This window comes from Carcharodon carcharias, chromosome 1, assembly GCF_017639515.1.
Source record: "Carcharodon carcharias isolate sCarCar2 chromosome 1, sCarCar2.pri, whole genome shotgun sequence".
NCBI lineage: Eukaryota > Metazoa > Chordata > Chondrichthyes > Lamniformes > Lamnidae > Carcharodon > Carcharodon carcharias.
The window spans coordinates 127,061,594-127,205,772 of record NC_054467.1 but is presented as its reverse complement, the minus strand read 5'-3'; positions in this window follow the sequence as shown (position 1 = coordinate 127,205,772).

The following is a 144,179-nucleotide window of genomic DNA, read 5'->3' as shown; positions in this document are numbered from 1 at the left end:
AGCTAGACTTTCCCACTTTCTTCTCAGTTACCGTGCAACACCACATTTGATTACAGGTTCAATACCACCTGAATTATTTATGAAAGGCCATCTTTGTACAAGGTTAAACCTTATGTTTCCAAATTTGGAGGAGAAGGTAGAGAGGAATCAGAATAATCAAAAATTGAACCACGATATTCACAACAAAGCTCACACATTCAGTGTAGGTGACACGGTATTTGTGCAAAATTTTAGAAGTGAACCTTATTGGGTTTCTGGAACCATTGTCTCAGAGACCGATCCCTCATCTTTCCAAGTGCAAGAGGAAGATAGAATCGTTCTCAAGCACATATTCATGTTGGAGAGACATTCCAACAACCAACTATTCCCCCTGTGATTAACATCGAACTATCAATTCCTGAGGTGACAGATTGTCCATGAATAGACATGCCCAATGTCTCTGTAGAGTTGCCATACCCAGAGCTGCCAGTTTCTAATGATGTATCTCGTGCTGAAGTACTTGATCATGTCAATCCTGTTGAGGAGCCTCAAGTGGTAAAGTTATGCTGCTCTAGCCATGTAAGGAGAGCACCACAGAGACTTAATCTTTAATCACCTGAAGTTGCATATTTGTATATGTTGTTGGATATTCAAATGTTCCCAGTAAATAGAAACTGTAAAAAAACACTAAAGGGTAAGTATATATTGTAATTAAAGGTATAGCCTCTTCTGCTGTCTATCAGGAGGGTCTTGGAGGCTCTGACCAATGAACCCTAAGCATGGGCAATCCAGGGGCATGGGGTTTTCTGATGAGAGTCCTGATTGAGCATGAAGCACCTGAAAGGCTCTCTGTAGTACAGTTTATCTGTTTTTTGTTGAAACCGGTCCACTTCATCAACTCATTGCAATCTGTGAGTGTGTGAATTGAGGATGATGAGAAGAGCGACTTACCTTGGTGGAACGGAAGAGATCATTCATCCTCTTGCAGGGTAGCTGTCCTCTTCTGAAGGGCGTTGGCACTGACCACCGCTGCCAATGCCTCCCAAGCCGAATTGGTGTTGTTGCTGCTCAGCCTGCAGCCAAAGCAGAGGTAGGAGGCATCACGGCAGGCCACCATTGCTTCCAAAAGGTGCTTGAGTGACACATCATTAAACCTGGGGGCTGCAGTCTTTTTGCCTTTTGGGACCATGTCTTCCATGCAGCAGTCATGGGCTGGAAACGCTGAGAGATGTGCGCATGGCTACACTTTAAATGTAATACCCAGCATGATGCAACGGTGAGTTGACGGCATGGCCGGCGAATGATAGCTACCTGTCAATGAAACGATGTGTTTCCTCTGCCCATGCCAGCAGAGATTTGGCAATTAACTGAGGATGAGGATGAGGATGAGAATGAGGAAGAGGAGGAGAAGGAAGGGAGGCAGTGTCATGAAACTAATATCTTTTCATAATATTTTTTCTGGTTTATTGAGAAGTAGGTTTATGGGGGTAAGTATAGTTGGGTCCGTGTATTATTTAATTACATTTTGTAGCCAAGCAGACTGCAAACTTTAAAACATCAAAAGAAGCTATGTCTTTGAAATGCTAATGAGTAAACATGGATGCTGGCTTAACCTGTAAAATGTGAAGGGAACTTGCATTTTTAAATAAATGAAGGGATATTTGGATTTCAAAAGGGTCTTAATCTGTTTACAACCAGCCAGATAAGCAAGGCTAAGGAATGCATTTATTTTTCCCAAAGGTTACTGACAACATATAGAGGCAACATGAAAGTTTTATATCATGAGGTAGATACAGTTTCAAAGACACATGGAACAAAATAATTTACATATTAAAAAGAGGGAAACATATATAAATGAGGATGAAAGGTTATGTGTCAGAAGGCCATGCAATACCTAACAGGAGTGTGTGAATTAACCTTAATGAAGTCTCCAGCATTTGTACATAAGTCTGCTATCTAATGAAGCTGAAGCTGGAGAAAAGCCATTTGGAATTCCAATGCCCAGGGTATTGTGTTAACTAGCTGAGTTTGTTTTAAATCTAAAATCCATTGTGGAACATTGCCTTAAATGGAGTGTAACTGGGGGTCACATTAATTAGGAATTTTAGGAGTTATTATATTAGTAATTGCAGTCTCATGCATGTGCTTGCCATCTTTTATTTTTTTAATAAATATTTTAACTTAATTTTTAAAATCTTTGAAGCGCTTGGTGGACTTATTACTTCTGAAATCAGTACACACATCTCCTACTAAATACAAATTGTGAAACCATTGTGACAGTGCAACCAAGTTTCCCTCATGGATTTGGTCTGCCTGGCACACACCATTTGCTACATCATAACAGGCAGCACCCAACACATTCTTCTTCCAGCCAGGCTCTCAGTGATCAACACATTGCTATGGTAACTGCAATTCCCCATTTACCTTACCTCTCCTCTGTTACTGACCATCATGGGTGAAGATGTCAGTGGTAGGGCAAAGGTGAAAGGGTTGTGGTCCTCTTTCTCTTTTGTGGCATCCAGGTAATTTGTGATAATAGGTGATTCATCTGTAGCTTCTGAAGGAGCTTGATCATGTAATTTGCTGATCTGTTTGTGTTCCCAGAGCATTGCACAGGCAAACTGTCTTTAATCAAAACAAAACTGAAGCTGTCTCTCATCCTTGTATTTCTCTATCCTCCTTGGCTTCATGGTTGGCCTGGATTCCCCTCTCAAATGGGGGCAGAAATCTTCATGTTGGGTGGATCACCCCAATTGCATTCACAAATATTATGAGCCATTTTTACTGAGAGGATGAAAGTAAGAGAAAATGATTATAACAGTGAAGACTCGACAGTGGCTCTTAATATAACAATCCAACACATAAGATTGATAGACAACAGGACAGCTGTAGTCAGTTATGGAAACTCACTCTTACATAATAACATAAGTGAGAGAAGAGTGTGTAGATAACTGTTAATTAATTGTATATTAATTGTGTTTAATTGTATGCAGATAGTGGGACTTAAATTTACTTGTGCTCTTAAAAACAGGAACAAACTGAAATTAGAGCTGTTGGCTTAGGAGATGCTTGTCTGTAATATAAATAAGAACTTATACACGTGTGTGAAGATTGGCACCAGTCTACCCTTCATCACTGGGTTTTCTGGAATACAAGAACAGGTGAAAAGTGATGGGATTACGGATCAGTTGTTCAGAGTGCAGTTCTACACCACCATAAAGATCAAGAATGAATGAGTGCTACATATATAAAGAAACAACAAAGAAGGGTCAGAAAAGAGCAATGCTTACCTTGACTTATTTGGCAGACTCAATAAACTTTTTCCTGCATTGCAAAGCAGTAGTGGAGACCACAATGGGATTTACTGCTATAGCCACATCTCTACATAAAGCATGTTGAATGGATCTTATATCCCTGATTCCAAATGGCTTTATTTTTGCTCCATACATCTGTTAGGAGAGCTTCCCAGTCACAATCCCTGAAGTTTGAGGATCTGCTCCTTGCTCTCTGTGTTACAATTGAACTTCAGCTCTGTTCCATCCTCCAGGGACCTTACTGCCACTTTAAGAAGCACTAGGTTTTATACCTTGCTTGTTCACAAGATCTCCTCCCGCCCACACTCATTCTTCGGCCTCCTTTTTCTCATTTTCCAACCATTCAGAGTGCTTTGGGACTGTTTCTCCTGATTCTCCACATGTTTTCTATACTTTCCTCAGTGTTTTTGCAGGCTGGATTTGCACAGCCTGCATATCTCTCATTACTTAAGTATGACAGCTGGAAATCCTGTTCTGACTCACTGGCATCTCCAGCCCAATTAAATAATCTACTTCTGTACATCAACATTTAGCCAAATCATCAAGGAGGCTTGGATGTAATGAGTTTCTGGATACAGGCCCTGCTACCAACAAAACAGATGAATCAACTCTCATTGAAAGTGTGGTTTGATTTGGCCACTTTTATTGTTGACCTGACTTTTGCCACAGGGACAAGGGGATTTCTTTGTAAGTGCAGGTCTTCCCTGTCTAAAGTCATATAAAATATCTGATTTCATTGCATTTCTATATTTATCAGCAGCATAATGAAAAGCATTCATTAAAGATGTTCATACCTTAATTTTAATTATTGTCAGGTGCCTGCTCATCACTCTTTATTTAGTAAGCTGAGAGTTAACTGCAACAAACTTATAATTTCTATGACATTTGTTTCATTTGTCAATATTGTATTACTGAAACAGTCTTCTGCATTCATACATATCTGAAGTGCCTAGTTCACTGATAATCTATGATGAAGTAAACCCAGGAAAGATCACAATAATCTTACATTGAGTGGCAAAGTCTAAGACTTGAATAGGTACAATGTCCTTTAAGGGAGGTCTTGCTGTTTGCTAGCACGACTGAACTGTTCTTTCACACCAGTCATCCTTCCTCCATATTACTTAACTCTATTTCATTCTACTTTCCCCAGGCAACAATTGAGGATAATTTTATGCTTTCAAACCCTTTAAAATTAAAAGGGGAAAGATTATTGTTGAACTAAATATTTTACTATTTTCTTTGCAGATGTTGGAGGTAAAATTGTACATGAGGACATGTTAGTGTAGTCTTTATGGGTAAAATTTTCCCGTTGGCGTGCGGGGTGTGGGGTTGGGGGGGGGGGGGTGCGGGACCCGCACGCCAACGCGTAAAATGATGTGGGGTGGAACTCGCGACGTCACCCTGCGTCATTTACATTTTCAGGTCATCGCTGGCAAGGTCAGCATTTGTTGTCCATCCCTAATTGCCCTTGAACTGAGTGGCCTGGTAGGCCATTTTAGAGGGCAGTTAAGAGCCAACCCCATTGCTGTGGGTCTGGAGTCTCATGTAGGCCAGATGAGGTAAGGACAGCAGATTTCCTTTCCTAAAGGGCACTAATGAACCGGATGGATTTTTATGACAATCGACGATAGCTTCATGGTCATCATTACTGAGACTAGCTTTTGAATTCCAGATTTAAATATATGAATTTAAAATTCTACCAGCCACCATTGTGAGATTTGAACCCATGTTCCCAGAACATTAGCCTGGGTCTCTAGATCATTAGCCCTATGACATTACCACAACACTATCATCTTCCCCTCCTGCACAAAAGAAAACCTGCTATCCTTAACCAGGTCAATTCTATATGCAATTCCAATCCAACTTTATAAATACAAACATTACATAATGCAAACAATAATTAACTAATCACTCTTATGAATTCTATTAGTGTCTGTCTCTGTGCACCTTTGCTTCCCTTAGTGCTCCCAAGAGGTGATTCCTCAGTAGCTGCAACATGATAGTGGAAGGCTTCTGCCCTCCAATTGAAGTGACTGCAGATGGCTTGAGAGAGGACTTTGAATATCTCCAGACTGAGAAAGTCCAACTGCAGCACGCACCACTAAGATAAGATGACAAAAGTCTGGACTGACTGGCTGACAGGCAACAGGAAGGCCACTGGCAGAGTGGCAGGCATGGGAGCACAAATATTGTCATCCTGAGATGACAGCAGGCTCATAGTTCATGGGATCACTGCAACAACCCCAGGGTGATGTCTCAGCAACTCTCCTGGTATGCTGGAGAATAGGATTGCTGCAGCCCAATCATATTTTGGTATCCACTGCAAAGGTGGTTGCAGCCTGATCTTCCATTGCGACACTCAGGCACTTGATGGAAGCTGTCTGTGCTGTAATGGAAGCTGCAACATGACATAAGCTATCACAGATAGCTTATTATACTATTGTACGGATGGGTTAAGGAATTGAGAACTCATTCCTGGAAAGGCTAGGCTACAAGGTTTGTGCAAAACCCTCTACCAGGTTAGTGCTAGGTTCCACCAGGCTTTTCAATATTGAGTGCAGGTTTTCTGATAGGCACCCCAATGCCTATTTCAATGGGAATACTCATCAGCCTTTTACTGTAGCCTGATCCATCGAAGTCCTCATCTGAGTGGTCTGCCCTGCGATGTAATGGTACCTGCGCTATCCTTTTCCACACCCAAGCCTCTGTGCACTTGTGCCTAATATTTCACAATGTGCGGATTCCTCCTTTACTCTAGCCTTTAAAATGTGTGCAGTGTCAGTATCTGAGCTGGTGCCTGTATCTGTAAGACTGAGTAATGGCATCTCTTCATCTTCACTGTCTCCTTCCTCTTTCATCTCTGGCTATGAAAGTTCCAGTTCCAGGTCAAGTGTTGGTTTGAGGGGAGAGTGCATGCCTACACCAATTGCAGTTTCTAAATCAGAAGAGGTTGAGGGATTATGTGGAAGTGGGATAAGAGAAGAAGGATTAGGAATGCAGATACCCTCATCATCAAAAGCTTCAGACCTGCCATTGGCCACTGTCTCAGTGATGGCCCTGGTGGCTGGCACTGTGTCCTCAGAAAACATGCAGGCACACTTGTTGATCTTCAGTTCTTTGATGTTGCCTCCTGTTATCTGCCATATCCTCCTGCAAGAGAGAGGAAAGTATTTCAGCCTGTGCTTTACAATATGTTTGGATGTTTGAATAGTTGCCAGTGTATGTGAGTTGTGTGTGTGTGTGTGTGAGTGTGAAGTAAAGCTTAGTAATGATAGGGCTGAGTCCTGATTGATAGAGATTATTAGCAGGTGAGCAATAGGGGTTTAGTGAATTGAGCAGTGGATGAGGCTCGAGGCAGTTAGTAGGATATGCTATTTGAAGAAGTACTTACTGGCCTTGGCAACTCTCATGAGATAGTTAAACAATCGTAGATCGTGACATATGACCGACTTTAGAAGCCTCGAAAAATCCTTCCAAAAATGGTGGTTGATTTGTACGCCAAGCATAAAATGTGAACTGCCGGTGTTGGTGTGGGTGGTCAGCATTTTGAAATGTAAGAAGAAATTTAACATCAATAATTCAAATTAAATCAATGTGACACACTTTATTGAATGAATTAATTCTACAAGGATTCCTTTAAACACAATCAAAATGTTTTAAAAGCTGTCACATTCATTGGGCGGAATTTTCTGCGCCCGCTGGCGGCAGGCGTGCGCGGAAAATATGGTGGACCCACTTCACGGCTGAGTGAAGGCAGGTCGCGGTCTTCCACTCAGCTAGCCTACGGTGGGCCGCATTTCCTGCCATCGGTCGGTGGGGAGCTAATTGTAATATATCAGCATATAATTAAAAGGCCTTCCCGTCAGGCTCTTCGAACCACGCCATGTTGTCCTTCCATGTCGGCGGGAAAGCACACCGACATGTTTCACAACAACACGCAGGCATCGTGCAGTTATGGTGGCCTTCACTTTGGGGGAGTTGAGGTGAGTGAGCAGCGGCCTTCTCCACAGCCCGCCTGTTGTTTACAAGCCTCAGGGGTGCCAGGTGGGGGTGGGGGAAACTGATGCCTGGCCCTGCAGGCAGCTGCTGAGGGGTGGGGGGTATCTGGGGGCAAGAGCTGTCCAGCCTCAGAGGCAACTGCTGATGGGGGTGGTGGGGGGGGGGGTGGTTCAAGTGCTGCCCTGGCGCTGCATCCCACACACAGGCAATCAAGGTGGAAGGCAGGGTAAGCGAGGGAAGTGGCCAAGCATTAGGAACACCTGTATAAACTGTCCATGCCTCTGTGACTGAGACAGGTCAGGCGCAGCCAAAATGATATGATTGGGGTTGGGCTCCTAGTCTGCTCACCCATGCAAGCAACGCAGAGGCACCAAAAGGCCACTGAGCACTCAGTACCTTATCCAACACCACCCACGCCACCACCCCACCAACCCCCCCCACCCACCCACCCCAACCGCCACCCCAACCCCCTGGCACACACTTTGAGTCCGCCACCACTTTATTGGACCATGGAGCAGTTGGACTGCACACGTTGTACAATCTCTTCACCACCATGTAGCAGCCTCTGCTGGAGATGCTCACAGCCCCTTGCAATCTCAGCATCCTGGTTTGGACCAGTGTTCCTCATGTCACAGGTTGACAGGGCAGCCATGCAGCGCACCCATCTCTGGCCATCCGAGGGGTGGCCAGCATTCTCCAGAAAGCATTAAGGGGCGGTCACACAGGGCCAGGGAAAGTGCTAAATATAGCCATGATAACCACGTGTCTCTCTCTTTCATGCTGCAGGAGGACCCTGTTAGGATCATGGATACTGGTGATCTAGCTGTATGCCTGATGGCCCTACAGAGCCCATAGAAGATGGAGGAGAAAGCAACTGAAGCACTTGGCCACACAATGGGAGGAGCAGCAACCTCACGAAGAAGAGGCAGCAGGGGCTCCCGCACATGCTGCCCAGGAGCGACAGTGAGCTGTGGCTGGTCGGTGCCTAGCGACACCCAGGGTCTATAGACATTGCCTGTCATTCCTGCAGATGACTGAGAACCAGTGTCACCGACAACTGCACATGTTTAGGGACCTGGTGGCTCACACCTGCCACTTACTGCAGGACTTTGCGCCAAAGGGACATGGAGGGCATCCACTACCAGTGGCTGTGAAAGTGACTGTGACGCTCAATTTCTATGCCAGTGGCTCATTTCAGGGCTCCACAGGTGACCTCTGTGCGATTTCACAATTCACCATCTACAAATGCATCTATGAGGTCACGGATGCCATCTTCTCCACGGCACACAGCTTTGTGCATTTCGCCCAGGACCGGGACAGCCAGGATGCAAGGGCAATTGAATTCACCATGATCTAGGGATTCCCAAAGGTGCAGAGTGTGATCGACTGCACTCATGTGGCGCTCAGGTCTCCATCATTACACACAATGGAAACATAGAAACATAGAGAATAGGAGCAGGAGTAGGCCATTCAGCCCTTCGAGCCTGCTCCGCCATTCATTATGACCATGATTGATCATCCAACTCAATAGCCTGCTCCCGCTTTCTACCCATACCCTTTGATCCCTTTTGCCCCAAGAGCTATATCTAACTCCTTCTTGAAAACATACAATGTTTTGGCCTCAACTACTTTCTGTGTTAGCGAATTCCATGGACTCACCACTCTCTGGATGAAGAAATTTCTCCTCATCTAAATTCTAAATGTTCTAACCCATGTCCTCAGGCTGTGACCTCTGGTTCTGGACTCCCCCACCATTGGGAACATCCTTCCTGCATCTACCCTGTCTAGTCCTGTTTGAATTTTATAGCTTTCTATGAGATGCCCCTTCATTCTTCTGAACTCCAGTGAATATAATCCTAACTGACTCAATCAACTGGAAGGGTTTCCACTCACTGAATGTGTAGCTGGTGTGGGACCACCAGAAACGCATCCTGCAGGTGTGCACTCAATTTCCAGGGAGTGTGCACAACACCTACATCCTGAGTTGCTCACAGATCCCTGTAGCCTTCGAGGGTCCACAGAGGCTGCAGAGTTGGCTCCTTGGGGACAAGGGCTACACACAGAGGCCGTGACTGATGACTCCTGTGTGGCGGCCTCAGACTGCAGCCCAGCGACTCTATAATGAGACTCATGCTGCAGCTCACAACTTGGTGAAGCAAACCATCAGGATGCTAAAGATGTGGTTCCGGTGCCTGGACCAGTCTGGTGGAGCCCTGCAATACAGTCCGCAGAGGGTGTCATGCATTGTCGTTGTCTGCTGCACCCTTTACAATCTGGTGCTGCAACGGGCTGAGGAGTTGGCTGAGGAGGAGATGGAGGAGCTGTTTGTCTCCTCCGATGAGGAGGACACCAATGGGGATGAGGGTGATAGGGTCCGTGATGGTGATGATGACGGGGACGAGGCTCGCGTACTGGCTAGATGAGGCAGGTGTGCTCGGGAGGCCCTCATACCAGATTTGTAGAGGGTGATGGTGACATGCAGTGAGGTATCCCCATAGATTTTTACATCGCATTTGTGAATGTCTGACTCCAGTCTGGGTTATCATAGCACCAATACCCTCTGTGAGAATTCTCCTGTCATGGAGACAAAGTGGAGGCCCTAATACTCGCTCGATCGCAGGAGGATGATGACGATATGCAGTGAGGATACTCCATAGATCTTTACATAGCCTCTGAGAATGCCTGACTCCTGTCTGTCCGAGGCCACCTCACATGCGCTCCATGATCAGGGCCATCTCAGAGGCACAACCATGAAACGTTAGGCGCATCTGATGCTGTGCCCACCTGAGCCCATCAGGAGCTGGTGCACAGCATCACTGGTCAAAAAATGCTGGTGTGATGGGGGCCAGCCCCACCTTAAAGGTGCTGAGAGCACATAGAGAGTATGAGAGAACTCTGTGGCACCTGCCCACTACATTCTGGCAGCAATGACCAGAACTGGCAAGGTGCGAGCATGAGTAATGTTTCCAGGGAGTGTGAGTCTTGACCATCACTTTGGTCTGAAGGCTGCACAGACCACAGGGAAGAGTCCCTGGACTGAGACACCTGCCTTTATCTTGTGCAGAAAAGTTTCACATCTGAGTGACAAGAACACTGCTCATCAGAACAAGGAGCCACAGGCAGGGAGACATTCTTGGGAGTTTATTGACAATAGTGAAGATTATGTACAAGTGATTAACACCTGTGCCCAGGCTGTGCAACTAATTCTCCTTAACCGTCCTAACCCTGCCTCCACGCATTAGTCCTCCCTGGCCATCCCCAGCAGAGATGGAGGCAACCTGCTGTCTGTGATGCCCTGTCTGTAATGACTTTGGCAGGCATCCTCTGGAGGGCTGAGACTTGAAGGGTCCTGGCCTGCTTTCAGGGTTCTGCTGTGTGGCAGTGGCACCCTCCTCAGCCTGTAAAGCTGGATCTGCAGAGGTCACGAGATGAGGGGAGTCAGATGGGCCGGTCACTCCCAGAGTTACGTGGGTGGATGGCCCCAGGGTGTGCACCTGCTGATCCTCCTTCCTATGGGTGCCCGAGGGTTCCTGGCTGACTCCATGAGTGGAAGAGGAAGCTGGAGCGAGATCCAGCTGCCCAACACCACTATCGCATACCCACTGTTGGAGGCCAACTATGGCATCAGCGATGGAGTTAAGCTTGTGCAGCTATGAGGAGTGACATCCTGGACCAATAGCTCCATGGCAGCCGCTGTCCTGCCAGCATTGCCCTCAGTGCATTGCAAAGCTGACGTTATCACCTCAGCCTGAAGATGAATGGACTCCTTCATCGTGCCTTGCAATCTGAGAAGTGCAGCAGACATCCCTTCCTGTTGTTTCCTAGCTTGCCTTTGCAGCTCCAGCAACTGTGACATGAAAGAGTCCAGAGGCTCATCTTCTGACTCAGACTCAGCACTGTTCTGGCCTCCAGCAGTCCTCTGAGTGCCAGGGACCTGGGAAGTCTCTGCCTCCGCCTGCTGTGGAACAGAAAGTGCAATGTGCTCACCACATTTTGATCCTGGGGCTACTCTAAAGCTAGGTCCCACTGAGGTGTGTGTCCCTGCTCTGGTGGAGGGTGTGGGTGAGTGCTGTGATGGGACTGCAGGGAAGGTGCCTTTAGATTGCCCTCAGAGGTTTTCTCGGAGCTTGATTGGGGCTCTGAGTCGTGGGCATCGTTGGCTGCTTCCTAGTTGTGCCTGTGTAAGCAAGGGGAGATAAATTAGTGCATGGCAGTGGCCTATGAAAGAGGACATATCACTCATGGCATGGTTGTCGATGGATGTTGCACTGTTCTGGATCCTCACTTGGCAGAGCAGCACCAATCTCACCATCAGCAGAGGACTGCTCCGGGTCATCGTCGGCCAGCTGGATGGCTCTGTTTTCAAATTCTGAGAGACCTTTGAATTCCGACATGCCCCCCACCTGTCAGCGGCCTTTCCTTCCTGTTGTGAGCCAGTTTTTACTGCATGGATAGAGATGGGGGGAGTGTATCAGGACACCTGCCAGGCCAGATGAAAAATATGCCTGGTCTATGTGGGTGGTGAGTGGGTCCCATGGAGGGGATGAGGACAATGGCGGTGAGTGTGAGAGAGTGAATGGTGTCCCTTGCACTGGCAGTGAGTGAAGGCCCTGTGTCTGTGTGATGGGTTTGTGAGTGTGTGAGTTTGGAATGATGAAAGAGTGACTTACCCTCGCGGAATGGAGGAGATCATTCATCCTTTTGTGGCACTGGGTGACTGTCCTCTTCTGAAGGGCTATCGCCTCCCAAGCTGGGTTGGTGACATTGCTACCCTCCCTGCAGCCAAAGCTAGGGTAGGGCACATCCCAGCGGGCCTCCACGGCATCCAGCAGTTGCTCGAGGGACCCGCTGTTGAAGCGGGGGGCTGCAGTCTTTTTGCCTTTGCTGGCCATGTCTCCCAGGCAGTGGGTGAGCTGGTGGCAATGGCGGCTGCCTTTTAAAGATGGCAGCCGGCATGACACAACAGCGGAGCAATAGCGAGTGGGCGAATGAGAACCCGCCCACCAAGGAAATGGCATGTTTTGTGGGAGTGAATATGGAATGAGGCTGGCTCGGGAAGATACAGCGTGAAAACCCGTCAATTTCATCAGCAGGTAGGACTCCATTTTACCCGCTCGCTACCATGGTATGACTCTGAATGACATGCTCAGAGATCCTTTAGTGTGTAGTGTGAAAGTGGACACTATTCAGAAAAGATTATTGTCTGAACTGAATCTGGATTTCAAGAAGGTGCTAGAGATTGCGCTGGCCATGGAATGTGCAGTAAGAGACTCAAAAGCAATATAGGGTGCTCAAAATGGTGCTGTACTCCACATCAGGCGGGAAATCTCAGCCGAAAGAGACGCGAAAAAGCGAGATTCCTCTGATAAGTGGGAAAAAGCTGCCGTTAGCTGAAGAATAAGGAAAATAACTTAGCAGTAAAATCGAAGAATAATTTTAATAGAGGTGGAAATGGTCAGTCTTTTAGTGATTGTCAGTTTAAAAAAATTGAATGCTATTATTGTCATAGAAATGGACATGTGATGTGGCAATGCAAGAAAAGATTCCAGCAAGCTTGTAAACAAAAGAAGAAGCCCAATGAAATCTACAATGTAGAAGAGCCTTAAACAACAAGTTCAGACATTCACTCATGGCTTAATCTGAAAGTTGGAAAGACAGAACCAATAATTGTCACAGTGAAAGTAAATGGCAAATCTGTTAGAATGGAAGTGGACACGGGAGTTTCCATTAGAGTAATCGGGGAACATACCTTCAGACATTTGAATAATGGTGAACATTAGTTAAGTTTAGAAGAAGCAGATGCCAAGCTAGGAACATATACGGGTGAAGACATTCATGTAAAAGGCATAAGCAAAGTAACTGTCCCATGTAAAAGGCATAAGCAAAGTAACTGTCCATTATGGAAGCCAATCGGCAAAGCTACCCTTGATGGTGGTAGCAGGTGAAGGACCAAGCCTCCTGGGGTGAAATTGATTAAAGGGCTAGCTTGGGCTGCCTCCTGTCTGCAGGGTTCTACACTTAACTCAGCAGTTGGGTCCTCTGCCATAAAAGTCCAAAAGTCATATCCTTGTTGATGACATGAAAAATGTGCGAATTTTGAGAACCCTTCACCATGTGGAGGTGGAAGACCAGATCATCCGTAAACATGTGGGCCACTTACGGAAGAGAGATAGACAAATCACCAAGTTTTGGTTCCACCAGTGATCATGATCGGGTCTGCATTTCTTGTTAAGAATACTCAACTCAGAACTGACATGTCTGGTGTCCCTTTAAGAGTTGAGGATACAGAACTGCAAATGCCCACCGAAGCACCTGATGTTTAGGCAACTCCAGAAAAGGAGGTTCCTGACAAAGAATCTTAAGTTGCGGAGCTGCAACATCCCACATGCTTCAGAAAACCACCTAAAAGACTGAATTTGTAAATTCCTTACCCAGGGTAAATACTATGTTGTCTTGAAATATATGTACTTGTAAATATAATATGTGTTCCCAAGTTAAAGGGAGAGGAATGTAGTAATTATGGTTTTATTTAATGTGTAATGTACCTTCAAGAATAATGCTTGTTAGGCAAAATCACATGCTCTGCACTAACTAATAAGAGAGTAGCTGGGGCTACCTCAGCAGTCAGTGTAGTGATAGAGTTACAGTTGAAAGCACACGTGTAAATAAACTTAATGTTTCCACCTCTAGAAGTGTCTGCAGATCAATTCTATCATTAATAACACAACTCAGCTGTCCTATAACACCGGAGCACCCATTTCTGTTCATTGTTCACCATGCTCTCCGTGGGTGTATCCTAAAATCATGTGCATTTTCTTGGCAACACGGCCTGTACCACCTGCTTGTTCCCATGCATTGACATATAAGGTGAGTAAAATATGCATTTCTGAGATGAAAGATTGAGACTGAGTCCTAATATGAATATAACATTTCTTAGCTGAAAAGGGGGGTCAACTTATACGGTGAGTATATGCCTAAACTTGATTTTTGTGCCCAAGAAATGGATTGGCTCATAAACCATGTCGATTTATATGCTGTAATCTATGGTACTTCCTGCATGACATGCATTTCTTGGCACAATTCCTGACATTGAGCTTCCCGATATTTCTCCTATCTCCTGAGCATCTGTCTGGAGGACCTCCTGCCACCTCCTCCTATCTCTCCTCCTTTCCACCTCTTACTCCAAGACCTCCATTGCAGTATCTGAAAACCTTGGTGCTCGCAGTCTCGCATGTTCACCATTTTTCAAAGCACAAAATCAGTTTGCCACAATGCACCTCTCCTTTTAGGGTTGAAGGTTGCCTTTTAACAGCACTTGTCATTCACAACATAGGAACCCCAGGCAATGCACAGCATGAATAGTGCTGGCTGCATGGAACAACCCATGGAAAGTAGCAGGCAACCTGAATTTACCATATAGCATGCAAGGCAATGAATGGGTATGGGTTAATTGTGTACCATGATACCCACCTGTTTTCAGGTTTTATCTAACTTAATCCCAATATATCAAAATAACCTAGGAGAGCCGACAGGGGATCAAAATGTGACAATGTGGGGATTTCAATATCGCATGGTGAATTTGGATTGAAATCAAGGAACTGAAAGATTGTAAGGTAACAGTGTAAGTAATTTCATTGAGGCAATCAGTGACTGCTTCTTTCCATACCATAGGAATAAAAATATTTGTAAACATGGCATTACACTCGACAATGCTTTGTTGTAGAATTATTTATTATTCATTCTACAATTTTCAATTTCAAAACTGGTTACCACCACCACCCCCAGAACAATCAAGACAACTAGATGTTTGGCTAAATTAATACCTGTAAGATGTAGCATGGAAAGGTGCCTATCCTTTCATAGTTTGGGTCCTCAATTAAGCACTTAAATGGTGAAATCCATATGTACTTCAGTGTCTGTAATGTAGGAGTGGTGTATTTGTTTGTAATTTTAATATAATTTTAATTCAGTGTTCCTTCTGAATTTGTTTGTCCATTTTTGTTATTACATTATTGTTTCCATGTTTTTAACTTTATTACTTAGTTTATCTATGAATTTAATGAATTTTTGATGCGAGTTGCACTGTAATTCGGCCTTTGGGTTGCAAACGTGTTTCAAGAATAAAATGCTATTAGTATAATTAGGTACCATTATCATTGAGAAATTCACCAAACAGAAAAATTTAATAACCCCATAATTCCTCACATCAGAGAGGATGGCAAGGAAGATTTTTCCTGGCCAGTGACAGAAACTTGGGATAGAATGTGATGCCCTGTCCTGTGTTTCACCCAATTTGCACAACTCTTTTGAATTCCAGAGCAGGATGCATGACTGCCAACTCAAATTAAGTGACACACGAAGAAGGGTTCCGGGGCATCCTCAGGAGTTATGTATATTATTTTTTCCTCAGCATAATTTACCCTAGCTGAGTGTTCGCATGAACCCTGTTTAGAAACCTTTATTAAACTTGGGTAATTAAGTACAGAGTGCATCAACTAGCTTTGGTCGGGAGTTTAAGTGCAAGGCTGAAAGATTTTGTTACTTTCTTTAAAGCCCAGATGAGCCTCGTAGAACTTCACACTCTGCGTATAAGAATTAACCTAAACCCTTAAGAATTACATTAAGAAATCAGCAGAGGAGTTAGAAGAGGAAATACAGTAATAAAACTTAAGATCCTTTAAAGGACAAGTTGGGAACAAATGTTATTTGAGTGAAAACATGCGAAATGAAAATCATTTTAAATTAATTTTTCACATGACATCCACAAGGGAAAACTTAAGACAAATTCCACAACAAGCGATTTTGCCACTAGTTCAGGTTTGTGGTTGTCATTTTGCCTTTAAGTAAAACTTAAACAAATGGTTGATCACATGAAAACATTGGATTATAGTTGTATAATCAGTTTGGACAATCACTTGATTAATAAAAACTGCTACAGTTTAATATTGGGATATCGGGTATATGTCACATTGTCTGAACCCTGAACTCTCAGATTTTTCTAGTTTCTTTCTTATCTCCTCTCATGTCCACTCCGAGCTCATCTTGTCCATGTGACACACCTCCAGCTCCCTTTAACCTATTTCCACTGACTTGCTGACCACCCAAATTCCCTTCCTGGCTACTATGTTAGCTAATATAATTAGCTGTTCTGTCTCCTCAGACTGCTCCTCCTCATGGACTGCAGCGGTTCAAGAAGGCAGCTGACCACAACCTTCTCAAGGGCAATTAGGGATGGGCAATAAATGCTGGCCTAGCCAGTGATGCCTCCATCCCATGAATGGATTAATAAAAAGAGACTTTCTCACTCTCCTTCAAATCCATCATCACCCTGTTCTCAAAAAAAAAATATTTCGCCTCTCCATTCTTGCAAATTTCCATGGACCTGCAGTCACCTCCCACCATCCTCCTCCAATGCCCCTCCACTGTAGTCCAGTTCACTGAGTCTGGTTCCATTCTCTTCTATCCAGTTATAGTCACAGAATCATCCTCAATGGCGTCAGTTCCTACTCCCGCACAGTTATCATTGGTGATTCCTAAGGATTTATCTTTGGCCGCTCCTATTTCTCACCTATATGCTTCCCTTCAATGACAACATCTGAAAACAGAGGGTGAGTTTCTACACATACATTGACAATGCCAGATCTACCTCACCACACCATCTGTTGATCCTTTCACTGCCTCTAATCTGTCAGACTGCTTGGCAACACTGGATGAACAGAAATTTCTTCCAACTAAATTTTGGGAAGACCAAAGCCATTGTTGTTCCCCACCACAAACTCAGATCCTCAGATCCTCTATCCATCTCCCTGGCAACTGTCTGACACAATTTGTAGTCTTAGAGTCATATTTGACCACAAGATGAGCTTCTGGCCGCATATTGGTATCACTAAGGCTGCCTACTTCCACCTGAGTAACATCACCAGACCCCACCGCTGCCTCAGCTCATCTATTGTGGAAGTCCTCATCCATGTCATTGTTACCTCGAGGCTTCACTATCCAAAACACTTTCCCACACTCAACCATCTATAAAATTGATCTTATTCAAAACTGAACTTCCTATATCTTACCTCACACCAAATCTTGTTCATTCATCACCCCTGCACTTACTGATCTACATTGGCTCCCAGTTAAACAATGCCTTGATTTTAAAGTTCTCATCCTACTTTTCAAATCCTTCCTGGCCTCACCCTTCCCTAACTTTGTAAGCTCCTCCAGCCCTACAACTTTTCCAGGTATCTGTGGTCCTTCAGTTCTGCACTCTTTAGCACCCCAATTTTAATCACTTAGTCATTGACAGACGTGTTCTGGCATTCCCTCCCTCAACCCCTCCACTTCTCTACCTCCCTTTCCTCCTTCAAGGCAGTCCATAAATCTCTGCCAAGGTATCCGTTATTTGCACTAATATCTACTTAAATGACTCTATGTCCCCATCAGGATCTTATATGTTTCAATAAGATCACCTCTCATTCTCTTGAACTCCAGTGGACACAGGCCCAAACCTGTCCAACCTTTCCACATAAGATAACACCCCCAGCCAAGGTATCATTAGAATGAACCTTCTCTGAACTGCTTCTAATGCATATATATCCTTTCTTAAATAAGGACACCAAAACTGTACACAATACTCCAGATGTGGCCTCATCAATGCCCTGTACAACTGTAGCAAAGCATCCCTATTTTTATATTCCATTCTCCTTGCAGTAAACAACAACATTCCATTTGCCTTCCTCATTACTTGCTGTTATCTGCTTACTGATGTTTTGTGGTTCATGTACCAGGACACCCAGAACGCTCTGTGCCTCAGAGTTCTGAAATCTATCTCTATTTAAATAATAGACTGGTCTTCTATTCTTCCTGCCAAAGTGAACAAATACACATTTTCCCACATCATACTCCATCTGCCAAATTTTTGCCCACTCACTTAACCAATCTTTGTCCATTTGCAGACTCCTTCTGTCCCCTTCACAACTTACTTTCTGACCTATCTTTGTGTCAACAGCATATTAAGCAACCATATACTTAGTTCCTCCACTCAAGTTATTGATATAGATTGTAAATAGTTGAGGCCCCAACTCTGATCGCTGTAGCACTCCACTTGTCATACCTTGCCAACTTGAAATGACCCATTTATGCCTACTCTCTGTCTCCTATTAGCCATCCAATCCTCTATCCATGCTAATGTGTTATCCCACACCATGAGGTCTTATTTTTCATAGCAATGTTTGATGTGATACCTTCTGACAATCTAAGTACAACACTTCCACAGGTTTCCCCATATCTACATTGGATAAACATATTACTTTCTCAAATAACTCCAATAAATTAGTCAAGCATGATTTCCCTCTCATGAAACCATGTTGATTCTGCATGATTGCATTGAGATTTTCTGAATGCACCGTTATAACCTTCTTAATATTTTCCCAGATGTTAAGTTAACTGGTCTGTAGTTTCCTGCTTTCTGTCTCCCTCCTTTTTAAACAGATGTGTTAGATTTGCTATTTTCTAATATGATGAGAGCTTTCCAGAATCTTGGGAATTTTGGAAAATTAAAACCAATGCATCTACTATCTCAATAGCCACTTCATTTAAGGATGAAATCCATCAGGAGCTGGGAACTTGTCAGCTTTCAGCTCTAATAATTTTCTTAGCACCCATTCCCAGTGATTGTATTATTTAAATTCCTCCCTCCCTTCTACCTCTGGATTCAGATTTATTTCTGGGATATTATTTGTATCCTCTATGTTAAAGACAGATGCAAAATATCTGTTTGATTCACCTGCTATTTCTTTATTTTCCTTGATTAATTCCTTAGATTCAATCTCTAGAGAACCAACACTCACTTTGCTTATTCTTTTCCTTTTCAAATGCCTGTAGAGACTCTTGCTATCTGTTTTTTATATTTCTAGCTAGTTTTCTCTCATTTTCTAATTTCTCTCTCCTTCTTAATCCTTTATTAATTCTTTGCTGTTCTTTATATTCTGTTCAATCTTTTGACCTGCCACTCATCTTTCTGGAATTATACACTTCTTGTTTCAATTTGATACTATCTTTCATTTCCTTGGTTAGCCACAGATGGTGTGTCCTTCCCTTTGAGTCTTTCTTTCTCACTGTTTATGAAGTATTCTGAAATATCTCCTTAAATATCTGCCACTGCATCTCAACTGACATATCCTTTAATCTAATTTTCCAGTTCACTTTAGCCAGCTTTGTCTACATGCCCTCATAATTGCCCTTACTTAAGTTTAAATCACTAGGCTTAGATCCACTCTTCTCTCCCTCAGATTGAATGCGAAATTCAATCGTATTATGATCACTGCTACCTAGGGGAACCTTCACCATGAGGTCATTAATTAATCCTGTTTCATTGTACATTATCAGATCTAGTATGCCCTGCTCTCTGGTTGGTGTTAGAATGTGCTACTCTAAGAAACGGTCCCCAAAACACTCTATGAACTCATCATTTAGGCTAGTTTTCCAATGTGTTTCATCCAATCTATATGTCGATTAAAATCACCCATGATTACCACTGTACCTTTCTCATAAGCTCCCATTATTTCTTCCTGTACATCCAGGCCTAAAATGTGGTAACTGTTAGGGGACCTATAAACCACTCCCGCAAGTGACTTCTTATCTTTACTATTTTTCATCTCTACCCAAGCTGGTTCTGCACCTTGATCTCCAAAACTAAGGTCATTTCTCTCTATTGTACCAATGGATCTTAAATGAACAGAGCTACCCCACCACCTTTTCCTAGCTTCCTGTCCTTCCTAAATGTCACATATCCTTGAATATTCAGGTCCCAGTCTTTGTGATTTTGCTGCCATGAATCTGTAATGGCTATCAGATCATACATATTTATTCTCTTTGATTCTGTCCCAAGCTTAATTTGTAAATTCTGTAAATATTGCAAGCTACCAAATGAACCATTTATATCAAAAAGCACCAATTGTAAATATACAGAAATTTGCATTATTCTTCAAATAATTGATGGCTATCAATGCTGATAAGTTCATTAAACATTATGACATTATGCAGGTGAAGATTTTCCTCACAGATTAGCAAGTGATGTTTAGGTGCTAGTAATAGAAAAAGGCTGGAATTGCACCCTTACCAATAATGCACTGCCTGGGCTAAAAATTCAATGAGGTCTGTTAACAGTCATGGAGGTCACGATGTACCATTACACTGTACCTGGTTGAGTTGAAGCAGGCAGCACACAAATTGTGTGTTTCTTATTCATCTTAATGATGGTGGCATGCAGCCCAGAGTGAAACATGCTGTTGACTAGTTGGATGCTCAGCAGGGTTCTCAGGTGCTTGTGAGGATCACGTCGACAGGGTATTAAATTCCCAGAGTCTAACCCTGAGGATCTGGCTACATTATCAGAAGATCTCAGAAAAGATCAAGGATAGTGCACGCATGTTCAAAAGACACCTCGTCCTCACTGCACCATCAACATATCACACTGCTTATCACACCACAATCCCATCATTCACCATCATCAATCGAGACTCATGTCTCATATTCAGATGTTCCCAGTTCACGCTCACATGCTTACCAATGTTACCTACTTCACACTCCACCTCTTGCAGAGTCTATATACCTCCAGCTATTCAGCTATAATAGGCACAATACTCAAACATATGGCAACACATATACATTTTGCCTTCTCTCTTACACAACAAGTTCACACATAACAGGAGGGAGCAACGGAGAATTAGTGGGTGGGACAGGCATGCCTGCATCTCCTGAGCCCTTTGGGGGACACAGTGCTACACATTATAGCACTCCAATGACTGAAGCAGTTGCACCCATCATTGCTGACAACATCCAGGATGATGGTATATTCCTGCCTTATGCACCTTCTCAAATCCCACTTCACCCTCACCCACTATCGGGCATGAAGTACAAGCTGCAGATCATGTGATTATGCATCTGTTGCATTCCACTCACTCACCTTCACTTACCCCAAGCCTCTCCTTCTGCAATTTTTTACTGGAACTGCTGCCAGACCATGAAGCCTTAAAATGAAAGAAGCAAGCAACAGCGGACCTCTGATGAAGAAGAATTGTTACTGATCTGACAATTGCAGCCACCAGCTCAGACATTGGCACTGTGCAAATGTCAGAGCAGAGTATAGCGTCAGGGTTGCCAAGTAGTGAGTCACTGGGCATAATCAGGCTGGAGCCAGGGCAGGAAGAAAGATAATCCATGGGCCAGCTTGCTGGAGGGTGAATTCCCAGTCAATTTTGGCTGCAAATAACTGGGATGAGGACTTCAATGGCATAGCGTGCAGGAGAGGGTTGATGAGTATGTATGCACACAGAAATGTGAAGTGCATTGGCAGGCCTACCAAAGATCCTGATCTCACTGACAAGGAGCAAGAGGAGTCCAATTTTGCACAAGATTTCATGCAGAGCTTGCAGCCTATCCTTTCTAATGTGGAAGAGATGGCCAAATCCACAATATCATTTGTGGATCCAGCTGTGATGCAGCATCTGATGACTGTCATCTCAGCTTCCATTTCAGTAGAGACAGAAGCTACCCAATACCTCAGACCTGGGGCAGAATTTTCCCACTCCGTCCAAAGAGGATTTCAGGGTGGGCGAGAGGGGAGAATCCAGCGGCAGGCAAAAAGTTGGAAATCCACTGGTGTAAAAACAGCCTGCAATTCTCCCGATGGTGGTTTTATGGTGAGTCGGTTATCCCACCAACTAGTGGTGTGAATGCCATTTGCATTTTTTAACATGTCATAAATACTCATTAAAACAGCCACTCGCTGGAATCTTGTCAGGCTTTCCAAACTTACATCAACAGGAAATTATGTCGCCTCAAACCCATTTGAAAAGGGTGACGTGCACAAGTCAGACCTCAGTCCGCTGGTAACTTTGAGGTGAGTGGAACATACATTGCCAACCTGCCATAGCGCTGTGCAGGTCTTGTTGCGATGAACACCACACTGCTGGGGCTGTAGGGTTGGCCTGCCCCTGCTCTTTGCCTACATTGTCCCGAAGAATACCACTGTCCTGTGGCACTCATGCAGGCCTCTACTTTCAGAAACACTTCAACCGGGGGTCGGCTGTGAGGTGAGAGTGGAGCTGATGAACATGAGAAGGGCAATGAGGAGGGAAGGTTGTGGAATCACAGTAAAGGGAAGGGCAAACATGAGGAGGGGGTGGCTTTCTGGATTCACTCTCTAACCTCTTGTTGCTGCAAAAGTGAGCAGGAATCTGCTTAGAAAGAAAGGAGGAATACTTCCTTGCATTGAAAGCCACTGAAAGCCAACGGCTTCATCAACACTATTAAAAGGCTACTCAGAACTCAGTGGCTTCACATCACAGTTGTTGCATCTCAAGACATAACACATAGGAGTATAGAATTTGGGAATGCAATAGTGAAGGAGGCACAGCTGTATCATATATGGCATTCCATCAATAAAGGCCTGTCACATGTTCACCAGATTTGACATTGTTAATGGACCAAAGGGAATCCACAAATTGACCATGAGCAACTGATTGGTCATTAATATGCCTCATCAGAGGTGAAGCATAGAGCTAGAATGGGTCACTCATCTCACTGAAACTTTAGCTTACCATGCAGGGCTCAAGATGTTACATACCTGCGATGCCATCTTGGTCACCTTGATGTGTGTGCAAGTGTCTCAGGGACATGACAACATCAGCCACCATTGAAGTAGAGCAGGGCAAACTATGGACCTTACAGTTTCCATACGTTTCCTCTTCTGAGCTTCACTTTCTTGCCCCTTGAATCATTAAAGCCTTCAATGTTTCCTTTCACAGAGAAGGCAAAAGCACATATGGATCTTGGGCTCAATTCTGCTTTTGTCAGGGTCCTAATACAATGGAGGAGGCAAAGGAGGAAAGGGCGACTCAACGCACAGCTCCAGCTGGAGGAATGTAGTCAAGCGAAGCCAGAACATGAACAGGAAGGTCAGGAGGAGAGACCCAGACAATGAGGGTGATTCGCCAGACTTAGGGTTTATCATAGGAGAGCATCCTATTTTCAAATGAGCGAGAAGCAATGCCATGCACGTCTGCGCTTGTCCTGAGCTCTGGTGCATCATCAATGTCACATTCTTTGTGAAGGTCTGACACTATGTGGAGTTCACCTTTCCCATGGTGAACATCCAGTAGCACTCAATTTCTTGGCCTGTGGTTCTTTCCAAGGATCAACAGGAGACCTCTGCATCATCTCTCAGTCCGCAACATATTGATGCATAAAGAAGGTCACAGGTGCCCTTAACAGGAAGGCCTATCATCAGGCCAGGTTTGTCCTGGATGCAGATAGCCAGGGTGTGAAATTCACCAGCTTCACTGCTACTTCAGGCATCCCAACAGTGCAGGGTGAAATAGACTGCACTCATGTGGCTATACGGGCTCCATGGCAGCAGACCCTAATGTTTATAAACCACAAGGGCTATCATTTCATCAATGCACAACTGGTCTGTGATCAGTGGAAGCACATACATGTTTGTGCATGGTACCCTGGGAGTTGCCATGACTCCTTCATCCTGAGTCACTCCCAGGTGCCTGAGATTTTCAAGGGGCCATTACATCTGCAGGGATGTCTGCTTGGGGATAAGGGGTACTCACTGAAACGCTGGCTGATGACAGTAATGCACCACTCCCAGAGTCTGTTCAAGGAGAGTTACAACGCTGCCCACAGGTCCACACAGTCCCTTATAGAGCCGACCATAGGGCTTCTGAAGATGCGCTTCAGATGCTTGGACTACTCAGGTGGCTCACTCCAATACACTCCCGAAACAGTTTCCCGCATCATCGCAGTGTGTTGTGCGCTTCATGATCTGGCAATGCAAAAAGGTGCCCCCCAGGGCGAGGATAAACTGGAGGAGGATGAGAGCTCATTGGGGGATGAAGATATGGAGGCCAGGAAGGTCAGGAGGCCGCTGAGGGTCCATATGAGCGTGATCACGCCATGGAGAAAGGAAGACGTGGGAGACATGCCCGTGATTCATTAATTGCTGAAATGTTCCATCCTCACCATCGGGGAGGTGATGGTGTAGTGGTATTGTCCAGAGAACCAGGGTGATGCTCTGGGGACCTTTGTTCGAATCCTGCCAAAGCAGATGGTAGAATTTGAATTCAATAAAAATCTGGAATTAAAAGCCTGATGATGACCATGAAAACATTGTCGATTGTTGTGGGCTTGCCAATGCCCCTTAGGGAAGGAAATCTGTTGTCCTTACCTGGCCTGGCCACAGCAATGTGGTTAACTCTTAAATATACTCTGAAATGGCCTAGTTGTAACAAAGACACAAAAAAGGAATGAAACTGAAAGGACCCCACTTGGCATCATGCTATGCACCAGAAACGAAAATGGCCCTAGTCCTGTCAGCCCAACAAAGTCCTCCTTACTAAAATCTGGGGGCTAGTGCCAAAATTGGAAGATCTGTCTGACAGACTAGTCAAGCAACAGTCTGACATCATCATCCTCACGGAATCATACCTTACAGTTAATGTCCCAGGCTCCACCATCACCATCCCTGGGTATGTTCTGTCCCACGGGCAGGACAGCCTCAGCAGAGGTGGCGGCACAGTGGAATACAGTCAGGAGGGAGTTGCCCTGGGAGTCCTCAACATCGCCTCTGGAAGTCTCATGGCATCAGCCCAAACATGGGCAAGGAAACTTCCTGCTGATTACCACGTACCACCCTCCCTCAGCTGCTGATTCAGTGCTCCTCCATGTTGAACATCACTTGGAGGAAGCATTGAGGGGGGCAGAACATCCATCACCAAGAGTGGCTCGGTAGCATCGCTACTGGCTGAGTCCTAAATGACATAGCCACTAGACTGGGACTGCAGCAGATGGTGAGGGAAAAACATACTGACCCCCAGCATCATAACCTGCCTGCCGCAGGTGCATCTGTCCGTGACGGTGCTGATAGGAGTGGCCACAACACAGCCATTGTGGAGACAAAGTCCCTCCTTCACATTGAGGATACCATCCATCATGTTGTGTGGCACTACCACCATGCTAAATGGGATAGATTTCAAACAGATCTAGCAACTCAAGGCTGGGAATCCATGAGCCATCATGAACTGGGCCATCAACAGCAGCAGAATTATACTCGAACACAATCTGTAACCTCATGGCCAAGCATAACCCCCACTGTACCATTACCATCAAGCCAGGGGATCAACCCTGGTTCAATGAAGAGTGCAGGAGTAGCACCAGGCCTAGTTAAAAATGAGGTGTCAACCTGGTGAAGCTATAACACAGAACTACTTGCGTGCCAAACAGCATAAGTAGCAAGTGATAGACAGAGCTAAGCAATCCCACAAACAATGGATCAGATCTAAGCTCTGTAGTCCTGCCACATCCAATGGTGAATGGTGGTGGACAATTAAACAACTCACTGGAGGAGGAAGCTCAACAAATATCCCCATCCCCAATGATGGAGGAGCCCAGCACATCAGTGCAAAAGATTAGGCTGAAGAATTCACAACAATCTTCAGCCAGAAGTGCCGAGTGGATGATCCATCTCGTGCTCCTCCAGAGGTCGCCAGCATCACAGATGCCAGTCTTCAGACAATTTGATTCACTCCATGTGATATCAAGAAAAGGCTGTAGGCATTGGATACTGAAAAGGCTATGGGCCCTGACAACATTCCGACAATAGTACTGAAGACTTGTGCTCCAGACACTTGCCGCGCCCCTAGCCGAGCTGTTCCAGTGCAGCCACAACACTGACATCTACCCAGCTTTGTGGAAAATTGCCCAGGTATGCACTGTACACAAAAAGCAGGACATATCCAACCCGACCAATTACCGCCCCATCAGTCTACTGACCATCATCAGTAAAGTAATGGAAGGGGTCATCAACAGTGCTATCAAGCGGCACTTGCTTAGCAATAACCTGCTCACCGATGCCTGGTTTGTGTTCCACCAGGGCGACTCAGCTGCTGACCTAGCTGCTGACCTTGTTACTGCTGTGACCCAAACATGGACAAAAGAGCTGAACTCCCGAGGTGAGGTGAGAGTAACTGCCCTTGACATCAAGGCCTCTTTGACCGAGCATGGCATCGAGGGGCCCTAGCAAATCTGGAGTCAATGGGAATCGGGGGGAAAACTCTCTACTGGTTGGAGTCATACATAGCAAAAAGGAAGATGGTTGTGGTTGTTGGAGGTCAGTCACCTCAGTTCCAGGACATCACTGCAGGAGTTCCTCAGGGTAGTCTCCTAGGCCCAATTGTCTCCAGCTGCTTCAACAATGACCTTCCTTCCATCATAAGGTCAGAAGTGGGGATATCGCTGATGATTGCACAATGTTCCACACCATTCACAATTCCTCAGATACTGAAGCAGTCCATGTCCAAGACCTGGACAATATCCAGGCTTGAGCTGTCAAGCGACAAGTAACATTCACGCCACTCAAGTGTCACAAGTGTTAGGCAATGACCATCTCCAACAAGAGAGAATCCAACCATCGCCCCTTGATGTTCAATGGCATTACCATCACTGAATCCTCACTATCAAAATCCTGGAGGTTACCATTGACCAAAAACTGAACTGGACTAGCCATATAAATACTATGTCTACAAGAGCAGACCAGTGTCTAGGAATCCTGCAACGAGTAGCTCACCTCCTGACTCCCCAAAGCCTGTCCACCATCTGCAAGGCACAAGTAAGGATTGTGATGGAATACTCCCCATTTGCCTGGATGAATGCAGCTCCCACAACACTGAAGAGGCTGGACCCCTTTCAGGACAAAGCAGTCTGCTTGATTGGCGCCACATCCACAAACATTCACTCCCTCCACCACTGACACATGGTAGCAGCAATGTGTGCCGTCTACATGATGCACCATAGGAATTCACCAAGGCTCCTTAGATAGCACCTTCCAAACCCACGACCACTACCAAATAGAAGGCCAAGGACAGCAGATAGATGGGAACACCACCACCTGGAAGTTCCCCTCCAAGTCACTCACCATCCTGACTTGGAAATATATCGCCGTTCCTTCACTGTCGCTGGGTCAAAATCCTGGAACTCCCTCCCTAACAGCACTGTGGGTGTACCTATACCACATGGACTGCAGAGGTTCAAGAAGCCAGCTCACCACCACCTTCTCAAGGGCAACTAAGGATGGGCAATAAATGCTTGCCCAGCCAGCGAAGTCCACATTCTGTGAATGATTACCAAAAAAGAGTAAAGTTAAGTGAGGGAATATGGCCACAACTCTCCTAACCCTCAAAGCCATTCCCTTTCATCTCGGGGGATGTCCACTAACTTGCAGCAAGAATGAGTTTTGCATTTACACTTGTGCATTCTGACCTCATGAACTGCCAGGCCATGATCTTTGGTTTGGTCTGTGGGTCTCTGTGAGTGAGCTCACTCTGGGAACTGAGAGTCCACTGAAGAACAAGAGCGAGGCAAGAGAAGACAGGGAGCCTACGCTGCCATCTAATGATGTAACCGCTGCTGTGGCTGAGATGTGGATGTGTCTAGAGATCTCCTCCTCCCGTGCATGTCTTTTCTTCTGCCACTACCACTGAGGAGGCACAAATGCCACTAGAATATCAATGCTGATCAGCTGCACTCGCTCAATGGTGTTCATTGAGGAAGAAAGGTTGCAAACGCTTACATCACACACTTCAAATAAAGATTTAAACACATCTCCCTGACATCACAGAAGAATACAGAGACTAGTTCAACCAAGGTTGACATCACAGAAATGTGAATCTCACAGTGGGATACTAACACTGAGTGGGAGGAAGGTAAAACTTGAAATAAGAGAATTCTAAAGAACAAAATCATAACACCTTCAGTTGCCAAGAACATTCACATAACCATCAAGTGTTTTCACAAACGTGCAATTCCCTTGCATGTATAGCACACCTGTGACCCAAACGTGATATCGATTTTTCTTAACTTTCCGAACTCTCCCTCTATACCTGGATGCAGCCCAACAGCTGCAGCAGAGGTGGAGGCAGCCTGCTGACTACTACATCCTGATGTCTGTGATGACCTTGGCGTCCTCTGGTGGCCCGGGCCAGTAGGGCCCCGGCCTGATAAGGTCACCTGTTCAGAAGCAGAAGCACCCTCGGTGGCCTGAACAGCTGGAGTGGATGGGATCACAGTCAGGGGGGGCTGTGAGTGGCTGCAGACCCTTGGAATGTCCTGAGAGGAAAAACCTGGAATGAATGGCTGATGTTCATCCTCCTTGTGGGTGCCTGAGGGTGAGGCACTGACTCCTGCAGGAGATTGCACCTGGAGGGAGGTCAAGGTGCCTCGACCCCATGTCGCCTACATCTTGATGGTGCCCAACAGGATGTGTGGCCATGGAGTGCAGGGCTGAGCGCAAATCTGGCAAGGCCTGCTGGACCAATGTCCCCATGGTGGGTGCCATCTTTCCCGTGGTGAATTCCAGGTGCTCACACGTCAGAGGCACAACATCAGACAGAACACGAATGGGCTCCTACACTATTCACTCTAGTATGCTGAGTATTTGTCGAATCTCTGCCTGATGTTCCACTGCTCATTGTTGCTTCGCCAGCATTGAGTTGCTGGCCAGGGGCTCATCATCTGATTCGGACTGAGTCCTCCAAGTGCCTGAGACCTGGGCTGTCCCTGCCTCCGAATGCTGCATTTTCAATGAAGTGTACCCCAGAAAGTGAGCCAAACCTAACCAACAGCTGGGGGAGGTGGTGGCATAGTGTTTTTATTACTGGGCTGGTTAAATCAGAGACCCAGGGTAATTCCCTGAGGACCTGAGTTCGAATCCCTGCACAACAGATGGTAGAATTTGATTTCCATAAATATCTGGAATTAAAAGTCTAATGATGATCATGAAACCATTGTCGATTGTTGTAAGATCCCATCTGGTTCACTAATGTCATTTAGAGGAGGAAATCTGCTGTCTGCCAACTGAGGTTAACTCTTAAAAATGCCCTCTGAACAAGGGCAATTACGAATGGGCAAGTGACGCTCACGTCCTATGAACGAATACATAAAAAAAGCTGTGCCCCATCAACATGTGCGTCTCTGAGCTGGTGAAGGGTGTGTTTGAGTGCCATGATGGTTCTTCCAGACCTTCCTCCTTGTGCTGGTGCTGGACGGGCTTGGGGGCCTCGATCTGCTGGTGGGCCTAGAAAATAGACAATAGAGTTTCAGTTGATGAGCATGAGCTAGATAAGACTGCATGTGACTCACTGTGATTGTCAGGATTTGATGAAGTGATGGAGCTGTGACCCATACTGGGTTGCTGGGAGAGGCCGATCTCCATTTCCCTACAGGAAAGAAGCCTGTTGTTCCCAGCTAGCTCAGCTGCAGCCTCGTCAAACTCACTGAGGGCAATGATGTCGGCTGTCTCTCCTCTGGTCTGGGCTCTCTCATGCTTGTTTGATACCAGCTTGGCCTGTATGAAGAAGAAAGAAAGGCATGTGATGAGATGGAATGGAGCAGAGTCTGTGTGAGATGCATGCCCCCGGTGTGTGGTGAGCCCTCCCAGAAGGGCCATAGGATGGAGTGTGAGTAACTTGATAGATGGGATGGTGATGATGTGAAAGTCTCATTGAGAGAATGAGTGTTGATATGTGTCCCCCACTAATGTTTGTGTGAGATCCCTGAAGACAGTAGCTGTTTGAGTGCATGATACCATGATGAGAGTTTGATATTGGAGGGTGTTGAAGGATGACTTACCCTGACAGAGTGGATGAGATCATTCATCCTCCTCCTGCACTGGATGGATTTCAGGTGCTGTTGCCAGCAACACTGACCTGCTTTGCAATGGCCTCCTAGGCCGGAGAGGTGAGGCTGCTGTTCTTCCTGCAGCCGTCCCTGGGATAGAGCACTTGACTGTGTGCCTGCACTCCTCTGATCAAGGCCTGAGGGCCTGATAGGTAAAGTGGGGTAGTGCTTTCTTCTGGATGCTCTTGACCTTCCTCTTCTGGCTGCCAGAATCTCTGGTGGGCTGGAGAGAGTGAAATTATGTGTTGGACTGTCGCCCAGACATTCAGACTTGCCAGCTGATGGCAGGCGGACAAATCAGCTCCCAACCCGCCAAATGATTCAGACTGATACACACCTTTGCATAATTAATGACCCTCCAAGCACGGAATTGGGGGTGTGTTCCCGCCATTCTGGGCAGTGGGGTGGGCACTGCCAAAACCTCCTGCCACCATGCTTAGTCTCATTAATGAAAATCCCTGCCCCTGTAGTGGAAGATCAGACTGATGTCATGAAATCCATGCTTGTTACCATGTGCTCGGAAATCTCTTGAACTCAGTCATATGATCCCTCGTGATTCAGACCTGAGTGTGTTGTCCAAATGCAAGTTTATTACTCAGACACCAATTGTATAATATTATTACAGTTACACAGTAGACTCATAAAACATGGTTTCCATCAGACACAAGGTCAAACCTGTGTAGATGTGGGACTTTTGGCTGTCACGTGATCTCTGACTCGAAGTGGCTGTTCCTGATCTTTCTATACACTTTCTGTGAGTCATATCGTAGTACACCCAGAATGTATATCACAGTGAAGCTCCTTCTCGCCAAACCTCCAACCTTAACCTAATGACCATCTTGATGGCTTAACTGTTCAACAGTTCATGTTACAGAAGAAACAAGATGACCTAGAAAATGCCAGATAATTAAGCTGATACTGCTTGTGTGCTTCCACTGCCTGGATACTCATACCTGACTTGGCATGTGGCCAACATGTCTGCTAGTTCCTATTTCCATTGTTCGGACCAATCTCCAATGTTGATTCAAATCCTTATTTGAGATGTGATTAACTTTGATGGGAATCAAGCAAACTCTAACCCCATGCATACCCATCTTGGTGCAGAGGAGGATGCTGCCAGTATGACTACTGACCCCAGCATTCAAAGGGGCTTTCAGGCTTTCACAGCAGCCCCACAATCTGTTCTCAAACAGATTAGTAGGATAATTGAGCTCCCCAGCTCAGGGAAATGCCAATGGCTCCATTGAGGGCAAACCCTACTGTCCTTTCTCTTTCAAACTGACAGTATTTGTCCTTCCCACTCTGCTACTCTGCCACTGCCCTTGATATTATAGCATCATAGAATAGTTACCTTTCCACCAGTCAGTCCCTGACTGCTGTCACCTATGCCAAGGTGGAGAAGTCCGAGGCCAGGCCCTCAAGACCCAGAGCTCCTCGAGGTTATGCTCCAAGACCCAATGTGTAGTCTCTTCCAGGGAAAGTCAGCAGCCTTCCACCAAACATACAGCTGCAACATTAGGATTGCGCTATTTAAGAACATCAGGCTAGGCAAAAGCATTTGTAAAACAGGCACTAAAGGAATGCATAAGCATGTGTTTGTTAGATTTTATTGGAAATGTTGGCATGGAATGATTTTTTTGTGGTATCTTTTATTTCAGATTTTGGATCAAAAGTATGGTGTGTGGCCTGCAGCAGAGGCATAGAAAAGCGAGGAATTCTGAAGCAGAGGTGATATTGTGATGAGATCCAACTTACATGGTCATGGAGTGGGGGCCAGGAATTCCAAGTCCCAACAGGCCTCATGAATTTTGCACATGCTCAGGCAGGGAGCGGGCAATGCATTTGCACTCTGGCAGTTAAAGGGTTCAACCATCCTGACAGCGGTGCACCTATGTATAAAGAGAAAAAAAAGAAACGGAAAGAAAACCCCAGTCATATGACTGGGAGCAGAAAACCATACACAGAGAAGCATTCCAGGCAGGGGGCAAGGATAGGGACAAAGGGAGGCCCCAAATGAAGTCTCAGGCAGGAGACAGAGACAGGACAGGGAGAGGTTCCAGTTAAGAAGAAAGAGGAGCAGAGAAAGAGGCTCCAAACAGCAAAAGGGCTGCGGTTGGCAGACTTTAAGTGGTGAGGGCTCAGGAGGAGCCCGAAGAGATCAAAAAGGGCTCAGGAGAAGCCTTGGTAATTGAAGGAGGCAGTAGAAGATGGTGATTCTGTGCAGTGGGCCAGTGGGACAAAGGTGGCCCTTTGGAGCAGTAGCATTCTGCTCAACACTGCTGAAGAGCTTAAGTTGTGTTTGTGAGTTAGTGCCCGAGTTCATACTCAGGGTTCTAGGGGACTCTCAGGAGATGAGATTGAAACCCTGGGAGGTGGGTCATTATAAGGCCCTCCGAGTTGGGGTGACTTTTGGAAAGAATTCCAAGGCAAGATCTTCAAAAGCGAAGACTGGAAGAGAAAGAGAAAGAGATTGGCTGACTCACATTATTCACTGACCTAAAAGTGGGTTGTTGAGAAATCAGTGGACTCTGTCTTGGTCACAATAGTCCTTTATTACGCATAGTGGTGTGTTCAACCACAGTTTTCCTGTTAATTCACATGTAATTCATATTTACCCTGAAGGTTGGAGTACAAGATAGATATTGTAAATTGTTTTATCTTTCTGACCTTATATAGGAACGTTTATTTTTATTTGTTCAAAATCCATGGAATCTTGTGGCTTTATTCTCTTAGCAAAATTCTTGAATCTCAAATTTTGTCTACTTTAAACAGAAAGTTACTGGTCCCTAACTGGATCTCACAAAGAATTTTTGGGTTTGGTCCAGGATCATAGCAATATGGGATGAGATTTTAGGGGAACTGGAGCCTGTGTAGCTGGTCACAGACAGCCCCTCCAGAAAAAAGGGGCCCTGACGTGTCCTCCCTTATTCCTCATCTTTCTCATCCCGAGGTGCCTCCAAAAGCCTGGTTGCATGTGCTGTTCCCTCATTAGAGTGAGTCTTTGGAGGACAAAGCAAGCCACCTTGAATTTGGGGGGAATGCTCCAGCGAGCACTGTAATGCTCCCTTGCCAGTGCTCCAGGCAGTAGAACTACTGTTTCAAAATGCCGATGGTTTACTTCACTTGCAGTGCAGTCCTCACCCTGCTGTGTCCCTTTAGGACCAGCTGCATGAGATGGCACAGTTCAACCTTTACCTCCTTGAAGAAACATCAATACCTCAGACACTGCTCATTGGTGAGGTGGAGGTAGGAGAAGTGCTGCCTGAAGACCCCTGGCGGGTATAGCCTTCCATTAAGAATTCTCTATCTCCTCTCTTTTTGTACAGCTTCCAATAATCTCTGCTGCTTGTGCTCAATTGGCTGAATTTTATATTGGGTCCTGGCACACCCTGTAGCCACTTAACAACTGTCCAGCCATTAGTTGATTTGTAGCAGGAGTTACACCCACCGGGGAGGAAGTCCCACCTCAGACAGCTGTTGACCAATCAAACAGCCAGTAGCTCTCTTGTCCCAGCAGTGCCATCAGGAGCAATGGCCACTGCTGGGGCTACAGCAAGTTTCTGAGGGAAGCCAGCTGCAGTAGAGCCTGGATGAAGGTAGTTTTGGGGTCTTGCAATGCCTGGCTGACAGGGCTCGACAAGGTGGGTAAGGGTGTTGGGGAAATGATTGTCAGGGCGGTGGGGGGGGAGGGGAAACACCTGGGGAGGGAAAAGCTTGAGGGAGGGCCTCCAGTGGCGGCAAGGGCCCGTAAAGGATGCACTGCCCCTTTGCCCAGCCAGCAGTCTAGCAGGCTGGACACTTACCGCCAAACTTCCCTGCTGTGGGTAAAATTCCAGTGGCAGCAGGAGGAGACCCTTAGGTGGGCATTAATCGGCCGCCTAAGGGTCAATTGAACTGAGGCAAGGGGCCGCCTGACATCTCCCCAACTGCTCATAAAATAGCTATGTGAGTGTGCGTGGGCAGGTTGACGATGGGAACAGCACTACGTGCATGATGCCGAATTCTACAGTCCCCCGCCTGCCGACTGGAAGAATCTTCTTTTTGTGGCAGCGGGATCTCGCCTGCTGGCTGGAGAGCTGGCAAAAAAACTCACAGTGCCTCCTTTCAGGAAGGCCTGCAGAACAATATGCCAATCAGGCAGTGGCGAGGCCAGCTGTGGGCCTTCCCCTGGAACCAATCAAAGGCAGGCAGCTCTTGTGTTGAGCAGTGCCATGGGGGAGGCAGGGTTGCTGCCAGAAGAACAGGCGCTCGAGTCCCAGGATCACGGAAGACCCATGCTACAGGTAGTTAAGGGTGGGCGGTGGGTGGGGGTGGGGGGGGGGTTATTCTTGAGGTGAGGATCACAATGAGAGAAGACATGGGGTTGGAAACAAAGGCTTTCTGCATGACACCCCCTTCTCAATGCCCAGCCCCTCAGTCAGGCACTGAGTGCCTCGGATCAAGCCGCCCTTTCCCTGAGGTGACAAGTGGCCTGTACAAGTTGACTGGTCATGCATGCCACCTGTTGACAGGCCCACTTGAGCATGGATTAATCCTTGCAAGTGGGAAGAGGCCCTTCCGTGATCATTAATTGGCCACATAAGGGCCTCAATTGGCAGCAGGCCTGGAATGCTGACCATGGGCCTTTCCGCCCAGATCTTAATTCTGGTGGAGAGGAAAGGCTGCAAGATTCAGGTGCATAACCAACCCACCTAATTAAATGCCCTTCCCACTTCCAAGCTCACCACAGTGAGCGCAGGAGATTCTGCTTCCATCCTGCCCCTGGGGGTGTTGTAAAATTATGGCCTATGTCTCTGTCCTGCTGCAACCCAAAAGAGGCTGCTGCTGTGGTGCATGTTAGTGAAAGCAGCTTTCTCTTGACAAGCCTTCAATCTCCTCTGGCCTCTGTGTCAAAGTCCAATACCACTCTCTTGTGAATCCCAAAACTTTTCTAAACTCCTCCAATAATCCTGAACACAACACATTCACTCAATCTGCAGAAAAAGACAGTCAAATGCATCTCACTGGGAAGTTGCATGGTGACTCCCTTAAATAGGGCTAAAGGTGGGTCTCTTGTGCAGCTGAGCGCATGTTCAGATGGGAGTGTTTAAGAAGAGGCATAAATCGGACCAGCAAGACCCAAAAAGGAAGCTTGTATGGCAAATCAGACTTAGACTCTGTTTCTCAGCACCATTGGTCTACTTTGCTTGTTTCTAGCACATACACAACATCCCCATGCTGGAACCCTTACAACCATGGAGAGGCATGCTAGCTGCAAATAACTAGAAGTGCTTTGGCTGCCATTTTACAAGTCCCAGCCTTCCATAGCACCAGCACCAATAGGTCAAATGTTCTTTTATAGCCAGAAATTTCCCCCCTACCCATCGGGGACGCACTGTCATTTTACATGGGCGGGCCAATTAAGGCCCACCTAGTGTGACGTTCGCTGGGAAGCGCTGAGCGCTCCCTGTGCGGGTGGGGGATATTCCCTGCGCTCTTTCACGCATATGCGCGGAAGAATGCAGAGATCTCCCTGAGGCACAGAGATGCCTCAGGGAGATTTGTTTCAGTGCTAAAGTTTTAAATAAAGGTTTTTAACACTTTTAAAAGATGTCCCCTCATGTGACACTATCACATGAGCTGGGACATGTCAAAGAATAAATGTATATGTTTTTATTAGTTTTTAAAACACTTCATGAAACCTCACCCCGGCCGTGGATGAGGTTTCATGAAAAATGCGAAGGCCGCCTGGGCTCTTCACCTGTCCCCCAACCTTAAGGTTGGACGGGCAGCTCATTAAATTGACTTTATTAGGTTTGAAATGGCCTTAATAGGTCTTTGACAGTTTGGCAGGCCCGCCAAACTGAAAATCTAAATGATGCGCGGTGATACCGGGACGCCCGCCCGACATCGCCGCACATCATTTTATGTGCCGACGAGCCCGCCCCACCTCTGCTCGCTGACGGGGAAACTCTTCCCTATGTTTTAATGCATTCTCCGGTAAGCAGAACCAGTGGAGGTAATGTTAATCCTTTGATGGATTGGCTATCTGGAAATGGTCATTTTATTTAATCTTTTGTTAATTGTACTGTATGAGAGAGTTTTGTTGTTAACATTGTGTTGACTTGAATAACCTTAAAATGAAAACCGTATATTTGAGTGGAGCTGTCCTTTTAAACAGGCCAGTGCCTGTGATTGATAAGTAACCATAATTTGTAAACCACATTGATAGTAACCATTGTCTGTAAAGGATTCATAAAATAAGCCAAGAAAGGTAATCGCAAGTGACTTTCAGACTAGACAGAGTAAAGACAAATTAAGGGTCCTCTACCAAGCATGGATTGAGATGATTGGATATCTGGATGATATCATGAAAATGATCATGGATGATAAACACTTTGGACTGTGAATGGCCAGGTGCAGAAGTACAGGAGAATATGAGTGTCTGACTTCTGCAGGTGTAGGTAAATGCTGGTTAAATGAGTCAAACACCTCTGCCTTAGTGAGAAGCCTTGTGCAAGTGAGAGCAAATGCTGGCTAGAGTTTAACATTTACCTCATCATGAACAGACACTGCCAGGACCTCACACACTATTCTGCCGAGTGACAAAGTAGGTAATCCAATAGGGGCTGTAAACCACTGTCATATATTAGATTGTATTGATCTCCACCAGGCATCTACAATTAAATCACAAAGAGCCAAACTCGTCTGACACAAAATTCCAGTTATGTCGAAGTCATCAGCCATTCCAGCTGGCAGATTAGCAAATTCCCATACAGAATGCCTGTGATAAACTGAAATTGCAGAAACTCTGGATTAGCTGAACTTGCTTAAACTTGTCATAAAACCTCGCTGACCAATAAGAGTGGGGTTAGACCATGCAAGAGCACAAAACCATGGAGCACTGGGATAGTCATCATTTAAAACCGAGATCTGCCTGTGAAAGGATGTGCAAAATCTACAAGTATGGTTAAAACCTAGGGAGAAAATTAAAGGTGTTGTCGATCGGAGAGAAAGTGAATTTGATACAGCAAGTGGAAAACTGTGGCGGGAAGCCAAAGCTCCATTGCAAAGAAGTGGGAGATTACACCATCGAATTTGTCCACCATTATGAAACAGTTTGACAAACAGGCATTCTCTCCAGCAAGGGAGAAGATGAAAACAGCTGTCTAGCCTGACATTGAAGAAGCTCTGCTAATGTGATTCAAAGCAACCTGAGCAGAGAATGTCCTCATCCCAGTCCAAACTTGCAGGAAAGGGCAGCCTCCCTGGCAAAGAAATTAGGCCACATTGAGCTCACCTGCTGCGACTGTTGGCTGGGCCGATTCAAGACAAGACACAGCATCATCTCCCACGAGGTAAGCGGTGAGGGTGCAGCAGTTACAACAGCAGTAAAAGATGATTGGCTCCAAAATAGTCTCAACCCTGTCTTGAACAAGTATGCACCAACGTACATTTTTAATGTGGATGAAACTGAGCTGTTTGACCACCTTTTGCCAGACTGCTCTTTGATTTTAAAAGGTGAAAGGTGTAATGGTGGAAAGTGGAGCAAGGGCCGTATCACTGCAATGGTCTGTGCCAACATGGATGACGCTGAAAAGCTGTCGCTTCTGGTAATAGGAAAGTCCAAGAAGCCACATTATTTTGTGAATGTCAAGGCACTGCCAATGCAGTGCAAGGCTAACAAAACTGTCTGGTATCCTCTAGAATTTTTTGAGGTGTGAATCAGGAAAGTGGACAAAATGTATCAGCGAGAGAAAAGGAAGATTGTTATCATTGCAGACAACTGCCCTGCACACCCCAACACCACTGGCCTCAAGAGGGTGAAGCTGATGTTCTTGCCTCCCATCACCACAGCCAAGCTCCAGACAATGGATTGGGGGGTAACAAAAACAAAAATACCTGGAAAAACTCAGCAGGTCTGACAGCATCTGCGGAGAGGGATATAATTAACATTTCAAGTCCGAATGACTCTTCATCAGAGCTAAGGAAAATAGAAAAGAGGTGAAATATAAGCTGGTTTAAGGTGGGGTGGGACAAGTAGAGCTGGATAGAGGGCCAGTGATAGGTGGACATAACCAAAAGATGTGATAGACAAAAGGACAAAGAGGTGTTGAAGGTGATGATGTTAGCTAAGAAATGTGCCAAAGGGGACATTAAGGGTAGAAGGCAGGACGAGCAAGGTACAGATAGCCCTAGTGGGGGTGGGATGGGGGAAGGGATCGAAATAGGCTAAAAGGTAGAGATTAAACAATGGGTGGAAATACATTTAAAAATAATGGAAATAGGTGGGAAACAAAAAAATATATATAATTTATTGGGAAAAGGGGGATCGGAAAGGGGATGGGGATGGAGGAGAGAGTTCATGATCAAAAGTTGCTGAGCTCAATATTCAGTCCGGAAGGCTGTAAAGCACCTAATCGGAAGATGAAGTGCTGTTCCTGCAGTTTGCGTTGAGCTTCACTGGAACATTGCAGCAGGCCAAGGACGGACATGTGGGCATGAGAGCAGGGTGGAGTGTTGAAATGGCAAGCGAAAGGGAGGGCTGGGTCATGGTTGCGGACAGATTTGAAGGCGTTCCGCAAAGCAGTCACCCAGTCTGCGTTTAGTCTCTCCAGTGTGGAGGAAACCTCATTGGGAGCAGTGAATGCAGTAGACTAAATTGAGGGAAGTGCAAGTGAAATGCTGCTTCACTTGAAAGGAGTGTTTGGGCCCTTGGACGGTGGGGAGGGGGGATGTAAAGGGGCAGGTTTTGCACCTTCTGCGGTTGCATGGGAAGGTGCCATGGGAGGGGGTTGAGGTGTAGGGGGTGATGGAGGAGTGGATCAGGGTGTCCCAGAGGGAACGATCCCTGTGAAATGCTGCCGGGGTAGGTTAAGGGAAGATGTTTTTGGTGGTGGCATCATGCTGGAGTTGGCGGGAATGGTGAAGGATGATCCTTTGAATGCGGAGGCTGGTGGGGTGGTAAGTGAGGACAAGGGGGACCCTATCATGGTTCTGGGAGGGAGAGGAAGGTGTGAGGCCGGATGCACGGGAAATGGACCAGACACGGTTGAGGGCCCTGTCAACCACCGTGGTTGGAAAACCTTGGTTAAGGAAGAAGGAAGACATGTCAGAGGAACTATTTTTGAAAGTGGCATCATCAGAACAGATGTGACGGAGGCGAAGGAACTGATAGAATGGGATGGAGTCCTTACAGATGGATTGGGGGTTGATTAGAAACCTGAAAACCCACAACCGATGGAAGCTGATCTCTCAGGTTATCAGCCATTATTAAGAAGCAGGAATACAATCCAACTGTCCTAGAGGCCATGTTCATGACGACAATGATGTGGAACATGGTAGCAAAAGCCACAATTGCCAACTGCTTTCACCACATTAGGTTCAAACAGGTTTCGACTGCATAAGATGTCAAAAATGTGGAGGAGCATGGTTAGGCCAACCAATCCCATGTTGAGGCATTTTTCGCTCCTCTGCGAGACCAGCATGGAAATCCTAGCAGAGGTGACCATGGAAACTTATGCAAAGGTGGACAATGCCATACGATACATGACAGAACTGACAGATGATGCAATCGTAGATGCAGTACCCTCTTCCAATGAGGAGCCCGATGACCCTGATGAGTCTGATGAATCCCCACCCCTTTGCCAGCCTGTTTCCCTAGACAATGCTGCTATTGCTGCAGGATTTTGTACTGCATCACAAAAACACCAAAAATGTGTTTGACTGCTTTGCAACATGGTGCATGTATCATGAACATCCAAATACAGCAAAGATTACAGAGCTTTTCTGGAGCTAAACTCCTGGTGTATTTCAATGCAAAGCTCTGGCCTACAAGATCAGGCCATTGTAAGGTGTGAATAAAATGAATAAAGGCTTTTTCACAGTTTACTGTGTTTTCATTTGGCATTTGAATCTGTTGTTTTGACATAGACTGCATTTGTAGGCATATTGGGTTACATAAAAATGCATTCATGTGGGAAGGGGCGTCCTCAACTATCACAAAGTTCTGCTTAATACAAATTTGTAGGCAGATCCACTGAGATTCCACTCAACAGGATTTTACTGTAATAAAGGCCCTCAGTCACCAATTGGTATCAGGTTGAATCCTGGAGTAAAAGCCTTAGGGTAAAAGTGTCCAAAGCAGATGGGCATTTTAATAATAATTTATGGGTGTTACAGACCTGCAGATCAATACCAGTAATGCCAGTCCCCCATTCTGGTGTGCAGAGTAAAGTTTATAATGTTTCTAAATGCATCATTTGCACTCAGGACTGTTCATTTACCAGTTTAAGATTCAATCAATTTGTCTGCTGGTTTATAGCCTGGGTGCTGGATGGGTAGAACATATATTCTTTGATCTACTGAAGCTGAGAAGATAACGTGGTGATGTGTGATATATTTTGGTAAACTGCAGTTCCATAGCAATGGTTCTCTGCTTGATCACAAGCTGCCAAAAGAGTGCAAACTGTGAGCAGACACAGGAGACTTGTATCTGAATTGAATGGGTTGACCCATCGATCTGTTCTAAACAATTTGAATGACTTGTTAGATCCACCCAATAATCATTAACTTTCATCCTTTGTGTGCTGTAACTAGGAGGAATGAATCCATTATCTGTTGCATCATAGGCAAAAAATGTTTCACTTTAGTTGCAGGCTTCAATAAGTGCAATAGACAGAGGTGTCGCTGACATGGTTGTGTTCTTGCATGTGTTTATCTGTTTTAGATGATTTCCTGTGTTTAGATCCTGTCTAATTCTATTGTTATCTTACTGTGGTACAGTACAGATCAATATCCATTTTTCTCAAACAGTTATGACAATACAATACAATTTCTGAAGTAAATTTATATCTACAGAGTTTTCTCCATGACAACGATTCAACATAATTCAATTGACTTCAGGACTATTTCTCAATAAAATCAGTATAAGAAACACTACTCTGACCTTTTTAAGTCACTTTTCTCAACAGCTTTTATGCCTGTTAATTAAAAGACCTTGAAATTGATGCTTAAGGATATATTAATGTTGAAAAATGTGTGGTTCTAGCTGGTTTATTGATTTCATTTAAAAACCAGATACTCGGAATTTGCTAAGGCAGGGAATACTATTTCCCACAGTAATAAAAGTTGATGAAAAGGCAGCAGGAGTAATAATATCAGTTTACAATATAATAAATGTGCATCTTGCATAAATGTGAGTAGGTTTGAAAGAATGAAATAAACACGATGTCAAGGTTGCTGCCACCTGCCTAGGTGCTGGCTGAATGGCCCCAGGCTATAATGACATTTCTGTTGTGAGTCGCTACACTTGAAGCTGAAGAGCTCTACTTTTAAATTTTAATATGAATGTATGCCACTTACCAAATGTCAGATTTCAACAGTGATCTGTTTGGAGAATTCATTCTTTTTACCTTCTTCTAGTACAGGCTGAGATTGCAGCCATTTATTCTGTTTACAAATGTCTCCAATCTGGACTAAATGGGTCCTGCTAATCACAGAGACAGGAACCAGTGGATTGCAGGAAAGATATATTAGTGGTTACCTTACTGGATTAGTAAACCAGAGAATGTAAATTAAAATCTCACCATGGCAGCTTGAGAGTATGAAAACTATCATCAGCAAAAGTGACCATAAAACGGTTAGATTGTCATTAATATCCAAGTGGCTCAATAATATCTTTAGGGAAGGAAATCTGCATCTTTTCTTGGTTTGGGCTGTAGGTGACCCTCAGTCTCACACCAAATTGCCTGAAGACAACTTTCAAGGTCTCCTTGAGGCACCATAAGAGCTTCTGAAGTGACCAAGTTGGGGATCTTGAGCTGACATGCCATTTAAGCCCATATTTAGCACATCACTACCTGGCTAAAGGAACGGCTGCTAGGAGGATCATTAAGGAGTTAATTGGCACTTAAATTGCCTGTGGGTGTTCCTTAGTGAGGCTGTACACCATTTTGCCGAATAGTCCTTGAACTAACTCTTTCTCTTAACAATGACCACCTGATTTGGAGTAAACAAGTTGTTGCTGAGGATTTCAAACGCCATTTAAAGGTAAATCATCTTTTGCTGTTACTTGCTGCTGAAGGTTTGAAGAAGACTTTTAAAATACATCAGGAGGCATTCTGAAACATATTTTTAAGACTTCCCCGACACTGGATTAAGATTTGTTCTGGAAATTTTCTCAAGACTTCACCTAAAAAGAGTAAGAGCTGTGCTACTCCAGCCCATATCTATAGGAATCACCAGGTGAAAGGAAGTGCTCGGTCAATGGACATTCTGCTAGGAACTCCTTTGCAGAATAGGAGGAGTACATGAGGCCGGGCAGAGCAGCAGCTACTTCAGGAGAGAAGGACAGGAGAGACTGATGGACTACCTCCCTGTTGTGTGTACAACACATCCGTTCTCCTCCTCTGACCTCCTCCACCTGGATATCCAGTACCACATCTGAGAACCTGTGCACCCTTTCCCCCAGTTCCTGAGACATCCTGAAAAATGCTGTTGTGCATTAGCCAGCCCACACCACATCTTCACAAAAAAAATGCCTCTAATCAGTGCTCAAGTGCATTGTGTTAGCACCTCGAGGTAACTTCCAATTATAGTGATCAGCAATTGAGACCAAAATTGTTGCTTACACTTGACTTTCAAACAGGCATGCCTTATTAGCACTGTTTTCACCCTTTCTCCAAAATAACCCATGTTGACTCTTAACTATCCTGTGAAGTAGCCTAGCAAGCCACTCAGTTATATCAAACCACTGGACAAAAGGTCAAAAAGGCAGTTCCCCACCATTGGGAAACTAGGGATGGATAATAAATGGCAGCTTTTCAAATATGAATAGCAAACAGTACATATTAACGTAGGACTTAGAAGCAGCAGTAGACCATTCTTCACTATTCAAACCCGCTCTGTTATTCAATAGGATCATGGCTAATCCAAAAGGCTCAACTCTGCTTTCCTGTCTTCCCCACATAATGCTTGACTCCCTTGTCTATCAAAAATCTGTCTAACTCAACGTTGAATAAATTCAATGACCCTGCCTCCACTGCTTGCTAGAGAAGCAAATTCCACACAATACTGAAAAATAAATATTTATTGTCCATTCGTAATTGGTTTAAAAGTCAACACATAGCCTGAAACTAGAGTAATTCGTACATCAGACCAAGTAGGGGATGGCAGCAAAAACAAAAATAAAAATACCTGGAAAAACTCAGCAGGTCTGATAGCATTTGTAGAGAGGAACAGTTAACGTTTTGAGTCCGTATGACTCTTCAACAGAACTAGGTACACCGTAAAGCACATTAGTGAGTCAGCTGGTTATCCACGATTGACCATAATCAAGCTTTTATTACTATTTTTCTGATAACAGCCCACAAAACACCACAGCAACTGAATTGAATTATCACAACTTGTTCTGGCAGAATTTGAACTAAGGGCTGGTATGTCAGCCGTAGGTTGATGAAGCCTTGATTCCAGAAGGGTATGGCCCTTTTGAGAACCTCCTTTTCAAAGGTAATTGCATCTGGAGTGGGAAGAGATTTTCCCTTCATTTTTCTAATAGGAAAGCATGGCAAAGATGTTGGCTATCCCCTGAAAATTATTGTGGCTTACGGTTAAAATTCCCAATTCATTGAGTTGCAGGCAATTGAGTTGCCTGCTGTCTGCTGCTGTATATGATTGCTGCGTGCAGCCTGCCCTTTCAGACTTGCTGATTGGCTGCATACATTATGAGTGTGACCACTACCTAAAGGCACCCTGTAACTCTTAATGGGGAAGTGCATTATAGCTGCAAGAAGTGGTGGAAATCATTTGAAGGCTGATTCTGTGCTGTGCTATTTTTGAGTGAAGGCAAACATGTGACAGAGAGAGAGCACAAAGGTTTTCCCGTGCTGTTCTGGAGATCTTAGTGGAAGAGGCGGAAAGGATGAGAGATGTATTGTATCCACACAGGACCAGGAGACCTCCAGGCATGTGTCATTCCAGAAACTGAAATAATTCTAATTCATTTCTATTTCAGAGGCTAATTTCTCTGATAGGATTAGGGCTACTGCCTGCTGTCCGAGGTTAGAAGAGAAACTGCTTCAAATGAAAAAAATTCAAACAAAAGTTTCCAAACTTCTTTGAAATCCTGGCACAGTTGAGTTGTTAGAATGCCTGCCCACATTCAATGGTGCAACCTGGTCCTGAATGTTTTTCTGGGGTCAAGGCATTTTGTGTATTCTAGTCTTCTACTGGCAAGTCCCCTTGAGAGTTGTCGGAAAACAGTTTAAGCAGGTCTGACCTCTGATCTGGGCACAAATTGAAGCTTTAAAAGAAATATTAGCCCAGATCTTCCGAACTCTGAATTGTCCAGACATATCCTGCAAGATGCGCTTTGGGACTCCACAGACGCACTGACTCCATGCAAATTGCCCGGGAAGTTTGAATTTCAATGGGCAATTCCCCTGCTCCCCTGGACTCTCTAACTAAGTCTCTAACTTACATGAATAGTTACCCAGGAAATGGTAGACAGAAAAATCCTAGTCAACCTCCTGGGAAGCTATACACTGACCACTCGGACTTCCTCCCTTGACGCCACCGCCTACCCCACAGAACCCCCCGTGACTTTCCCTGACCTGATCTGACTGGTCTCCATCACCTGACTCCAACCCCTGACACCCGACGCCCCCCCCCCCCCGCCCCGCTCCCCGATTGACACTAGTTCCCACCACCTGTCTCACCACCCAACCCCCCCAATTTCTCCCTGAACCCCCTACTCCGCTCTGACCCAACCTGTCTAGCCCCACCATATAAATCCCTCTGACCCCTTGACCCACTTACCCACTCACCACCTCTCTGATCTACCACCCTATTCAGCTGCCACCCTACACACTGTCGCAAAAGCGGATCATAGTTCCAAATTACTTACGGTCATATTGAACATTTTAAGAAAGATGTGTCTTTTTTTAAAAGACATACAAGAAAAAGTAGGATGAGAATGTAAAGCAACAAATTTTTGGAAAATCTCTATGTAGATTATACCTGACCAACTAACCCAGAGAGAATATGGAATGGCACACCTAAAAAAATGTCAATGCCTACTTCAAACAGAGACAATTGAAAGGAATAATGCTATGCAAAAGACTGAACTTTAATCTCTCATGGTTGCGGCGACAATGGAGACTGATTACCACATTTCAGCAGAAGCCATCTCCTGTTCAGTTATATCTCAGAATCTGGAAATGGTCTGAATTGAATGAAAGCAGGTTCTGCGTGACAGACATATTTGTTTTTTTCCCTTCCATGAATACACAATGGGTTAAAAATCTAGCTGCAAACCTGATCTCTGTGTTCTAGTTCTGGTGTGCTAGTGTGTGCTTTGAGGGTCACAGCAGAAGAACATCAACTAGGCATCCCTGCAACTTGCAGGCAAAAGGCTCTCCCTCTCTGTAGCTGGAGGCAGGTCAGCAAAGCCACAGTCAATAACACAGCTCCTTCAGCTAACCGGCAGAACCAAGTGTCTCTAAGCCAACTGCTCAACTGCTAAAGTTAGCTCTATTGGAATTACCAAACTTAACAGCCACAATGTTTCACCATATACTCCTCATGGACCAGCCAAATACTGATTTGTATATTATTTTAACTTTTATTTTTGGACTCAGCTTCTCATTTCTGATCTGTCTGTATGTGTGTTGCATTTTTATTATTTTTTAGCAACTAATAAACCTACTCTTTATTTGACTCAAGAAACCCTGGTTAAATTGGCTCCTTCTAAAACATAAATACATTTGGACTGGGAAAAGGTATCCACAAGGGAAGGGATCCCTTTTAAATAACCTTGTTGTGACCAACCAAGGGGGTTGAATAAAGAAGTGGGGCAAGCTCAATCCTCCTCACCCAGGAACATAACAAAATTGGTATCCTGTTCAGGAAGTTAACAATTTTGGGTATCTCATCCAGGATCATTACAAATTGGTGAATCTTGCCTGAGGAACGGTTGTAACAATGCCTATCACCCTACCCACCTACCACCCTAATCAGCTGCCATCCTACCCACCTACCATCCTACCCAGCTTCCATCCTATCCAGCTGCCAGCCTACTCAGCTGCCACTGTACCAACCTGCCACACTAACTAGTAGCAACCCTAACCAGTTGCCACCCTACTCACTTACCAGCTTCCCTCACCACCTACCCATGTACACACCTACACACTCGCCTATTCATTCATTCACTAACACACTGAGAAGATTGGGGACCTTTAAACACTTACCAGAATACGACAGCTTTTACCCTAAAAGAGGGTGTGTCTTCTGCACTGATTCTCTTCACTCTCCCGGTAAGGATTCCTGCACTGAGGGGGGTTCTTCAGCATTATGGATTGGAAGTCAGAGCCTTTTCCACGTATGTAGGTAAATGGGTAGTTTTCTGTCTGATCAGGGTTGGACACAGGGTTTACAAATCTGATGGAAGTTTTGGGCCATCTTTTTTTAAAAAAACACTTTTGTATATGCAGTCAATCACTCTACAGTCAATTACCCCTGAGATCAATTGAATATGCTATGTAGCTCTCTGCTACCATAGAAATACCGGATGCATCAGCATTTCTTGTACTCATTGATGTTATGGCCAGATGACAGTAAACATGTTAATGATATATTTTAATTATTTGCATATTGGTACAAGTTCATTGGGAATGTATTACCATGGTAGGCCTTCCTCATTACCTCTGGTGGAACTTCCTCTAAATTGCAAATAACAGTGACAGCTGAAGCAACCAATGCAATCACCAGTTGTGTGCCTCATGAAAACATTTTCCACTCCAGTCAATTGGGATGTGCCAAGGAGCTGGTGTGAAGAAATCTTTGGCCCAGGACTTCCATTCCCCAGAGGATCGTACCCCTGAAGTACCCCAGAGATGCATTGTGGGACCCCCCAGAAGTTCCCACTCAAGGACTGCACGGAAATTGCCCAGGAAGTTTAAACTTCCAATGGGCAATTACCCTGCACTGGGAACCATTCGAAACTCCGATTTAAATAGGAGACTATGGATATTGTCAACTCTCTTAGCAAAATAGTTACCCAGGAAAAGTTAGAAGGATTAAAATCATTTCAAGCTCTTGGATAGCTACAGTACTGACTCCCTCAATCCCTCATTGAACGGCCCCAGTTACCCTTCTGGCTACCCCCCCCCCCCACCCCCCACTTTCCCAAATACCCTACCGATTGCCCAACTACCCTCCAACCCCTGACTGACTTCCTGATCCCTCCCACCTCCAACTACGCTCCCACTCCCCTGACTACCTCCCACATCCCCAACCATCTTCCCAACTACCTTCCTGACCCACCGACTATCCCCCCCACCCCGCTGACTACCCTCCCACCCTGGAATACCCTTTATGGGCTGTATCTTAAACTGCAGTCAATTATTACTACCTTGACAGGATGTGATATATTAGTCCCATGACTTGTACTCGATCTACTGCAGCAGATGGTAGATAGCAGATATATAAACTTAACCTCCTAATTAACTCTATTTGTGTATAGTCTTATCTTCAAATAAAGAATCCACTTTATTGTTTTGCCAATCTTTGTTGCATGATTGGTACAGGAATGTTGAAGACAAGAACATAACAATTTTTGCCCCAGTGTTTCAATCATCATTGGGCCTATTGAAACTGGAGTAAAAATAACAGTGTTATAACTGCTCAGCAGTTTTTCATTGAGGATTTACTACTTAACCCTGGCAGCTTCTTAAACTCATGATCCAAAGCATCCAGAGCACTGTGTGTGAGGTGCTAAGCTTGACAAGCTGTAACTCTTTCGAGTACAAACCCATTTCCATCTGTTCCTATTCAGATGAAGTGACATTGTTTCATAGTTTGCCATGGTGAGATTTGAACTCTTGATCTTAGGGTTATAAACCCAGTACCATAACACACTTGGCTACTTAGGCCAAGCCTTGACAAGCTGTAACTCTTTCGAGTACAAACCCGTTTCCATCTATTTCAGATGAAGTTACATTGTTTCATAGTTTGCCATTGTGAGATTTAAACTCTTGATCTTAGGGTTATAAAGCCAGTACCATAACACACTTGGCTATTTAGGCCAAGCAAAAGCTCATGATGCAGCACTTTTAAGCATTTGTTGATTCCTTAAGCTCCCATTCACTATAGTTTTGCCATTGTGAGATTTGAACTCTTGATCTTGGGGTTACAAACCCAGTACCATAACCACTTGGCTATTTAGGCCAAGCAAATAATTGGCCTACTTGGTTGCCAGCTGCTTGCCAGGATCATAGTTTGCCATTGTGAGATTTGAACTCTTGATCTTGGGGTTACAAACCCAGTACCATAACCACTTGGCTATTTAGGCCAAGCTTTGACAAGCTGTAACTCTTTCGAGTACAAACCCGTTCCCATCTGTTTCAGATGAAGTCACATTGTTTCCCATTGTGAGATTTGAACTCTTGATCTTGGGGTTACAAGCCCAGTACCATAACCACTTGGCTATTTAAGCCAAGCTAAAGGTATCATCATCCTGTAACTCTTTCAAGTACAAACCCGTTTCCATCTGTTTCAGATGAAGTTACATTGTTTCATAGTTTGCCATTGTGAGATTTGAACTCTTGATCTTGGGGTTACAAACCCAGTACCATAACACACTTGGCTATTTAGGCCAAGCCTTGACAAGCTGTAGCTGCACCTGTAGGGAATGTGGTCCAAAGAGCATAATGTCACCAGACCTCTGAGAGAACCACTGCTCCATGGGCTCCATCTGTTGGTCTGCATTAGTGGTGACCTGGATCCTGCTTTCCTGTACATAAACTAAACTTACATTCAAACTATGCACGGAAGAGGGGTGAGAGAATGATAAATACAAAAAAAGGGGAAACCAATACGCTGCAGAAGGGGAAAAAAAGATGAGTGAGAAACAAAAACTAGGGAATAATTCAGATTGAAGAATGGACCCAAATCTTCTGAGGTGCATTGATCACCTTCGGATCGCCATTCCGTTCCTACTTTTCTGCGCCATGCCGGAGCTCTACATTTCTGGCTGAAACTTCCAATCCCAGCTTCTCCGGAAATACGGAGCACACCTTCAATGTGACTGCTTCCTCATAGTGCTGAAGCATCAGGAGAAGACAAGCCACACCCTTTTTATAGCGCTAGCTGCCGTATTTTGGTGGGTGTTCACTAACAAATTTAAAAGCTGGGGCATTTAAGCAGCTTTTCAGTGAGTTAGTTTATGAATGTCTGAGTGAATGGGCAAGCGAAAGAATGAATGTAGGTGGGTAAAGGGGTAGGGTGAGTGAGGTAAGTGGATAAGGAGCAGGTGGGTAGGGTGATGGGTGGGTAGGATGATGGGGTGGTAGGTGGGTAGGGTGGCAGTTGGGTAAGGTTGGAGGGTTGTCATGAAAGTAACATTTTTTAATCACATTATTGTGGTTTATTATAAAGTAGCTTTATGGGTGTAAGTGTAGATGGTTCTGTCTGTGTGACTTAATTGAATTAGAGTCAGATAGGCTGCAAGGTTGAAATTATCAAAAGAAGTTAGGGGTAAAAGGCATTTGAAATGTTAATGAGTAAACATGGGTGAGGGCTTAGCATGTGAAGGAAATTTGCATTTTTAGATAAGTGAAGGGGTTGTTTCTGATTCAAAGGGATGATAGAATGTTTACAACTAACAAGGTAAGCAAGGACAAGCAGTGTATTTATTTTTGCCAAAGGCACTGACCATATTGGCAACATGAAAGATTTTTATCTTATGGGAAAAGTAAATTTCCAAAGAAATACAGAACAATGAAATTTACAGATTGAAGAGAGAGAAACATATATAAAGAAGAATGGAAGGTCATGTTGTGGGGCCATGTAAGATCTAAAAGAACTATGATGAACAGCCTTGGGGAAGCTTCCAGCCACTTATGCAGAAATCTGCTGTGTTCAGTAACAAAAGGTGGAAGAGAACTTTTAGAATTCCACTGTCGAGTAGGTTCTGTGGTAAACTTGCTGGCTTGCCTATTTAAATTTAAAATCTATTTTTGGATTGTTGCTTTAAAGGGGTTGTGTAGTTGTGAGTCATGATAATTAAGCATTTTGGGATTTATTATACTATTAAGTAACTGTAATCTTATGTATATGCTTGAAATTTTTCCTTTGTTAATAAGTGTTTTAATTTCGTTTTTAAAGTTTCTAAAGGGGCTAATGGACTCACAACTTCTGAATTTAGTGCACAAATCTTCTCATAATAAATAAAAATGGCAAAACTTTTGTGATAGCGTGACCAGGTTTCCCTTGTGAGTTTGGTGTGCCTGGCACATCAAAACAGATAGCTGGTTGGTTGGTGGTTGGGCAGGGTGTTGAGGCCGGGTAAGATCGGGTTGGGTGGGAGAGTTAGGAGTCAGTGGAGGGAAACTGGTGATGAAGTTGGGTCGGGAAGAGTTGGGGGTGAGGTAAGTGGGTAAGGGGATAGGGTACCAGGTGGGTAGGGTCGTAGATGGGTAGGGTGATAGTGTGGCAGGTGGGTGGAGAGGTAGGTAGGTAGGTTTGTTAAGGTCAGGTCAGATTGTGTTGGGGGAGTCGGGAGTCAGTGGGGAGAGCAAGGTGATGAGGTTGGGTTAGGGAAGTCGTGGGATCAGGGACAGGTGTCAGAGGTCAAGGGGGAAGTTGGAGGGGGGTCAGTTGGAACGATTAGGACTCAATTGTATAGTCACCCAGAAGTTAGGCAAGGATTTTTCTCTCAAACATTCCCTGGGTAAATATTCAGGTAAGTAAGTCGATACTGCCCAAAATCTTTAATTCATTGGCCTGAATTTTGCCCTTGACTGGGGCGCGCGATCGGTGGGCCTGGGACTGGTCGGGAAACAAGCCCCCAACTGCGATAGGCCCGCCACCGTGATTTCACACTGGCTGGCTAATTAAAATGTGCCTTCCCAATGGTCGGGAAGGGCCAGGTCCAATGGCCGGGGCCTAACAGGCGCCGGGTGCAACGAAAACCCGGCAGGTGCCTTAAAAAAACACAGATAGCTCCTTGAAGGCTGCCAGGGAAGAAAATATCATTTGCGTTCTGGAAACTGAAGGTATGGCTCAACAGTGGCTGGAGGTGCCATGTGGGAGGGCAGGTTGGGTGGGCACTTGGCTCCCTTGTTTTTGGACTGGTGCCCCATGGTCCTCCTGGAGGGGCTAGCTGCCAGGGGGGAAACCTTTGTCTCCAGAGATGGAAAGAGGAGGCCACTGCACCCAACAAAAAGAGCTTGGGAGGAGGTGGCGGCCCAGATCAGCAGCCACGACATTGTGCAGCGCTCATGGGTGCAGTGTCACAAAAGATTTAATAACCTGCTGTGATTGGGAAGGGTGAGTACAGTGTTGGCATGGATCAATGTGGTAAAGTATTAAGGCCTGGCCGTCCCCCTGTGGAACGCAAGGGCTGTTAGTGTCTGAGTGCCAACTGTCAATGACGCGAGAGCTTTATGGCTCGAGGGCCATGACTTGGATGTGCCCTGCAAGGTGCTTGTCAGGTGGAGTTGGCCGGATTGCAATGGCGCTGCAGTTAGAGAGCGGACTAATCAATGCTACTCTGCCCTTTCAGGGGAAGATGAGCCATAACTACATAGAGAGGTCACAGACTGGCAGAGGTCCCCCAAAACTCCTAATCCTGAGCAGATTTGAGCCAGATGTCTTGGATCTGGAGAGGCGCCCTGCACCTTGGTCAGCCGGCTGTGGAGAGGCTGGGTGTCAGGTGAAGGTCAGAGTGCAGAGCATAGAGGTGGGAGTTTCAGATGGTGCAAACATTCTTGTGTAGTCTCATCATTGATGGGAGCCTCAAAACTGGACCCCCATTGATCATTGAAAGACAATGGCACCATGATGAAGATCTCCATTGTCTCACCAGGGTGCCTGGCATGCACAGTGACAGTGTGATGACTTAAACTAATGACATGTAGTTGTTCTGCCTTAGATTTGCCAACAGACACTTATTTGCAGGACCCCAAAGAGCCACCCCTGATACCAGAGGACCCCCAGTCTTCAGCTTCACCTGTGTCACACCTGCTTTCTGAACCAGGCACCAATGCAGATACCAGCACCTCAGTTGGCATTAGATCTTCAGCTAGAATGTTGGTGCACATTGGTGAGGGCACTTCACACTCAGCGAGGTGCAGGTGAAGACAGAGAGCCCAAGGTGCTAGCAGTCGGAGGACAGCTAGAGACCAGGATGATGATGAGTTGAAGGCAGCTGATGAGCCTCTGGAGTTGTCCATTAGGCGGCAGCTGCTGGATGTCCAGCGGGACATGCAGGAGGATCTGGCAGAGATCCATGAGGGTATGCGTGCCTTGGTCTCTGTTGTGGAGGGGTCCATGCAGAGCATAAGCACCACGTTGACCCTCATGCTGATTGCACTATCTCCTCCATTGATAGAGTGGTGACTGTTATGAAGGGGCAGTTCCAGGAACAGAATCAGGGGTTCCTGGGGTTGTGCTCAGACCTGCAAACTCTCACATAGGCAATGACCTCAGGTAGTCAGTGCCAGTGTGGGAGATGGGTGAAATGCCCAGTATCCCAGTTAGGTGCCAGTCCATCAATGGTGAGCAGAGAGGTCCAGCATGACCTCATGTTGGCGCGTGAGCTGCTTGTCATCTCTGTGGGTCCCTCTCAGGGCGCTCTGGATGACCGCAGCAGCTCCTCCACCTCTTTGCCAGTGACTGTTGCATCTGATGAGGCTGCGGCGACTGGGGTGATGCCGGCCATGGCACCGGCCACTCCCTCCCAGGCAGGACCAGCATAGGCTCCAGTGGCCAGAGGATGATCGCTAAGGTCATCAAGGCCAACAAGACAGCAGAGCCAGCAGGCTGTCTCCAATACCGGTGCCAGCAAGGGGGGCCGGGGGTGGGGGTGGGTGGCTGTATCAAGGTGTAGTTCTCATAAACGTAGGTTTAAGGCACCATGAGCACAAAAGCGACTGGTCACAGGTGATCATCTGTTCTGCGATGTTTTCTTTATGTTTACTGGTCTGGAAATGAACACCAGAGATGGTAATGTTAACCTGTTTTGATTGTGAAAATTACATAAACTTTGTTTTTGTCTTAATGGCCTGAGTATGCTTCACCTTTTTTTTGGTGCAGGGTACGCCAATATGTATTGCTGGACATGAGTGGCTCTAAACGTCATAGCACAGGCATTGAGTGGACCTTGGGTTCAAATGAAAGGGTCATTTCAGACATCTGGGATGGAGGTGACATCCCTGGCATGAGGTGGAAGCAGGCATTTGGCAGCCTAGCTGAAGGAGCGATGGAACAAAGTGTCCCTGGTGTCCCGGCCTTTCTGAAGGATACAGAGGTCTGTGCCTCCACACCCGCAGCATTCTCCTCATCATGCTCCTCTTCTGACTCACCACTGGATTCATCCTCTGTGGCCAGTGGAGCTGCCTCAAGATCCTCTTTCTCCAGTGGCCCCCTTCCCTTGCCAGTGCCAGATTGTGGAGAGCACTGCATGCAACCACTATCAGTGATACCCGCTCTGGGGGGTTTGGAGTGCACCCCCTGAACAGTCCAGGTATAGGAAGCGCATCTTCAGAAGATCTATGGTCCTCTCTAGCACCACTCTATTATACCGCTGCCCTGCCTCTGCTCTTGGGTAGCAGAGAGACAGCATAAGCCAGCTTTTCAACAGATAGCCCTAGTCACCCAGCAACCATCCATCCACTCAGGCTGGAGCACTGAATAGACAGCACGGCTTTGTCAGAGGGAGGTCATGCCTAAGAAATTTGATTGAATTTTTTGAGGAGGTGACCAGATGTAGTAGTTGATGTAGTGTATATGGATTTCAGCAAGCCTTTGACAAGGTCCCACATGGGAGACTTATAAAGAAGGCAAATCCACATGGGATACAGGGTAATTTGATCAGGTGGATTCAACATTGGCTTAATTGTAGGAGACACAGGGTGATGACAGAAGGATGCTTTAGTGACTGGAAGCCAGTGTCCAGTGGCGTACCACAGGGATCTGTGCTGGGTCCCCAATTATTTGTCATTTATATAAACAACATAGATCACTATGTGGGGGGGGTAGGATTAGTAAGTTTGCGGATGACACAAAGATTGGCTGGGTGGTTAACAATGAGGTGGAGTGTCTTGTGCTATAGGAAGATATAGACGGGATGGTCAAATGGGCACATAAGCGGCAGTTGGAATTTAACCCTGAAAAGTGTGAGGTGATACATTTTGGAAGGAGTAATTTGACAAGGAAGTTTTCAATGAACAGCATGACACTAGGAAGTTCTGAGGAACAAGGGGACCTTGGCGTGTGTGTCCATAGATCTCTGAAAGTGGAGGGGCATATTAGTGGGGTGTTAAAAAAGGCATAAGGGACACTTGCCTTTATCAATCGAGGCATTGATTACAAAAGTAGGGAGGTCATGCTGGAGTTGTATAGAGCCTTGTTGAGGCCACAGCTGGAGTACTGTGTGCAGTTCTGGTCACCACATTATAGGAAGGATGTGATTGCACTGGAGGGGGTGCAGAGGAGATTCACCAGGATGGTGCCTGGGATGAAATATTTAAGTTATGAAGAGAGGTTGGATAGACTTGGGTTGTTTTCGTTGGAGCAGAGAAGACTGAAGGGCGACCTGAGGTGTACAAGATTATAAGAGGCATGGACAGGGTGGATAGAGAGCAGCTGTTCCCCTTAGTTGAAGGCTCAGTCATGAGGGGACACAAGTTCAAGGTGAGGGGCAGGAGATTTAGGGGGGATGTGAGGAAAACCTTTTTTCCCCAGAGGGTGGTGATGGTCTGGAATGCACTGCCTGGGAGGGTGGTAGAGGCGCGTTACCTCACGTCCTTTAAAAGGTACCTGGATGAGCAGTTGGCATATTATAACATTCAAGGCTATGGGCCAAGTGCTAGTAAATGGGATTAGGTAGGTAGGTTATAGAAACATAGAAACTAGGAGCAGGAGTAGGCCATTTGGCCCTTTGAGCTATTTATTAGGATCATGGCTGATCATCCAACTCAATAGCCTGCTCCCGCTTTCTCCCTATAACCTTTGATGCCTTTCGCCCCAAGAGCTATACCTAACTCCTTCTTAAAAACATACAATGTTTTGCCCTCAACTACTTTCTGTGGTAACAAATTCCACAGGCTCCACCACTCTCTGGATGAACAAATTTCTCCACATTTCAATCCTAAATATTCTATCCCATATCCTCAGACTGTGACCTCTGGTTCTGGACTCCCCCACCATCAGGAACATCCTTCCTGCATCTACCCTGTCTAGTCCTGTTAGAATTTTATAGGTCTGGTGTTTCTCACATGTCGGTGCAGGCTCGATGGGCTGAAGGGCCTCTTCTGCACTGTGTGATTCTGTGATTCTATGATTCTGTGAATAACCTCTGCATCAGGGAGTGTCTCAGGATATAAGTGTCATGGGAGCTGCCAGGGTACCTTGCAGAGGCTTGCAGAATCTTTGTCTTGTAGTCACAGACTATCTGGATGTTCATGGAGTGGAATCCCTTTATGTTGACGAAGGCACCCAGCTGACCTGCTGGCACCCTAATGGCCACTTTTGTGCACTTAATTGCAACCTGGATGCGGGGGAACCCACCAATCACTGCAAATCCTCTGGCTTGCTCAGCATGGCAGGCCTCGTCCGTTTGGAAATGAATAAATGTCATTACCCACCTGAATAGAGCTTCTGTCACCAGCTTGACGCAACTGTGGACAGCTGATTGGGACACTTTACACAGAGCCCTCGCTGACCCCTAGAAAAAGCCGGAGGCATAGAAGTTGAGGGCCACTGTGACCTTCAGAGCCACTGGCATGAGGTGTCTACCCACACAGTCGGAGCTGATCTCAGGCCCAATCATATGACAAATGGAGGTCACAGTGTCCCTGGAGAGGCGGAGTCTCCTTTGGCATTGTACCTCGGACATATTGAGGTAGCTGCATTGCTGCCTGTAAACCCTGGCAGCAGGATGGTGGCATCTCCTGTGGCCCCTTTTGCCTTGGACTACCTGCTAGCCCTGCACCCCTTGTGCCTGTGCCTCTCCTCCCACAGGTCGCTCCCCTGGAGGCTGCATTGGGGCTACTGACTTTCTCTCCCTTCTGCCCCTTCTTTCTCCTCAGAGGAGGTGCCTCCAGCGGAGACCACAATCCCCATTACCAGGGTTACAGAAGGCTGTCTGATACCTGGAAAGGTCCACAAGGTCAAAATCCTCCAGGGGCCTTGGAGACACCAATGAGTACTGAAATAAAGCCTGGAAATGCTAAGAATGAAGCTCCGAACAAAGATAAAGCTGTCAAGTTCAAATAAGCAAACAGCAGCAAATTATCTCCTAAACTCGTCACTATTCACACTGGCAATGCTGCTGACCCTTTTTATCCAGCCCTTGGATGAGGCTTTGCAAAATGTGGGCTGCCCGCCTGCCCATTTTGCCCATGTGACGAGCACGAATTCACACCAGCAGCATAAAATCTGGATCAATTGGCTTTTGAATGGCCTTAAGTGGCCTTTTAATTGATGGTGAGTGTGGCTCCAACATCCATGCATGCCCGCCGACCTGAAGATTGCCTGCATGTGGGATGTTGTCAGGACACCCATCTGACATTTTTTGCGTGCTATTTTGTGCCCAATCGGTTCCTATTAAAATCCTGCCCATGAATTCAGAGTTGAAGACTTTTTCAGTGGGTTCCAGGAAGCCAGGGAATTGCCCGTCAGAAGTTCAAATTTCCCAGGAAAGTTCCACGGAGTTCGTTGGTTGGGACCACTGTGTAGTCCTGACATGTGTCTTGGGAACTGGAGACCAAAAGATCTGGGTCATAGTGAGAAAAAAGAAAAGGAGATAAGAATCACAGAATCACAGAATGCAGAAGAGGCCCTTCGGCCCATCGAGTCTGCACAGACATGTGAGAAACACCTGACCTACCTACCTAATCCCATTTACCAGCAATTGGCCCATAGCCTTGAATGTTATGACATGCCAAGTGCTCATCCAGGTATTTTTTAAAGGATGTGAGACAACCCGCCTCCACCACCCTCCCAGGCAGCGCATTCCAGACCGTCACCACCCTCTGGGGAAAAAAGTTTTTCCTCACATTCCCCCTAAACCTCCGGCCCCTCACCTTGAACTTATGCCCCCTCGTGACTGACCCTTCAAGTAAGGGGAACAGCTGCTCCCTATCCACCCTGTCCAGGACCCTCATAATCTTGTACACCTCGATCAGGTCACCCCTCAGTCTTCTCTACTCCAACGAAAACAACCCAAGTCTATCTAAACTCTCTTCATAACTTAAATGTTTCATCCCAGGCACCATCCTGGTGAATCTCCTCTGCACCCCCTCCAGTGCAATCACATCATTCCTATAATGTGGCGACCAGAACTGCACACAGTACTCCAGCTGTGGCCTCACCACGGTTCTATACAACTCCAACATGACCTCCCTACTTTTGTAAACAATGTCTCAATTGATAAAGGCAAGTGTCCCTTATGCCTTTTTCACCACCCCACTAATATGCCCCTCCGCCTTCAGAGATCTATGGACACACATGCCAAGGTCCCCCTGTTCCTCAGAACTTCCTAGTGTCATGCTGTTCATTGAAAACTTCCTTGTCAAATTACTCCTTCCAAAATGTATCACCTCACACTTTTCAGGGTTAAATTCCAACTGCCACTTATGTGCCCATTTGACCATCCCGTCTATATCTTCCTGCAACCCAAGACACTCCACCTCACTGTTAACCACCCAGCCAATCTTTGTGTCATCCGCAAACTTACTAATCCTACCCCCCACATAGTCAGCTATGTCGTTTATACAAATAATAGGGGACCCAGATCAGATCCCTGTGGTACACCACTGGACACTGGCTTCCAGTCACTAAAGCATCCTTCTGTCATCATCCCCTGCCTCTTGCAACTAAGCCAATTTTGAATCCACCTGATCAAATTACCCTGTATCTCATGTGCATTTGCTTTACTTATAAGTCTCCCATGTGGGACCTTGTCAAATGCTTTGCTGAAATCCATATAAAATACATCACCTCACTACCCTCATCTACACACCTGGTCACCTCCTCAAAAAATTCAGTCAAATTTGTTAGGCATGACCTCCCTCTGACAAAGCCATGCTGACTATCCCTGATCAAACCTTGCTTCTCCAAGTGGAAATAGATACTCTCCCTCAGAAATTTCTCCAATAGTTTCCCTACCACTGACATGAGACTTACTGGCCTGTAGTTCTCTGGCTTATCTCTATAACCCTTCTTAAATAGTGGAACCACATTAGCTGTTCTCCAGTCATCTGACAGCTCCCCCATGGCCAGAGAGGAATTAAAAATTTGTGTCAGAGCCCCTGCTATCTCCTCCCTTGCCTCCCTCAGCAGTCTGGGACACAATTCATCCGGACCTGGAGATTTGCCCACTTTAAAGTTTGCCCAACACCTGCAATACCTTGTCACTCCCTATATCAATTTGCTTAAGAACCTTGCAGTCTCTCTCCCCAAGTATAATACCTTCATCTTCATTCTCTTGGGTGAAGACGGATGTGAAGTATTCATTCAACACTCTAGCGATTGCCCCTTTGGTCCCTTATGGGCCCTACTTTTTCCCTAGTTATCATCTTCCCATTGAATATCTTGGGATTTTCCCTACTTTTACCAGCCAGAGCTTTTTCATATCCCCTCTTTGCTAAAAGCCTCTCTTTTCCTTCTCATCGTAACCTGAATATCTCTGGTCGTCCATGGTTCTCTGGGCTTGTTACTCCTTCCTATCACCCTAGAGGGAACATGTTGAGACTGTACGCTCCCCATTTCCTTTTTGAACACCCCCCACTGTTCCTCTGTAGATGTCCTCACAAGTAACTGTTCCCAGTTTACCTTGGCCAGATCCTGCCTTATTTTACTAAAATCCGCTCTTCCCCAATCCAAAACATTTTTTTGCAGAGAAAAAAGGCAGGAGAGAGACAAAAGAGTAAGAGAATGGAAGTTGAGTAAGGGACAAGAAAGGACGCAATAAGGACAGAAGGGAAGGAAGAGGAAGTGGAAGAGACAGAAAAAACAGAAGGGAAAAGGAAATAAGAGAAAAGGGAAGAGAAAATGAAGAAAAGGAAGAAGGGTCAGAGGAAGAAGTGAAAGGAGGATAGTTGTAGGGTAGGAGCGAGAGAAGAATGAACAAACAAAAACAAAAGTGCCCTCAACTTCAGAGTAGCAGTTGAGAAAAATCAAAATATCATCCTCACACGGTTGAAGGAGGATATGTACTGGTGAGAAGAGATTAAAATAACAAGGAGATTTTTTAAAATGAAGAAAGGCAAGGGAAAGCCTTAAAGAACAAAAACTAATCATATGCAAATGCAAGGCTCAAATATCACAAAACAAGATTTCATTCACACTGTATCAATTTAACAGTTAGTTCACAGACAAATTGTGTCAATCTTCTACTTGTACAGTTGAATACTGGTGAAGGTGTTCAAGAAACTACAATCCTTTAACCTTTCATTAGGCATTTGTCAAAAATAGCTTTTTAAAGCAGATTCTTAGGTTGTATTCACACATGCTGTCACAGTGCCATGGATCACAGTCAATTTTTAAACATTTTAATCCAGTAAATAATAGACATTTTGCTCCAACAAGCTGTCAAGCTGTCATTAAGTATTTTAACTTTTAAATCTATTTTAATCATCTCTCATTTTCCTGCACCTAATTATATTTTTCTTGCTATCACATGATTACCTGGATGTAGCAGGGAAAAGTCACACTTGGACTCCTGTATGTTGCATTTATTGATATGCCTTATATATCACAGAAACATTAACGCAGGCTCACTCTGCTGTTGTAAGTTCATGGGCTGTTTGGAAGAATCCCTATTTAGTTGTTTGGTAGTGCCGAATTTGAGTGTTGCTGAAAGAAAGAGACAAGCTATCAAAGATGAACCAGGGAATGACTAGGAAAGGACTAGGGATGATAAGGGAACATAAACAGAGCCTTGGGGAACAGTCATTCCCTGGTTCATTCCCCAGGGCAATGTTTTTACCAATCACAGTCGACCTGCCCAGTTTGAATTTGAACAAAGCTGGTCAGTTAACTATTCCATGCTGCATTCTCCATAGCAATACCTCCAGCAATCAGAGTTCACTTGTGAACCAATCAACACTGTTTACTCATGCAGTATAAATTGTTGTTCCGGCGTTGCGGTTGAAAATTCTTATGAGCTATCCTGATGTGTCCAAGATGAAAAGTTTTGTTAGCATGGCACTTTATTCGGCAATAATCCCTATTTACTTACATAAGCTGTGTTTCTATCACACATCTGATTCAGTTGCGCTGGTGACGTTGTGGACACTCTGGGCAAAATTCTAGCCAATGTTAGCTAACATGGGATCAGGAAGAGAAGTTGCGTGGTCAGTAGTTTAATGAAATTGTGACCGAGAGATTGGTCTCATGCATGAGATGATCTTGGAGAGGGTTTGGTGGGAAGTGATGGATGGGGTGTATGGGTTAAACGCTAGGGGAGGGTGGGAGGGGGCATGAGGACGTGGTTTGATTTAACGGGAAAGGGGAAAAGCAGAAGAAGCAGCTGAACACACTAATGCTTATGAGTTGAAAGCTTAGGGTCACATTGTTTGAGTTGCACCTCAAATCTTTCAATGGTCTATAGCTGGATGCAATCCATTCCTTGTTTCGGGACCACTGCCTTCATTGTGTCAGGTCAAGTGTATTTCATTATAATTTGTGACACATGCAGGCAACTTGATGGTTGATCAAGGAAGTGTTCAGGCAGAGTGTGAGTTTGGAGCATATGCTGAAGAACATGCCCCAAAGGACAGCGTGCATAATATGTATGAAGTGTTTCAAACAGAAGCAAATCACTTTTCTCTTCAACAATTTTTGGTTCTCTATAAATCCCAAGTCCATTCAACCCTGAAACTTTATCCTTAAATCAGGGAAGATTCTTTTTAGGCCTCTTTTGCAATCCTTGACAGCATACAAAACGATCATTTAACAATGAATTAATCCAAATTTAACAGCAATTTTAACACCTCCAACTTTAAACTGTAGGCGCAAAGGGTATACGCCATTGTCTAAATATACAGATCAGATTCTGATGACATCAAACAATATTAACCCCATGCTGTGCAGGGAAGCCTTGTGCTATACCATAAAGCTCATAAGATCATAAGAAATAGGGGCAGGAGTAGGCCATTCAGCCAATTGAGCCTACTCCACCATTCAATAAGATCATGGCTGATCTGGTTGTGGCCTCAACCCTACTTTCCTGTCTTCCTGTCATAACCCTTACCTCCCTTGTAGGTCAGAAAGACAGGTTTACAACTCCCTGCAACAGGTGGCTACAAGGAAAGCCAACTGTGGGCTATCTTGTAGGTCCTGCTTTTTGCATGTGCTCAGAGTTTTGGGACATTGGAGGTGGGAATTCTAACAGATTACAATATCCCACCATTTCAGCCTCGAATTGTGGCATCAGAAATAAGGAGGTGAGCTGTTCACTTGGCCCCATCACCAGCTTCTGTAATAGAGCAGAGACCTTACAGTTTTAATTTGTAAGGATCTCTTTTTTTATTCATTCATGGGATGTGGGCTTCGCTGGCTGGGCCAGCATTTATTGCCCATCCCGAGTTGCCCTTGAGAAGGTGGTGGTGAACTGCCTTCTTGAACCACTGCAGTCCTTGTGGTGTAGGTACACCCACAGTGCTGCAAGGAAAGGAGTTCCAGGATTTTGACCCAGCGACAGTGAGGGAACAGTGATATATTTCCAAGTCAGGATGGCGAGTGACTTGGAGGGGAACTTTCAGGTGGTGGTGTTCCCATCTATCTGCTGCCCTTGTCCTTCTAGGTGGTAGTGGTCGTGGGTTTGGTAAGTGCTGTTGAAGGAGCCTTGGTGAATTCCTGCAGTGCATCTTGTAGATGAGACACACTGCTGCTACTGTGCATCGGTGATGAAGGGAGTCAATATTTGTGGATGCGATGCCAATCGAGTGGGCTGCTTTGACCTGGATGGTGTCAAGCTTCTTGAGTGTTGTGGGAGCTGCACTCATCCAGGCAAGTGGGGAGTATTCCATTACATTGACTTGTGCTTTGTAGATGGTGAACAGGTTTTGGGGAGTCAGGAGGTGGGTTTCTCATTGCACTATTCCTAGGCCCTGACTTGCTCTTGTAGCTATTGTTTTTATAAGGCTAGTCCAGTTCAGTTTCCAATATGGTAACACCCCGGATATTGATAACGTGAGATTCAGCAATGGTAATGCCATTGAACATCAAGGGATGATGGTTAGACTCTCTCTTATTGGAGGTGGTCATTGCCTAACACTCGTGTGGCGTGAATGTTACTTGCCACTTCTCAGCCCAAGCCTGGATATTGTCCAGGTCTTGCTGCATTTGCACATGGACTGCTTCAGTGCTGAGGAGTCACAAATGGCACTGAACATTGTGCAATCATTAGCAAACATCCCCACTTCTGACCTTATGATGGAAGGAAGGTCATTGATCAAGCAGCTGAAGATGGTTGGGCCGAGGACACTGCCCTGAGGAACTCCTGAAGTGATGTCCTTGAGCTGAGATGGCTGATCTCCAACAAACACAATCATCTTCCTTTGTACTAGGTATGACCCCAACCAGCAGAGAGTTTTCCTCCTGATTCCCATTGACTCCAGTTTTGCTAGGGCTCCTTGATGCCACATTCTGTCAAATGCAGTCTTGATGTCAAGGGCAGCTATTCTCACCTCACCTTGGGAGTTCAGCTCTTTTGCCCTTGTTTGAACCAAGGTTGTAATGAGGTCAGGAGCTGAGTGGCCCTGGGGGAACACAAACTGGGCATCAGTGATAAAAGCAAAATACTGTGGATTCTGGGAATCTGAAACAAAAACAAAAATTGCTGGAAAAACTCAGTAGGCCTGACAGCATCTATGGAGAGAAAGACAGAGTTAATGTTTCGAGTCCATCTGATTCTTCTTCAGAACCAGTGAGGCATCAGTGAGCAGGTTATTGCTAAGCAAGCGCCATTTGATAGCACTGTTGATGACCCCTTCCATTACTTTACTGATGATTGAGAGTAGACTGATGGCGTGGTAATTGGCCGAGTTGGATTTGTCCTGCTTTTTGTGCACAGGGCATACCTTGACAATTTTTCACAAAGCTGGGTAGATGCCAGTGTTATAGCTGTATGCAACAGCTTGGCTCGGGGTGCGGCAAGTTCTGGAGCACAAGTCATCAGTACTATAGCTGGAATATTGTCAGAGCCCATAACCTTTGCACTATCCAGTGCCTTCAGCCGTATCTTAATATCATGTGGAGTAAATCAAATTGGCTGAAGACTGGCATCTGTGATACTGGGGATCTCCAGAGGAGGCTGAGATGGATCATCCACTCGGCACTTTTGGCTGAAGATTATAGCAAATGCTTCAGCCTTTTCTTTTGCACTGATGTGCTGGGCTCCTCCATCATTGGGGATGGGGATATTTGTGGAGTCTCATCCTCCTGTGAGTTTTTTAATTGTTCATGACCATTCACGACTGATGTAGCAGGACTGCAGATCTTACATCTGATCCATTGGTTGTGGGACTACTTAGCCCTGTCTATCACTTGCTGCTTATGCTGTTTGGCATGCAAGTAGTCCAGTGTTATAGCTTCACCAGGCTTCACCATACCTTATTTTCAGGTATGCATGTTGCTTCTCCTGGCATGCCCTCCTGCACTCTTCATTGAACCAAGGTTGATACCCTGGCTTGATGGTATGGGTAGAGTGGGGGATATGCCTGGCCATGAGGTTACAGATTATGTTTGAGTACAATTCTGCTGCTGATGATGGCCCACAGCACCTCATGGATGCCCAGTCTTGAGTTGCTAGATCTGTTTAAAATCTATCACATTTAACACGCTGGTAGTGCCACGCAACACGATGGAGGGTATCCTTAATGTGAAGACGGGACTTCGCCTCCACAATGACTGTGCAGTGGTCACTCCTACCGATACTGTCATGGACAAATGGATCTACAGCAGGTATGTTGTTGAGGATGAGGTCAAGTATGTTTTGCTCCTTTTTGGTTCCTTCGCCACTTGCCGTAGACCCAGACTAGCAGCTATGACATTTAGGACTCGGCCAGCTCGGTCAGAAGTGGTGCTACTGAGCCACTGTTGGTGGTGGACATTGAAGTCCCCCACCCAGAGTACATTCTGCACTCTTGCCACCCTTTAATAACTCTCTAGCTTTTAATTAGGCTTAAAGACAGCTATTTTTTCCCATATTTCTGTTTTGTTGATGGATTATCCACAGAATCACAGAATTGCTGCAGTACAGGAGGCCATTCGTCCCATCGTGTCTGCATCTGCTCTCTGAATGAGCAATTCACTTAGTTAGTGCCATTCTCCCACCTTCTCCACGTAACCCTGCACATTCTTCCTTTTCAAATAACAGTCTAATTCCCTTTTGAATGTTTAGATTGAACCTGCCTCCATCACACTCTCAGGCTGTGCATTCCAGACCTTAAACGCTCAGTGTGTGAAAAAGCTTTTTCCTCATATCACTTCTGCTGCTTTTGAAAATCACTTTAAATCAGTGCCTCTCATTTGCAATCGTTTCACTGGTGGGAATAGTTTATCCCTATCTACTCTGTCCAGACCCCTTACAATTTAGAATATCTCCATCAAACATCCTCTTAGCTTTCTCTTCCATAAAGAAAGCAATCCTAATTTCTCCAATCTATCTTCATACCTGAAGTTCCTCATCCCTGGAACCATTCTCCTGAATCTTCTCTGCACTCTCTCCAATGCCTTCACATTCTTTATAAAGTGTGGCACTCAGAACTGCATGCAATACACCAGTTGAGGCCGAGCCAGTTTCCTATACTGTGAAAAAACTCACACAAGTCTGATGAGGAACCTAAGGGCAACATTTTTAGCTCGGCGAGTGGGTTTGAGCGTAAAATGACACGCGTTGATGTCGGGCGGGCGTCCTGATGTCAACTTGCAGTCATGCGATATTTCGTTTGGCGGGCGCACTCTGGAGTCAGCTGTGTGCCTGCCGACAATTAAAAGGCCTGTAAGGCCATTAACAAGGTTAATGACCGACATTTTTAGCTGTCCGTCCAACCTTACAGCTGGCGGGCAGGCGAAAAGGCCAAGCGGTCTTTGTACTTTTAAGGAAACCTCATCCACAGGCGGAATCAGGTTTCCAAAAGCAAATAAAAATAAAATAAAATATGTAAAATTAATAAAATATCCCCGCACATGTGACATTCGGCCCTTCGAACCTGCTCCACCATTCATTATGATCATGACTGATCATCCAACTCAATAGCCTGCTCCCGCTTTCTCCTCATTTCCTTTGATCCTTTTCACCCCAAGAGCAATATCTAACTCCTTCTTGAAAACATACAATGTTTTGGCCTCAACTTACTTTCTTTGGTAGCCACTCTCTTCTTCATCCACTCTCTGGGTGAAGAAATTTCTTTTCATTTCAGTCCTAAATGGTCTACCCCATATCCTCAGACTGTGACCCCTGGTTCTGGACTCCCCCAGCATCGGGAACATCCTTCCTGCATCTACCCTGTCTCGTCCTCTTAGAATTTTATAGGTTTCTATGAGATTCCCCGTCATTCTTCTGAACTCCAGCGGATATAATCCTAATCGACTCAATCTCTCCTCATATGTCAGTCCCGCCATCCCAGGAATCAGTTGGGTAAACCTTTGCTGCACTCAATGTTTAGGAAGAACACCCTTCCTCAGATAAGAAGACCAAAACTGTACGCAATATTCCAGGTGTGGTCTCATAAAAACCCTGTATAAATGCACCAAGACATCCCTGCTCCTGTACTCAAATCCTCTGGCTATGAAGGCCAACATACCATTTGTCTTATGTCTTTATTATTTTTTTTGAAAATGCTTTATCTCCCTGAGGCAGCTTTGTGCCTCAGGGAGATTATGAAGCGCACACTTACATCCATGTACAAAGGTCACACTTGCCCCTCTTGGGCTCCCCCATGCCCGCACAGGTAGCGCTGACTGCTGCTGCTCGTGTTTCATGCTGGGCGGGCTTTAATTGACTCGCCAGCTTGAAATCACCTCCCGGTGCTGATCGCAGGCAGTGGTCGGCTTCCCGACCTCTCCGCCTCCCCCCCGCTGAGCCCGCCCAACATGGGCTAGATTCTGCTCTAAGAGTTTAAGTTTTAATTCTAAATTAGCAGTATTAAATGACAAGTTACATGTATAAAATGGCAGAATTGACGTAAAAGCTACCTTGACATGAAAATGACTGCTAACTTGAATTATTGTCAATATGTACAAAGTAAACAAGGTTGTTTAGACCGTGAGAAATTGGAACACAGCCAGAGTAGCCAGATGCTTGCCTGGTGTCTAAAGCTTTATGAATGAAGTCATTTTTAAACCGAGGAGATTCTCAGATAAGATAACATAATGTTTTCGCAAACTCAAATACAATGAATAATTGAAGATGCTGAACACATTTCTTTAAAAAACTTGACTATTGGTTATACAGCCAGCCAACCATCACTGGGCATAGGTTGAGTCCTAGCTTAGGTCGGACTCCCTTTTGAGACAGAGATACTTCAAAAATTAATATAATATTGGATTTTGTGAGTATATATATTTGTTTAACTATCCAATAACTTTGCTGATAATGCGGAATCAAGATTGCATGCACCTTTACAATATTATTGACATGTTATGATTAGCTTTAATTACTATGTATAACCTCATGTACAAGCTGTAATCTATAATTGGCTTCAGTAAAAGACATGTATTTTAGAAGCATACAAGAGGTGTAGTCTAAAGTATATATTATCTCAAGAACCCACACATAGGCCACGATTTTTCCTATGGCGGATGGGCTGAGCAGGAGCGGGCAGGGGTGGGCACGGAGCCAATCGATGCCCACGTTCGGCTGCATGCCGCCATTAAGTCCAGAACCAGGGGTCACAGTCTGAGGATGGCCAATTAAGGCCTGCCTAGCGTAATACACAGCCGGTAGCGCTTAGCGTTACCTGTGCGGGTGGGGGCAGGAGGGAGAGTCAGGGTCAGTGCTCTTTCGTGCATGTGTGCAAAAGTGCGCAGTGAGCTGCCTCAGGGAGATTGAAAGGATATTAAAAGGATTGAATAAATGAATTAAAAATTTATTTAAACATCTTCCTCATGTGACTGTGTTGCATGAATCAGGGCATGTTCTTAAATTTATGAAAATTTAATTATTTAATGAAAGGTTCAGGAAGCTTCATCCACCCCGTGGATGAGGTTTCCTGAAAATGCGAAGGCTGCTTGGACTTTTCGCCTGCCCGCCAACCTTAAGTTTGGACAGGCAGCATTCTTAAATGCTTTCATTAATTTCTTAATGGCCTTAATAGGCTGTTGATATTTCAGCGGGCGCGCAGCCGACTCTGGCTTGCACCTGCTGAACGAAATATCACAGTGGCGCGCCATGATGCTGGGACATACACCCGACGTGATCGTGTGTCATTTTACGTGTTTGGCGTGTCAGGTCCACCCCCACACACAGACTGGAAAATTCTGACCATAATCACATTACTTTACAAAAGTTGGTTGGATTTCTAAGAGCTGTTATTGGTAAGCTTTCAAAGAAGTTGTCCTCAATGTATGTCCCATCCTAAGACAACTTTGTTGGCCTTGGGACTCCTGGGGAAAATGCCCTTGTGTTTTAGAACCACTCAGGATGCTATGCTCCTTTAATGCTTGGAGGTTTCTCAGTTGAGGCTCTAAGCTAGCAATAAGTTTAAGGGAATTGACTTACCTGCCAGGGGGTAAAGATAGTAGAACCATTGACAATACAAGTTTAGCCCAACATTTTTGCTCTTATACTCCATGCCCCTATTTATAAAGCCTAAGATACTGCATGCTTTATTAACGACTCTCTCAAACTGTGCTGCCAATTTCAATGACTTGTGCAAATATGTCCAAGTCAACCTGCTCCTGAACCACCCCCCACTTTAGAGTTGAACCCTTTATACTGTCTATTCATATGAAAATGAATCACCACATTTCCTGCCTTGAAGTTTAGTTGCCATCTGCCCATCCGTTCCACCAATTTGCCTATGTATTTTTGAAGTTCTACAATATTCTCCTAACAGTTTACAATGCCTCCACATTTTGTATAATCTGCAGGTTTGAAATAGTGCCCTGTAAGGTTTAAGTCATTAATATATATCAGGAAAAGCAAGGGTCAAAGCAATGACCTCTGGGGAACTCCACTACAAACCTTCCTCCAGCCCAAAAACATTCATTGACGACTACTCATTGTTACCTGCCACTCCCCCAATGTTGTATCCATATTGCTACTTTATCTTTTATTCCACGAGCTATAACTTTGCTCACATGTCTGTTGTGTGGCACTGTATCAAATGCATTTTGGAAGTCCAAGTACATCACATCAACAGCATTGACTTCATCAACCCTCTTAGAAACATAGAAACTAGGAGCAGGAGTTGGCCATTCGGCCCTTCAAGCCTGCTCTGCCATTCATTATAATCATGGCTGATCGCCCAATTCACTAACCTGCTCCCGCTTTCTCCCCATATCCTCTGATCCCTGTCGCTCCAAGAGGGTTTTCTAACTCCTTCTTGAAAACATACAATGTTTTGGTCTCAACTACTTTCTGTGGTAATGTATTCCACAGGCTCATCACTCTCTGGGTGAAGAAATTTCTCCTCAACTCAGTCCTAAATGATCTACCCCTTTTCCTCAGACTGTGACCCCTAGTTCTGGACTCCCCCACCATCGGGAACATCCTTCCTGTCCTGTCTTGTCCTGTTGGAAGTTTATAGGTTTCTATGAGATCCTCCCTCATTCTTCTGAACTCCAGCGAATATAATCCTAACTGACTCAATATCTCCTCATATGTAATTCCCACCATCCCAGGTATCAGTCCAGTAAACCTTCACTGCACTCCCTCTTTAGCAAGTACATCCTTCCTCAGATAAGGAGACCAAAACTGCACACAATATTCCAGGTGTGGTCTCACCAAGGTCCTGTATAATTACAGCAAGACATCCCTGTTCCTCTGCTCAAATCCTCTGGCTATGAAGTCCAACATACCATTTGCCTTCTTTACCACCTGCTGCACCTGCATGCGTACCTTCAGTGACTGGCGTACAAGGACACTGAGGTCTCGTTGTGCATTCCCTCTCTCAATTTATAGCCATTCAGGTAATAATCTGCTTACTGTTTTTGCTACCAAAGTAGATAATCTCACACTTATCCACATTAAACTGCATCTGCCATGCATTTGCCCACTCACTCGGCTTGTCCAAATCACACTGAAGCATCTCTGCATCCTCCTCACAGCTCACCCTCCCACCCAGCTTTGTGTCATCTGCAAATTTGGAGATATTACATTTAATTCCCTTATCTAAATCATTAATATATATTGTGAATAACTGGGGTCCCAGTACAGATCCCTGCGGTACCCCACTAGTCACTGTCTGCCATTCGGAAAAAGAGCCGTTTATTCCTACTCTTAGTTTCCTGTCTGCCAACCAGTTTTCTATTCATCTCAATACATTACCCCCAATCCCTTGCGCTTTAATTTTACACACCAATCTCTTATGTGGGACTTTGTCGAAAGACTTATGAAAGTCCAAATAAACCACATCTTCTGGCTCCCCCTCATCAATTCTACTAGTTACACCCCCAAAAAATTCCATTAGATTTGTCAAGCATGATTTCCCTTTCATAAATCAATGCTGACTATGTCCGATTCTGCCACTGTTTTCCACATGCTCAGCTATTAAATCTTTTATAATGGACCCTAGAATTTTCCCACTATCGACATCAGGCTGACTGATCTATATTTCCCTGTTTTCTCTCTGCCTCCCTTTTTAAATAGTGGGGTTACATTAACAACCCTCAAGTGTGTAGGAATTGTTCCAGAGTCTATAGAATCTCGGAAGATGATCACAAATGCATCCATTATTTCTAGGGTCACTTCCTTAAGTACTCTGGGATGTAGATTATCAGGCCCCGGGGATTTATCCACCTTCAATCCCATCAATTTCTCCAACACCATTTCCCTACTAATATTGATTTCTTTCAGCTCCTCCCTCTCACTGAACCCCATGTTCCCCAACATTTCTGGTATGTTATTTGTGTCCTCCTTTGTGAAGACATAACCAAAGTATGTATTTAGTTGGTCAGCCATTTCTTTGTTCCCCATTATAAATTCCCCTGTTTCTGACTGTAAGGGACCTACATTTGTCTTCACCAATCTTTTTCTCTTCACATACCTATAGAAACTTTTACAGTCAGTTTTTATGTTCCCCGCAAGCTTACTCTTGTACTCTATTTTCTCCTTCTTAATCTATCCCTTGGTCCTCCTTTGCTGAATTTAAACTGCTCCCAATCCTCAGGTCTGTTGTTTCTTTTTTTTCCAGGCCAATTTGTATGCCACTTCTTTGCATCTAATATTATCTCTAATTTCTCTTGTAAACCATGGATTGGCCACCTTTCCTGTTTTACTTTTGCGCCAGACAGGAATAAACAATTGTTGCAGCTCACCCACGTGCTCTTTGAATGCTTGCCATTGCCTATCCATCGTCATCCTTTTAAGTAATGTTTCCCAATCCATCATAGCCAACTCACGCCTCATACCATCGTAATTTATTTTATTAAGATTCGGGACCCAAGTCTCAGAATCAACTACGTCACTCTCCATCTTGAAGAATTCTATCATATTATGGTCGCTCATCCCCAAGGGGCCTCGCACAACTAGATTGCCAATTATTCCTTTCTCATTACACAATACCCAGCCGGGTGTGGCCTGTTCTCTCGTTGGTTCCTTAACATATTGGTCCAGAAAAACATCCCGTATACATTCCAGGAATTCCTCCTCTATGGTATTGTTACTAATTTGATTTGCCCAATCTATATGCATATTAAAGTCACCCATGGTTACAGATGTTCCTTTATTACATGCGTCTCCAATTTCCTGTTTAATGCCATTCCCAACATCACCACTACAGTTTGGTGGTCTATATACAACCTCCACTAACATTTTTTTGCCCCTTAGTGTTTCTCAGCTCTGCCCATATAGATTCCACATTGTTGGAGCTAATATCTTTCCTCACCATTGCGTTAATTTCCTCTTTAACCAGCAATGCAACTCCACCGCCTTTTCCTTTTTGTCTGTCCTTCCTAAATACTGAATACTCTTCTTCATAAAACTCCAACAAGTTAATGAAACATAATTTTGCCTTAAGAGATCCATGCTGGTTTTCCTTAACTAACCCACATTTGTCCATGTGACTATTACTTTTGTCCCTAGTTATTGGTTCTAGAAATTTCCCCACCACCGAAGTTAAAGCAACTGGCCGGTAGTTGCTCCAGTTCTCTTTGCACCCTTTTTGAACAAGGGTATAACGTTTGCCATTCTTAAGTCCTCTGGCACCACCCGTGAGTCTAAGGAAGATCAAAAAATTATGGCCAGTGCTTCTGTAATTTCCACTCTCACTTCCCTCAGTGTCCTTGAATGCATCTCATCCGGTCCTTAAGCCTTGTCAGCTTTAAGTATAGATAGCCTATACAATACCGCCTCCTTATCAATCTTAAACCCTTCTAGTGTCTGAATTACCTCCTCTTTCACTATGGTCTGGGTAGCATCTTCTTCCTTGTTAAAGTCAGATGCAAAGTATACATTTAATACATCAGCTATGCCTTCCTACGTAAATCCCCTTTTTGTTCACTAATCAGCCAAAATCCTCCATTTACCACCGTTTTACTATTTATTTGCCCATTGAAGACTTTGAGATTCCCTTTTATTTAGCTGCAAGTCTCCTTTCATATTCTCTCTTTGCTTCTCTTATTTGCTTTTTCGCCTCCCCTCCGGACCTTCCATATTCAGCATGGTTTTCAATTGTATTTACAACCTCACATCTGTCATAAGCATACTTTTTCTCCTTGATCTTAATTTCTATCTCTTTGGTCATCCAGGGAGCTCTGGACTTGTTTGCCCTACTATCCCCTTTCAAGCGAATGTACTTTGACTGTGCCTGAACAATCTCATTTTGATGGTAGCCCACTGTTCTGCTACTGTATTTCCTGCCAACCTTTGACTCCAGTTTATTTGGCCCAGAACTGCTCGTAATTCATTGAAGTTGGCTATCTCCCAGATAATTAATTTATTCTGGATTGTTCTTTGTCTTTTTCCATAGCCAACCTAAATCTTATGATACAACGATCGTTGTCCCATAAATGTTCTCCTACTCACACTTGGTCCACTTGAACGATGTCATTCCCAAGAACCAGGCCGAGTAGTGCCTCCTTTCTTGTTGGACTGGAAACATACTGCTGCAGAAAATAACCTTGGTTCTTAAGCCACCTTTGCTTACAAAGGCCAAGTTCACCATTACTGCTGGTTAAGCTATTTAAGCTGCTTTATTTAGCATCTGTAGCAATTACATTGGGAGGCCTTCTGGCACAGTGGGTAGCGTCCCTGCCTCTGAGCCAGAAACTCCAGGCTCGAGTCCCACTCTGGGACTTGACGGCCATAGAAGGCCAAACAGGTTGGTTATTAACCTGCAAACCCTTTCAATAAGCCTATGGCAGGTGGTAAAAGTTAGAGAGTCTCCTACTTACCAAGAGCCTGCGGAAGGCAATGGCAAACTGCCACAATACCTTGCCAAGCATAAGCATGGCCCATGGTCTCCAATGCCCTTTTAGGACTGGACAGAGAGAGTGATTATACATGGTTAATACTTAATTTCTTCATCCATAGATCAAAGAAATCCAAACATTATTTTTATAAAAATTCAAACTCACACAAGCTTTGTAAATTAGTTGGGGAGAGGTTTGTTGAAATTCAGGACTATAACACAGGCAGTAGGAGATTGGTTGCCCACCGTAGGCTCAGTTGAAGTAAATAGAAAGATAAATCAGTATATATAACAAATGGGCAATTCGCTACTGCCTGCTTCTCGCCCCTGCAAAAGTCAAACTTTATCCTCAGGTCAAGACCAAGAATTGTCTTCAAGTTAAATATGGTAGAGGGCAAGTGTTAATTTACCAAGGTTCAAAGGTATAATTAAATCCTCATTTCAAATCCTTATATTTTTCCTTTATTTTAGATATGTTTGATTTTAAATGATTAATTACAGTTAAATGGCAACACTTATGGCAATTTGGGAAGCAGAGAAGGAAAAACTGGTTGACCACAGGAGTTTCTCCACAGTGCAGAGTCAGGAGTTGAAAAACAGAAAGCTGAGGCACCAAAGTACCATCATCAACTGGACAGTGTAATTGCAGCATGACTCATTTACATCCTCCTCCTTGAGGTGACATACCTGAAGAGAGCATTGGCACCCATGGATATCCATTGGATTGGTCCATGATTATGCTTAGCAAAGTACTGCACTGATTTGCCATTACATTCTGCAGAATGGCTGAACAGGAAACTTTCCCACTCTTACCACATACCATCAGCATATTGGAAGGATTTACTGGCTAACGATCAGCCTTTTTGGTCACATCACAAACACACCTTCTGTGGCCATCAAATCCTGAAATATGACTTGAACCCAGAGCTTCTGGCCTAGAGATAGGGGCACTATCCACTGTGCCACAAGATCTCCCCATTTACATAGCTAGTTGCTATTAAAAATGCAGACATAGGAATTTAAAGTGGGAATTGTTGACACTGTTGTGTGATTAAAAACAGGACAGGAAGAAGCAAGATTTTGTACTGAGAAAATAGATGCAGTTGTAAGATTTTTAATATACTGCATAAGTATGTAACTCCAGTCAAACTTATAAATCTTCAAAAACTAACTAATGCTGGATCCTTAAGAGATAATTGACAGTGTTTTTGCATTGCTCTACAGGGGTTAGCTTTGCTCTCTGTGCTTGTTGTAGTAAAATTATGAATTGTTCTTTATAAACATATTTACAATATTGGTACATCTGGGTCACATACATTCATAATATTTATGACAAATGAATCCTCAGAGCAGAACTCTAATGTTTGGTTATTATTATGTTGGATATAAGTATAAATTTTCAAGGAATGATAGAAATATGTAAAGATAATAACCATTGTGAAGGGGAAAACAATCATACCAAAAAAGAAATGATTATTCCTATTTTACACTGCATGGCTTAAATGGTGGATCCCATTAAGAGTACAGTACACACTCACTTTATTTGTCCCAGCTAGTGCTTTACTACTGTGCAGTTGTTTGCAGGATTCAAACCAAGCCCCTGGCATTTAATTCTCATGCAATCACTTAGCTGTACCTAAATGAGTTTAACAGGTGGCAAACTGGTTTGTAAATTGAAGTTTAAATACAATTTGTATCAAAGTAAACTACTTCTCATTCAGCCAGTTTGTCTGGCTACTGACTAATGTGTCTGGTGTAAAAATATTGCTCATTAGTTTGTCAGACCTACTGTGAAAATAGAACAGGTAGAGTATTATAGTTGTAGCTGCTGTTGTCATTACCCATACAAAGATATGTAATGGAAAGTTGATTCAAATTTGTCAAGAAGTACTCCAGAAGAACTGAACTTAATGTGAATAGATCTCACGTGTTGTTGCTTTGAGGTAATGCTGATTAATTTTAATGGGTTACATGCAGTCCGCACTTCATTTGGGAAACCTAGACTCGTGTATGGCATCTAAGATTCATCCTGGTACTTTTGAACTTAAAAACTACAAAGATTTGCTGACATTATAATTAATACAGAAAATTTGATGATCAATATATCATATGCATTACATAAAATGAAAGCACATCTCTACTTTCCTCCACAAGTATGCCCTTCTATTTCTCAGTTACTGGCAAAATTACAAAAGTTTTTTTCTTGAATGCCTAGTATTTTAACAGGGGTTCTCTAACTGGAGACCAGTGGAGGCCCAAAAGAAATGATGTAAGCAGTATCTTGGGATTACAGTATACATAGGAGTTATTCTAAATTAATTAAGAAAGTAACTAAATTAACACGGCAATGGCTGGTCAGGTATTCTGTTGCAGCTATGGACTCTGAGAGCTTTTGGACACCAAGGCGATCCAGGACAAACACATCTGCAGAAAATGTAAGCAGTTAGAGGAATTCCGGATCAGGATTATTGATCTGGAAGCCAAACTGTAGACATTATGCAACATCAGGTAGGGGGAGAAATACATGGAAACTATGGCCAGGATTTTCCCCTCGGCGATTTGGGGGCAGGGCCCAAGGGGAAAATGACGCAGGATGACGATGGGAGGAATCCCTGACTTCATCCAAGGCCACTTAAATCTTAAGGAAGGCAGGCGGACAGCAAAATCAGCTGTCCGCCGGCCGACCTGTCAGTGGCCAATTGAGGCCATTGACAGGCTCATTAAGGCAGTTAAATGTCCTGCCCGGCTGGACATTTAATGTTAAATAGTATTTAATAAATGATCAGCAGTCCTTTTTTACTAACAGACAGCTTGATGTTCATTCTTGATCATGCACAATTTAGAATTATCAGAAAGCAAAGTATGATTTTCTTTAAAAAATTAAAAAACTAAAGTTCAGGATTGAGATCATCAGGTTTTAAGTTACAGCCCAAAAGGAACATGAGAAAAGCAGATTTGTTGCTGACATGCAGCAGGTTGTGGATGGGGAAGGTAAATGAATTGTGATTATAGCCAAGCCCTGCGTATTCAATGCACAATCTTCAAGCTTGCTCATGTTTGTGTGCCAAAAGCAGGATACAAACTGAATAATGATTTCATTCGAGTCTCAAGAGCTCTATATCAAACATCAAAGTAGCATTAGGTGGAATGGCGCCAGGGTGGCCAGCAGCTCCATAAGCATAGTCAGAGGTGCAGGTTAGTTTTGCTTTCTGTCGAACACTCCGCTGGCGGGATGAAGTTTCATTACCGTTCTGTAAAAATTTAATAAATTTTATGAGTTTGTTATCAACATGTCCCATCTCGTGTGACATTGCCACATGAGGGGGACATGTTAATAATTTTAAAATGTCTCTATTTTTGACTTTACTGACCTTTCACTAAACTCGCTGAGACAGGACTTGCCTCAGGGAGCAGTGCGCTCTTTCACGCGGATGTGCGAAAGAGCGCACTTTGATAGCCGGGTATTCCCTACCCCCCATAGAGGAAGCACATAGTGCTTCTTGTCGGGCAGGCCACTAGGCAGGTCTTAATTGGCCCGCCCACTCAAAATGGTGGCGGGCCCTGTTTCGGCTGTAGGGTCCGACTGCCCGCCCATCGTTGAGCTGGTGGGGTCTGCCCGCCAGCCAAGGGCTAAATTCTGCCCTATGTTCCAGAAGACAGTTATGCCTCTTAGAATAGGGTTGTCTGTTTTGATCAGCTGTGAAGGACAGGTGGGACAGCTGTGACTGTGACTGAAGGAGCTACAAGGACCGAACAGACAGGAGCAGGGGAGCATCAGGCTTTGCAGTTGTCAAACAAGGTTTGAGGTGCTCAATATTTGTGTGGACAAAAAATGAGGCCTGCAATGTGAATGAGCAGGCCAGCCATGGCATCATGATACAGGAAGCCATTTAAGTTGGGGGACCAAATGGGAATGCAGTGGTTGTAGGGGACAGTATAGTTAGGGGGATTGACACTGTTCTCTGCAGCAAAGAGCAAAAGTCCAGATGGCTGTGTTCGCTGCCCACTTCCAGGGTTCAGACATCTGCTCAGGGCTGGAGAAGAACTTGCAGTGGGAGAGGGAGGATCCAGTTTCCATGGTTCATGTGGATACCAGTGACATAGGTAGAACTAGGAAATAGGTTCTGCATCAGTGCGAGGAGCTAGGCATCAAACTAAGAAGCAGAAACTCAAAGATAACACTCTCTGGATTGTTACCTAAGTCACGTGCAAATTGGCATAGAGCAAATAAGACTAGAGAGATGAACACGTGGCTCAAAGACTGGTGTGTGAGAAGTGAGTTCCAGTCTGTGGGGCACTAGCATCAGTACTGGGGAAAGTGGGGGCTGTACCATTGGGCTGGCTTACACCTGAACTGTGTGGGGACCAGTTTTCTTGCAAGTTGCAAAACAGAGAGGACTTTAAACTAAACAAGGTGGGTGAGGGATCAAGCTTGGGTAGATGTTGCAAATCATGTGGTTGAGTCAAAGCAGGAGAGCAAAGTAGTAATATGGGAAATGAGGGTTAGAGAATGGCAAGAAGGAAAAGAGAGAAACGATCTAAGGAATTACCAACAGTCATCACTAGTAACAAGAAGTCAAAACTATAGGCTCTGTATCTGAATGCGAGTTGCATTCATAACAAAGAAAATGAATTGATAGTGCACATTGAAGTAAATAAGTATGATCTGATAACCACGGCAGAGACGTGCCTGTAGGATGAGAAGGATTGGGTCCTGAATATTGAGGGGTATATGACAGTCAAGAAAAAATAGGAAGTGAGGTAAAGTTGGAGGTGTAGTTCGGTTAATCAAAGGCAGCATTTTTGCAATAGTTAGAGATGAGCATGGCTCAGGAGATCAGGACGCAGAATTGATTTGGGTGGAGATGAGGAATAGTAGGGGAAAGAAGTCACTAGGGCGTGGTCTACAAGCCCGCTAACAATATCGACAATGTAGGACAAAGTATACAAGAAGAAATATTGGCTGCTTGTGATAAGGGGTGATTTTAATCTATGTATAAACTGGAAAAATCAGATTGGCAGTAATAACCTGGATGATGAATTCATAAAACGTTTTCAAGACAATTTCTTACAGCAGCACATTCTGGAACCAACCAGAGAGCAGGTTATATTAGATTTGGCATTGTGTAATGTGATAGGATTAATTAATGACCTCAGATTTAAAGGGACCCCTAGATAGCAGTGACCACAATATGATTGAACTTTACATCCAGATTGAAGGAGAAAAATATGGGTCTAAGGCTAGTATTTTAAACTTAGATAAAGGCAATTATGTGGCCATGGGAGCTGAGCTAGCTGAAGTGAACTGGGATACAAGGCTAGAGGATAGATCAATAGAGGAGAAGCGGGAGACATTTAAGGGGATATTTCAGAATATTCAATATAAGTGTATTCCTTCTATAAATAAATAAATATGCTAAGGTAAAGGCCCATCATCCGTGGTTACCTAAAGAAATTAAGGAAAGCTTCAAAATCAAAGAAAAAGTATATAACTGCGCAAAGATGAGTGGCAGATCAGATAATTCTTCAGAATATAAAGAATGGCAGAGAATGACTATAATGTTAATTAGGAGAAAGAAATTAGAGTATGAGAGGAAGCTAACTAGAAATGTAAAAACGGATAGCAAGTCTCTATCAGTAAAACTTTTTCGCACAAGTGGTTCAGGTCTAGAATGTACTGTCTAGAAGCATGGTGGAGGCAGATTCAATTGAGGCATTCAAGAGGGCATTAGATGATTACTTGAATAGAAACAATGTGTAGAGGCATGGGGAAAAGGCAGGGCAATGGCACTAGGTCATAGTGCTCATTTGGAAAGCCGGTGCAGACACAATGGGCCAAATGGCCCCTTTCTGTGCTGTTAGAAACTTGGATGGCGGGGCAGGCAGCTGACCCCCGCCACTGAAACGGGGCCCACTGCCATTTTGAGTGGGCAGGCCAATTAAGACCCACCCAATAGCATACCGATGGGAAGTGCTATGTGCTTCCTGTGCGGTGGGGGGGGTGGGGGGATTCCCCATCTGTTAAAGTGCACTCTTTCGCGAGATTAGTGACAGTCCTGAAGACTTTAAAATACCAAAAATTTTTAAAAATTAACATGTTCCCCTCATGTGACAGTGTCACACGAGATGGGACACGTTAATAAAGACCACATAAACTTTATTCATTTTTAAAAATACGGATATGAAACTTCATCCTTCCAGTGGATGAAGTTTCATGAATAATCTGGAACCCGCTGGGGCTCCTGGCTTGCCCGCCAGCCTTAAGGGTGGACGGGCAGGTATTTAATTACTTTAATTAATTGGCCGTTGACAGGTCCGCAGGCAGATAGCTGATTTCACTGTCCACCCACCTTCCTAAAAATTTAAAGGGATTCCTTCCGACATCATCCTGCATCATTTTCCCCTCGGCGACTGGGCCCCGCCCCCAATCACCAAGTTGAAAATCCTGGCCTGTGATTATGTGGTTCTGTACTTAAAAATGAAAAGAGTAAGTAAAGTGAGTATTGGTCCTCTATAGACTGAGAATACGAAGTTAATAGTAGATACTAAGGAAATGGCAAATTAAATGAACAAATTTTTGCTTTTGCCTTCATGACAGAGGATACAAAAAGCATTCCAGTAATAGATGTTAAACAAGAGATAGAAGGGAGAGGGGAACTTGGTGAAATTGCAATCACTAAGGAAGTAGTACCAAGCAAATTGATGGAACTGCAGGCTGACAAGTCTTTGGGTCCTGATGGACTTCATCCTAGGATCTTAAAAGAGGTGGCTAATGAGGTAGTAAATGCGTTGGTTTTAATTTTCCAAAATTCCCTAGATTCTGGAAAGGTTCCATCAGACTGGAAAGTGGCAAATATAGCCCCTCTATTCAAGAAGGGAGGGAGGCAGAAAACAGGAAATAAAGGCCAGTTAGCCTGACGCCTGTCATGGGGAAAGTGCTAGAATCAATCCTTAAGGAGGTTATAACTGGGCACTTAGAAAAACTCAAAGTAATTGGAAATTCAGCATGGTTTTATGAAAGGGAAATCATGTTTAATCAATTTATTGGAGTTCTTTGAAGGAGTAACATGTGTGGTGGATAAAGTGCAGCCCATAGATGTGCTGTACTTGGATTTCCAGAAGGCATTCGATAAGGCGCCATGTTAAAAGTTATTGCAAAAAATAAAAGCTCATGGTGTATGGGACCAACATATTAGCATGGATAGAAGATTGGCTGGCTGGGAGAAAACAGTGAGTATGTGAAAATGGGTCATTTACTCACTGGCAGGATGTCACAAGCAAAGTTTTGCAGGGGTCTGTGCTGGGACCTCAACTTATTACAATTTACATCAATGACCTAGATGAGAGGAGTGAAGACATAGTAGCTAAATTTGCCGATGACACAAAGATAGGTAGGAAAGTATGTTGTGAAGAGGACTTAAGGAGGTTGCAGATGGATATAGATAGGTTGTGTGAGTGGGCAAAAATAAGGCAGATGGAAATAATGTGGGAAAATGTGAAGCTGTTCACTTTGGCAAGAAGAATAAAAAAGCAGAGTATTACTTAAATGGAGAATGGCTGCAGAATTCCGAGATGCAGAGGGATCTAGGTGTTCTAGTTCATGAGCCACAAAATGTTAGTATGCTGGTACAACAAGTAATTAAGAAGGCTAATGGAATGCTATCCTTTATTACGAAAGGTATTGAAAATAAAAGTAAGGGTATTATGCTTCAGTTATACAGGGAATTGGTGAGACCAGATCTCGAATAGTATGTACAATTTTGATCTCCTTATTTAACAAAGGATGTTAATGTATTAGAGATGGTTCAGAGGAGGTTTACTAGAGTGATACCTGGAACGTGTGGGTTGTCTTATGAGGATAGATTGGACAGACTGGGCTTAGAAGAGGACTGGAGTTTAGAAGAGTGAGGGGTGATTTGACTGAAATATGTAAAATCCTGAACAGTCTTGTCAATGTGGACACGGAAATGATGTTTCCTCTTGTGAGTGAATCCAAAATTAGTGGGGGACACTGTTTTAAAATTAGGGGTCACCCTTTTAGGACAGAGATGAGGAGAACTTTTTTCTCACAAAGGGTTGTGCGACTTGTGAACTCTCTGCATCACAAGGTGGTGGAGGATGAGTCATTGAATATCTTTAAGATGAAGATAGATAGATTCTTGTTAGGAAAGGGAATCAAACATTAACAGGGGTAAATGGGATTGTGGAATTAGTATTACATTAGTATTTTTGAATGACGGAACAGGCTCGATGGGCTGAGTGGCCTACTTCTGCTCTTATTTCATATCTTTGTATTTTCGTATTCCAGCAGGACCTTGTCAAATGTCAGATCTGTAATTTTTTGATGAGCTTGTCATTGCTGCAATACTTCACTGAGGAGGTTTTTCCGTTACCATTGAATTCCCGATGACTAAACCTTTGATTAGATAATCACTTGCCATGACCTGTGTCTCTTTGGCTGACTCCGGTCAATTTGTCTGGGTACAGCATCAAAACACCCCAGAAACTGTTGCTTCTGGTGGCTTCACTGACATGAGTTGCCCTCAATGATTCAATCATGGCTCCTAAAAAATTTTGTTCACTCAAATGTTTAATTTTATGGTTTAAGCTATTCCAAAAACTGTTAAATGAAATTGTTTTATTGTTAATGTGTCCCCCACCCCGTTAATGCCATTGTTATTTGGACATCTCCTGCCCATTATTACAATCCAGTTATTGTAATTCCACAGAAACAGCTTCCATGGTGCTTTTCTCTTTCATGTTGACATAACCTTTGTTCAATGAAGAGAGCAGGAGGGCATGCCAGGAGCAGCATACCTAGAAATGAGGTGTCAACGTGGTGAAACTGCAGAACAGGACCCCTTGCATGCCAAACAGCAGAAGCACAACACTATAGAAAGAGCTAAGTGATCCACAACCAACGGATCAGATCTAAGCTCTGCATTCTTGCCGTAGCCAGTCTTGAATAATGGTAGGCAGGCACATAGGAACACCACCATCTGGAAGTACTTGTCCAAGCCACACACCATACTGACGTGGAACTACCCTTCACTGTTGTTGGGTCAAAACCTTGGAACTCCCTAGTACTGTGGGGGTACTACATTTTAAAAATCAAAAGCTACTTTGAAACGAAGTATTTCTGACATCTGGAAGCTGGTTTCAATAGAATGAGAATTTTTATTGGTTGTGTTTGTATTGGTTGCAGATTCAGAATTAGCAGCTTTTCCCATCTGTTGAACGTTAGAACAAACCTGAATAAATATTGATCATTTAAGCCAATCAGAAAAATGTGATAAACAATTCTTTGTATCACCTATAATTATGAGATACATTGGATTTTTCAAACATTTAGCTATAACCCAAACAAAATATCTTGGTTCTGTTTTTGTAAACGGCTTGATGATTTTGTTGCACATATCACACAAACTATATCCTCCCATTAAGTGTGAATATTCTGTGCTTTCAGTTGTTATTCCCTTGAATCCAGGTTAGTCACCATTATGTGAAGGAAAATGTGATCAAGTGAGCATAAATTAGCAGTGATTAGAAAAGCACAAACTTCAGGTTTGCAAAAATCAGTTAAATGTACTGCTGACTTCAGGTATCTTTTTATAGCAGCATTATTATGGTGTTCAACACCATAAATAATTACAATTAAGACCCATCAAGAAAATGAAAAAATAGCTAAGCGTGCGAATATTGTACAAATTGCACATTACAAATTCACTTGGTCACAAGTGAAAGCAGTCATATATCTTTGCATTACAAACAAGGTTGTCTGCTTTTTCATGAGGTACACATTAAGGGGGTTAATTTATTACTTTTATGTTCAAATCAGCTCATGTATTAATTCTGTGCAAAGTTACAATCATTTTGTACTTTAGCATTCATGGAGTTGGCAACAGCATTTTCTCTACATTTGTGAAGTTGCTCCCATGAGCCAAATAGATTAATGCACAGGCTCAATGTTAATGCTTTTATTTTGCTTATTAAATGAATTGCTTGATTTACACATCTTATTCAATTTTTGCAATTAAAGCTGATATAAAAGTACCAGTCAAGCAGATAAAGTTTGACTCGTGGACAGGACAGGAAATAACTTATGGGACTGACAAGATGGAGTTTTTCATTGAATATAGCAGCCTGGGTGCAGTACTAATTCTTCATTTGCCAGGGGAGAGGGGGGAAAGAAGCTGAAAAAGCAGATCCAAATACAATATCTGGGTCACAGAGGAAGAAACCACAGGACAAAATGGCGGTGACACTGGGTGGAATTATTCCAGATTTGCACTAAATGCAAGTAGCTGGCAGGAATAAGGGCACTTTACCCACCAGCTGCAATGGTGGCTTTTCGCACTGTATTGTCCCATTCCTGATGCATCCCGCCTCATTAATTATGCATTCACAGGGAACACGCCGGCTTGCTGGCTGGCGGGCTTGGATTTGCCTGCTACGCCATGCCCTCAACGCTTCCTTGCTCCGAGTGCCATATTTAAAGTGCACCAGAGCGCATGCCTACTCCAGACCAGGACTGCTTCAGGCGACAGATGGTCCTGAAAGCAAAGAAGATAGAAGCCCCCAAATTTAGTGACACCTCCCTGGATGCAGTGGAATGCTGCCACAATGTCCTCTATCCCTGCTCTGGCTGCAGGAGGTCCACAACAGTTACCAATCCAGCCAGGGAGACAGTTACAGCAGCGGTCAGCACCACCAGAGCACAGAGAAGATCAGCCATCCAGTGCATGAAGAGGATGAATGCTCTCATCCGTTCCGCCAGGATAAGTCAGCCACCTCATCACTGTCAACTCATATTCACAAACCCATCACACATCCACAGGGATCTCACACCTCAAGGGACAACACCAATAACTCTCACACACACCTTCACATCTCTGTCATTAAAATATAATAATTTTCAGAATGTTATTATGATTTATTGTAAAGGTAGGTTAATAGTGGGGTTTGGATTAGTTTCTCTGCGTGTAGGTGTGTGTTGGGTGTGGGATGTTAATTGAATCTGGAGCTTTTGAGTTATCAGAAGAGAAGCTAGGTTTGAAATGCTAAATATGTAAACATGGCTGAATTTTTAGAATGTGAGGTGTGAGGAACATTTGAATTTTTAGATAAACCAAAGGCATGAATTTTAAAGGCCAGAACTTTGCATTCGGCGTATGGGCGCACACCCGACTCGCCTGAGCATAATGTGACATGCGGCGATGTTGGGCGTGCATCCAGCCATCATGCACTCGCACGATATTTCGTTCAGCGGGCGCACGCCTGAGTCGGCTGTGCACCCGCCAATAATGGAAAGGCCTGTTAAAGACATTAACTATGTAATTAACTTGAAACTTAACGGTTGATGGGCAGGCGAAAAGGCCAAGTGGCTTTTATGTTTTTTGGGGAACCTCACCCATGAGCGGGATGAGGTTTCCTAAAGCTAATACACATTAAATAAAAACTTTATTTTAAAATTAAAAACATATCCCATCTCATGTGACACATTCACGAGGGGACATGTTTTATCAATGTTTTATTGTATTTATTAATGTTTTTCAAAAGTGCTTTAATCTCTCTGAGGCAGCTATGTGCCTCAGGGAGATTGAAAAGCTATCCCGCGCGCATGCCTGAATTGCCCACCAGGCCCACTGTCCCTCCTCCCCCCACCAGCACAGATAGCATTGAGCGCAGCCGCTCGCGATCCATGCAGGGCGGACCTTAATTGCCCCTCTCCGTGTGAAATTGTGAAACAGAGCCAATTGTGGGTGGAGGTTGGCTTCCCAGCTGCCCTCGCCGACTCCCACCAAAGAGGTAAAAATTTTGGCCAAAGAGTTGGTAAGGTGTTACACCTAGCCAACAGAGGCTAAGCTAGAGCGTGTTTATTTTTCCAAAAGATTACTGATAATATCAGTACTATGGATGATTTATATTCTGGATAAGGTAAAGTTGTAAAGACATATTGGAACAATGGGATTTACATTAAAAAGGGAGAAACATATATAAAGGAGTTGAGGTTATGTGTAAGCAGAAGGCACTCTAAGATCTAACAAGTGTGAAAAGCCTCCAGCCTCTAAGTATCAAGTTACTGTCTGCAGGAACCGAAGCTAAGAAAACTCACTGTGAATATCACTGTTCAGGGTATTGTGTACTTTGCCTGGGTCTGTTGAAGTTTATTTGTTTTTAATGTTGCCTTAATGGAGGTATAACTGGATTAATTAAGAGATTTAGGAGTTACCATTGTAGCAATTTGTAGACACATGTATGTATTTAAAATCATTTATTTTATTAATACATGTTTAATTTAGTTTTGTAAAAAACCTCTAAGACTCAGTGGATTTATTATTGCTGAATTCAAGACATGCATCTCAAAATAAAAGTACAAATCGCAAAAACAGTTGTGGAAGCTGTTTCAGGTTTCCCTCTGGGATTTGAGCAGCTCAGCATTTACCATCTGCTGTGTCATAAAATCTCCATCAGGCTCACATCCTGTGGAGCTCATGTCCCCATCCCATCCATGGCTCCATTCACCACACTGACATTCCACGCAGGGCCTTGTGTCCTGCTCACACCCTTTCCATCTGTTTTCATGCAGGTGAACCTGGCTTACAACAGTAGGGACAGGTCCCAGATCTGTGGTGGAATGACCAAAATTAGACCCCTGGCTCACTTTGAGGAGCACGTCATTGCACTGACTGTTGAGGATGTGAGCTGTGCCTGAGGTGACGGTGATGTCAGTGGCTAACACCCACACGAGGATCCTACACCACATCATCCCTTTCTCAATGCAACTATGAATGTTCTTTCTCTTGCTTTTGACTCTGCTGCCATGCACTAATTATCTCTACTATGGTTCACAGGGAGCCCTGCCAAGCGACTGACACCCTCAGCCAGCCAGTCCCTCAGCTCCATCCAGGTCCTCACCTCCAGCCAAGAGGACATCTCCTTCAATTGAAGAGCTCTAAGTAAGGAGCCTGGAAGACCCATCACAGCACTTACCCACACGCTCCACCAGCTCAGAGACACACATCTTGTTGGGACCTAGATCTGGAGCAGGCTCAGGTTCACAATCTGGTGATTGTGTCTGCAGCAAAGCAAGGCAAGTGGCATTGTGTTATTGTCACTGGACCAGTATTCCAGAGACCCAGGATAATACTTTTGGAAACCAATTCCCACCACAGCAGATGCTGAAATTTGAATTTAGTAAAAATTTGAAATTAAAAGTATGTTGATGACCATGAAACCATTGCTGATTATTGTAATAACCCATCTGGTTCACCAATGCCCTTTAGGGAAAGAAACTTGCCATCCCTACCTAGTCTGGCCTACATGTGATCTGAGACCCACAGCAACGTGGTTGAGTCTTAAATGCTCTCTGAACAAGGGCAATTAGGGAAGGGCAATAAATGCTGGTCTAGCCAGCGGCCCCACATCCAATGGACGAATAAATGAAAAAGCCAAGCTCCCAGGCACTCAGAAGGCTGCTGGGGAAAAGAGTCAGATTACAAACCTCTGGATTTGGCCTTCCAACTCATCGTGGAGAGTCAGCAGAAGGCGTGGGAACATCACGCAGAGCTGTTGGAAGCCCTCAACAGAGTGGCAGGCAAGTTGGAGGAGCGCTTCCTGCTGCTCTCAGCTGGGCACCTAGATCATCCACTCAGGAATCCCAGATGCTGTCCCTTGCTCCGTGATACCTTTGCCTGTGACCCCCTCAACCTCACCTTCTATCACCGCAGAGGGAGCAGCTGGCCCACAAGAGGAAAGGAGGACAACCAAAGCAAACCAAGGACAAGGGCAACAGATAGATGGGAACACCACCACCTGGAAGTTCCCCTCCAAGTCACCATCCTGACTGGGAAATATATCGCCATTCCTTCACTGTTGCTGGGTCATACTCCTGAACCTCCCTTCCTGTGGGTGTACCTACATGACATGGTCAGCAGCGGTTCAAGAAGGCAGCTCAACACCACGTTCTCAAGGGCAACTAGGCAAGGGCAATAAATGCTGGCCCAGCCAGTGATGCCTATTTTTAAAATTCATTCATTGGATGTGGGCTTCCTTACCTCCCCATTCCTAATGCCAGGTTCTCGGTGCCTGCCAATGAGAGACCCCCCCACCCCGGGAACACACAAGCAAACAAAGCTGTGTTTGCTTTTGTGGCTTCGTACAAGGCAACTGGCCTGCCCAGTGTTGGTGGAATGCCAGCATCAGTGGGATGAGGTCTGTAAATAGCATTAATTGCTCACCTAACAACCTCAATTGGCATCAGGGTGAAAAGATTGTCCACGAGCATTCCCCACACCCCCCCTCCTCCACCCAGCTTAATTGGGGCAGAGGCAGGGCGATGGTTAGGTCCCCGCCCAGCACACTCCCAGCACACATGATTAAACCCCCCCCCCACCTCCAAATGTGCCTCAGGGAGGGCATTAATTTCTGCCCAATGTGGCACCAAAAATGAGCGGTCTGCAGTTAGGACAGAGAGAAAGGGTAGTGCAGTTGCCAGCACGCCAGAGGGAAAAGTAGTGAACGTGTTTTTCTACAGAAGGCACAGATGAGGACTTTGATGGGTTGGCCTATTGTAAAAGGCGGACAGGTATGAAAATAGAAATGCTTAGTACATTGGCTGACTTGCCTATAGGCCCATAAGCCTGCAAGTCACTGTCAAGGAGCATGGAGAAGTACGGTGTCTATCTTGCAGAAGGCTTTGGACAGAGCTAGGAGCTCAGACTTTCTGGCCTATTCCATGAAAGCACTTGCAAACATAACCATGATGAAGCATCTGATGGCCAATGTCTCAACGTCCTTTGCAGCACAAGCAGGAATCACACAGCATCTGGGTGCTTCAATGGAAATGCAGACTAAAATTATCCAATCTCAGCTTGTTGCTGTGCAGGCTTGACTGTTGCCATCATGGGATCCTTATTTTTACAAAATGCATGTTCAGCTGCGCAAGGTTAAGGGAGGGTGTTCATTTGCCTACTCTTCAAGCTTCCAGCTCACACACCCAGCGCCCATGCTTGTAGCCTATCCAAAATGGTGTCCAATGTTCTTTGCCCAGGAAAGCCAGAATCCTGTCAGCACAGCAGGAGACCCAACAACAGGCCAGGGAGCCAGAGGAAATATCGCCTCAGCTGTGTGTGGGATATCCAGCTTTATTTATAAAGGCCAGGCACGCATCTATAAAAGTGTGCAACCAATCACAGGGCCTACAGCCTCAGCAGTGCCAGAGGGAGAAGTGGCCGCTGCTGGCTTTGTACCTAGCAGAGAGGAAAACATAGGAGCAGGCTACCCTCCTAACTGGTAAGTGGGGCCTGGGATATCCAGCCATGCCCTGGAGAGGGGTGGGTTATAGAGTTGGTGAGAACAGAGGTGCAGGGTTTGAGTTTAGAAATGCAACAGTACTATATGTTCTATCTGGCTTGCTGTAGTCATGTGCTCTGTAAGCTGCCATCTTACAATCAGTTCAATAAAAACATACAATGAGAAAGCACTGCTGTCTTTGAACATGAAACAGGGGGTGAAAATTGCCACTGGGGATCTTCGTGCCTGATTAGGAGGGCACCCATCCCCTAAGCCTTCTGAGAGTCTACCCATCAGGCAGTCTTTGTACTCAGTGGACAGCCCAGGATGAAATGCCAACAGGGCCAGGAAGAGGCCCTTAATTGGCAACTTAAATGTCTCAATTAGCTTCTCGGTAGAAGGACAGTCCACTGCCTTCCCTGGCAATGCCATGGTAAGTCATAAATGATCAGCTGTCCTTTTTTACTAACAGGCAGGAAGCCGACAGGCACTCCAACACAAGCCCCACCCTCCACCACCCCCAGCCTGCCCTCATTATTTTATACCTCATCCATCCCACCCCTCAGCCCAAGCCTACAGAGCTGATAAAAATCCAGCTTAAAGTGTGTGTGTGCAAAGCAGGCATCATTTCCCTGCAACTATATCTGAAAATACAAGCATCATGCAACTGAATTTTGTGACCATTGTCTTTAATCTCCAAAACCTAGGCCAAATGAAAGTGGAATCATCATGTAGGCCTAGAAAATGTATTTATTGCAATTTGGTCATCTGGGGGAAAATTTACTCCCCGTTGGGGGGGGTGGGGGTTATGCAGAGGCAGGCGGGGGCTGGCAGGGGCAGGCGGGGGCTGGCGGCAGGGGCGGACATGAACCCGATTGGCACCCCAGAAGATCGGGTGTGCGCCGTTACTTTATGTGTACAGAGGTGCCTCAGGGAGATTAGTTTAAGTTTTAAAAAGCTAAATAAAGAAAAGAAAAACATTTAAGACATGTCCCCTCATGTGATAGTGTCACATGAGCTGGGACATGTCAATGAATTTTTATAAAAAATTTTATTTCATTTATGAGCACTTCATGAAACCTCATTCCGCTCGTGGATGAGGTTCCATGAAAGATGCGAAGGCCGCCTGGGCTCTTTGCCTGTCCGACCATCTTAAGGTTGGACGGGCAGCTCAGTTTATTGGTTTGATTAGTTCTTAAATGGCCTTAATAGGCTTTTGACAGTTCAGCGAGCATGCAGCCGACTTGGCTGCGCACCTGCCAATCTGAAAATCTAAATAACGTGCAGTGACGTCGGGACACACGCCTGACATCAACCTGCGTCATTTTACACCTTGGCGAGTGGGCCCTGCCCCCGCTCACCGAGCCGAAAATTCTGGCCCTGGTGTTTTTTTCTTTTAAATCTCGCCAGGGGATAGTGTGTTTGCGAGGTTTTAGGGTAACAGTGTTAAAATGTTACAGCTGCTGATTTGCATTGGGGATAGCAGTGTGATGGATTTCTAGGTTGCTGATAAAATAGTTGCATGCAGAACGTTATTTCTCTGGTGAACACCGAGTAAAATTAAAGTTATTATAAAATTGCTCAGTTGCTAAAGATTTTCAAATTGACTCAGAGCACTCTGGGGATGGTCATTATTTGTCCCTGGTTTTAACTTGACCAAAACTAATACACTTAGAAAGTCAGCAGGAGAATTTTGCTGCAGTCCACCTAGAAAAATACTTGGGTTCACAGTCCAGCTCACCTGACTCAATTATATCATTTGGTTAACCAAATGCATACAAATAGCAATTGAAATGAAAACTGATCAAGTATATTTTGGAGAAATAGTGCTGAAGAATATATTCTCCTTAGCTTAAGCCCTTTCGAGTTGTTTTGAAATTATGGCCTGAATTTCACATTTGGCGTGAGCACCAAGTCAACGGGAGCTGAAGCCGATGTGAAATCTGCTCCCAGTGATTTCACACTCAATGGCCAATTAAGGTCCACCCAGCATGGATGAGGTTCCATGAAAGATGCGAAGGCCGCCTGGGCTCTTTGCCTGTCCGACAATCTTAAGGTTGGACGGGCAGTCCTCTCCCTGGTCGGGAAGGGCCAGGCAGGAGCAGCAGCCTGTTGGCGCCAGGTCCAAGGGTGACCTGGCAGGTGTTTTAAAACTGGTAGAGAGAGCTTCCTGAAGGCTGCCAGGGGAGACTCGCTTGAGTCTGCCCAGGAAGCTATTTCACTCGAACAATAGCCTCAGCAGGGGCTGGAAATGTCAGCCGGGAGTGCAGGTTGAGTGGCCACTCGCCCCCCACCGCCGCCCAATTTCTCAGATGAGTGCCTCGCAGTCCTTGTGGAGGAGGTCGGAGTCAGACAGGACACTCTAGCACCCAGGAATGGCAGGAAGAGGCCACCACACCAGACCAAGAAAGCCTGGGAGGAGGTGGCAGCTGAGGTATGCGGCAACAACAAGGTGCGGCGCACATGGGTGCCATGCCGCAAAAGGTTCAACAATCTGCTGCACTCAGCAAGGGTAAGTACCGAGTTGGCATGGATCAGTGTAGAGAATTGTTAAGGGCTGGCCATCCACCCGTGGAGCTGAGGGGTGTTAGAGTCTGAGCGCCAACTGTCAATGCTGCCGGAGCTGGCGAAGGGGCTGAGCCCTGGCTCCCTGGCCTGAGTGCCTTGCAGCTCAAGAGCCACAATTCAGATGTGCACTGCAAGGTATCCCAGAGGTGGGGGGAGGGGTTTGCCAGGCTGCAATGGCGCTGCAGTTAGAGAGTGGATAAATCAATGTTCCTCTGTCATTTCAGGAGAAGAGAAGCCATAACACCAATGAAAGAGCTAAGATAGGTGGAGGCCCCACAAATCTCCTCATTCTGACGAGGTACAAGATGGATGCCTTGGAGCTGGAGAGCCGCCACCCAACTCGGTCAGATGGTTATGGAGAGGCAGGGGTCTCTGACGAAGGTAAGAGTGCAGTGCAAAGAGGTGAGAGTGTCAGATTGTGCAAACATTCTTGTGTATGCTCATCAATAGTGGGATCCTCAAACCTGGAGTTTCCATTAATCATCGAAAGACGATGGCACCATGATGCAGATCTCCATTGTCTTACAGGGTGCCTAGAATGTACAGAACAGTGTGATGACTTATACTAATGACATGTTGTTGTTCTCCCCTAGAATCGCCAGCTCACCCTCGAAATCTGGACCCTGAAGAGCCACCTTTGAAGCCAGAGTAGCACAGGGCTTTAGATGCACCTGCATCACACTCCCTCTCTGAACCAGGTACCAGCGCAGATACCAGCACCTCGGTGGGCACTAGATTGTCAGCTAGAATGTTGGCGCATAGCGGTGAGGGCACTTCACTCACTTGACGAGCAGGTGGAGGCAGAGAGTGCCCAGGGAGCCAGCAGTCAGAGGGCTGCTGGAGACCAGGACGATGCTAAGTCGAAGGCAGATGATGAGCCTCTGGGGTCATTCATTTGGCGGCAGATGTTGGATGTCTAGTGGGATGTGCGGGAGGATCTGGTAGAGATCCATGAGGGAATGTGTGCCATGGTCTCTGTTGTGGAGGAGTCCATGCAGACCATGTGCACTGTGTTGACACTCATCGTTAAGCGCACTGCCTCCTCCATTGTGAGAGTGGCGACTCCCGTGGAGGGGCAGCTCCAGGCACAGTATCAGGGGTTCCTGTGATTGCGCTCAGACCTGCAAGCCGTCACACAGGAAATTACCTCAGGAGATCAATGCCAGTATGGGAATGCCAGTTAGGTGCCTGTCCATCAGCGGCGAGCAGGGAGATCCAGAGTGACCTCACGTTAGCGCAGGAGCTGCTTGTCGGCTCTGCGGGCTCCTCTCAGGGCACTCTGGATGATGGCTGCAGCTCCTCCACCCCTCTGCCAGTTACTGTAGCATCTGATGAGGCAATGATGACTGGGGAGAGCCCAGTTGTGGCACTGCCCCCCACCCCCCCTCCCCCAATCCAGGTGGGGCCAGCATAGGCTCCACTGGCCAGAGGATGACTTCCAAGGTCATCAAGGCCTTCACACAGCAGAGTCAGCAGGCTGCCTCCAATGCTGCTGCCAGTGAGGTGGGGCAACAAGACGCAGCACTCTCAAATGTATGTTTAAGGCACCATGAGCACAAGAGGGGCCGTTCACAAGCAATCTTCTGTTTTAGCATGTTCTGTTAATATGTTTACTGGTGTAACCATTAACACTATATATTATGTTCATTTGATGTGAGTGCCAATAGGATATAAAATTTGCTTTTGTCTTAATGGCCTGAGTATGCTTCACTTGCTTTCTAGATGCAGGGCACACCAGCATGTCATGCTAGACGTGAGTGGCTCTAAACTTTATTGCACAGGCACTGAGTGGACTTTGGGTCTAAAGAAAAGATCAATTTCAAACATCCAGAATGAAGGCAGTCCCCCTGGCCTGAGGTGGAAGCAAGTGTTTGGCAGCCTAGCTGAAGGAGTGCTGGATTAAGGCATTCCTGGTGTCCCTGTCTCCCTGAAGGATACAGAGGTCTGTGCCTCCACACCCTCAGCATTCTCCACACCATGCTCCTCTTCTGACTTGCCACTGGATTGATCCTCTGTGGCTTGTGGAGCTGCCTCAAGATCCTCTTCCTCCAGGGGGCCCATCCTTGCCAGAGCCTCTTTGTGGAGAGCGCAACATGCAGCCACTATCAGTGACACCCACTCTGGGGGGTATTGTAGTGCACCCCCTGGACAGTCCAGGCATCGGAAGAACATCTTCAGAAGACCTATGGTCCTCTCTATCACCTCCTTTGAGGAGACATGACTCCTATAATAACACTGCTCTGCCTCTGTTCTTGGGTGGCGGAGAGGCATCATAAGCCACATTTTCAACAGATAGCCCTTGTCACCTAGCAGCCGTCCATCCAATTGAGCTGAAGCAGTGAACAACCTTGGCACCTGGGAGTGTCTCAGGATGTCAGCATCATTGGAGCTGCCAGGGTACCTTGCAGAAACTTGCAAAATCTGCGTCCATTGGTCACACACCATCTGGACATGCATCAAGTGGCATCCCTTCCAGTTGATGAAGGTACAAGGCTGGCTTGCTGGTGCCTTGATGGCCACATTTATACAGTCAATTGTACCATGAATATGGGGAACCCACCAATCACTGCAAAGCCTCTGGCTTACTCAGCCTGGCTGACCTTGTCCATATGGTAATGAGTAAAGGTCGTTACCCACCTGAAGATCTTCTGTCACCAGCTTGACACACTATGGACAGCTGATTAGGAGACTCCACAAAGATCCCCCACTGACCCCTGGAAAGAGCAGGAGGCATAGACGTTGAGAACCACTGTGACCTTCGGAGTCACTGGCATGGGTTGTCCATCCACATAGTTGGAGGTGAACTCAGGCCCAATCATATGACAAATGGAGGTCACAGTCTCCCTGGAGAAGTGGAGTCTCCTTCGACATTACACCTTGGACATGTTGAGGTAGCTGCATCGCCGCCTCTAAACACTGGCAGCAGGATAGTGGTGGCCTCTTCCGCCTTGGACTTCCTGCTGGCCCTGCCCCCCTTGTGCCTAAGCCTCCCTTCCCACAGGTCGCTCCCCTGGAAGCTGTCTAGGAACACCTGGCCTCCCATCCCTTCTGCCCCTCTCTTCCTCCTCAGAGGAGATGCCACCAGGGGAGACCACAATCCCAATTACCAGGCTAATAGAAGGCTATCTGGTGCCTGGAAAGGTCCAAATGGTCAAAATCCTCCCTGGGACTTGGAGGCACCAATGAGTCCTGAAATGAAGCCTGGAAATGCTAAGACTGAAGCTCAGAACAGAGATGAAGCTGTCAAGTGCCAATAAGCAACCAGCAGCAAACTATCTCCAAATCTCCTCACTTCTTACAATGCCAATGCTGCTGACTCTTTTTATCCTGCCCTTGGAGGAAGTTTTGTGAAAAGTGGGCTGCCTGTCGCTTTGCACAGGCAACATAAAATCAATTGCCATTTTAATGGCCTTAGGTGGGCCTTTAATTGATGCGGGCGTGACTGCAACACCTGGGTAGGCCTGACCACATGAAGATTGCTCGTGTGTGGGGTGAAGTCATGGCTCTCGCCCAACATCATCTCATGCTATTTCACGTCTGTTGTTGTCATGCGCGTGCCCACCCGCCTGCGACACATAAAATTCTAGCCCTTGTTATTTTTAGTAAATTTGCAGAAAGTGCAGCTGCTTTTACCATTTGTGAATTGGTGTAGTTCATCATTCTAAATCAAAGATTCTTCTGAAGTGCTATATCTTATGTTAAATGCCTTTGATCAATTTGCCACTGGCTATTATCTACACATTCTGTGAATGTTTATTGTGCAAAAATAATTAGTAAATGCATTCACTTAGAACAAACAATTCCAATTTTCACTGCACAGCATGACAATCTCCTCATAATTCTGCTTTTTGCAAAATTCATTATAGCTGCTTGCATGGAGCGAACATACACCTTTTAATTAATTTGCCCATATTTTTCTCAATGACAGTTAATATATGTACAGCTTTAAGTAGTTTTTATATACGGTGCCAAGTTAGTTTCTATAAGCAGTATTGGAATTAGCACATAAGGGGCATGGAACAGACTAAGATTAATCAAATCATCCAGCCCCTCCCAGATCAGTCTTCAGCATCTGTGCAGCCCATATTTAATGCCCTAATACATAACCCTTGATGAATCAGGGTCTTGTTCAATATCCAAAATTTTGTCCTCAGAGCTGTGTCCATCAAGATGCAAAGGAAGCAACCAATTTTATCACATTTCATACCCAATGTCAGTATTGAATATTGTCTCGATTGTTTGGCAGAGTAAAACATCCTTTTATTCTGCCTCAATAATGTGCCACAATCCAGCTACATCGATGGAACTTCTATTTGCAGCAACAGATACTCTTGTGGGGGTCTCCAATTAAGTTTGTAAATCAATGAAATATTACAGGCAGCTCTGGACTTATGCCCGTAAGAAATTAAGTTGAAAATTCCCCTGTTTATCTCACTTATGTAACATTTATACTATTGCTGTTGTTTTGAGATTAGCAAGTTATCCATTTACTTTTAAAAATGCAGAAAGACAGTGAAATTGGGCAGCTTTGTCATCGGCCCAATCCTCTTTGTTGGGAACATAGCAACGCATCAAACCAGAAAACCCCATCACAGTCCATCAGTCTGGTTCCCCTGTTTAAAAAAATATCATGTTCCCATATCATTGTTTACTCTAGTAGCAAAATGGTGTTTTGAGTTGGCTCATAGAATCAGCTCCTGCTGCTTCCCTTCACAGTCGGTCTGTGCATTTGCCACCCTCAATTCAAACAGTCTTTTCACCATCCCTTTTCCATGTTTGAGCCAAGCCTTCTTTTTGCAGAATCTGCAACGATGTTAAACAGTGAGATTTAAATTGTTGTTAATTTTTAAGGTCTTGAATACTTCAATAAGACCCACCACTAAATCTTCTCCTCTCCACTGTCAACATTTCTAGCTCCTGTAACTTATTTTCATAACTTCAGTTAGAAGTTTGGTTGCCCTTCACTGCATTCTCTCCAATGCTTCGATATCTCTAGTGACTTGAACTGTACATAGAAAGGGAATAGTGCTGGCTATGGTGACTGATGCAGCAGTATTATGCTGTGAACTGTTGACCTTGTTTACAACTGGCAATGCTACTCCTGTGACATACAGGTATTGTTGGTGGCATCATAGCAGGTGTATGTAGCACCCGTTCATCTCTCTAACATTTTTTTTTATCTTCTACCAATTAAAGCAAAAAATTGGGGTGCTTTGTAAGCAACCCCCAATATTGTGATAATCGTGACTTGCAAAATGGCACTGCATCCTATAAGGCAGATATTATTTTTATTGTATTTGCATATAAAGGATTAGCTGGGCACAGCATGTAGAGAAAAATCAAGTGGGGTGGATTACACTTGCAGCTTGTCTGATTTTCCTTTCATTTTATGAGGAAATTCTTCCCCTTTGATGCCATGGTACACCCCAAAGTGGATTTTTGGCCCTACAGTTTGATTCCTAATATTGGTATATATGTTGGGAATATTAAAGAGCTATTTCTACTCTAGTACGTTAACTACACTCTTTCTTAACAACTTCTGAAAATCATTATCTCTATTAATACCAGTGGTCCACAGGAAAATGTTTCAAAAGCAGAAAGACAGGAAAGCACAAAAACATTCTTCTTGTAACGCCCATTTTGCTAAAAGTACTGAAAGTGAAACTCACCCTGCAATAAATTGTCTGGAAGGCCAAGTTTGCTGTGGGAGGAATTTTGAAAAAGCGGTATTTAATATTACAACTACTACAACAAATACAATTATTGAATTCCTGTCGAACCGGCAATGGTGTGGCCAAATGAATTAACTCCATTTTTGTTCGTCTGGAACTTAGCTGAGCCACTTCAGTGACTAGAATCCCTCTCTGTGACAAGTCACTCTTGACATTGTCTATCCGGTGCTTTCTGGGTCTTCCTCAGCTTCTGGTTCCATGTACCTCTGCGTACAGAGCCATGAAGATATTCTAATTGCTTCCATTCTTGTAACATGCTAAAAAAATTGCAATAATCTTTCTCGGATTTTCTGTACAGACTTTGTTTCTTGTCTGTTATGTATTGACTTTGCAGCATCATTTCTGCCTTTGTCAGGTAGCTGAAAGATTGCTGCCGATATTTTTCAATGCACTAGTCATAAAAGGCTGCAGCAAAGACACTTGAAACGAATATTAAGGTATTGGCTTTTACAAATATGCGACAACACAGGATTGGGACAAGGTTGCAAGATTGGTCTTGAATTGATACTAAAAAATAGAAAAGTGAATTACAAATACTTCTTCAGTTACATCCCAATGCTGAAATGTATTATATTTTTTGTCAGACGTAAGTGTTTTATTCTGTGCAGCAGTATTGTATCATACGATTCAACTAAAAGAGATATCAAGATTCATTTGTTGCCTGATGCAAGGAAATACCTGAGCTTCTATATTATTCCATTAAACCCAAACATGATCTTCTAGTGCCATTCTTTTCTAATGCCAAAACCTGTGCTACCACATTCAGATAATACTCAAATAAAATCATTTAAGGCAATTGACAAGGTCTCACATTCAATATGTTTTTGGTAGTTGTGTTGCAAAAGAAAATCCTTAATAGGAATCTACAATACACTCTAAGTACTGTCAGCCTAAGGGTTGCAATGCAGAGTTGTGGAATGGATGATATGAACACAGTCTATGATGGTTAGGCCTTTTTGTTATTGTACACTAGCAAAGAATTGAGTTGTTTGCTGTCCATGTTGATCGTTGCTGCATGTAAGTTAACTGAATGTGGCAACAACAGGTCATTGTAGGTTGATGAATGCAAATATTTCTGACAAATCACTAAATGTACTTGCAGGGTTAAATACTATACTAATCTCCCCTGTCACATTTTGTGTTGTAGTGTGTACTTTGAAGCTTTTTGCATTGTGTGCCATTACACCACTTGAAATGAATAAAACAAATAGAAAAGCATGTTCTTATGAAGTTATTAATGAAAGACAGAAACTTGTAACTTTTATTAGCAACAAAACAATATCAGGTAAGGTCCAGAAGATTGTACTGGCACTTTTGTAGAATATTCACACCCTAGTTCATGGTCTGGCAACTTGAAATTTGCAATATAATCCTTGTCCCTTATTTTGAATAAGGCACCAAAAATCACATTTGGCCTGGAATACCTTTGGCTATGCAATTGAAAAAAAATGGTGAGCCAGTAGCTCTTAAAGGGCCGCAGTTTGCCATAATTAGGGAAGTTATGGTGGTGACAGAATACTTATGAATTGTTCATCATGGCATAATTATTGCGGCAGAGTGGAAACAGCTGAAAAGAAATTCCTGAGCATTGAAAAAGCTAATGCAGTTATGCAACTTTTGTACCAAAGGGTGTTCAGCGCAGAATCCATTCCTGGTACAAGAGTGCAATTTCTAAAAAAAAATGCCATTTAAAACATTAATTAAATTTGAACATGGTTAAATAATTAGGGAAAGCAAACTAGCAGTTCCTCCTTCTCCAGGTTGGCACAATAACTCATTCCATCTGCCACTGTTTGATGCATCTCTCTGGAAAAGAAATCAGATTGCAGGTGGGCAGAAATGCACAGTTACAATCTGCTGAGCCCACGCAACTATGAAATGACATCGCTGGCAAGTTAGCAAAATTGCTCCCGAATTATTAAACTATTTTTTTACTGGAAATTGTAATGTCAACCTATGCCCAAAATATTTTCAAATAAGTTAGTTGTACAGCTCATTGACATCATCAACTGTACTGGATGAAAGGAAAATTAGAAATCCAAAGAGAAAAGTCGGGGCAATAGAGTCATTTAGTGATGTGGGTAAAGGCAAGCAGAGTGGGACTGGGAGTGGCAGAAAGTTTAATGGTAATATTACACCAGAGAGTAAGGTCCATGCAGAGAATAGTAATAAAAAAAGGCTCTTTATTTCAATCTACAAAACATCTGCAATAAAATGGATAAACTAGTGGCACAAATTGGGGTAAATGGTTTAGGTCTAATCACCATAACAGAGACATGACTACAAGGTGACAAACTTTGGCAAATAAATATTCCAGGATATTCAGCATTTTGAAAAAAAAACTTCTCCCACCAGCCTCAAAATTGAGGGTGGTTGGAAAATGGCCCTAAGTTACCAATTATTGGCGTAAAATTGCTGACAGGTCAGGGGCAGGCTGGAGAGTGGTGGGAAGGCCAACCAGGGAGTTTATGGGCGGCAAATCTATAAGCGGGGGACTGTAAAATTCAGCACATAAACTAAAAGGTATGGCAGCAAATAAAAAGCGGGAACCATTTAAAAGAACAATTCAAAATGTTCCACAAAAACTTTCCATTGAAAAACAAAAGATCAGTAAGGTCCAGCCAAGTCGTTCTAAGGAGGTTAAGGATAGCATTAGATTAAACGAAGAAGTTTATAATATTGCAAAGAATAGTAGTAAGTCAGAGGGCTAGGGATGTTTTAGAAACCAGCAAAAGGCCAACAGAAAAGTTGGTAAAAAGGGAAGAAATAGAATATAAGAGTTAGCCAACCAGGAATATAAAAGCAATGATTGTAAGAGCTTTTAAAAGTATACAAAAAGGAGGGTAACTAAAGTAAACATTAGTCCTTTAGAAGCACAAATTATCATGGGGGATAAGGAAATGTCAGGGACATTGAACAAATGTTTATGTCTGACTCCACAGTAGAAAGTTGGGAATGAGTGATAGTTCTTAAAGGCAGAAAAGTTTTTTTCCCCCATAGAAGGGAACTGTTAACCAAATTTGAAAGGGGAGGGGCAGTAATACCTGAAGAGAGGGAACAGTTTGCAACGTCAGCCAATCCGGAGACCAAAAAGGAAAATTGGGTAGTCGTAAGTTTACTGGGAGCAGGGCTGAGAGAGCAAGTGGTGGATCACATGTTCAAGAGAGCAATTTTGAAACAAATGCAAGAGCAGCTGGGGCTGACTGTGGGTAGTCTTTCTGTTTCTGAGATTTTGGACAGAGAGAGAGGGAGGTCTCACAGAGAGGAAAAATGTATAGTTAGCGTGGTCAACAGAGAGGATAATGGCTTTTCTGTGAACTACCAGGCAAAATGCAGGAGGCAAGACAGTGTCTGCTTAAAAAGGTGCCTCCTGTGGCAATCTAAGGAATCCAGAAGATTCATCTTGGCAAGGCTGGGGGCAGGAGGGAAACACCAGAGTGGGCCTTAATCCTGGTATTCTGTTCAGGGCTGATCGCAACCACTTTTTCATGGTTACTCAACAGTGCAAATCGGCGAAATGGGGAGAAGTGAACCCTTTGGAGGCTGGGAGTGATTTTGGGCTGGTTTCCATAAAAACTGCAATTAGCGCAGAGTGGGCAGTGAAATTATAACTGGTGTGGGGTTTTCAGCTGTGTTAGAAATTAAAGTGGGGGGATATCTTTTTCTGTAGTTTAGAGCATTAGTTGTCTCCGCATCATCATCATTACCATGGGGAGAATTTTCAGCTCAGTGAGCAGGGGCGGGGCCCGCTTGCCGAGGCGTAAAGTGATGGGGGGTGACATTGGGCGGGCGTCCTGGTGTTACTGCGCGCCATTTAGATTTTCAGTTTGCCAAACTGTCAAAGGCATGGTAAGGCCATTAATTATCTAATTAACCCAATTGAGAAAGCTGCGTCCAACCTTAAGGTTGTCGGGCAGGAGAAGAGCCCAGGCGGCCTTCACATTTTTCATGGAATCTCATCCACGGGCGAGATGAGGTTTCATGAAGGGTTTATAAATTAAATAAATTTTTTCATTAAGGTTCATTGACAAGTCCCAGCTCATGTGACAATGTCACATGAGGGGACATGAGCACACCCTCAACTCAGGGAACACAGCCCCCACCCGCCCCCACCCCTCCCCCCAACACACACCCCCCCTCAGCCCGCACAGGTAGTGATGAGCTCTTCCAGGTGCACGTCACACTGGGCAGGCCTTAATTGGCCTGCCCATGTAAAATGAAATGATCGGGGGCACCAATTGGGTCCATGCCCACCCGCACCCGCACAACACCCCCAATGGGGGGAAACTCTCTCCCATGTGTATTCTTCCTGAAGGCAGGTCCCTGGCTCACTGTCTCTCCTCCATGTCTCTCTATCCTATGGTAGTCTTTTCATTTTCCAAGAACTTCCTTCAATTTTCAAACAATCCAGCATTGATATTCTCTTCCTTCTGTTTTCTTTGTTTACCTTTAATATCTCTCACTAATCGGTTTCCTCTTATGATGTGCCCTTCCCAGTCTCTTTAACTTTTCCTAATTACATTCAACAAATTTCTTTGTTCATTCACTCTCGTCAGCATTTGATCATTTGTTAATTTTTCCTATTCAGCTGATCCTCTCCATTCTCCGCCAAACCCACATTTCAAAACTATTAAGCAGGTTAGTCTCCTCTTTCCATAAGGTCCAAGTCTCACTCCTAAACAACCCTTCAAATCAAGCTCTTAACAAGTTACCTCTTGAGTTGCTTATTCAGCTTTCTAGTTAGCAACTGTCTTCTTATTAAATATAGCCTTTCTCACTGATTTCCTTGTTCTTGCTTCTTTGTTGCTTCTATCCACAGGTATCATGTTTCTTAAATACTTGAATACTTGCACCTGTTCTAATTCCTTTCCTTCTGTCAATTTATGAATATTTTTGAGGATTTTTTTATTCGTTCATGGGATGTGGGCATCCAGTTCCAGTCCAGTGACAATACCACTACACCACTGCCTAGCTGTTTTGAGACATGCATTACTTTGGTTTTGCTAATGTTCACCTTCATTCCAAGGTTCATGCCTGCTATTAATGCTATTACACCGAGGTAGTGGCATGGTGGTATTGCTGCTGGACTAGTATTCCAGGCAACCAGGGAAATGCTCTGAGCACCTGAGTTTGAATCTCACCATGGCAGTTGGTGAAATTTGGATCTGATTTTTAAAATCTGGAATTAAAGAGAAACTAATGATGACTATGAAACCATTGCCATAAAAATCCATCTGGTTCACTAATGCACTTTAGGGAAGGAAATCTGTCGCCCTTACCTGGTCTGGCCTACATGTGACTCCAAACCCACAGCATTGTGGTTGACTCTTAAATGGCCTAGCAAGCCATTCAGTTCTCTCAAGGGCAATTAGGGATGGGCAATAAATGCTGGCCTAGCCAGCGATGCCCCCATCCCATGAACAAATAAAAAACTATCCTCTGTGCTTGCTACATGTGCTGTGTCATTTGCAAATCTAACTGATGTTATCATTTTCCACCCGCCCCCCCCAATCTTAACCCTATACTCTGTGTCTTTGATAATTGATTATGTATAGACATTGAAGAGGACTGGTGATAGACAACACCCTTGTCAAAGCCCTCTTCTAATTACACATAGTTCTGACTCCCTGTTGGCTCCTCTCACTATTGTTGCTTGCCCCATGTACAGAACTCTTATGAGTCACCTAGCATCTGTCTATTCTATTATTTAGTTGAGGCTTTTAGTCTGTTGGTTACAGTAAAAGCCTTAAAACTTGAAGTCTCGTTGTGAGATTTTTTAAGTTGGTCACTAGGAAGGGAATTCAGATATCTTTCTACTGCTGAAAAAAGGGACATGCTGTCAAAGCTTTCTCTCTTGTGCTTATCAGGACAGAATTTCAAGAATACCAAATCTCAAAGAGAACAACAATTTGAGAAGTGAATGATGATTTGGTGGCAAGTGTGTTGTGATTGGTAGAGGCATTGCCATACAGAATGCACAAGGGAACAGTTCATAGCCACTGCTTATCCTATGCGGATGCTGTAGGATATCCTGCAACCTTGACTTCTCTCACACACTGTTCCTTGCTGAGGTTTAAGCAGGAGATTTGCCCCCTGAACACACTAGGCAGATATGATCTCATATTGAGGGGTAATTTCCCTCCCCTCTATCTTCCAGCAACTTGTCCTGCTCTGCATGGTCGCGGTTCATTCTCTAAGCCATGTTATTATTTCAAGAGGAATGCCTGTTGGGGCACCATGTTTTGAGCAACAGGTTTTGAGTTCCTTCGACAGCACCTTCCAAATCCACGACCACTAACACCTAGAAGGACAAGGGCAGCAGATAGATGGGAACACCACCACCTGGAAGTTCCCCTCCAAGTTACTCACCATCCTGGCCTGGAAATATATCACCGTTCCTTCACTGTCACTGGGTCAAAATCCTGGAACTCCCTCCCTAACAGCACTGTGGGTGTACCTACACCACATGGACTGCAGCAGTTCAAGAAGGCAGCTCACCACCACCTTCTTAAGGGCAACTAGTGATGGGCAATAAATGCTGGCTCAGCCAGCAAAGCTCACATCCCATGAATGAATAAAAGCAAAGAAATCAAATAGCATCTGACATGCAGGTTGCTAATTATTTCTTAAAATAGTATTGATGAGGGGTTCCTTCCTGCTGCTAAACACTGAACACATGTTCAACTGTGCAAGGAAAAGACAGAATGCTAGCTGGAGCATTGAGCTACTGGTGTCAAATCAGTGTTGCAAGCTGATTGGCATCATGGTATGCTCCTGGCAGACGATCACTACCGCTCGCTAATGCCCTCACCACAACGGTGGCCAGTGCGATTTGCCTCAAGAGTGAGCGCACATGTTGAGGGTGCCATTTTGAGTTCTTCAGGCACTTGTAGTGCCAAAAAATGAGACCAGTTTCTCACCCTAGATCGCTGACTTGGTGATAAAGTCAATCAGCTCTTTGCATGTTAGGGTGGAACAAATGCATTGTATGTGCAGACAAATATGGCTAGTTCCCACGATTTACCAACAATTATGTCAATATTAATAACTGTATTTACAATTATATCCCTTTCTTAAGCTGAAGTACTCAGATTCCTCCTCAGGTGGCTGACAAGCTGAAATGGTTCATAAAGCATTCAGGAAATTTGCTCAAATCAACAGTCCCAATTTTTATTGCCATATTTCAAACTTGATAGTAATTCCCAAACTATTGCTTCTTTGTGTTGTAGTTTTTAACTATTGTATTTTCATTATTAATGGCCTTGAAAGTCCTTTTTCTGGCCTCAGATCTCCTCTAACATATAAAGAAGAAGTAAATCAGTACAGTAAGACTTGCTGCATCATTCAATCTGCTTTCAGCCCTATGCTTGGTTATGTTAGACATCTGCTGATTCTCTTTGATGCCTTTCTGCAATGCTTTTAAAACAGTGCCTTTAATGCAAGACTGGGAGGTAAATTTGAAGAAATTATGACATTTCCTTTAATTAGTACATAATGAGCTTTTAACAAGGCAAAAATTTTTAATGCGTGCCCTATATGTTAATATGTATTAAAGCAGTCCTGTCCTGGAAGCAATTTTGTAAAGGTGGATAAAATTTGGTAATACTCTTTTTAATGCTAAAGCACCAAATTACTACACATGTGACAGCCTTAACACGCAAAGGAATTTGAATCTTTTATTATATTCATTAATTAAAAGAGCACGCTCTTAAAGTAATCTATTAACCATTGTTATGACTATGTGTCAGGGTTTTAACAGTCCATTGTGAGTGTCTCTAATTGCCCATGTGGTTGGTAGTGCCCTTGGATTTCAGCTAGAAGCTGTAGGTTCAAGTCCCACAACAAGAACTTGTTAGCCACAGAAGGAGTGTTCATGATGTAGTTCAACAAGTTGATAATCAGCATGCTAATCCTTCTAACAGTTCCCCACAAGGGGAGAAAAATATATGTGAAAATACAAAATAAACAAACTGTCTGTTGTTAACAGCATACCTCTGAATTTCAATCTGGGTTCTAAAAGCCTCATATCATAGGAAATATGTGAAGGCATTAGAAAGAGTGCGGAAGAGATTCATGAGTATGGACCTTTGGATAAGAAACTTCAGATATGTGGATTGATTGGAGAAGATGGGATTGTTTTCCTTGGAGGACAGAAGGTATTCAAAATCATGAGGGGCCTGGGCAGAGTTGATAGGGAAAAATTGTTCCCACTCTTAGAAGTGCCAAGGACAGGAAGGCACAGGTTTAAGGTAGTTGGCAAAAGAAGCATGGCAACATGAGGAAAAGCTTTTTCGTGCAGCGAATGGTTAGAATCTGGAATGCACTGCCTGCGAGTGTGGCAGAGGCAGGTTCAATCCAGGCATTCAGAGAGATAATTGGGTTGTTATCAGAACAGGTGAAGGGTGATGGGGAGAAGGCCAAGGGATGGAATAGGTAAATTGCCCATATGGAGAACCTGTGCAGATATGACAGATAGAATGGTCTCTTCCTGTACTCTAATAATTTTGTGATAAATTCCACAGGTGGAATTCTGGGAAATAATGACAACTAATTTACATAATCCTCTAAGGGTTTTCCTTATATAATCCCAAATTATCAGTAGTTAATCAGGACAACTCACATGGAAATCAAAAGCCCATGGTTTTTTTTTGTTGAACTAGGGATCCAGATAATGATTGCTTTGACTATGTGTCAGAGTTTTAACAGTCTTTTGAGTTCAGTGCTCATCCAACTGGATGGCTACCAGTCAACTATTGGTTTCTTTGTTAGAAACAAATAAAGCTTGTATTGCCAAGAGTGCTTGTAAACAGCAACATGCTGTTTTATTCCTGGTTGTGACTGTTACAATATGAAACACTATTATAGTTGTAACTTGTTTATTTATTATACATTAGATGTTATATGGGCAGCTGGAAGGACACTGGCTGACATTGGAAATACAAAACAGATAATTGAATGTTTACATGCAACTTAATTAACCTCCTTGGCTTGATGCATGCTCTAGTTAACTTTGTATTTAAACTTTTGCATGTGATTAGCAGTATTTTGAATGATAACACTAGGAAGGTGTTTCGAATTCTGGAAAAAAACTCGCTATAAAACAATGCTACTGGCATCCTGTGCAGACTTATTGGATCAATATAAAGTATTGATCTGCAATTCCAGCATAAATATAGCATTCTGACTTAAACGTTAGCAATTCTCAAGGTGTTTTTGCCAGCCATAATCCAAACACAGATCTTAAACTTAGTACTGGATGAATTATGGCATTGATTCAGGCATTTTAACTTGTTTACTGGTTTTCAAGTGCATTATATTTATGAAAAAAAGAATTGGGCTTTTTCTGAACTCTTCCAAAGAGAACTATGATACTTCATCACTGAGCAAATGCAGGTTTGTAGAATGTTAATGTTACAAGCTGATTAAGGTTTCCTCAAAGTTTCCATACTCTTTTACGAGCTTCACTCTCACCAGCATGATTTCAATGTGTTTACCAAAAAGACAGGGATTCATACTCACACTGATGAAGAGAACATTTTGATAGATAAACAAAGGGATAGACATTAATACTGCCTTTAAATATTCAAGGTTATGTGCAGAGCCAGGAGTTGGAGCAGATCAAAATGGATATTATGTGCAAATTGAGGAAGAGCAAAGTAACGGCAAAAAAAACTATGACACTCTGCAGTCCGTGATTGTTCCTTAGACTGAACCACAAGAATGTGGAATGTGTTAAAACTGTAGGATGGATGCTGCTAAATTATGATTGATTTTTTTTAGCAAATTTTTGTGAGAATCATCAGAGGTATGTTCCTTCCACATGGCCTCTCTGGAAAATTGCCAATGTATTTCCAAAGTATTCCATGCCATGAGTGGTTCTGTAGCCATATGATGACAAGCGACCAAGAAAAAAAGGAAGAGGGATTTTTGTTTTGTTATAAATTCATGGGATGTGGGTGTTGCTGGCAAAAACAGCCTTTATGACCCATACTTAGCTGCGCTTGAGGAGGTGGTGGTGACTGCCTCTTGAATTGCTGCAGTCCATGTGGTGTAGGTACACCCGCAGTGCTTTGAGGGAGGGAGTTCCAGCATTTTTACCTAGTAACAGTGAAGGAACGACGATATATTTCCAAGTCAGCATAGTGAGTGACTTGGAAGGGAACTTCCAGGTGGTGGTGTGCCCATCTATCTGCTGCCCATGTCCTTCCAGATGGTAGTGGTCGTGGGTTTGAAGGCATTGTCGAAGAACCACAGAATCACACAGTGCAGAAGAGGCCCTTCAGCCCATCGAGTCTGCACTGACATGTGAGAAACACCTGACCTACCTACCTAATCCCATTTACTAGTAATTGGCTCATAGCCTTGAACGTTATGATGTGCCAAGTGCTCATCCAGGTACTTTTTAAAGGATATGAGGCAACCTGCCTCCACCACCCTCCCAAGCAGCGCATTCCAGACCATCACCACCCTCTGGGGAAAAAAGTTTTCCCTCACATCCCCCGTAAACCTCCTGCCCCTCACTTTGAACTTATCTCTCCTTGTGACTGACACTTCAACTAAGGGGAACAGCTGCTCCCTATCCACTCTGCCGATGTCCCTCATAATCTTGTACACCTCGATCAGGTCGCCCTTCAGTCTTCTCTGCTCCAACGAAAACAACCCAAGTCTATCCAACCTCTCTTAATGACTTAAATGTTTCATCCCAGGCAACATCCTGGTGAATCTCCTCTGCACCCCCTCCAGTGCAATCACATCATTCCTATAACGTGGCGACCAGAGTTGCACACAATACTCCAGCTGTGGCCTCATCAAGGTTCTATACAACTCCAACATGACCTCCCTACTTTTGTAATCTATGCCCCAATTGATAAAGGCAAGTGTCCCATATGACTTTTTCACCACTCCACTAACATGCCCCTCTGCCTTCAGAGATCTATGGACACACACGCCAAGGTCCCTTTGTTCCTAAGAACTTCCTAGTGTCATGCCATTCATTGAATACTTCCTTGTCAAATTACTCCTTCCAAAGTGTATCACCTCACACTTTTCAGGGTTAAATTCCATCTGCCACTTATCTGCCCATTTGACCATCCCGTCTAAATCTTCCTGTAGCCCAAGGCACTCAAACTCACTGTTAACCGCCCGGCCAATCTTTGTGTCATCCGCAAACTTACTAATCCTACCCCCCACATAGTCATCTATGTCATTTATATAAATGATGAATAATAGGAGACCCAGCACAGATCCCCATGGTCGCCACTGGACATTGACTTCCAGTCACTAAAGCATCCTTCTGTCATCACCCTCTGTCTCCTACAACTAAGCCAATTTGAATCCACCTTATCAAATGACCATATATCCCATGTGCATTTGCTTTCTTTATAAGTCTCCCATGTGGGACCTTGTCAAAGGCTTTGCTGAAATCCATATAAACTACATCAACTGCACGACCCTCATCTGCACACCTATCCCTGATCAAACTTTGCCTCTCCAAGTGGAGATAGATTCTCTCCTTCAGAATTTTCTCCAATAGTTTCGCTATCACTGGCGTGAGACTCACTGACCTGTAGTTCCTTGGCTTATCTCTACAACCCATCTTAAATAGTGGAATCATATTAGCTGTTCTCCAGTCCTCTGGCACCACCCCTGTAGCCAGAGAGGAATTAAAAAGCCTTGGTGAATTCCTGCAGTACATCTTGTAAATGGTATACACTGCTGCCTCTGATGGATGGGGTGCCAGTAAAGCAGGCTGTATTGTCCTGGATGGTACAGAGCTTCTTCAGTGTTGCTGGAGCTGCAGTGGGTGGGGGCGGGAGGAGAGTGAGTGTGGATGTTTGCGCATGAGCACAGGAGCAATCACTGAATGCTCCCTGAAGGCACAGAGCTGCCTCAGGGAGCTGAAGATTTTTAACTTTACAAATAAAGGTAGTAAAATTAAGGAAAACATGTGCCCTCATGTGACTCTGTGACATAGACAGAGACATGTTAAAAATGAGTTTTATAAGTTTTTTTTAAGTCAATGGTCGAAACTCAATCCCACCCATGGATGAGGTTTGGCAAAAAATGCAAAGGCCATTTGGCCTAACCACCCACCCACCAACGGTGTTGTTGGATGGGCAGCTAAAACCGCAATGTAATTGATCGATTAATTATGGGCCTTAATAGGCCTCTTGATTGTCGACGGGCATGCTGCTGCTTCTCGTGTGCACCCGCTAAATGAAATATTGCACGAGTGCACAATGACATCAGGACACTCGCCCGACGTCATCGAGCAACAATTTTTCTCCCATTCGGGTCAGCGCATGCCCACCCAATGATGGAAAAATTGTGCCCCTAGTCTATAATTAGCAGTAACTGGAAAGTACTGTATAAGCAGGCTTCTTCTTTCTTGCTGTCTCAACAGGGTAAACTCACTCTTAGCTGTAGGAGCTGAGTAGTTAATTAGCTAATTGGTTGAATCTGGTTACTGTAGCCTTAGTTCAGTTTACTATAAATTCAGGGTTTGTTAATACTGCCTTGGAAAATGGAGCGAAGACTTGGAGGAAGAAGGACTTTATTTCCTCTTTCTATCTTTCACACCACGTCGAAAATGGTTCTTGCTCTGCTACAGGAAAAGGGCTAACAGTTTGGTGAGTATCTGGTAAGTTATTAAGTTCTATTCTCCCCCTTAGGTTTAAAATAGTACATAATTTGGTGGTAAATTTAATAAAATATAAAACAAATCAACATTAAATAAGTGATTAATATACTTAAACAATTATTTAAAGCACATTAAGGATGGCAGAACAGGTGATTATATCAAGGTTGCAGCATGTGGAAGCTCTGGGATAACATTGTGATCTAGGGCAAACACGTCTGCAGTAAGTGTTTGCAGCTCAAGGAACTTCTGCTCAGAGTCATTGAGCTAAAGACTGAGCTGCAGATTCTGTAACACATCAGGGAGGGAGAAACCTACCTGGATGCTTTATACCAGGAGGCAGTCACACGATTTAGGATAGGGTCTTTTGATTTGGTCAGTGGCCAGGGACAGGAGGGTGTGACTGTGAGTGAGGCAGGTAAGGGGACCCAGAAGCAGGAGTGTGAGCTTCTGTAGTTGTAAAATAGCTCTGAGGTTCTGTCAGCTTGTTTGGATGAGCAAATTGACCATGGTACCCTGGTACAGGAGGAAGCCATCCAAATAGGGGGAGCAAAAAGGAATGTAGTGGTAATAGGGGACAGTATAGTGAGGGGGATTGTCAGAGTTCTCTGTAGCAAAGAGTGAGCTTCCAATCTAGAACTAGGTGTCACTGCTTAAAAAAGGTGAAGGAGAATGTTTTTCTTTGAGGGTTGTGAGCCTTTGGAACACTCTTCCTCAAAAGGCGCTGGAAGTAGTGTTTTGAATATTTTTCAGGAAGAGCTAGATAGATTCTTGATTAATAAGGGGGTGAAAGGTTATCAGGGGTAGGCAGGAATGTAGGGTTGAGGTTACATACAGATCATCCATGATCTTATTGAATGGCGGAGCAGATTTGAGGGGCCGAGTGGCCTATTCCTGCTCCTAATTCATATGTTCGAATGTAAATTTTCTCTTGAAGGTGGTCATTGCCTTGCACTTGTGTTAGTGCGAATCTCACTTGCCACTTGTCAGCCCAAGCCTGAATAGTGTCCAGGTCTTGCTGTATATAGACAGTGACTGCTACAGTATCTGAGAAGCTGTGAGTGGTGCTGAACATTGTGCAATCATCAGTGAATATCCCCACTTCTAACCTTATGTTGGAAGGAAGATCATTGATGAAGCAGCTGAAGATGGAGAGCAATGCCCTGAGAAACTCCAGCAGTGATGTCCTGGGACTGAGATGATTGATTTCCAGCAACCACAACCATCTTCCTTTGTGCAAAGTATAACTCCAACCAGTGGATAGTTTTCCCCTGACTCCCATCGAATTCAATTTTGTTAGAGTTCCTTGATATCAAATTCTCAGTCAAATTCAGCCTTGGTGTCAAAGGCAGCCGTATCCATTTAGTTTGACAAATTATTATTCTCACTGTGCCGTTTAACAGTTTATTGAATGAGTTAAATATCTTTCTGATATTACTGCAACAGGAACAGCATTTCAGATGCTAAGCATGACTTGCATCAAGGAATTCTTCCTGCCACCTATCCTAAATTTCATTTTCACCAGTTTTAGCCTATCTTGCCTCATTTGACTAACTCTGTGTATCTCAATATAGTGTTCCAAATTATGCTTATCTATGCTTTTTAAGAACTTGTATATTTCACTAAATTCCCCTCTGAATCAGTCAATTCCAAAGACAAAGGGTGGAATTTTCAGTTCCCCCCAGCAACTGGAATCGTTGTGTGTGGGGTCACTTAATTTGGCGGGACGCAAAAAACCTATTTCTTGACAGCAGGATAAACAGTTGGAATTTTGTCCCCCTGACTTTCAAGATGGGCTAAAGATGGCTCAAGCTTCCTGAAGAATAATGTTGGGAACCCCATTTGCATGCATTGGTATCTCGTGCATTTTCATTAAAAGGCCACCTCACTTAAATTAAGCACCCCCCTGAATTAAGTTCCCTGCTGGTATGAATTTAGAATGTTCAGTTGGACGACTGTATATAAGTGGCGTGCATTTAGTGAGTTTCACCCCTTCATGACTTTGAGGTCTGTAGATGTTGCTTTCTCCTTTTTGGGGACCTTGCATAACTTCACTCGTGTGTCTTTGGCAAATGCTGCACCAAGGCTGGACAAGGGAAGCAGGTGATGGCTGGGAGGTTGGTGGGGGGCGGGGGGGGGGGTGGGGGGGAGGGGGCGGGGTGGGGGGGTTGGTGCAGGGGTTAGGGTGGAAGGGTGGAGCAAAGGCTGGACAGGACAGGCAGGCTTACAATGGGAAAAGTGGAGAAAATGCTCGGGGAACGTGAGAGCAATGTCAGGGGAAGCACAGGGGAGAATGCCCTTGGAAGGGGTAGGGGTGGTGGTGAGAGTGTCTGGAGAAGGGGGGTGGTGGGGGAAGCGAATAAGAGGGTGCGATCAGTGGTGCCGATGGTGGGGTCTTTGGGATGAGAGCTCAGGGTACTAGTGATAGGAAGGAACAGTCACAGTTGATGGGTTGGGTGCGGGAGTAAGATGCAGTAGGGTGGCAGGTCCAGGGTAAGAGCATGGTAGGTGAAAATCTCATTGGGTGGGTCACAGAGGAGGGCTAAACAAATGGCTCAGATAATGGGAGCATGTAGTGTCAGGGTGGGCATGAGGGCAGCAATGGGTGTTGGCTTGAAGGGGAGGGAAGGCTTGTGGTGGTGGATCATCGTAGGGTCCAGGATACCGAGGCAAGGCTCAGGTGTAACAGAGGAGAGAGGAATGGTGATTTTGGCTGTGTCTATGGTGATGGAGGGGAAGCAGGTAGGTGACAGGGAGAGGGTAGAAGGTGGTGGAGCGAGTTTGAAAGGTGACACACACCATTTTCCCAAACTGACCTTGACCAGGACCTAGGCAGGCGAGTCAGGAGAAGAGTTACACACCAGAGAATTTCCAGCCTCTGAGCTGCTCTTGTAGCCACAGTATTTATATGGCTGGTCCTGTTAAGTTTCTGGTCAAAGGCAATGATGGTGAGAGATGACAATGGTCATGCTGATGAACATCAAAAGGAGATGATTACATTTTCTCTTGTTGAAGATGGCCATTGCCTAGCATATGTGTTAGTGTGAATTGTACTTACTACTTGTCAGCCCAAGCCTGAATAGTGTCCAGGTCTTGCTGCAAATAGATACTGACTGCTACAGTATATAAGGGCAGTGAATGGTGCTGAACATTGCACAGTCAACAGTGGTGGTGGTGTAGTAGTAATGCCACTGGACTAGTAATCCAGAGGCCTAGGTTAAGGCTCTGGGAGCAACAGTTCAAATCCCACTATGGCAGCTGTTGGAACTTGAATTCAAGTAGTAATCTGGGATTGATCATGAAACCATTGTTGTAAAACCCATTTGGTTCAACGTTGCCCCTTTAGGGAAGGTGGGGGAAATCTGCTGTCCTTACTTGGTCAGGCCTACAGAGGGGGACTGTGGAGCTCCTTGCTTACAATAAGTGTCCCAGTGCCCTTTGAATATGGTACTAGGACCTTCCACCCAATGAGGGAACAGCAGGGAGGGAGACCTGCCCACCCCCACCATGAAATTCACTGAGTTCTTCATGGATGTGTAATTAACAAGCTGAAATGATTGAATATGTTCACCTGCCCTGCCACCCAGTGGGAATGATGCTGACTTACCCACCTGCTACCAGACGTGGTCTGCAGAATAGAAAATTCCACCCAAACAGTCCATCTGCTCCAATCTTTTTCCATAAATCAAACTTTTGATGCCTATCCAAATGTGTTTGTCATATCAGGTCTTTTCTGGTCAGCAGACAGGAAAGCCCAGCCTTAAATATATTTGAAGTAAATCCAGTGAGTGTCCTGAATATTCCATGAAAAAAAGGGGCCTCCCACTTCGGCTCAAAGGGATGATTCTGAGGCACGGACTCCTTACACTGGATTTCTTACTTCCTGTATTCATTAGTATTACTAGTCTAGTGTATTACTAGAAACTGGTACTTGAGTGAAGTGAGGAATACGAGGTGTGTGTGACTGAATCCAAGTGGTGGAGTCCAGGTCAGGAGAGCTATCTGGGCTTCAAGGATGAAGTGAGTTATTTTCAAAATATTGGATTAGCCTCCTTGTGCAGAAGTTTGAAGGAGATAGAGTGGGGTCTAAGGAGAGAGGGAGAGGTCTGGGCAATCCCTTTAATGCCAGGAAGTGTAGGGGTGGTGGTGTGTGTCAGCTTCACCCCTGACTTCTGAGCAGTCCAAATTGCTCTCACTCCCTGGGTTCTAGACCTTGGACTTATTTGGGGGTTGTGACAAAGTGCAGCAGACAACTGGTTTTGGTGCAAGAAAAGAATTGGGTTTATTGAAGTCACAAATGAATTTATAACATTAGGATTATGCTGATATTATACAGACCTACAAAGTACACTTAGATCAGAATGGGGAACACACAGCAAAATGAGGGAAAATCACACTACTAATCCCCTTACCCTTGTCCCACCTCCAAAACCTAACTAAATTGAACTAGGAGAGGTCAGGGATCATGCTCACCAACCAGGGTTCCTTGATAGTTCAAAATCCAGCCAGATAAGCCGGTTGCAATTTTGGGGTACGCTCTTTGTGTCCTCTGGGGCCTGCCGTCCCCACGTGGTCCTGGTCTGTGGAATCTGTGAAGGTTCTTCAGTTGAGTGGAGGGCGCGGTTGTGGGTGGTCGATCTTCATGGAGGGCTGTGGTTGCGGCCTTGTTTTCTTGGGTTGAGCCTGCCACCCCATGCCCCTCACCATGATGTTGCCTGCGGGCCTACAAATCTCCAGATCTCCTCCCTGCTTGGCTCAGCTCCCTGCTTAAACTCGGCTTCAATCGCTCCCAACTGCTCACTGCCCAAAACTGCCTTCAAAACTGCTCACCCTTCTGTGTCTCCAAAAAACTGCTCACTTCAGATCTCCTGGCCCAGTTATACTGCTTTTTTTTGAATTTCTTATCTCAATCCAAATCAAACTTAGATCTTTGTTTGATTTTGGTGGGCTTCCCCAGGTGATTGTTGTCTCATTGTTTTTAATGGGCTCGCATGATGTTTATCATTGTCTTCCTGCCCCCGTAACTAGTCTTGAACTAAAAGCCATTGTATGTGTGGAGTATTGATGGGTTCGCATAATTGCATTGATTGTTGTCTTCCTGCCTTAGTAGTTAGTAGCGAGTACTTATGCAAGGTTTTGATGGGCCTTAATTAAAGTCTTTCTCTGGGTTGATTGCTTTAAAGGGAAGAATGCATGTTCTGTCTCCTTTCATTGTCTGGTTTCAGGTAAAACCCCAAAAGTCATATCCTTGTTGATGATATGAAAAATGTGGGAATTTTGAGAACCCTTCAGAAGTCACCAGAATTTCAGGCTGCAGGCAGCTGAAAGATATCAGAAGTGTACCTTCCATGCCATAGATGCCCAGTAGTCCAATGAAAAGTGGGTGCTTTCACATTAAAACCACAAATTCAAGCAAAATCAATGCTGGAGGGGACGAATGGACACAAACCCAACCACTAGGATACTCGTCCATAGATTTCCGGGACCCATTGGTACAAGTATCTGTCCAGATTTAAATCTGAGTTCTAGATATTAAGACACAGTGTATGTTCCACTGCGCCACTCCCTCACAATGGTTCATTCAGCTTTGATACTCATTACTGTTACCATCTCTAACCTGCATGAACATGCAGAAATGTGAAAGTTAGTGCTTCCTAAATAGATATTCACTGTCCTAAATAAAAACAAAATACTGCAGATGCTAGAGATCTGAAATAAAAACAAAGTGTTGGAAAAACTCAGCAGGTCTGGCAGCATCTGTAGAGAGAGAAACAGAGTTAATGTTTTGAGTCCAATCTGACTCTTCTTGAGGACTGAAGAGTGATGGGTTTTATGTTGTTGAAAAAGGGTCAAGGGTCAGGTGGAGCAAAAAGGGAAGCTCAGGGAGAAGTTAGAGAGCAAGGGAGATCAAATTACAATGATATCATGGAAGAAAAGGCAGAGGGAATGGAAGTGGTAATTCTAAAGGAACAAAGCATTGGTCCAGAGTAGGTGTTAATACCACAATAAATGTTAGCCCTGTCTAAAAGCAAAATAGCAGAATGTGTTAACAGCAGAATGAAAGTCAGCGCTGTCTGAAGGCAAAACACGAGAACAAGATACAGACTGGTACCAGGGAAAGAAAATTACAAAACAAAGGACAGAGGTCATGGTCTGAAATTTGTTTTAGGCTTCACTGCAATATTGCAGCAGGCCGAGTGTAGAAATGTGAGCATAAGAACAAGATGGTGAATTGAAGTGGGAAGCTACCAGGAGGCCAGGGTCATGCTTGCAGACTGAAAGGAGGTATTGTGCAAAGAAATCACCCAGTTTGCTTTCGATCTCCTCAATGTAGAAGAGATTGCATTGTGAGCAGTGAATACAATAGACTAAGTTGAAAGAAGTACCAGTAAATCGCTGTTTCTGCGCTGTCTCAAAACCTGATTAAAATTCCAAACCAGTTTACAAAAACCACTGTGGCATTTGATATAAATGAACCATATGAAAAAAAAACTCTAAATAGAGAAAACCTTGTGTCATTTGTCACTCTACCAATCAGAATTCTCTACTAAATGGAATTTCTGGTGTTCCCCGAACACAAACCATCACTTTACTAACCAGATGCAATCACAAAGTTATCCGGAAGCCAACATTTCATCTGGTAGGGCTCGGCAAGCTTCTGATGGAGATGCTGGTAGACCTACTTATTCATAGGCACCATTGTAACTTTTACATTTGCTGTTACGTGAATTATAAACCCCATCTTACAATTATGGCCTCCAATAACTTAGGGAAAAACCAACTTGTGAAGCGCAAAAGAGTCATGTTGATACAAGTGCAGAAAATTGAGTTTGTAGACTTATTGAAAAGGGTGAGAATCAGAAGGTTTTGATGAAAGAATAAAATGCTGGCTCATCCATAATATACAATATCAGGAGTCCAAAAGAACAACTACTGAAGTTTATCGGTAGTTCCAAATCCAATAAAGCCGTAGGAGGACACTGTAGTCTACATGCGCCTAAGTTAGATATGTATGGGTTTCGTTGAAACATTGCGTGTGTGCCCCTATCTCCGACCCAATATGCATTGAAAGGCAAAAAATTAAAATGAGGAAATTATGTGCATTTTCTAATGGATGGCTTTCATGTTTTAAACTTTGTCACCGTATTAGAAGGATAGATGTATCCAGTGAACAGAAATTGTCTGACCATGAAACTGCAGCAAAATACTGTGATTTTATTATCAATGACTAATTATCCTGAGCAGGTGGTAATAGGTCTTCCTTTTGAACCATTGTAACTGTTTGATACAAATTAGTGACTTGATAAGTAACTTCTGAGGGAACTACATTGATGTGGGCCTGAAGTCACTTAGATTAGGTAGTGGGAAGCTGCATTAGGACATTATGAAACAGTTGGGTTTTTATGTTAACTTGTTATGGATACTTTGTGGATATTGTTTTATATTCTTAGATTTTTTTTAACTGAATGAAAATACTCACTAATCATAAGAACATTAAAAAAATAGTGTAGACCATATAGGTCTGCTCTGCTATTCAACAAGATCATGGCTTAACTTTTAAATCAACTCCACTATCGTAGCCCTTGATTCATTAATGCCTGAAAATCTATCAAATTCAACCTTGATTATACTGATTAAGTATATTCAAGAGTCAGAATCCACAGCCCTCTGGGTTAGAGAATTGCAAACGTTCACAACTCTTTGAATGAAGAAATTTCTCCTCATCCCAGTCCCAAATGGCTGACCTCTTATTCTGAGACTATGACCTCTCGTCCTAGACACTCCAGCCCAGGGAAACATCATCTCAGCATCTTACCCTGTCACATCCTGTAAGAATTTTATAAGTTTAAATAAGCTCACCTTTCATTCTTCTAAATGCTGGAGAATGTGATCATCTTCTCCTGAATTTCACCTCATAGGACAACACTCTTATCTGAGAATCAACCCAGTGAACATTTTCAGTGCATCCCTACTAAAGCAAATATACCTTTCCTTAGGGAAGAAGACCAAAACTGTACACAGTTACTCCAGGTGTGGTCTCACAAAAGCCATGTATAATTGCAGCAAAACAGTCTTACTCTTACATACCTTGCAATAAACGTTAATTTGCATTCCTAATTGCTTGCTGTACCTACATGTTAACTTTTTGTAATTCATGTACTTGGACACCCAAATCCCTCTGCATAGCAAAATTTACTAGTCTCTCGTCTTAAAAAAAAATTTGTTTTTCTATTCCTCCTACTAAACTGGATATGTTCATAGTTGAGTACTGCTGAAAAAAGTGACATGTCAAAGCTTTTGATCTGGCACACATCAGGGCACCTCACAAGAATACCAAAATAAGGGGAGAACAACAATTTATACACTATGAGAAGAGACCGCTAATTAGTTGGCAAGTGGGCTCTAATTGGTAGAGGTGTTGACATGAAGAGTGCACCAACTGATGGTGGATTTCAGTTAACTGCAAAGCATTGTCAGTCGGCTGGACCCTGATTGGTCAAGGCATTATCCTGAGGAATGAGTCGCCAAAGGGCAGCCACTTATTTTGTTGCGCTGAAACAGGCACAATTTCTGCCTGCAAAGAACAGGGCCCTGTGTATTAATATATGTAGCTTCTGGTAGAAGCAAATGCACCACACAGCGAGCCCAACTGACAATCATAAATTGGTTGTCAGTATAATTCTTAGCACATGGAGGATTATTTAGCAAATGTTGTCCAATTGCAGAATCGCATATAATGTTGGACACTGTTTTGAGTTTTGGAAGCATAGGTTGGTTGGGTGTCATCTGTACCTTACCTGTTGTGAATAGAGGCTGGGACATGCTGTTTGATATGATCCACCAGTCTGTGGGACGTACGGCCTACATACCTAGCATCACAATGGCACTGAAATTCATATACCATATTACTCATTTGTGTGATAGGCAGAACATCTTTTTGGATTGATGGCAGCATCCTGTTAGTGGTGGATACCACTTGTTAGTCTCATACTTCGCCACATTGTACTCCATCTGCCACCTTCTTGCCCAATCACTTAGCAGTCCATATACCTTTGCAGTCTCTTTCCATCCCTCTATTTTCCCACCTTTTTTTTATCATAAACAAACTTGGAAATATTATACTCTGGCTGGGATTTTCTGTGCCCGCCGGCACTGGGCATGTTCAGTGGTGCGAGCAGACAATATGGTGCAATCGGTTTCATGACAGCATGAAACCGGTTAGTGATCGTCTGCTCAACCCGCCAATGGTGGGCCACGTTTTCTGCCATCGGATGTCGGGAACCTCATTGTAATACATCAGCATATCATTATTAGGCCTGCTGGCCGGGATCATCCCCACCACCCCCCTCCCCCGTCACCCACTGTATCATCTGTCCACAATTGCAGGAAAGCAAGCCGGTATAGAACACATCTTGACAAATGTGACATGCAGAAGTTGGGACTTACCCACCAGGGCCTTTCTCACATCATGGACATCCAAGGATCAGAAGATGCTGGAGCCTGACAGCATTGACACACAGGAGAAATATCCTTGGCATGCTGGGTGGATTCTGATGGACATGATTGTGCTGTGAAGCAGTGTATGGGATTTGGATAGTCACCGTTGATGCTTACAATGAATGATGGTCAAGGGGGTGGGAGCGGAAGGTCTAGGATCAGTTGGGAGAGGAAGAGGTGTTGTGAGGTGAGGTTGGGAGCTGGGGAATGAAGGTGTCGGGGAGGTGAGATTGGGGGAGAATGAAGGTCTCGGGTGGTGTGTTACTAAAGTATAATAATTTTCATATTATTCTATAAAGTAAGTTTATAGGTGTGAGTGTAGATGATTCTGTCTGTGTGATTTAATTATATATGGGGTCAGGTAGAATGCAAGCTTAAAATTATGAAAAGAAGATAGGTGTAGAAATATACTTGGAATGCTAATGAGTAAACATGGATGCTGCCTTAGCATGTAAGGTGTGAAGGGGATTTGCAGTTTTGGATAAGTGAAGGGATTGTTTGGATTTCAAAGGGATGTTAGTATGTTTACAACTAGCCAGATAAGTAAGGCTAAGGAGTGTGTTTATTTTTCCCAAAGGTTACTGACAATATTGACAACATGAAAGTTTTTATATTATGGAAAAGGAATAGCTCCAAAGCCATATGGAACAATGGAATTTACATATTAAAGAGAGAGAGAGAAACATATATAAAGGAGAATGAAAAGCTATGCTGAGGGCCTGTATAATCTAACAGGAGTGTGTGGAACAGCCTTCAAGAAGCCTCTTGCCATTTGTGCATAAGTCTGTTGTGTCTAGTAACTAAAGTTAGAGAATGTCATTTAGAATTTCACTGTCAAGTGGGTACTCTGTTAACTTGCTGGTTTGTTTTAAAACTAAAATCTATTTTGGGTTGTTGCCTTAAAGCAGGCATGTAACTGGGAGTCAGGTTAATTAAGAATTTTAGGTTTTGTTATAGCAGTAAGTAATTGTAATCTTATGTATGTGCTTTAAATTTTTTCTTTTTTTTATCAAATATTTTAGTTTAATTTGTAAGATCTCTAAAGGTCTTTGTGGGCTCATTACTTCTGAATTCAGTGCACACACCTTCTCATAATAAATACAAATTGCAAAACTATTGTGATAGCGTGGCCAAGTTTCCCTTGTGGATTTGGTCCACCTGGAACACATCACCAGCCACATCATAACAGGTGAGGTTGGGAGGGGGATAATGAAGGTGTCGGGGGGGGGGGGGCGAGGTTGGGAGGGGAGGAATGAAGGTGTCAGGGAGGTTGGGAAGGGGAGGGAGAACTGTGGGAGGAGGGGGTAATAGGGAGAAGATGGCAACTGGGAAGATAGGTATAAGGGTGTGTTAGGGAAGGAGTGTGGAGAGGGGAAGGGGTGTGGAGAGGGGAGATTGTCCAGGGGAGGAAGGTGTGTGGAGAGGGGAGGGTGTCCAGGGGTGGAAGGGGCACAGAGAGGGGGTGTCTAGGGTGAGGAAGGGGTGTGAAGAGGGGAGGGAGTAAGGGTGTAGGAAGAAGAGTGGAGGAAGGAGTCAGGAAGGGGATAGGAGTAAGGCTGGATGTCAAGAAGATAGAATGATTTCCACAATGTTATTGGAATTTATTTTAAATAGAGTGATGTGTTTGTGTGTGTGTGCATGTGCGTGTTTATTTGAAAGAAACTTAATTGGATTGAAGGCAGCTGGTCTGAAAGCTCTGATGTAACACAAGAGAAGCTAGGTTTGAAACGCTAAATGGATAAACATGAGTGGAGTGTTAAAATGTAAGGTGCAAAGGGACATTTGTATTTGTAAGTAAACTAGACTAGCTTGGATTCAAAAAGGAGATTGAAAATATTACACAGTAGAAGTTATGAAAGAGTATGTTTATTTTTTCCCCAAAGATTACTGGTAAAATTGAGCTACAATATGTTTTTATGATTAGAAATGTAAAGTCCAAAGATGGGGTGAAACAATGGGAATTTGCATTCAAAAGGGAAAATAGATATAAAGGATAAAAGGCTGTGTGTAAGGGGAGGCAGTCTAAGATTCTACACATGTGAAATGGCTTCAGCCTATATGTACCAAACTGCTGCTTCCAGGGACTGAAGTTAAGAGAGCTCATTTTGAATTCAATTGTTCAGGGTATCGTTTATTTTGCCTGGGTCTTTTAAAATGTTTTACTGTTGCCTTAACAAAGGTGTAATTGGGAATCAGATTAACTAGAGGATTTAAAAGTCATTGTAGCAGTAATTTGTAGGCATATGTATATGCTTATAATCTTTTCTTTTATTAATAAATGTTTAATTTAGTCTTATAAAAATCTCTTAAGACTCGGTGGTCTTATTATTACTGAATTCAAAGCCCACATGTTGAAACATACAAATTGAAAATTAGATGTGACAGTCATTTCAAGTTTCCCTCTGGGATTTGAACAGCTTAGCATTTACCGTCGGCTGTATCATAACACTGGAGGAAGAAGTCAGGCTGGAGGAGGAGGTAAGGCTGGAAGGAGGAGTCAGGAGGGGGAGGGACTAAGGTGGGAGAGGTAATTGAGGAGGAAGGAGTCAGGAAGGGGGAGGGACTAAGTGGGGGCAGCGGAGTCCAGTGGGAAAGGTTTCTATGGGGGGGAGGAGGTGCGGGGGGGCGGGGGGTGGTGAGGGGGTTCAAAGTGGGGTCGAAGGGGTGCAAAGTGGGAGGAAGGGACAGGAAGTGGGGGGAAGGGGTGCAAAGGAGGGAGGGGGTGCGAAGGTGGAGGGGATGTGAAGGGAGGAACGGGTGTGAAAGGGGGAATGAGTATGAAATGGGGGAAGGGTGCGGAAAGGGGGCAGAGCTGCAGAATGGGGAGGGTTGTGGAGGGATGATGTGCAGGTTAATGTGCAGAGGAGTGGTCAGATAAGTCCTTGTCTGCCTCCTTGGGAGCAAACTGAGGGTGGGCATGGCATGGAGTATGACCGAGAGCAGAGTGAGATGGTAGGATGGGAGGGTGATGGTTCGACAGGAGTAATAGAAGGGATGGTGAGGGTGGTTGGTGGGGACCCAAAGGCTGACATGGACCCTGAGGGTGGGAAGGAGGAGGTCGGGGAGGTGAATGTGGATGGGGATGGGATTTTCAGGAAGGAAAGGAATCTGCACATTCACCTGGACAATCCTCGAAGGAAAAGGGCTGTGGCTGGTAAGTAATGGAGGGGAGGTGGAAAGTGATGCCAGTGGGGTCAACAGTGATGGGGGAGAGGAAATGAGTGACCGGGGAAGGGGAGCTGACAAAAAAGCGAATCTAGACCATGCTGTCCAAATCAAAATTGACAGGAGAGTTGTGGTGGGTGAGATCAGGTGCTGCATGGAGTGTGAACAGTGGGTGAGCAGAGATGCAGCTCAGCTCAGATGGACAACTCAAAGTGAACCCCAGCAGGCAGCATTCAAAATGCTCAGGACATCGAGATGAGTGTGAAATGTGAAGGATCCGCGTGTGTGGGAGAGTGCTTGCACGAGACTCCAGAAGCTCCTGCCATACACACACTTCTCCCTCCAGTATCACTCGTTGGCCAGCTGCTCCCCCTGCAGTGATAGAGGTTGAGGTTGAGGGGCTCACAGGCAAAGGGGACTCGGAAGGAGAGAACAGCCTCTGAGATTCCTAAGTGGATGACTCAGGGGTGTCCAGTGTCATTACTCCTCCCCTAAGGTGTCCAAGGGCCCCGGCCTGACTCCTTGAGGGGAAGGAGCACCTGGACGGTTTTTGAGGTGCCCCATTTCCTCCTTGTGCTGCCACTGCAGGAACTCCTCCATGGCTACCTTGATGCAGTGCAGATCTGCACACATCTCTGTATCCTGATGGACCATCGCATTCGCCACACTCCCCATAAAGACCGCCATGCATGCACATGTGGGCACCACTTCATCAGAGCGCAGGCAGACACAATCCTCTGACTTCTGTGCCACTGAGTTGAGGGCTTCCAACAGCTCTGTGTGATGTTCCCCAGCCTTCTGCTGACTCTCCAGGATGAGTTGGAAGGTGAGATCCAGAAGTTCATCACCTGACTCGGACCTCACTGATGTCTCCTTCCCAGCAGTCCTCCGACTGCTGGGGAGCTCGGCTGAACCTGCCTCCCTCTGTTGTGGACACGTGTCTGTGCAGCGACCACCAGATTGTGAACCTGGGCCTGCTCTTGATCTAGATCCCACCGAGGTGCATGTCTCTGCACTGGTGGAGGGTGTGGGTAGCTGCTCTGACAGGTCTTCCAGGCTGTTTATTTCCAGCTCTTCAATGGAGGAGGCGTTGTCCTGGCTGCAGATGAGGACGTGGATGGAGCTGAGGGACTGGCTGGCTGAGGGTGTTGGTCACTATGCAGGGCTCCCTGTGAACCAACGTAGAGATAACTAGTGCACAGCAGCAAAGTCAAAAGCAGGAGAAAGAGCACTCACAGTTGCGTTGAGGGCAGGATGATGTGGTGCAGGATCCTTAGGCTGGTGTTCGCTACTGATCTCACCATTGCTGCAATCATGGTCCACGTCCTCACCTGTCAGCATGATGGCCCACTCCTCAAAGTGAGTGAGGGCCTAATGTGGGTCACTCCACCATTGGTCTGGGACCTCTCCCTGCTGATGTGAACCTGCTTCTCCCGCATGAAAACAGATGAAGAGAGTGTGGGCAGGACACATGGTACTGGATGGAATGTTTGTGTGGTGAGTGGAGCCATGGATAGGAATGTGAGCTCCAGAGGATATGAGCCCGATGGAGATGTGAGGGTGTGTTTCAGAGAGTTAGTGATGTTGTCCCTTGAGGTGTGATACCCCTGTGGATGTGTGATGGATTTGTGAGTGTGTGAGTTGAGAGTGATGAGAAGAGTTACCCTGGCGGAATGGATGAAACCTCTTTTGCAGGACATTAGTGCTGACCAGCATTGCCACCACCTGCCACGTATTGGTGATGCTGCTGCCCCTCCTGTTACCAGAGCAGGGATAGAGGACAACACAGGGGCCCTCCACAATGTCCAAATGGCATTCCAGAAACATGTCATTAAACATGGGGACTGCAGTCTTTTTGTCTTTCATGAACACCTTTCCCGCAGTAGTTGCGGGCTGGAAGGACCCCAGCGTAATGAAGCAGTGAAGTGATGGCATGGTCAGTGATTGAAAGCCTGCCCGCTATGGAAACGGCGTGTTTCCCAGGAATGCATAAGTAATACGGGTTTGGGATGATATGGTGTGAAAACCTGCCATTGCGCGGCATCATTTTACCCACCTGTAATTGCACTCTGTGCATATCTGGAATGATTCCGCCCCCTGATCCTCATCTAGGTCATTGATATGTCAGATCCTCCAGATATGTGCCATACCAATGGATTCAGCCCTACCAGTCCATTGAAACATTCACTTCCATTTTCTATTTCCCTTTCAAGCATTAGTGCAAGGATATTCACCCCGGAATCCATTTATAATCACTCCACCACTTACTGTATTCTCTTGCTGCTTTAATAAGGATATCCCACATTAAGCTGGTGGACCCTTCCACACATGCTGCTCTTTGTCAGAAGCTGCATGACACATCCCCTAATGACTACAACTTTCCTTTGTGCTTTGAAATTGTTTGTCTTCCTTCTCATTTCCTCTTTGTGCTCCACAAATGGGCACAGTGTATCGCCAATAACTATCACCAGCCAAGTCAAATTTGAATATCATTTCTCTGGATTGTTAATCCAGTAACATAACCAGTACACCCAATTATCAAGTTCTTCTCTCTGCTCCATTAATAGATGATGCTTTTCTAATTTAGTTCACCATTCAGAACAATTCATAAAAAGCATTATGATCAAATTATAATAGGCTTGTAATTTCAATCATCTTGGCCTCCAAAGATTTTTTCTTGCAAGATGCATTTTCAAAGAATCTCTGTTCTTTAAAAAAATAATGTTAATTGGAGTTAGTCACATAGCTGAAAGAAAACATTACCTTCATCAATCTTGTAGTTCAAATCTGGTGTTCAAATTTGTCAGAGCTGGTGATAGTTATTGGCGATGAACTGTATACTGTTGAGTAGCACAAGGAGGAGGTGAGAAGGAAGGCAAACACTTTCAAAGCACAAAGGAATATTGTAGTCATTAGGGGATGTGCCATGCAGCTTTTAGGCAAAGAGCAGCAAGTGTGGAAGAGTCCACCAGCTGAATGTAAGAGACCCTTATTCAGGTAGCAAGAGAATACAGTAAGTAGTGGAGTGATTAAAAATGGACTCCTGGGTGAATACTCCAGTGCACAGGACTGAATCCACTGGTTCTACTTAATGGCACACATTTAGAGTAAGGAAAGAATTTATCGTGAAAGGTTGGGCAGCTGAGTTTGTAAGATATATACAGCAGAGGTGACATGAAATCAAACGGCACTTGCTTAGCAATAACCTGCCCACTGATGCCCAGTTTGGGTTCTGCTAGGGCCACTCAGCTCCACACCTCCTTATAGCCTTGGTTCAAACATGGACAAAAGAGTTGAACTCCTGAGGTGAGGTGAGAGTCCCTGCCCTTGACATCAAGGCCGCATTTGACCAAGTGTGGCTTCAAGGAGACCTTGCAAAACTGGAGTCAATAGGAATCAGGGGGAAAACCCTCCAATGGCTGGAGTCAAAGGAAGATGATTGTTTTTGTTGGAGGTAGCCATCTCAGTTCCAGGTAATTGACTGCAGGAGTTCCTCAGGGTAGTGTCCTCAACCCATTCATCTTCAGCTGCTTCATCAATGACCTTCTTTCCATCATAAGTCAGAAGTGGGGATGTTTGCTGATGATTGCACAACATTCAGCACCATTCACAACTCCTCAGATACTGAAGCAGCCCATGACCAAATGTGGCAAGACCTGGACAATATCCAAGAATGGGCGGACAAGTGGCAAGTAACGTTCGTGCCATACAAGTACCAGACAATGACCATCTCCAACAAGAGAGAGTCCAACCATTGCCCCTTGATGTTCAATGGCAATACCATCACTGAATCCCCCACTATCAACATCCTGGGGGTTACCATTGATCAGAAAGTGAACTGGACAAGCCACATAAATACTGTGGCTACAAGTGGAAAACTACAGTGAAAACTAGTGGTAGGCCAGAAGATTGGGATTTTTTTTTTAGGAGCCAGCAGCAGATGCCTAAAAAGCTAATAAAAAGGGAGAAAATTAATCATGAAAGTAAATTGGCAAGAAATATGAAAACAAACAGCAAGAGCAAGTAGCTAAAGTGAGCATGGGACCCTTGGAGGATGCAACTGGACAGTTGATAATGGGGAACAGGAAATGGCCCATAATTTAAACCAATATTTTGCATTGGTCTTCACCGTGGAGGACACTATAAACATTCCAAAGATATCAGATAAGCAAGGAGCTAATGGGAGGAAAGATCTTGTAATATTCTTTACCATGAGGGACAAAGTATTTGACAAACTGATGGGATTAGGAATGCAATGCCTGAAAGGGTGGTGGAGGCAGATTCAACTGTGATTTTCAAAAGGGAACTGGATAAGCATTTGAAGAGAAAAACGTTCGCAGGGTTACAGTGAAAAAGTTGGGAAGTGGGACGAGCTGAATTGCTCTTGCAGAGAGTTGGCATTGGCTCGACTGCCAAATGGCTTCCTTCTGCATTGTAACCATTCCATATCTCCACCATTTATGCCACATCATTCATCTTCAAGACAAGCTCAAGCACTTCACAACTATTGAATTACTTTTAAAGTTTGACTATTATTGTTAAGTAGGCAAATGTGGCAGTGAATTTGCACCTCATTATGTCCTTCAAAATTTAATGAAACAAATGACCAGCTTATTTATTTTTAATAGCGTTGGTTAAGGGATAAATATTGGCCAGTGCACAGGGAATTCATCTTTGAATAGTGCCAAGGGATCATTTGAAACCGTCTGAACAGGCAGAATGGGATTTTGATTCAGCATCTGACTGCTCCAACTGCTGTTGTCCACCAACCCCTAATTAAAGATAATTAAGGTAATCCTCAGCTGGTGCTTGATATTCCACTTCTGAATTGCTGAGATATCATTTTGCACTGGCAGCTCCCTGATCACATTATAATATGGACCCATCATGAAAATTAATCAAAATGCTATGATTCTATCCCAGACTGACCACTACTCCTCACCTATTACCAAGTAACAATATACACACTTTGTCCGCAGCCCTATTAACATATTGGCATTGATGACATAGGCCTAAAGAGGGATGAGGTCCTGCAGACAGTTTAGGGATCAAGGGAGAGATTGAAAAACAGGATTATAAAGGTAGTAATCTTCAATTACTCCAGTCACCATGTGTTAGTTAGTACAGAAATAGAAAGATAGAGCTGACCAATGTGTGGCTAGGGAGATAATGCATGATTGAGGACTTTGGATTCCTGATGAATTGGGACCACTCCTGGGGGAGATGGGACCTCTACACGGTGGAGGGGTTGCACCTTAACGGGGCCAGGATCAATACCCTTGTAGTGGGGGGCTTGTTGGTGCTGTTGGAGAGGGTTTAAACTACCTAGGCAGGGAGATGGGAACCTGACAGCAGATTCCAAAGAAAGAGAAGTTGGAAATGGAAGGCAGAAAATTAGTATTTGGGAAGGTAGAGTCGGCATGAGGTACTGTTAGGCAGCAATGGTCTATGCTCGTGTGGGGATTAGACGGGGAGGAAAGGAATGAAGAGGTGGTGCGGATGTGGAGGCCTAGAGGGGGTTGGGAGGTTGAGGATGGTAGGGGAAAGACAGAGATGCTGCAGGAGTCGTGGAAAGGGTGAGGTGGTTTATGGAGCAGGAGGATGGGGAGGGGGGTTATGGTGGAGTGCAGATGCAGGCAGATGGGGTGTGCAGGTGTGAACAGACATGGGAGGGAAGAGGGAAAAAGGGTTCAGAGGCAGAGGTCTGTGGTGTCACCTGATGAGTCCTAAGGGGTATATTGAGGAAATAAATGATAGGAAGTTTTGATGAGGGTTAAAGGGGCAGTGGGATCTGGGAGGGTGGGAGGGTGAGGGTCCTGCAATGACAGGTGAAGGGACACTGAGCGGTGTTGGAGAGCACATGGAAGTAAAACAGATTCTGGGGGTCAGAAGGATGAAGAGGCCATTTCTGTTGTCACAGATGTCAGCTCCTCAAGAACGTAGGGGGCATGGACCTTCACCTGCACTGTGGACAGAAGGCAATGGAGGAGAATTGTAGGGTGACTGTGGAGAGGCCTATGATTACATCAGGAGGGTCAATGGTTCTGGGGAGGGGGGTGGGTTGGGGGGTGTGGGTCATAGGGGGACGTTGGAAGGGGCTGGAAAAGTCACACGCACCATGGTCACTTACAATTATCTAGAGCCTCGAGGCGGAGATCTTGAGATGCTGCATGGGAGTGGGGTCATTGGAGGTGGGTGGAATGGCAGGTCAGCTCAACAGAGCAATTGCAGGGGACCCCCGGCACATAGTACTGACGACGTAAAGGTGTTTCAACGGATGAGTGCTTGAAGGCTAAAAGCTTAGCACGCGCGGGAGGCTTCTTACACATGGCTTGCAAAGGCCTGGCAAAGATCCTTGCCTCCGTGCACATGTATGATTCCGGGGGACAATGACAACTGCAGGCTGGGTCTCCCTGAAGATGTCGGGGGGTGCGAGGCAGTGCACGCAGATTACAAATTGCAATTAAACCACATTAGACCTCAGTAGAGTGGAAGTATAGTCTATTTACAAAAGTGTAAGCACATTAACAATTATAGATGGTGGACAGGTACTCTACAGCTCCGCTGCCAAAGATCCAACCACCTCTAGTAGCTGTAGCCCCAGAAAAGGCAGCTGTGCCTGTGCAGGAGCCACTCAGCATGCAGCGCCCTCCAGACATCGGGCACCCAGAGGACAGCTTCCAAGGCCATCCCAGGCCATCGGACATCGCAATCAGCAGCCTTCCCCCACCTCAGCTGCAGATACCAGGCCCGCACCTCATCAGAGCTCATGGAAATGCATTAGAAAGAGCACTTGGACACACCAAGGTGGCATATTTAGACTTTGAATTCTACCCCTTGCCCCTTGTACCTTCGTCTTTCTGCTTGTGGGGTGGTGGGGGGTTGGGGGGTGCGGTGGTGGGGGATGGCAGAGTCTGACTATCTCCATCGATGGGGCAATGCACATGGAGATGCTGGGTGATGAATGCTGTTAAGTAGTGAGTGTAATGATATCTAGGGCAATGTGGATTGATGACCTCGTGCCTGCTGAAAGTAGGTGTGAATGAGGTTATTATGAGCCTTCCATGTGTGTCTCTCCATGTCTCTTGCCTCTGGGCTCCTCATCCTGCTGTGCTGCTTGCTCTGCCCCCTCCTCCACACCCTCCTCTTCAGAAGAGAAGTGAGTTTGCTCTTTGTCCTCTGGCTACAAGGCCTCCCCATTCTGCTATGTCAGTTTGTGCAGAGTGAAACATTAATTCTGGAAACCTTTGCTGGGACACATTGCAGAAGGCTTCTGGAACCATGTAGGCAATCCCCTCATGAGTGGCTGGATTGTCTACTCGATTGTGGCTCTGATCAACTTGTGGCAGCCATTTTAATGTTTCTCAGCTGCAATGGGAGAGTTCCTCACCAGCATCAGTAGCCATGTCTTGAGTGGCTAATCCTTGTGCCTGAGAATCCAGCCCTGAAGGCGTGCACAGGGCTGGAACAGCTATGATACCTGGAAGTACCAAAGTGCACAGGCATCATGAGTGCTCCCTGGAAAGCAGGCACAAACCAGCAGAATGCATTTTTGGATGTTGATTGAGTGGAAGTTCTTCCTGTTAATGAAGGTTGCAGGTTGGTCTGAGGGAGCTTTGATGGTCACATGGGTGCAGGCAATTACACCCTGCACATGTGGAAAGGCTGCAATGTCCCCATTCTCACACAGAGGACATCCTCCATTGTGTTGTGTTGCATTACGACCGTGATAAATGGAATAGATTCAGAGGAGATCCAGCAAATCATAACTTGGCATTCATGAGGTGCTGTGTACCATCAGCAGCAACAGAGTTATATTCAATCACAATTTATAATGGCGACTTATTATTTAAATGGAGAGAAACTTCAGAATGCTTCAGTGCAGAGGGATCTGGGTGTCCTCCTGCATGAATCGCTGAAAGCTAGTATGCAGGTACAGCAGGTAATAAGGAAGGCAAATGGAATTTTGGCATTTATTGCTAAAGGGATAGAGTATAAAAATAGGGAAGTGTTGTTGCAACTGTACAAGGCATTGGTGAGACTGCACCTGGAGTACTGTGCACAGTTTTGGCCCCCTTATTTGAGGAAGGATATAGTTGCACTGGAGGCGGTTCAGAGGAGATTCACTAGATTGATTCCAGAGATGCGGGGCTTGTCTTATGAGGAGGGATTGAGCAGTATAGGCCTATACTCGCTAGAGTTTAGAAGGATGAGAGGAGATCTAATTGAAGTATATAAGATGCTAAAGGGGATAGACAAAGTAGAAGTGGAGTGGATGTTTCCCCTTGTGGGACATTCTACCTTAAAGGACATTAGTGAACCAGTTGGGTTTTAATCATCCAGCAGCTTCATGGACAGTTTTACTGCTTTTCATTAATATTTGTTTAAACAGAATTCAAACTCTCAAGCTGCCTTCTACATAAGTGGCTCATTGCAGATTGTAGGAACCATAAGACAAAGCCAAAAGGTTGAAAACTGCATTTAATTTGATAGCTAGTGGCAGAGCTGTTCAGTTACTTGACCTGTGCTGCAGCTTTCCATGCAGAAAGTGACCTCGTTCATCTAGGTCTTCTTTATTGAATGGAAGTCAATGAAGTTACAAGCCCTCATTCAAACTCTCCATTCATTCCAGATCTATAGGCCTACTACTGGGGATAATAACAAATTGATCCATCATCTTTTGATGGTATTTTGCTCTTTTATCAATCTGTTTTCAATGGAATTCATCTCCATCAATATTGCAAGCAGTGGAATCTCCACGAAAAAAAAACTCATGCCACTCGATAGAATCCTTTCCTGCAGGTAAAAGATGAAAATGTGTTGGTGGCCAGAACATTCTTCACTGTGGCTGTTTAAAATGTAACCTAATAGTAGCCCAAAGCAAAACATAATCCAGAAATATGACGTTAATATGAGATACCAGCAAAAGTTCTCCAGGGAATGAGCATCTTTTAAATGATCACTTCTACCAGGTAGATCTGCTCCTGATCATAGGTTAAATCGATGGCGGTAATGGAGGGCAGTAATGGTGGAAACTAGGACATATTAAACAATCCATCTCTTTTCTAGTTTATGCTGAAAATAGACCCTCCTACCAGAAATGTCATTTCCATAGTATGAAAATGAAGCATAAAACCATTGGAAGCACATTAAGGTTGAGTTTTCATAGTCTGTGCTGGTCTGTCCAGCGCAATTCATCAGTGATTGTCCAAACCAGCACATAAGATTGAGGAATTGCACATGCAGTTTAAAACCAGTGCAAATCGAGTTTTCACAACCTTTTACACTGGTTTTAAAATACATTGCACTGGAAGCCAGCTTCACCAACAAAACTGACCATGTCCCCCACGTTAATGACTGTGACATGAGCCTGAATTTTTCCTATCGTGGGCGGGCTGAGCGGGAGTGGGCAGGGATGGGTGTGAAGCTGTGTGCCGCCATTTTACACAGGCGAGCCAATCAACATAACACTCAGCCGCTAGCGCTCACCACTACCTGCACACGAAAGAGGCAGCAATCTCCCTGAGGCATGGAGCTGCCTTGAGGAGATTGAATAGATTATAAAACATTTTAATAAATTAAGTAAAAATTTTTTTAAACATGTCCCCTCATGTGATAGTGTCACATGAGTTGGGACATGTTTGTGAAGTTGGGAAATTTTATATATTTATTTAATAAAAGCTTCAGGAAACCTCATGCTGCCCGTGGATGATGTTTCCTGAAAGACATGAAGGCGGCTTGGTCTTTTTGGGTTGGATGGGCAGCATTCTAAAGTATTTTAATTAATCCCTTAATGGCCTTAATAGGCCCTTAACATTTCAGCAGGCAAGCAGCCGATTCCGGTGCGCACCCGCTGAATGAAATATTGCGATGAACCGGGGACGCAGGCCCAACATCATCGCGCATCATTTTACACGTTGGTATGTCAGGCCTGCCCCTGCACGACGGCTGGAAGGTTCTGCTCACGGTTATTCTAATTGCGTCTGTTTGCAGCTCTTTGAGGAAGCTCTTAAATTTAAACTTTTTTCAGGCCCAAGGGCATGAATAGCCGAACATGGGGGTGGGACTTCCAAATCCGGGGTCCGCCTGTGAATTCAGATATGCTGCAGAGTCTCCAAACTCTGTGAAAATCCAGGCCTACATTTGTAATTATTCTAATACGCTTGAGCAGAAACGTTAGAAAACTAGCACAATGTTGAGTGCAAGTTGCACCCAGATTGTAAACGGAAGCTCAACCTTGTTGTGTGCAAAGATATGACCCTCAAAATCCAGATGTGCCCACATTAAACTTGATCTCTCCATGTTAACTCATCTTTTCAACCCCTTGTCTCCAATCACACAAAATAAAAGAGAAAGTAAGTGCTCCTACCATACAGCAACCTTATTCAAATAGATTCTGACTCAAAATGAGTGGCAACAAAACATATAAATGCACTGTTTCAGTACCAATTGCAGCTGGGGCCATAAGGAATTAGAATTTTGAAGACTTGCCCACTGAAATCCCAGTGGTAGTAGAGATACTTCATGCAGAATATTGATCCTAATAATTCTTGCATGGCAACAGTGTACCTGTTACTCTTGAAGATGTCACTTACACATTTGGAACTGGTGAATCATAGTCATAAAAAGGCAACAAATCATAATGATACAGACGCAGTCATGAACTTAATAAAATATTACAAAAAAAGGCAATTATTTTCTGCTGAATTCTTCTGTCCTGCCATCACCCTCAGAGTAGTGTTGCTATGGACACACCAGCGGCATAAACACATTTTTCTCAGTACATTTTCTCTTAACCAGCATACAGGTGAGAAGTCCTTGCATTTTACAGTGGCCTTTATTTGCACAATGGTAATACTCACCCAGTGCAATTTGCATCAATGGCTGGGAGAGCAGAGGCTGGATTTGGCAAAGATCTACATTGACTCAGAGTTCAGCAATGTCTCAAATTAAAAATTTTCATGCTTGGATTCAAATCCCTCCATATCTCATCCCTCCCTAGCTCTGTAGCCTCTTCCAGCATTCCTCCAATTCTGGCCTGTTGTGCACCCTCACTTCTGTCGCTTCACCATCAGCAATGTTTTCAGAAGCCTAGGCAATAAGTTCTGGAATTCCTTTAGTAAATCACTCTGCCTCTCTACCTCTCTTTCCTCCTTTAAGATGGTCCTTAAAACCCACGACCTTGAGCAAACATTTGGTCATTTGTTCTAATATTGCTTTATGTGATTCATTGTTAAGTTCTTCTGCTACTTCTGCTTTGGTTGTGTTGGTATCACGGACTAACATCAGTATTCTGCCAACATTTATATGGGCAGTGCTAGTTAAACCAGACATGATATGGTAGTTCTCAAATGAAAAGCTTATGAATGGAAATATTATAGAGGGGTTCTCGGAGATTTTAAGTGATGGGGCTGTGAGTATTTCCTTTGGTAGCTTGTTCCACTGTGGGATTGTCCTTGGGAAGAAAGGCTGTTGATACACTGCCTTGGAAACAAATGGTCTTTGTAATTTGTGTGGATAGTTACCTCATCTTTTGTCATTGCTGGGGGGCACTAGGTACTTGTTTCTGTCAATTCTCACTAATCCATTCCATATTTTATAGAACATAGTCAGTCTATTGTTCTCCCTCCTTTGCTGCAGTGATTCCATTCAAAACCTTTAATCCAGGACCTGACACTGGTTTATTTCCCATGCTGATTCATGCCGAATTGTTTTTGAATCACTTCAACCTTATTAATGTCTCTTGCCATTTAAGGATCCCACACACAATTTGCACACTCCAGGATTAGTCTGAGAACACTTCTGTAAAGTGACTTGAAACATTTTACTATGTCAAATATGCTGTATAAATGCAAGTTGCTGTCACTGTGTAGAAGAAAGCTGCTCAGCACCATTTGGCTGGCTCTCTGTACTGAGTAATCTCTTACGAACATGCAAACGTATGAAAAATAATGGACAAGAAAAAGTCAACTGGTCCATCCAGTCAGTCCCACACAAATATGATGCCTTGTGCATAGGCCAGACCCCAAACTTTTGTGGGCTAAAGGATCTGCATGGGCCCGAGAAGTTTTAAGAAGCAAATTTCCATAAGTTTTTAACCACAAGGATTACTTCTAGCATTCAGGGCCTTCTGGCTGGTACTCTCTTGCTTGATGCTCCAATCCTTTCAGCCTCAGAGGCCTGCAGCTAAACACCTGACCATGCAAAAGGCCCAGGGTAGTTGCATCATCACAGGGTGCAACACAATGCATGGATTAAAATTGACCCAATGCTTTATGGCACATGTTCAGTGCAAGATAATGGGAGGTCCTTATTAACATTTATAATAATCAATTTTACTGGGAGTTAATTGAATTTTTCTGCGCCATGAGTAGATGATTGCCTATTGACACAAGTTAGTATAAGTTAATGAGATGAGATGGAATGCATCCTACAGCTCTTTGGAAATTAGAGTGGAAGTTGGAGGTGTGGTTGAAATATTCTGCAGTTCACTAACAGCGGTGGGAGAAGATGATTGGAAAACTGCAAACACATTTAACACATATCTTATTGCTTTATGCATTGTATAATCATAGCAGTAAGGGGTAAATTTTTATCCTTGGCATTCCCTGCACAGAGCTTTTCAAAAATAGGAGCATAGATCGAGAATACATTGCATAATTTTCCATCTACAATGGACAATAAATCATGGCGGGGCATGTGCCTGAATTCCTGATATGAACTTATGGTGAGTTAAGCTTTATGTCAAGAGCACTTAAGATTAGAATTAATGAAGATAAATCAGTAGAAGCAAGTACATGTCACTTTTTATTTACAAAAACAGGAAAACAAAGGCAAATGACTGTAAATCAATAGTAAGAAACACATCTTGCTTCTATGACCTTTACTCTCTGTTTCTTCTAGGTTCAAAAACAAGGAGCCCTTTGTGCTCTGCCTCCTATCTATGTGCCAACTCTATTAAACTCAAAGACTGATACAGAAATGCTGTAACAAGATGGCAAGTCAGCCAATATCTATAAAGGAAAAGAGAGGTGAATCCTATATGAGCAATCAAATCCCAGTTCAGGATCTTAAAATCTGGAGAATTCTGTATTGCCCTTCACTTTCTGCCCCTCCAATCATTTTCAACATTTAAAATCTAGGTTTGTGTTCGTCTAATCACCAGTTTATGCTTTATCTCATCTCTTCTACTTGTGTTCTTAAATGGATAAAAAGGTCTTAATCTTCTTGACAGAATTTTTGTCTTCACAGTCAATCAGATATTGTTCCCCAGAATAGCAAATTCAAAATAAGTCACAAGTATTTCACAGTTAGAATAACACAAGCAATTCCTCTCAAATTTTCTAAGCATATTTCAAAAGCTCCACATATGTTCTCTATCACATTCTTAATTGCAAGAAAACCTGAATCTCCTTTCATCTTTTTCTAATTCATACCACTAATCAAGAGGTAATTTTAACCTAACCTGTGCACCAGGGATCTGACGGGATCAGATCAGTTGTCTGTACATTTTACACGTGCCCAAATTTTAGTTATTAGTAGAAACTGTGTTATTCTCATTAAAGGGTTATCAGGATTACAATTAGAGGGTCCTCAATGGTCCAGATGGCTAAGGCAGTGAATTGCTGCAGCATGCAATAAAGTACACTTTTGACCCCTCTCCCTACCCAATCACGGCTGCACTCTCCCCACCTTGTACCCTTTCAATGCTCACACAGGAATATGAATTTTATGTCCTATGGGCGGGCACCTACCCAACTCGAACAGGCGTAAGGTCGTGCAAGATGACATCGGGCGAGCGTCCTGATGTTATCACACACTCATGCAATGTTTTGCTGGGCAGGCATGTGCAAAATTTGGAAGAGCGTCCGCCAACAATTAAGGAGCAATTAAGCCCATTAATGGCCCAATTGAAAGTGATTTTTCATGGCCCATCCAGCCTTACAGTTAGCGGATGGGCTAATCGGCCAGGCAGGCTTTACATTTTTGATGAAACCTCATCCAAGGGTGGGATGAAACCTCCGTTAGGATTCAAAATAAAAAGAAATATCTGGGGACTTTTTTTTATGAGGTATGCTTTCAGGTGCTTGATTGTGCTGCATGGACACTTTTGGCAGCATTTTTGTACCTTATTTTATTATTTGGAGGCCTGCAACTCCCTGAGACATCTGTCTGCCTTCAGGGAGCTCAGTGGAAACGCTCACCAGCACCCGCAGTGACATCAGCACCCACCCTCTTCCTGCCCCCAATGGCGGTGCTGAGCCTTTCTTCAGGCACATTTCACATTGGCTGGCTGCTAATTGGCCAGCCAGCATAAGATCGCATTCACAGTGCCATCTCGGTCGGGTGCGGGTTTTACCCTTCCGGCAGCGCTGACTTCAGGCACATTCCGAGGGTAAAATTCAGGCCATAGTCTCAGGCAAAGGGTCAATTATTTATGACTGAGAGGAGAGGAAATTTCTTTGTTCAAAGTGTTGTGAATCTTCGGAATTTTCTACCTCAGGGAATCAAGAAAAATGAGGGGGTTGCGGGGGACAGGAAAATGGAGTTGAGACAGACCAGCTGTGATCATGTTGAATAACAGAGTAGGCTCAAGAGGCTGTATGGTTTGCTCCTATGTCTATTCCTTATGTTCTTAATTGTGGCTGTTTGAGATAGGAAATAGAGAAAACTGGTAGGGGAAAAATGTAGAAGCACATTAACTATCACTGCAAGATATTGATTGGCAATTTGAAGTACAGTTTTTTGGCTCTCATTTCAGCTACTGTCACAAAATTAACATTTTGTCTGCTATGCAACCTCTATATGCATGATCGATTGAGGAATCATGCTAAATCAAGTGTTGCAAGACTAAGGAAGAGGTAATGCTAAGTCAAGTATTACAGGGCTAAGTGAAGAGTCATGCATGGTTTGATGATAAATTACCATGGAGAAATCATTGGCGAAATTCTTCTTCAACCTCATTACTAATGACCATGTCTCAATGGCAATCCTATTAAAGGAGAATATGATTAATCACTTAGTAATGTGCAACCAACTGGGGAGTGGCAAGTTATTTTGTGATACATGACTCTATCCTGTATATAGCAGGTGAAAAGTGATGGGTTGTATATAAATGCATATCCTAGTGAAAACAAGCAAAGAGAGCAAAGCCAAGAGAGAAAAACCTTCGAGAAAGTTCCACATGAAATATATAAGCTTAAGACTGTGAGCATCCTGGGTAAATCCTTAAGGTGCTCAAGGAATTAATCTATAGACAGGGAGCAATGAGTGTTAGTCAGAAAAGTGATGTAGAATTGAGCTTTTGCACTGTTTCGCCTGCCTGGGAGTCAATGATAATGGGAGGGTGCCTTTAATGTGCTGCTTCCCAACAACTTTCCAACCAAAATGACTAGGAAGTCAGCAGAAATTGGCTACTCGCTCATTGAAAGTGCATGGGTTAGAGGCCGCTGCCTGGGATGAATCAAAATTGTGGGTGCGGTAGCACAGATTTACAAGGTTTCCTTTTTGGGGTGTGAAAGAGCTCTCCAGTTTCTCTGGCCCACAAGGAACCTTCAGATAATCTTTTTTCAAGCTTTCCTTGCTGGTTCTCTTCTGAACCTGGCTCCTATTTCTGGCAGGTTTAGCCTGACAGGAACATCATCACTGCTCCCATGCATATTAACCCTAGATGAAAACAGCAGTCAGGCCTCGATGCCATTCTGTGTTAATTGCCTCTTACTGGATTAAACTTCTTCTGTCCCTCCCTGTCCAGTCATTGCAGAGCAGGAAATAGCAAGGCAACCAGAATGCTAAGCTATATCGAAAAATGAGCACAATTTAAGTCTCAGGCAGCAAAAATTAAAGCTGTTGAGTGCTCTGGATCACACTGAACCTTGACAATTGCATTCAGTTGTGCTCATTGACCCACAAGAGAAACAACCAAGCCTAGGAAGCGATGCAGAGGAGGGTCACAAAACTGAACCTCAGTACCAGGGAAGAAGTTTAGAAAACATCAAAAATTCAACTTTGACAAGAGACAAATGAGAGAAGATCTTAAAGAAGATATTAAATAGATTACAAAATGTTAAGCCAGAGCATTATTTCATTGCGAATGCTGAAATTTTCACCTTATTCCCCCAACATATGCTCCATATCCTCAACATCGCTTCCATTGCCCCTCCTCAACCATTGTCTTTTCTTGAGCCAAATTGGTCACTAGCTCGTCAATGCTCTTGGTACACTCAGCAATGCCTTTGTCACCTCCAGACTTGACTATTACAATGCTCTCCCTTTATAACACCTGTCCACCACCTTCCATAATCTTCAGCTGAAGAGCTGCTGTTTTTATCTTTTCCACATTAAGTAAGGCTCACCCATCACCTTTCACAGGCAGGAAACAGAGCAGGACTTTTTTTTCTTCATTCTTTCATGGGATGTGAGCGTCAAGTCCAGCATTTGTTTCCTATCCATAATTACCCTTGAACAAAGTGACTTGCTAAGGCCATTTTAGATGATAGTTAAGGGTCAACCACATTGCTGTGGATCTGGACTCACATGTAGGCCACACCAGATAAGGGTGGCAGATATCCTTCTCCAAAGGACATTATTGAACCAGACAGGGGTTTTACAGCAATCTATGATAGTTATCATGGTCACCATTACTGAGACCAACTTTCAATTCCAGATTTAATAACTAAACGCAAGTGCCACCAGCTGCCATGTAGGGATTTGAACCCATGTCCCCAGACCTTAACCTGGGTTTCTACATTACTAGTCCAGGTACATTAACATTACACCACCATCTCCCCCCAAACATATCTCTCTCTAAATAAACAGGTCATTCTCAGGCTGGTAGTGAGGTTCTGCAAGGATCAGTACTTGGGCTCCAGTTGTTCACAATCTATGTCAATGATTTAGATGTGGGGACCAAACATAATGGCCAGAATTTTTCTGTCGTCGAGTTGGGGGCGGAGCCCACTCACCAATGCGAAAGTGACACGGGATGATGTCGGGGGGACCCCCGAGGTCATCGAGCCCCATTTAAATATTCAGGAAGGCGGGCGGTCTACAGGATCAGCTGTCCGCCCGCTGACCTGTCAATGGCCAACTGAGGCCATTGACAGGATAATTAAGCCAATTAAAGGCCCTGCCCGTCCAACCTTAAGGCTGGTGGGCAGGCCAGGAGCCCCAGCGGGCTTCTAAAAAAACATGAAACCTCATCCACCAGTGGGATGAGGTTTCAAGTCTGTTTTTAAAAAATTAATAAAGTTTTCGTGACATTTATTAACATGTCTCATCTCATGTGACATTGTCATATGAGGGGGACATGTTAATACTTCTTTCATTTTTCTATTTTTGATGTTTATAAAACTTTCAGTGCTCTCCCTGAGCCAGCACTTAGTCTCTGGGAGATGTGCACCCTTTCACATGCATGCGCGAAAGAGCACACTTTGACAGTTGGGGAATCCTTTTCCCCCCCTCCGACACAGGAAGTGCATAGTGTTTCCTGTCGGGCAGCCCACTGGGCGGGCCTTAATTGGCCCGCCAACTCAAAATGGCAGCGGGGCCTGTTTCGATGGCGGTGATCGGCTGCCTGCCTGCCGCCGAGCCAGTGGGGCCCGCCTGCCCATCAAGGGAAAAATTCTGCCCAATGTTTCCAAGTTTGTGGTTGACACAAAACTAGGTGGAAATGATTGTGGTAAGGAGGATGCAAAGAGACTTCATGGGGACTTGGACAGGTTTAGTGAGTAGGCAAGAACATGGCAGGCGGAATGTAATGTGGATAAGTGTAAGGTTATCCACTTCAGTAGAGAGAAAAGAGGTGCATGCTGTTTCTTTAATGGTGAGAGATTTGAGTACAGGAGTAAAGATGTCTTGCTTCAATTGTATTTACTGCACCTGGAGTATTGTGTACAGTTTTGGTCCCCTTACCCGAGAAGGGTGTAATTGCCAAAGAGGGATTGCAGCAGACGCTCACCAGACTATTTCGTGGGGTGGGAGGATTGTCCTATGAGGAGAGGTTGAGGAGACTGGGCCTGTATCCTCTAAAGTTTCAAAGAATGCGAGATGATCTCCTTGAAACTTATAAAATTCTTAAGGAACTAGACAGGATAGATGTAGAAAGGATGTTTCCCCTGGCTAAAGATTCTAGAAACAGGGACCCAGTCTCAGAATAAGGGAAAGACATTTAGGACTGAAATGAGGAGGAATTTCTTCACTCAAGGGTAGATAATGGTTGGAACTCTCTACCCTCAGTCATTGATTATATTCGAGTCAGAGATTTATAGCTTTCTAGATACTAAAGACATCAAGGGATATGGGGATAGTGCAGGAAAATAATGTTGAGCTAGATGATCAGCCATGGTATGATTGAATGGTGAAGCAGGCTTAAGGGGCTGAATGACCTACTCCTGCTCCTATATTCTTCCTATGTTCCCCTATGCTCGCTCACTTATATTGGGTCCTAGTAGGCTAATGGTACAAATGTTAAATTCTTACTCTTGTATTTAAATCCGTACATAGCCTCACCTCTAGCATTCGCCACATGCGCCTCTGATCTCCAGTGTGTCAACCATTCTTTTGGCCCCACCACTGATGGCCATGCCTTCAATTATCTAGGTTCATGGGTCTGGAATTTTCTCTCTAGCCATTTTTTAATTCTTCATAGTCCTGTTGTCCTTAAAAGCCATTTTTAAAATCTCAAAATCCCAAGCAAAGTGCAGCTTGCCAGGCACATGTCGCATACGTTCCGTTGTGAAACACATTGGCCTGCAGTCACGCTGACGTGCTCGGATGATCCAGTGTAGGGGGATGATTCTGGAGAGCTGGGATTACAATGATATGCATTATGTATCACAGTGAAGTTCTTGACATCCGACAGCGAAAAAAGTGGCCCATCATTGATGGGCAGAGTGTATGATTGCAAACTGGTTTCATAACATCATGAAACCGATTTTTGGCCTTCTCGCCATATTTTCCACGTTGTCAAACACGCCTGATGCCAGTGGGCATGGAAAATTCTGCCCATGGAGGGAGACCCCAGAAGAAGAGAGGGGATAACTTGGTGAAACCAGTGAATTTTTGCATTGGTTGGTGATGCCTAGCAAAGGAGATGAAAGACTAAATGAACAATGAAGCATATCTTAAATCGCCATCATTTAATGATGTGTAACTGACTTGGAAGTGACAAATTATTGAACTTAAGTGAAGATAGAATCAGATTTGGCTGTGATGCTCCCCACTGTGATGGAGCTAACTATAATTTGATGTTATTAACTCTCATTGGTACATATTTTTCAGTACTTTAGTAATGAAATTCAAGACAATACTCTCTCAATTCAGCTATAATCATGTAGATTTCACAAAAAATAGAAAATTATATGCAAAAGTCGAAAGTATGCATTATCATGACTCATGTCTAATGTCACGTAACCAAGTACAACTGAGTCACATTGAATAATGTACAATTTATATGTGGTGCATCATGCAACAAATGATAAGAATTAAAAGAGGAAGTCCTAGAATGGTCAAGACCGGTGTAAGGTTAATGTTGAAAAGCAAATTACTCTTAAATCACTTCTGAAAGTTATTTGATAACATTGAACATGAAAGATATTCAAGAAGCAACATGACATTATGGGGGGTGAATTTTACATTTACACGAATCGGACCATTGCCCCCTACGCATGTGTAAAATCCAGCACGATAATGTGGGGTCACAAACCTGACGTCATCACACCGGTTTCCAATATTATGGAAGTTGGACAAGTGCTGATATTGGCAGCATTTTATGCTGTCCACACCAAGGGCAGAATTTTACGAATCGACGAGCAGGGATGGGGCCCACTCGCTGATGCATAAAATGACACGCGGTGACATCGGGGGGAACCCCCCCCCTGATGTCACCGGGCCCCATTTAAATTTTCAGTAAGGCATGAGTGCAGCGAAATCAGCTGCGCGCCCGCGAACCTGTCCATGGCCAATTAAGGCCATTGACAGAGTCAACTAAGTAATTAAAGGACCTACCCATGAGGGTCACATGAGGGGGCATGTTAGGGAAATTTTAGTTCTCTATTTTTATCTTTTTTACATTTACAGCTGATCTCCCTGAGGCTGCAGTTAGCCTCGGGGAGGTAAGTGTGCTCTTTCGTGCACATGCGTGAAAGAGTGCACTCTTGGTTTTGGGAATCCCCTCCCGCCAGCACAGAGAGCACATAGCAGATGTCATGCTGGGTGGGCTTTAATTGGCCTGCCCATGTAAAATGGCAGTGCGCCTCCAATCGGTGGCGCCGATTGGAAGCACGCCTATATGCGCTCGCCCTTCAACTTCCCCCTCAACGGGGAGAAAATTAAGCCCTATTTCTTGGTGGGCCCACCGGAAAAACTTTTGGAGGGAGTCGTGCCAGGTATGAGGATGTATTGCAAAGGCTCAAAGTGGGACTATGGCTGCTTTTAGCAGAGGATCCCGATGCTAAAGGTGGAAGAGTTTTGTGGTGGTTTTACTTTGATTTATCATAGTTTTTAGGCTGCATTAGGACATTTCTTCAGGGAAGAGGCATATAGAAAGTGCTACAATCAAGTTTGTGTTCCAGCATTGGTCCTTTAGATCGCTTAGATCACCCCCCATGAGATTATTCATTCTGTAGGAGGCTTCTCCTCCAGTGAGGAGGAGAGTAAGAGAAGGATAAGTGGAGGGCAGCTGGCCAAGGACTGGTGCGCCCTCTGGTCCAGCAAGGTGTGTGTTGTCAAGTGGAGTGCTGTGTATCTTTAAGAGAATGTAGTTAACTGACCACATGACTGTATCGACCAATCGCTATATAGCAGGGGCTACTTGGGTAACTGTAAGCCTAGAACTGGAGGTGATTGAAGAAGCACACATTGTGTTAGTGTCTTGTTCTTTGTTCCAATAAACCACTAGTATTTGTTCAGTTAATCGGTCTCTCTCTGCCTAAATTGTTTCAAGTATCAACAAATGTGTGAATATTAATGGCATAGCTCGCGTTCGCTGGACAAAGTGAACTGGAGAAGCTAAAACATAAAAGTATGCAACCTGCTGTGCAAGGGGCTGTGGAGACAGATAGCAGCCACAGGCAAGCGGAGGTAGACGAAGGCACTAGCCTGCCAACCAAGTTTGCAGGGTGAGGATGACATACCTCCAGATGTTTAAACGACAGTGCCTCATAAGATCTGGTTTTGCAATGACTTCAGAGAGACAAACTTTCCAAAAAAACAAACTGGCGACACTGGGAGATGGTAACCAGGGTTTGAACCTTAGGCTGTTTCAACATTGAGACACACATTCCTCCCTGAATTCCTCAAGCCTCTAAAGTCAAAAACAATGCTCCCTCCCTGCCACCTTCCCCAGTTTCCAAACCTTCCACTTACTGCCCTTTCTTCAGCACTGTTGCAGTAAGGGAGATAGATATGCACCCTTGGGATCTCACCACTCAGGCCCTTCCTCTAATCTTGCCTTGCCCATGATTCACCGCCAACTCCAGCATTTGCTCCTCTAGGGGAGAGAAAATGGCCGTGTTGGCTTGACTACCTTCAGTACAGGTACTCTCTCTGGCATTATGTGCCTTCTCCTTCTGCAAATAAAAAGGACATTGAAATTAATATGCTGTGTTAAAATCATGCTTTCTAAAGTGCGGCCAACATGTCCTTTGTCGGCGATCAACAATTCTCCATGCCCTTTGCTAACTAACAGCTGTTGCAGTTTATAAGCTCCCCACAACACCACCAGAATCCCCCCTAGGCCAAGCAGAGTGGTATGTCTACTTCATGCTGCCTTGCGTACTTGGTCAAGGCACTAGGTAATCCCACATTTGACACGAATCACACCCTCACACCTTTGACCTTAATATACAGGTCCATCTCTGAAATGGTAACACACTCACCTGACAAATCATAAGATGGCATTCACTCTCTCACGCCACTCTAAGTCCTTTGGATGACCCCACGGTTGCTGACCTCCCTTGAGACCTCCATCCTGGCTGCTTTGGTCAGGCTGGGAGGTCTCCTCTTCCCATCAGCAGGCAAGAGGACCTCCCACCAATCACTCACATCCTGGAGGAGGACTCATAGAGAGTCATGATCAAACTCCAGGGCTGTCCTTGGTCTGAGCCCCTGAACAACTCCTCTCTCAGCTAAATGGTGATCTAATAGCCTCTGTAGCGAGCCAAAGAGAGTTAAAGGATAGAATTTGAGGGTGGAATGTCCCCTCTCGCCCTAAGCTCTGTGGCGTGACCAGAATATCAGGGTGACTGGTGCTGTGGAACAGAGCAGGCTGTTACAAGAAATTGTGCGCTCTCTGCCTCATTGTTTATGCAAGCACATGGTTTGCGTCAAGTCTCGTGACAGGGCAGGCAGGAAGTTGGTTGTCCCGCAATCATGTTTAAAGGCATCTGGACAGCCAAACATTAATGGTCCTCGGACACTGGCATAAAGATGCTCCTGCCCCACAGTTTGACATTGCCTCCCTGGACCACCCCCTCCAGGCCATGGAAAAAAGTCGGGACATCCTGTTCCCAAGGGGAGGCCCACTCAACTGACCATGGCTGCCTGGGAGGAGGTTGCCAAGGTAGTCAGAATCGCTGGGGTTCAGAGCAGGACTGCCCAGCTCTGCAGGAAATGGATGAATGATCCCGTCTGCTCCACTATGGTAAATGAACCCTCTTCTCTCTCAACTCATATCACCATTCATTTTGTGTTTGCCATG